This window comes from Pan troglodytes, chromosome 5 (genome assembly GCF_028858775.2).
Source record: "Pan troglodytes isolate AG18354 chromosome 5, NHGRI_mPanTro3-v2.0_pri, whole genome shotgun sequence".
NCBI classification, from domain to species: Eukaryota; Metazoa; Chordata; class Mammalia; order Primates; family Hominidae; genus Pan; species Pan troglodytes.
In genome coordinates, this window is record NC_072403.2 from 178,198,083 (window position 1) to 178,342,261 (window position 144,179).

General features: G+C 43.0%; 2 protein-coding genes and 1 non-coding gene across 14 annotated transcripts; 2 read left to right on the plus strand and 1 right to left on the minus strand.

The window, feature by feature from the left end:
- Positions 1–55,324: 55,324 nt before the first annotated feature.
- Positions 55,325–65,434, minus strand: TBXT (T-box transcription factor T). 4 transcript variants are annotated; one of them, XM_009452368.4, is made up of 8 exons: positions 64,911–65,434; positions 64,117–64,381; positions 63,233–63,367; positions 62,327–62,388; positions 62,132–62,193; positions 60,114–60,290; positions 58,504–58,633; positions 55,325–56,257 (listed from the first exon to the last, which is right to left on the minus strand). In XM_009452368.4, exons 1-8 carry the CDS (start codon positions 65,114–65,116, stop codon positions 55,984–55,986), a joined length of 1,311 nt encoding a protein of 436 aa, XP_009450643.2. In that variant the 5' UTR covers positions 65,117–65,434; the 3' UTR covers positions 55,325–55,983. The 4 variants fall into 4 exon arrangements, with proteins under 4 accessions (XP_009450643.2, XP_009450644.2, XP_063669724.1 ...); XM_009452369.4 differs by having other exon boundaries at positions 60,114–60,287; positions 64,911–65,116; XM_063813654.1 differs by lacking the exon at positions 63,233–63,367 and having other exon boundaries at positions 60,114–60,287; positions 64,911–65,116.
- On the plus strand, positions 64,044–68,701 carry LOC134810392 (uncharacterized). 9 transcript variants are annotated; one of them, XM_063813657.1, is made up of 4 exons: positions 64,044–64,426; positions 64,724–67,197; positions 67,601–67,661; positions 67,786–68,701. In XM_063813657.1, the coding sequence occupies exon 2, from the start codon at positions 65,632–65,634 to the stop codon at positions 66,445–66,447; it is 816 nt and encodes a 271-aa protein (XP_063669727.1). In that variant the 5' UTR covers positions 64,044–64,426; positions 64,724–65,631; the 3' UTR covers positions 66,448–67,197; positions 67,601–67,661; positions 67,786–68,701. The 9 variants fall into 9 exon arrangements, with proteins under 9 accessions (XP_063669727.1, XP_063669725.1, XP_063669734.1 ...); XM_063813663.1 differs by lacking the exon at positions 64,044–64,426 and having other exon boundaries at positions 65,435–65,676; positions 65,893–67,197; XM_063813664.1 differs by lacking the exon at positions 64,044–64,426 and having other exon boundaries at positions 65,427–65,676; positions 65,893–66,298; positions 67,601–68,701.
- Positions 68,702–106,976: 38,275 nt separating this feature from the next.
- Positions 106,977–107,080, plus strand: LOC112209593 (U6 spliceosomal RNA). The gene has a single exon (XR_002944429.1). It is a non-coding gene; the product is annotated as a U6 spliceosomal RNA (small nuclear RNA).
- Positions 107,081–144,179: the final 37,099 nt, after the last annotated feature.

Sequence of the window (144,179 nt, forward strand, 5' to 3'; positions counted from 1 at the left end):
ACACAAAGGCTTATGGCTCCTGCCCTTTATAACAGCAGCCAGAGCAGCCAGGATGTGGGGACCAGCGTCCCAAGGCTGTGTAGGGTACTGGGGTCCTGGGCCTAGCCCACAGAACAATTCTTCCCTCCTAGACCTCTGGGCCTGTGATAGGTGGGGCTGTCTAGAACAACTCTGAAATGTCTTTGAGGCCTTTTCTCCATTGTCTTGGCTGTCAGCACCTTGCTCCCTTTCAGTCATGCAAATCTTTCTAGCAAGTGGTTGCTCCATAGCCCACTTTGATTCCTCTCCTGATAATGCTTTTTCTTTCTCTGTCATGTGGCCAGGCTACAAATTTTCCAAACTTTTACACACTGCTTCCACTTTAAATATAACTTTCAACTTTAAGTCATTTCTTTGCTCCTATATCTGAGCATAGGCTGTTAGAAGCAGCCAGGTTACAGGCAGCCAAGTCACATGTTTAATACTTTATTGCTTAGAAATTTCTTCCTCCAGATACCCTAAGTCATCACTTTTAAGTTCAAACTTCCATAAATCCCTAGGGCATGAACACAATACAGCCAAGTTATTATCACTATCAGCATTTTGGTCACAACCATTTAACCAGTCTCTAAGAAGTTCCAAACTTTACCTCATCTTCCTGTCTTCTTCTGAGCCCTCCAAACCTTTCCATCCTCTACCTATTAACCAATTCCAAAGTTGCTTCCACATTTTAAGGTATCTTTATAGCAACACCTCACTCCTTGGTACCAATTTTCTGTGTTCGCCCATTCTCACATTGCTATAAAGAAGTACCTGAAGCTGGGTAATTTATAGAGAAAAGTTTAATTGGCTCATGGTTCTGTAGTCTATACAGGAGGCATGGTGCTTGCATCTGCTTGGCTTCTGGAGAAGCCTCAAGAAGCTTCTAATCATGTGGAAGGTAAAGTGCGAGCACAAGTCTCACATGGCAAGAGTAGGAGCAAAAGAGAGGGTGAGGGGGAGGTACCACATGCTTGTAAACAATCAGATCTCACAGGAACTCACTCACACTTGGGAGGATAGTACCAAGCCATTCATGAGGAATCCACTCCCATGACCCAAACATCTGCCACCAGGACCTACCTCCAATACTAAGGATTACATCTCAACATGAGATTTGGAGGGGACATCCAAACTATATCACCCAGAAATGGTCCAACTTCAAGGTCTTGCAGTATTTGAGATAATGTGTGCACTGCTCAGGATCACAAAGGCTTCTAAAAACATGAGTCAATGAGAGAGATGTATTGATCTCAGCTTTGAGTACCAAGAGGAAGAAAAGGAGGCAGAGTTTAAATGTTGTCAGTTCTCAAACACAGAGATGAAGGCTCAGGGAATAACCTTAGAAGAAAAATATTGCATTGTCAGAAGACTGAAAGAAAACAAAACAAATTTTTTTTAAAATGGTGGAGGCTGAGGTAAGATTTCAGGTTAGCAGTAGTAAAATTCTCTTTTCCACTAAGGGCACTTTATTCAGAATCTGCTTAAAATGTGAGAGGGCATCACACACATTAATAATGAATAATTCAATTTCCTTTCTTTTTTAAGTGATTTACAAGAAACTTGTTGCATAGATTTTTTAAAATCAACCAAATGCCCTTGAAGTGTAACAGTTGTTTACTAGAAAGCATAATTACTGAAAATGTTGGGCTACATTAATAGAGGCATATTTGTCAGATTATGGAAGGCCATGATCCCACTATAAGAATGACAACTTTGAATATTTGTTATTTCTTAATTTTTGCAACAACTGTGAAAGGCAAATAACTAAGGAGGCCCTGAATCCTAGTTGTTAGAGGAACAGGCATCCATCAGCTTTGTGACCTTGGGAAATCCTTTCACCAGCTCCATAGAGTTGTTAATAGAAGAATTCTTGAGCTGATACATAAAAAGCACTTACTTCATATAGGGCTGAGACTTAATAAACAATAAATAGCAGCAATCATTTGATTATCTGACAAACAAGAAACATAGATTCCTTTCCTTATGTGACTTGTCCAAGATCCCACAATTGGAAGAAGTTGAGCCAGGGCTGAAATGCAGGCTCAGCTCTGTTTTAAATTCCAAGTCCCTTCTTCACTCGCTTCTCAGCTGCCTTTTCCCTCGATCTTGCCATGGTAACATCCCAGACAGACCTTTGCTTTGCCAAGATCTGATGTTGACATAATACCCCATGCTATCCCCAGGCTTCTTCTTGAGAGATTGAATGTTGCCACGTTGCTTGCATCTCCAGTGGTCACTTACATCTCCCTGACGATCTACTCTGCTAAGTACATTGCTTGCAAAATACTTAAACAACAAACAAATATGCAAATAAACACATCTCCCTGACAATCTACTCTGCTAAGTACATTGCTTGCAAAATACTTAAACAACAAACAAACAAATATGCAGATAAACACACCTTTGCACCTTCCTGCCAGCTCATCATCCAGGTCTATCTTGTTCCTTTGCCGCATGCACAAGTTAACGAAGAGCAGGCCCCTGTCTACCCCCTGCACCATCCTCTCTCTCTTCAGCCCTCGCAGGCTGGCTCTAACCCTCCTTTGTGTGGAAACCCAGAGGTCCGGTGACCATTGCTATAGCTGAGGCATTGCTCTGTCTTCTGTTTGTCAACCTTGACATCACCAAGAACCTCTAAGCACCCCCCAAGCCTGCTGCCCTGGGCTTCGTGACTCCATTTTGTACTTTCTTGCCTCACTCCAACTTTGCCAACTTGTTTGGTGTCTTTTCTTGACTCTTCTTCCTACTCTCTCCAGACTGGCTCAATTTCTTTTAAGAAATCAGAGAATTTCAGAATCATAAGAAATCTAAAAAGTTATCTGGTTCAATAGCGATCCACTGTCTCCTCCACTGCCGCCAGTATCTCTGGCTGGTGCCACCCTAGGCCCTGCAGTGCTGGCGGTGGGCTCTCCCTGCCCCATGTGCCCTTCAGCGCACCTTTATGTGGCCCGATGTCGGGGAGCGCCTATTCATTCCATCCACACTGCCTTCCCATGGCTCCTTTTGCTCTGCCCTGTGAGATCCTCCCTGGCCCCTGCACCATCACCCCAGACTCTGAAGGCTCTCACCTCTCCTTGATCTCCCCCTACAACCCTGAGGTTTCCTCTCTCCAGATAACAGCCCAGTTTCTTCACCTGCAATTCATTAAATATGCTTTCTTTTTCTCCATTCTCCTATCACTGCACCCATTCCAATTTACCCATCCATAAACTCTGAATTTTGCTTGCCTCGAAGAATCTGCACACAATAGAGCAGAGTGCTCACCACTCCAGTTCTGGAGCAGACACAGGTGGAGGTAGGTCCTCAGCTAGAATGAGGTCCCAGGAACTAAGTTATTGGGTGGCTAATGCGGAAAAGTAGTGTTCTACCTAACATAGAATAGATCGATGATGACAAACTAATGGCCGCTGGCTGGCTGACTGACTGCTTAGGTGGCTGACTGGAAGGCTGGCTGGATGGATGGATAGATGGATGGATAGATGATGGATGGATGGATGGATAGATGCATGGATGGATGGATATGGACACATGGATAGGTGGATGGATATGGATGGATGGATGGATGGATGGATGGATGGATGGATGGATGGGGGGATGGATATATAGATAGGTAGATAGATATATAGATAGATTGGATTCATACATAAGAAACAATGTCAGAATCACAGATAGGCAAAATAAGTTGTTTACTGAAGTGTGCAGAAAGCTGACCAGAAACAGTAAATGTGAGTTTGAACCTAGGTGCTCCATGTGGGCGTGGAGTTTGTCCCACTGCAGTTATGAGTAAGATGTGAGGGGCAGTCACTTCTTGTCGTCCTGACCACGTGGTTGTGCCATATCTTGGTCCAGGTCTCTGCTTCTCCATCTGTTTTTCTCAAACCCTTTACCACACTCTGAAATTATCCCTTTTGACTTCCTTTTTTTTTTGCTATACCTCAACCCCACTCCTGGGAAGGCAATTGTCTTGTTCACAGTAGTAGCACATACCTGGCATGTAGTAGCAGCTCAGTGAGTACTGGTTGGACCTGTAAGCGGTTTAATAAATTGATACATTCTGTGCACACACAGAGGAGGGTGCACTAACACAGCGAAATTAAAAATGCAAAGGCATAAGCAGCTTTGCTGGTGTTGTCGCGCCATCGTGTGGCCTTTTTGACTATTGCAGCTACAGGCTCATGGCTGTATTTATACCGTGAGGATAATAACCTGTTTGCCTCCATTGCTGGTGGGATGAAGTCAGAGGCTGATAGGACTTACTGCACTCACCTGCTTCTCCTGTACCTATCTTGCTATCCCTGTGCTCTCGTTAGAGCTGATGTTTCTCGAGGTGCACGTTTGGCTTCTGCTTTTTCTCATTGTGAAGTATTTGTTGATCCATTACACCTGGCTGCAAATGACTACTAATTCCAAATCTCAATCCCCAAGTTCACATTCCTTGTATCAGCATTTAAAGTGACAAAGCTCTCTAAACATTGCTTCAGCTGCATCCCACAGATTTTAATATGTTGGATTTTTGTTGTCATGCATATCAAAATATTTGCTAGTTTCCCCTTGATTTCATTTTTGGCCTGTGAACTATTTAGAAGTGTGTTCTTTAATTGTCAGATATTTAAAGGGTTTTTCTAGATATCTTGTTACTAATTTCTAAATAAATTCCATTGTGTTCAGAAAATATACTTTTCAGGACTTCAGTGCTTTTAATGAGGCTTGTTTTATGTCCACCAGCTTGTCCGTGTTAGCAAATGTATTATGTGCATTGGAAAAAAAAATGTGTATTCTGCAGTTGCTGAATGTAGTGTTCTATAAATAGCAATGAGATAAAAGTGGTTGGCTGTGTTGTTCAGGTCATCCCTGTCTTTACTGATTTTTTGTCAATTTGTTCTATCAATTGCAGAAAGAGATATATTAAAAAATTCTTAGTTATAATTGTGAAGTTGTCAGTGTTTCCTAATTCTTTTCATTTTGCTTTATGTATCTAGTGCTGTGTATTAAGCACATGCACATAGTTAATTGCTAAATCTTCTTGATGAATTGTCACTTTATGATTATGATAATGAAATGTCTCTAGTAATGCTCTGATACTACATTTGCCACTCCAGCCTTTTATCCATGTCATTTGCTCATGGTATGTCTTTTCTGGTCCATTTCTTTCAACCTACCTTTGTCTTTATATTTAAAGCATGTCTTTTACTTTCTTTTCTTTTCTTTTTTTTTTTTTTTTTTTTTTTTGAGACAGAGTCTCACCTGTTGCCCAGCGCTCACTGCAACCTCTGCCTCCGGGGTTCAAGTGATTCTCATTCTCCTGCTTCAGCCTCCCAAGTAGCTGGAACTACAGGCACCTGCCACCACGCCCAGCTAATTTTTGTATTTTTAGTTGAGATGGGGTTTTACCATTTTGGTCAGGCTGGTCTTGAACTCCTGACCTCAGTTGATCCACCAGCCTCGGCCTCCCGAAGTGCTGGGATTACAGGTGTGAGCCACTGTGCCCGGCCTAAACATGCCTCCTGTAGTCAGCATATAGTATGCTATTATTTTTTATCCATGCCAACAATCGCTGGCTTTTGATTAGCATGTTTAGATTATTAACATTTACTGTAAGTACGAATATGGTTGGTTTAGGACTTCCATTTTATTACTTATTTTCCATTTGTTCCCTCTGCTTCGGTTTATTGGATCCCCGTTTCCTCCTTCCTTTTGGATAATTTAATTTTTTTAGTATTTCATTTTAACTCATCTATGGACTTTTCAGCTACATCCTATACGTGTTTTAGCGTTTGCTCTATAGGTTAAAATATACATAACTAATTTTTCACATTTGACTTAGAGTTAACTTGTCTCACTTTAAGTAAAACAAAGAAAACTTGCAGACATATTGGACCCTCTACCACTACCACCCGCATTGACCTGTATGCTATAGATGTCATAGATTATGTCTACACACATTGAAAACCCCACCAGGCAGTATTATAATTTTTGCTTTTAATAGTCATAAGTATTTGAGAGAAGTTCAGAGGAAAAAAATATTATCCTAGCTATTTATCATTGACTTCCCTTTATTACTGAAAAGCCAAGCTTCTCTCAAGTGTCATTTTTCTGCAGCATGAAGAACTTCATTTCGCATTTCTCGTAGAGTGGGTCTGCAGGTGATGTTTTCTTATTTTCTTTCATCTGAGAATATCTTGACGTTGCTTTATTCCTGAATTCCTTAAAGAGAGAGAGAGAGAGAATGAGAAAGAGTCTCACTCTGTTGCCCAGGCTGGAGTGCAGTGGCACAATCTCGGCTCACTGCAACCTCTGCCTCCCAGGTTCAAGTGATTCTCATGCCTCAGCCTCCCAAGTAGCTGGGATTACAAGTGTGCACCAACACACCTGGCTCATTTTTGTATTTTTAGTAGAGACAGGGTTTTGCCATGGTGGCCAGGCTGGTCTCAAACTCCTCGCCTCAAGTGATCCACTTGCCTCAGCCTCCCAAAGTGCTGTTAAAATCCTTTGGCCACTTAAAAAAACGGGCTACCTTTTATTGTTGAGTTGTTAGAGTTCTTCACATATTCTAGATGCAAATCTCTTATGCAGTACATGATTTGCAAATGTTTCTCCCATTTTATAGGTTATCTTTCCGTGTTTTTGGTGATGTCTTTGGATGCCTAATGTTTCAAATTTTAATGAAGTACAATTTATTTATTTTTTTTGCTGTTGTTACTTGTGCTTTTGATGGCATATCTAAGAAAACATTGCCCAAAGCATAAGCCACCATGCTTGTCCCTGAAGGATATTTTTGCTCAATATAGAATTCTGGATTGACAGTTCTTTTCTTTCAGTAAATACGTTGTTTTAACATCTTCTGGTCTTCACAGTTCCTAATGTGACATCTAATCATTCAAATTATTATCTCCCTGGACGTGCCATTTTTCTCTAACTGCTTTAAAGAATTTTTCTTTATATTTGGATTTCAACAATTTGATTATAATTGGTTTCTTTGAGTATATCTTTCACCAAATTGGGAACATTTTTAGCCATTATTTCTTCAAATGTTTTTTCTGCACCAATCTCTTTTTCTGATCCTCGGGAACTTCAGTGACACATATTTTAGACCTTTTGATATCTGCTTATTGTTTCCTGCATTTTGTCATGTTTTTCAATAATGTTTCTCTTTGTCCTTCAGATTGGATTATTTTTATTGATTTACCTTTAGATTATCTGACACTTTATTCTGTTTTCTCCATTCTGCTATTGAACTCATCCAGTGTATTTTTAACTTTGGTTTATTTGTTTTTCAGGTCTAAGTTTTTATTTTGGCTCTTCTTAATAATTTCTATTTTTTCCTATGGTCACTACTATCATTCTGATTATTCCAATTTATTTACCATTACTTTATAAAGCATAGTAACAATAGTTGCTATAAAGTCCTGGTCTAATAATGTTAACATCTGTACATCTTGGGGTTGACATCTGTTTATTGTTTTTTTACTTGAAAATTAGTCACATTTTTTCTAATTCTTTGTATAAAATTTTGGATTGTTTAATAGATATTTGAATGATACATTGATTCTGAGTCCCGTTACAATCCTCTGAAGAATACTGATGCTTTTGTTTTAATAGGCAATTAGCCCAGTTAGATTCTGACCACAAACTTAGTCTTTAGTCTTGTTTACTTACGGGCAGAGTTTCTAATCTCAGTTTCATTCTCAAATATTTTGTTATGCTTCTTTGGATCTGTTCTGCCCATTCACAGCTAAGACCTAACAACAAGATTGTCTAAGTTCAAAAGCAAAGTTAGAAATCCCCTTCTTTGGCTTTTTTGTCCAAACTGGTATTGCCATCTTGGACAACTATGATATTAAACAACTGTATTTATTGTTTTGACAAATGCTCTGAGGATAGGGCTATCACCACTGAGCAAGCTCTGCATCAGAGCAATTAAAGATAATGGGTCTTTTCCACGGAGCTGCCTGATGGGCCAGACGTTGACAACTCTCTTGGTTGCTTCCAAACGTTGGCAATTATTTTAAAAATGGGGCTCTAAGCTTTTGTGGGCAGGTTGTTGTGTGGATGTTTTGTGGAGCAGAGAGGGGCAAGGTTCCTACACATGACTGTGTAACTATTTTCCTGTCAAGTTTAAAAATCAAGCCTCTGGACAAAACACAAAAGGTAACTACTTATGGACTCTGAAAAGTCACAAAATCAGGTGAATTGTGAAGGGGAGTAAAAAGTTGAGGAAATTACATGAAATTGAGTACATTTTCTGATTAATTTTAACAAGGATGCCAAGGCAATAAAATGGGGGAAAATGTGTCTTTTCCACAAATGATGCTGAGAAAATAAGATATCAGCATCTAAAAGAATGAAGTTGGAAACTTCCTCACACCACACACAAAAATCAACTCAAAATGTATCTAAAATCAACATGTAAGAGGCAAACATATAAAACTCTTAGAAGAAACTATAGCAATAACTCTTCATGACCTTGAGTTGGGCAATATTTTCTTAGATATGGCACCAAAAGCACAAGTAACAACAGCAAAAAATAAATAAATACATTGTACTTCATTAAAATTTAAAACATTAGGCATCCAAAGACATCACCAAAAACATGGAAAGATAACTATAAAATGGGAGAAACATTTGCAAATCATGTACTGCATAAGAGATTTGTATCTAGAATATATGAAGAACTCTAACAACTCAACCATAAAAGGTAGCCCATTTTTTTAAGTGGCCAAAGGATTTTAACAGGCATTTCTCCAAATAAAATATAGAAACAGCCAATGAGCATATGCAAAATTAATCAGTAAGGATGTGCAAACAAAACCATAATGATACACTGCTTCACATCTGCTAGGATGGCTAAAAAAGTTTTTAAGACAATAACAATTGTTGGTGAGGATATAGATAAATTAAAACCCTCATACATTGCTGAAGGGATTGTAAAATGATGCAGCAACTTTGGAAGCATTTTGGCAGTTCTTCAAAACATTAAATATGCAGTCACTATACGACCCAGTAATTCTTCTCTTAAGAATATATTCAAGAGAAATGAAAATAAATATCCACATAAAAAGTTGTGTGCAAATGTTTATAGCAGCATTGTTCCAAAAAGCCAAAAGGTAGAAACAACCAAAATGTCCATTGGAGGATGAATGGGAAAAGAAAACGTGGAATCCATACAGTGAAATGGAAAATAAAAAGGAATGAAATACTGATACGCACTGCAACTTGGATGAATTTTGAAAACATTACGTTAAGTGAGAAAAGCCAATGACAAAGTACCACATACTGTAAGAGTCCATTTATTTAAAATGTCCAGAATAGACAGCTCTATAAACATAGAAGACAGATTCGTGGTTTCCAGGGGATAAGGGAAGATGGAATGGGGAGTGATTGCTAGTGTGTATGAAGTGATGAAAATGTCGTAGCATTAGATAGCAGTGCTGGTTGCACAACCTTGAATATACTAAAAACCACTGAATTGAACATGTAAAGAGGGTTAATGTATTGTATGCGAATATTATCTCAATAAAGCAGTTATTTTTCACCTATCGGAATGGTAATGTCTAGTGGTAGTGCTGACGAGAGTGTAGGTAAGAAGGTATTCTGTATGCTGAAATGGGTTGTGTAAATTGGTACAACCTCTTTCAGGGTCAGTTTTGTAGTTTTTATTAAATGTAATATGCATATACCCTTTGGCCCAGAATTTCCAATTCTAGGAAAATATTCTACTAGTAAAATTCATGTATGTACACAGTAAAGATTTGGTAGATCTTTGTGTGTTAATATAAAAGGATCTATAAGATATTTTGTTGGGCTATCAAAATTTGAATAAAGTCTATACAATAGATCTTATTCTAATTTTTGAATAAAGTCTAATCAATAGATCTTATTCTAATTTTTGAATAAGGTCTATAATATTTTTCCAATGTTAATTTCCAGATTTTGATTGCTATCGCATGATTGTATGAGTTGTTAATATGAAGGTAAGCTGGTGAAGGATATATGGAAACTCTGTGCTATTTTTGTAAATCTAAGATTATGCAATATAAAACTAAAATACCATAATAACTTTGGTAAAAATATGTATGTTGTGAAAATATAGCTATTTGAATGGAAATGAACATCCAATTCAAGAGAATGGTTTCCTGCGCATCATGAGTGGGGCGAATAGAAAGAGGTGTACAGTAGTGATTTCAACTATACTTGCAATATTTCGCTTTTTAAACTTCATCATATATAGTCAGGTGTTTATTACATAATTCTTTGAAATTTTCATATAAAAGGAAAATACACACACACACACACACAAAAGGCAATAAAAATTGTTGCAACCAATGTCGTGAGTCTGTGAATACCTGAATCCATCTAAGGTCCCATGATTAAAGCTGCTGCTTTGAAAACCTTGACAGTGTTAGTACTTTCATTTGCTGCACAAAGGCACAGTTTACTTCACTGCTGGATGGATCCAAAGGGGAAAATATTCCTGCTAGGATGCTGTTCTGTCACTGGACGGAAGGCAAGGGAGTCCGAGAGTGTGGAGAAAGAAAGAAAATCCTTCAACGCCTGTGCGTTCCGTGACTGGAGCCGTTCTCATTTCTACAGGGAGACGCCATCTGCCCATTCAGGAATGTGCGGTGAGACTCTCTCCTTGGGCTCTGCACACCACCGTGAACATTTTGTCAGCACGGGTGACTCACAGCTTACACGGAAAACAGTAGCCTGCCCCTAGCAACCACACATCGTCTTTTCCCCAGACATTTCCAATTTCTCTGCACTCCTATGGAGACTGTTTTCTTCTTGCTTCACTCTTTCTGTGACATAAGACAGGAATTTTCACAGCTCTTCCACACCATGGGTGTATATGGACTGAACCAGCATAACAGCAAATAAACGGTGGTGGACCCAGGTACTGGAAATAGCCAGACCGCTTACCTTAAGGGAAAATGTACCAGGAAGAACCTTAGTGTCCAGCCAGCTTCTACGAACTGCTTTTTGGTCTCCAAAGGATGGGGACTGGTGGTGGGCCAAGCAGCCTCGGGTGAGTGTGGCCTCCTGGTTCTCGATGCTGGTACTGAACATGCAGTAAAACCCTGTGAGGGAGCACGATGGCTAGGAACAGCCGATTTGCAGGTGAATGAGAATAAACGGGAGAAAGTGGAGCCTTTTCCAGCCAGTGTTCTTTAACAATGATCCTCAGTGATTCGCTGCCACACACACGTCAGTCCTCGCCTCGAGATGAGCATATTGCTCACCGTGGATTCCTCTCTCCTGTTGACATCCTCTCTCTTCTCCTGTCTCGGTTTATCAACTACTTTTTCCCTTCCAATGGCCTTTCCCTTTCTCTCCTGTGCTGGCGGCTCCTTTCCTCTCTCTGATCTGCAAACGTGAGCCCTCTTTTCTGCACAGCCTCAGATTCCGCCTAAGAGATTCACCCATTCTTTGACTTTATGGCCCATTTATGCCTCAGTGATTCCCGGATGTGTATATCCAACTCAGGCCTCTTTAAGTGATTACTTGACAAATCCATCTGAAAAATCACACAGCTACATCCAACTTCACACATCTAAAATTGTCTCGTTCTAGCCCCAAATATGTTCTCCTCTCGTGTTCTCTCTCTTGGCGACTGGTGCCTCCATCTCCCTTCTTGCTCCCAACAGACATGGTGTCATTCTTCACACCCCACATCGTCCGTCTCCTCATCCCCCTCATATCTTGTTCCTTTTTTGCAGCGGCACCCCTCTGCTGGAGTGTCTGGCCCCACGGCAGGCAGAAGGAGCTTCGCTTCCTGAGCATCCTGAACAAAGAGTTCAGTTGGAGATGGGACCGCCAGTGTCACCTTACCAAGGAGAACAGAGAGCTGCAGCTGCATCCATGGCAGCGATACCTCCAGGTCACTGTGGCAGCAGGAGTGACTGGGGCTGGAGAGAAATGACTGCCCCTGGGCTGCGGGACATTTGCACATTTGCAGTAGGCAGTGCAGAGGGCTTCATGCCTGAGAGCTGCTGAGGGAGCCAGGGGCAATTCCTGGGGCAAGTGGGGATTCCAGGAGCCTTGGACCTGTGTTGTCCCTGAGCTCAGCACCTCCAGTGCTTTCCTCAAGGCGGCAGGCCTCGGAGCCCATGCTGCAGTTGCTTCTCTAGTTACTTCCATCCACTTTCCACCTCCTCCCCTTAGGTAGGAAGTCTTGCCAGAGTCACAGCTGTGAGAAAAGTGGCACCTTCCTGAAACAGCTGAGTCAAGTCAGTCTTCTCATGACTTCATGTCTAATCCCTCATGTTTCTAATAGGAATGAAGGAGGGTAAACCATTTAGAAATAAAACATAAAGATTTATTTGCATGATGTCTCCATGAAACAGCTCCTTGGACTGTCTGTGGGAGGAACAATGTTGCAGGAAGAGGACATGGCATGAACCGGCAAGGTTTTCCCCAAAATTCCAAGGGACATCAGGGGGCACAGAACTGGAAGTCAGGCAGCTGAGTCCTGGCTAGGAAGCAGTGGGATGTGACACCTGCCAAGTCTGAAGGGAGAGAAAGGAGGCCACAGGGCAGGGCAGCCAAGGAGCAGGCCGGACTCTCAGCCTCAGGAGCCCTTCAGGAGGGGGCCTTCGTGGGTCTCCAGGGTCTGCCAGCATGAGGGTCTGTGCCAGGCTGCACTCTAGGGGCTCAGGAACCAAGCTCTTGTGTCACCAGATGCTCAGACACACTGCTACATCAATATCTTCTGAAGGGGAGCTCTAGACTTATAGAAGTGGGAGATCAGGATGGCAGATATTAATGATCTGCCAATTAATATTAATTATGCCTCTCTAGTGAGCAAATTCTGAGAAAGGTGTTTTCCTCATTGGCAAAATGGTTTAGGAAGCCCTTGACAAGGTTGTAATAGGAATTAAAAATACGTGTGAACATATGTACGTGAATATGTATAGTACGTATGTGAATCGTGGGTATATATATATAAATACGTCAATGTATATTGTGCATGTATACATATATAAATGAGTCTATGTATATATGTGTATAATAAATACTTTTTAATAAATTTTTAATAAAACTTTTAAAGAAATTTTTAATAAAAGCTTTATTGTGGTGTAAGTAACAGAACAAAGTGAATATATTTAAATTGCACAATTTTAGTTTGATGTATGCGTACTCCTGTGAAGTTGTCATCACAAATCCAGAAAATGAACACACCCATCACACCTAGCATTTCCTCATACCCCTCAATGCATCTCTCCCTCCCAACCTCTCATCCTGCAAGTGACTGCAGACGTGGGTTCTTAACTGAATATTAGTTTGTATTTTACATACTTTTATATAATTATAATAATACACTGTACTTTTTATTGTCTGGCTTCTTATACTTAGCATAATTATTGTGAGATTATTCAATATGGTGACATGTGTCAATAGTTTGTTTCTTTTTATTACTGAGCAGTATTCCATTGTGTGGATATACCAAAAGATACTTACCCATTTACCTGCTGAGAAACATTTGGGCTATTTTCAGTTGTGGCTATGACAAAGCCTTTTTGAACATTTGTGTGCCAATATTTCTGTGTAATAAAATTTTCATTTCTCTTGAGTAAATATCTAGGCATGGAAAGCCTGGGCCATATGATAGGTATCTCTAATTTTTTTTGAAAAATACCAAACCTTTTCCAAAGTAGATGGACAATTTTACATTGCTACTGCCAGTATGTGAGACTGGTGCTCCACACTTTGCCAACACTTAGTATGATTAGTCTTTTAAATTTTAGCTATTATGGTAGGTGTTTAGTGGTTTCTCATTGTAGTTTCAGTTTGCATTTTCATATTAATTAATTATGTTGTGCATATTTTCATTTTCTTGTTATCTAGTATATCTTATCTTGTGAAGTGTGTTAAAATCTTTTACCATATTTTGATTTTCTTAAAATTTAGTAGTGAGAATTCTCTACATATTGTGTGTAGGTACAAGCCCTTTGTTGTATATATATTTTATAAATATTTTCTCCTAGTCTGTTGCTTGCCTTTTTATGTTCATAACTGTGTGTTTTAAAAAGCAAAAGTTTTAATTTTAAGGAAGTCAAATTTATTGAGTTTTTGTATTCTATAGTTGTGGCTTGGAGGTCCTTTAAAAACTACATTTGCCAAATCCAATCTCACTCAGATTTTCTCCTCTGTTTTCTTCTGGAAGTTTTATAGTTTTCCTATTACATTTTGGCCTATTACCTATTTCCAGTTGATGTTTTAAATGGTGAGAGGTAAGGGTCTATGTTTTGGGTCAGTCTGTTTGTTTTTCATTTGGCTATCCAATTGTCCCAAAACCACTTGTTGATGAGATTATTCTTGAGTTGCTTTGACCACTTTGTCAAAAATCAGTAGAGCATAGGCATGTGGATCTATTTCTGCAGTTTCTAGTTAGTTGATCTCTTCTTCTATCTTTTTACCATACAGCTTTGATTAATGTAGTTCTAAAATATAGCTGGGCATGGTGGTACATGCCTGTAGTTTCAGCTACAGGAAGGAAAATCACTTGAGCCCAGGAGTTCAAGACTGTAGTGGGCTATGACAGCACCTATGAATAGATGCTGCACTCCAGCCTGGGCAACATAGGGAGAATCCATCTCTAAACAAAATAATAATGACAATAATAAAATGTGTCTTGAAATCATACAGGACAGGTTTTCCAACTTTATTCTTTTTCAAAGTCATTTTGGCTATATTAGGTTGTTTGCATTTCCAGTTAGGTTTTAGAATTAGCTTCTTAACATTTGTCAAAAAAAGACTGCTGGGATTTGATTGGAGTAGACTTGAATCTATAGATCAATTTGAAGGGAAATGACATCTTAATAATATTGTCTTCTAATTAATAAACATAATACATCTCTTCATGTGTCTCAATCTTTTACTTTTCTTAGGAATGCTTTGCAGCAAGATATTACAAATAAGATAAATGCCCACAAGTAAGTAATATAAATTATAATGCATGATGTTATATCAGGTGAGAGACATATATTACTAGGTAAAATGGAAAACCCAAATTACAGCAGATTAAACAGATTGAATTTTGATTTTCTCTGATGTAGAAGTCTTGAAGGAGACAGTCCAAGGCTTGTATGAAAGATCCATGATGGTGTCAGGGGCCCAGGTCTTTCCGTATTTCTTGTCTGTCAACCTGACCACATGGCTTCCATTCATGATCAAAGACACTGCTCAAACTATTATCAATTCATCCACAATACAGACAGAAATTCAGAAGAGGGTGGTGGGTGGGAGGAAAACTGCTTAAAACACAGTGGGAGAAGTTTAGAACTCAATTAAGCAAGCAAAGTGGGAAAGAATAATCATTTAAAGAAGTAAAGAAAAAAAGGATGCATTCAACTGACATGCCAAGAAGATCCAACAGATGCAGAACAGATATTCCCAAAGGGAGAACGAAGATCACAGAACAGAGCGTCAAGCTATAAATTGTAAAGAAATAAGCTACAAGTTATAAATAAACTAAAGAAATAAAAGCTTGCTCTTTAGATAGAAAAGTCCACTGTAACCATTAAAAAATGGACAGAGAACAATCCACAAGTTACTGAGAAGTTACTGAGAAGCAATAGCAAAGAAAAAAAACCTTTTGACATCCAGACAAAACAGGCTAAGTCACCTGTAAGAGAAGAATACCTGTGACCCCAGAATGATTCCCAGCAGCATTCCTTCCCACACGTCAGCTGAGCAATGTCTACAGATTCTCAAAGACAGAAGAAAATTCAGCATACGGCCAGTGAGTTTTTCTGTTCAGCTAAATTGTTGTTTAAGTGTAAACGGATAAAATATAAGGTATAAATAGATAGTAATAAAAGTAACTGTCTAAATAAAACACAAATGTCCAGTTTACTAAGCCTATACACATAAAACAATAAAAACAGAGATTAGTCTAGTGAAAAACAAGTTGTAAATAAGCAATGAAAATAGTAAATGTAAGTAAAAGTCATGATAAAATGAATACTATCTTTCACAACAATAAATGCAATTGAATTAATCTCATATTTCAAAGAAAGTCTCTCAAACTGGATCAAAAGGCAAAACCATATATATGCAATTTTTTAAGAAATGCTTAAAATAGGACATACCTGAGAAACTGGTAAAAGGAGTTTCAGCTGAAGAATAGGATCACAGTTTGAAGTGAGACAAGAATTTTTTGCCCCACAAATTATACTATATATTAAAAGATCTTAATTTTTATGTTTTCATGACCAGGAAGATACTCCCAGGCATTAGTGGGGCCTATCTGGGAAAGGGGTTTAAATTCAAATTATTTTTAAAACACTGTGTGATGAAACCAAATATTTTTGCAGGTCAGAAACACAGGTCAAGAGTTTCTAATCCTGATGTTGCTACTTAAAAGAAAAAAGTGTTCACATAGGAGGCAAAGGAAGTCAAGTGCAGTTGTAGTAGTGGGGGCTGTGAATTCCCAAAAACCATGCGAAGGTTTTTGGAGGAACTAGGACAAGAAAGGGCTGTGAAGAATGGGTAGAGGTGGGCAGCCAAGGATAGTGGGAGGCAGAAAGAGCAGCAGGGCCCTGCATCCTGGTCATTGAAGTTCAATGTGTGTCCATCCTATTACGCTGACAGCTTCCTATCATTAACTCTGCAGCTGCCGCTGCATTTTATACTTAGAAAAACATGTCACAGGAAGTCACCATGTCATGGAAAATCATCAACTTTGGATTCAGGTGAGTGCAAATTCAACCCCAACCAATGATTGCAACCATTGCAGCCAAATTCAACCCCTACCAATGGCTGCAAACAGAACACAGCTTAATTGTTAACTCCTAACAATTAAGGTGTTTGGCTTCTCCCAAATATATCAAGATATGGGAACTATTGAGGGCAATACATCTGTATCGTGGTGTGTATTTTTAGGACTTCATATTTACCATTCACAGTTGCCATAGAATTCAGGCTGGAGGAAAGGCTTCAGCCCAGGTGCTGGTCAGGCATCCTCTCTCCATGCCCTGTGCCCTACCTCATCCGCCCTCGCTATGTCTTTACATTCACTTTCCATCGATTCAATTTTTTGGAAGATTTTTCTTTAATCTGATATAGCATCCAAATAAGGTGGCAGAACAGGAGAACCACCATTTGCTTGTGGATAGTTACCTTTGCAAGCCATGGAACCATCTATTTGCCTTAGGTGCCCTCAGGTCAGACCCATGAACTTCATGAATAGCCAAGCCTGCAAGAACACACACACTGCCTGTTTGCCTCATCAGGAGGGAATGTGCTCAGAGGCCGGACTGCAATAAGGAAGATTCATATATCACTCTCGCCTTGACATTCTTGATCTAAGGCCACCCCACTGCCCCAGCACAATGATTAAAACTGCCAGTTGCATCTAATTAAAAGTAGTGGGACCTAAGAGCTACTCTGGAAACATGGAAAACCCATCTTAATGACCATTAACTAGCTGCATTTTCTTTCTGAAAGTTCCATCCAAACTCTTTATGAAATGTCACCATGACATGGGGCAAAATATTCACACCAATGCCACCGATTTGTTCTGATGGGAGAATCTTATATCCACCCAACTTTCAACTAGCCAGACAGAAAGCACTGTCTGAGCATTGGGGGACTTTGGCCTCACATCTCATAAACAGAACACAGCCCAGCCTCCAGCGCTGGAAGGCAGAACCACCCCTATGGTGCTGGCACCTGGGCTGAACACTCACAGAGAAACCAGTGGTCAAAATCCTGTGGCTACACTTACATGAATTTGGAAAGTTCTCCAGGAAATATGATTCTATCACATCTTCAGAATACTTAAAATCTTTTCAGTGAAGTTCAATGTCATCCACCGGAAATTGTTTTCAAATGTGTTATCCATGACATTAATTTATGATGATGAAGAAATGATGTCTTTTCAGAATAGCATTTTAAACCTAGATGTGTGTTAAGTTTTGAGCAGTTGAGTCAGGTGTCATGCTGTCTGAAACATATATTGTCACATTGTAAGGAGTAGTATTGTTTAAGAATAGTGTAGAAATGATGCTAAAATAATCCAGATGAACCCAACCATGTAACTTTGATTTAGTCACACTAGTGGTGAGAGACCACGGTAGGCAGTAACTAGCTGTGAATATCCTGGGCACGACATACAGGAACAACCATGGACTTTTGAAACAGACTTGCCTGGGTTTTAATTTCCATATTCCTCTGGTTATGTAAGCGTGACAAGCGTCTGAAACCTTCAAGCTCCAGGCTGACTATGAACGTAGAGCTTCCAACACCTATCCCATCAAGGTTGTGGTGGTGGGAAATAGCTATGGGAAGACATCTCATGGCATAAAATCATCCTGTTGGTTTTCCTCTTTCCTCCCTAGTTTTCTGAAGTTCACATCTGGAGTTTTGGAATATGCTGTCTCCTAGAGGCCCCACTGTTTCTGCTCTCTAAAAATGCACATAGTAACAGCACCTGTCTCAATGGGTTACTGAAGAGATAAAGTAAGAATGCATTATTAGAGACAGTCCCTGGCATAGACTGAGCCTTTAGATGCTAGCTATGGTCATCATGCTTGGTTAAGGTCCTGGCAGATTTTTTAAAGAGTCCATATCTATAATAGAAATAGAATATGAAGTTGTGGCAGAAAAATTTGGAAAGACACAGGAGATAAGTTAGTAAGGGGGAAACAAAGGGGAAAATATTCATTTTATGAAAAGAAACTAAACTAAATAGGAGCAAGGCATAGATAGGAGGGGAGGAACTTGGCCAGGGGCGGTGGCTCACACCTTCAGCACTTTGGGAGGCCAGGGAGGGAGGATCACTTGAGCTCAGGAGTTTGAGACTAGCTTGGGCAACATGGTGAAACCTTGTTGCTACAAAATGAAAATTTAAAAATGATCTGGGCATGGTAATGCATGCCTGTAGCCCCAGCTACTCAGGAACGTGAGGTGAGAGGATCGCCTGAACCCAGGAATCAAAGCTGCAGTGAGTCGTGATCGCAACACGGCACTCCAGCCTGGTAGACAGAGGGAGAGCCTGTCTCAAAAAAAAAAAAAAAAAAAAAAAAGGCAGAACTTATATGAGCATATTTAATGTACTTATCCATTATAGAGCTAATGCAAAAATGAAACGTGGTATATGAAACAACTCACTGAGACTCAGGCCATCATGCTAATAAATTTCTTGCAAAACTTACATACACACAGTGGCCATGTTTTCAAACCAAAAACTGAAGCATACAATTAAGCATACAATTTGACTTCTGGTCGTACAGTAGACTAAAAATTATAATAAATACTTAGTTTTCATGAGTGCTTACAATGTTCTTAATGCAAGACTTTTTAATGCAACTTCTTGCTTTTTAATACTTTCAATATAGTTGTGCTCTTTTGAAAAAGACAAAACCAGGTTATTTCTAACTAAAATAATCTGTGTGTTCTTTCTTTAATTTAATCTCAACATATTGAATAACAATATGCAATCATATCCTATGCATTTTAGTTCACAAAATATTGTTCTTTGGATATGATTTTGAGGATATGCAAAGTTCTCAAACCGTTTTCCCCAATGTGAAAGTAAAGTTAGGCCTAGTCGCATGAACAGCAGTTGTAGTTTCTATAGGAGACATTCTACAAATAAATCACACACAAGTTGGCTCAAACTGTAGTTAGTTATCCATGTCAAAAATAAATCCTCAAGAGACTATTAAGATGTGCCACTTTCTTTAAAAACATGTACCTTTTAATTAGAATACACACGACCTCCTGTTTCTCATTCCATCTTCCATCCATCACTCAGACCCAAGGAATTTTCCTCAGTGCCATCTGAACGCTGTGTTGTCCTGGTGAGCACATTCTCCCACATAGGTGAGGAATGGCGTGTATTTCCAGCACTTGGCCTCTAAGAACAGAACACACAGCAACCAGCATGGAAGGGGACTCCGCCTGCAGTCAGGGAGCAAAGCAAAAGCACCCCTCAAAGAAGTCAGAGCCAAATGAGGCCCAGCGTGTGCTCGCTCTAGGGCAATTCCTGTGATTCGTACCAGAGGGAGGTCTTCCCTCTGTGTTTGGGGCAGTGCTTTCTTGTCTCTGTCATACAAACCCGCAAAAACATTGTTAGCAAAATCCTGATCTTTAACAGGAAAGTAGCATGACCAAATATTTCCAGAGAAATCTTATGCGCTTGCTGTAAGGGAAATTGCCTGATCGAATGTCATATAGTCAGGAATACTCTAGAACAGTGGTCCTCAACCTTTTTTTGGCATCAGGGACTAGTTTCGTGGCTGACAACTTTTCCACAGACTGCGGAGGAGGGGATGGTTTCAGGGTGATTCAAGTGCATTACATTTATTGTGCACTTTATTTATTTATTTATTTATATTTTTTTAAGACAGCATTTCCTTCTGTTGCCCAGGCTGGAGCACAGTGATGTGATCTCCGCTCACTGCAACCTCCACCTCCCGGGTTCACACGATTCTCCTGCCTTAGCCTCCTGAGTAGCTGAGATTACAGGTGCGCACCACCAAGTCTGGCTAATTTTTGTATTTTCAATAGAGACAGGATTTCATCTTATTGGCCAGGCTGGTCTCAAACTCTTGACCTCAAAGTGATCTGCCCGCCTTGGGCTCCCAAAGTGCTGGGAGTACAGGTGTGTGTGCTTCATTTCTATTATTATTACATTTTAATATATAATAAAGTAATTATACAATGGTGATGTGTATCAGTGACGTAGAATCAATGGGAGCCCTGAGCTTGTTTTCCTGCAACTAGACAGTCCCGTGTGGGGTGATGGGAGACAGTGACACCTGAAGTGTGTCACTTATGTCCAGGCTACTCTGTAATCTCATTTTAGTCACTGTCACTGCAGAAAACCCTGCTTCACAAAGACAAGTTGTTGGACATGGAAGCAGGCTTTTCAGTGCTTTCGTGGCAACCTCAGGATATTCTACCTGGAGTTTCATCCAGAACATATGGAGATTTGAAGTTGTCTCAAACATATTTTTAAAGCCATTGTCATTTGCCATCTCAAGCAGTTGATCCTCTTCTAGCACAGTCAGTCAGTTTACCCGGCTTATTCACAAATGGGTCGCGGATCCATTCCTTCCCAGTTCAGGGTTCTTTTGTGGTTGGTAGTATTGGGTAGGTGATCACGTGTCAGCCGCGGGAAAGAAGGCCCTGGCTCCGTCTCTTTCACAATCTCTGCTAATGTTTGAAACATGTCAGAAATCCCAGTGTTCACTCATCACCCTCGTAATTCCACTTTGGCTTTGAATGCAGCTGCTTTATCTGCCGACTTGAACACAGCTGTCATTCTCCCCTGAAGTGACAGATTGATTTCATTGAACAGGTTAAATAGGTCACACAAGTAAGCAAGTTTTGCAACCCATTCTGTGTCACTGAAATGTGCTGCCAGTGGTGACTGCTTTTCTAAAAGAAATCTCTGGATCCTAAAAGAATCTCCTAATTAAAAAACTGTGGTCAGCAATCTGCCTTTAGAAAGCATCTCACTTCTGTGTATGAGAAGGTGTATGTGCTCTGCATCGACCTACTCGCAGAGCTGCATGAACAGACATCAGTTAAGAGCATGTACTTTAATGTGGTTGATAATCTTAATCACATCATGCAAAATGTTGTTAAGTTCCGGGGACGTTTTTTGGCTAGCCAGCATTTCTCTGTGGATGACACACTATGTAGACTCACATTCAGAAGCAACCTCTTTGACCCGAGTAGTGAAACCAGAAAGCTGTCCAGTGATGGCGGCCACTCCATCCATGAATATACTGACACAAAACAACCAGTTTAGTTTTCCCGATATGTAATCATTCAAAGACTTAAGTAGTTCTGCAGCTGGGGTGTTGATTCGCAACAAAAGAACACATAACATATCCTCGTGAACATCCTCTTGAAGAGTATATCACACATAAACAAGGATTGTTGCCTTGCTGTCAACATCCGTACTCATCAACCTGGATTGTGTCCCACGGTGACTCATTAATCCTCTCGAACAATTGTGCCTCGATATCTTCTGCTATTTCATCAATTCCTCTGGTTACAGTGCTAGACGAAAGAGCAACACCTGCCACCTTTTGAACTGCAGCCTTTCCTAAAAGTTCACAACAAATGTCCTTAGCAGCAGGCAGGATCAGCTCTTCACTAGCAGTAAAGGGCTTCTTAGCTTCAGCAACGCGGTTAGCCACTAAGAGTGATGCTCTCAGTGCAGACACATTTGATGAAGTGGTGGCCTTCAATAATTGCTTCTGTTCTTTGTGGTCACATTGTCTTCTTTTGAAAACTCCAAAGACTTGTCTTTTAATGCAGGATGCTTGGTCTCCATGTGGTGAAGCAGTTTTGAAGGTTTCATGGCTTTGTTGGATAGCCAGTCGCCATATATTATAAAAAGTAGACTTGGAGAATGTGAATCACCTGTTACAATGAACCTGTAATTTAAGTAGGACTCTTGGTATTTTCTTTCAAATGCAGCTTTCTTTTTGTTGGCAGTCTTAGAGTCTTCTGCTCTCTCATCATTGGGTCTTTCTTCCTTTTCAAAGAAGCCCTCTAGTGACATTTATTTTTTACTCATTTTGGCTAGGTTCAGCTTGTGGGCTTACCAAAACTGTCACTGAGACAAGTGTGCAGTGTGGGAAAGAGGCAGGAACAGAAATGGTCAACAAAGTAATAGGCAAGCCATGCACAGACTAAAATAAGTGTCGGATTCTGACTTAAAGCTGCCACCAGATGCAGCTGTGCAGTTGAAGTGCATCAGCTCACTTGCCACTGCAAAGCCTGCGACCAGAGGCAGCTTAATTGTCACTTGCCACTCACAGATAGGGATATGAGTCTTGCAATTGATGTATTATGGTCTCTGTGCAGGGAAACCTCTCTGCTAATGTTAATCTGTATTTGCAGCCACTCCAGCACTAGCATTACTGCCTCAGCTCCACCTCAGGTCATCAGGCATTAGTTAGATTCTCATAAGGAGCGCAAAACCTAGATCCCTCGCACGTGCAGTTCACAATAGGGTTTGCGCTCATATGAGAATCTAATGCCACCGTTGATCTGACAGGAGGCGGAGCTCGGGCAGTAATGTGAGTAATGAAGAGTGGCTGTAAACACGGATGAAGCTTCATTCACTCGCCCGCCACTCACCTTCTGCTGTGCAGCCTGGTTCCTAACAGGCCACGGACCAGTACCGGTCTGTGGCCCAGGGGTTGCGGACCCCTTCTCTAAAAGCCCTATAGGAGCTGCAGGAAATTATTTTGAGAGCAGGGTCATTAAATAAATCTATTTCTACACTTCAAGTAATTATCTTTCAAACCATTTTTGTCTATTTTTCCTTTCAGTTCTTTCCATCCTTGCTTCATGTTCATTGAAGCTGGTTTTTTTTTTTTTTTTTTTGGTACATGCACATTTAGGATTGCTCTATCCTTTTGGTGGATTGAGCCTTTCATTGTTAGTGGTGGTAAGTCTGTATGGGTCTGCAGCAACCTTGATTTTTGCCTCCTTGGAAGAAAGAATTTGACTGAGGGGCACAGGGCAGAGGGAGAGACCACTGAGGCAAGTTTTAGAACAGAAATGAACATTTATTACAACATTTTAGAGCAGGAACAAAAGTAAAGTACACTTGGAAGAGGACCAGGTGGGCAACTTGAGAGACCAAGTGCCCAGTTTGACCTTTGACATGGGGATTTTATAGGCTGGCATGCTTCCGGGGTCTTGCATCCCTTCTCCCCTGATTCTTCCCTTGGGGTGGGCTGTCTGCCTGTGCAGTGGCTGCCAGCTCTTGGGAAGGGGCCACATGCACAGTGTGTTTACTGGAGTTGTACACGTGCTCACTTGAGGCATTTTTCTCTTACCAGTCGAGTGTTCCTAGAGGAAGATCATATGCCTGTTAAACTTCTTCATTTTGCCTCTTAGTGCACATGCTTGAGCCCACTGGCCCAAGTCCTGAGATCTTTTCGGGAAGCTGCTGATCACTGGCTTCAGGTATTTTCTACTGGGAGACGGCCTTAATTGGTTATGACCAATTATTATTTTAGAGAGACAGTTCACAATGACCTGACCATCCCCTGATGCTCTCCTAACATTCCTGGTGTTGGCAGGGGGGCTCTTCTGCCCTGCTCATGCCTGACTAGCTACCTACTAAAACATAACTGATGATCCCATACAAGCTGACTTCTCCAAGGGTTGAAGGGCCAGGTAGGGTGGACTTGACCAGGGACAAGGTGCTAATTGTCAGAGGAAAGGGTAATTTTTTATATGCTGTAGCAGATGCCTCTCTCCATACCCACATCATCCAATGTCTGCACCTGAAGGACAGAACAGTTATAACAGTTTTTTAATGTAGAAAAAGCCATATCACTAAAAATGCTATTAATCCAATGGGGCCAACAGAAATGCTTTGGAGCTCCTCTTACAGAGTATGAGACACAGTGACAGAGGCAGCTTTCCCCGAATGTGCTGGCCACTTTCTCTTTAGCACTGTGGTGGCCCCAGGCTGGGGCAGCTCCAGTGAGCAGCTCCAATGCAGCCGGAAGACACTATGGATGTCACACTCGGCAGAAATGGCAGCTCCCTCAGGTTTTTGTGACTGAAAAATCCCAGGGGTCTTCAGGTGTTCATGTTCTGTGTATCACCACAGGCTGTGCCTGCCTACGTGTGCCCAGAGGGAACGGGTGAGGCCTGGAGTCCAGCGCGCGCCTCACCGCCCATCCTGCCTGATGCATCCTTCCAGGGCACATCCTCCTTCTACGACGACAAGGGTTCCCTCCAGGGTAAAGGCAGGCCCGGAGACGTCTGTCCATGGTGAAAGGACACTGTCCGGAGAACTTGCAAAAATACGATCGGGAAACTGTGAGGCTGGAATCCGACATAAACCCCGAGAATGAGCATCGGTGGCCTCTGGGTGATGGCTCTGAGGAACCCCAGAAAGTCAGGCTGCACAGTCAGCAAAGCACGAGAAAGCCAGGCTGGCATGCGGGCCACCGTGTGCAGGCCACATGCTAAATTATATATTTCAGGAAGAAGTGCTACCGAGTTTCAGGAAAAAAAGTGATTGTCAGAACTTTAAAAATCCAGATGTGCTATTAGAAATGAGGACATACACAAGAGAACCATCTTGGAAAGAACAAGTGTGCACAGAGACAGGCGTGGGGATGACACAGCACCACGAGCCACTGTCCATCTCCCCATCTGCAGAGGAGACGCACAGGCGCAGACGCACGTGCACAGACAGCTGGAGAGCAAGGGGACGTCCTGCCAGTGTGAAGCATGGCCTCGGCTCCTTACAATCACTGGTCAGGAAAAAAAAAACAAAAAAAAATGAGCAGTGAAAAAGTAACCAGCTCAGGATATAATTTGATAGAGGAGTAACGCATGGGATTTTTTCTTCTGGTTTTAATAAAAAATCAAGTTGCTCAAAACTATTGATTTTAAACTACCAAGAAAAAGAAAGAGATAAGCTATAAGATGACGATGTTTTTAGCAGCCCATCAGATTTCTGAGGACAAAGGATACATAAACCAAACTCTAGAAAGTGACAAGCCACTCACAGGAGTGAAGACCACAGGCATGCTCTTACCCACAGCAGAATGACAAAAACGAAATGGCTGGAGGCCAGGAGAAACTGGCCACGTGTTTGCATCTGCAGGTAAATGGGTGACCAGCTGGCATCCCCGTGGCTGGAGTCACCGGCAATGCTGCACCCGGCCTTCAAGCGTTCCCCAAAGGCCTCTGTGGAGCCCTTCACTGAGCGCTGAGGGATAAAGCTGGGAGCAGGGCCTGAGAGACAGGATGCATTCCCGGGGGCCCTGCTGAGTCTCACCCACGTGCAGAGAACCAGTCTGAGAAAACAGGAGACAGAGTGGAAGCCTGAGTGGAGCCCCTCCCAGGCCTCCAGACAATGCCAGGCAACGGCTCGGAAACACAGACAGGGCCTGGAACCATGCCTGTGTTAACACCCTTGGCTCTGCTGATCGTCCCTCAAAATATTTCAGCACATGGTGAACTGAGCCAAGCTACAACTGCAGCAAACCCAGACCCCACTCACCTGTGGATCAGGGCGATGGACCTGCCCTTCTGCAGCCTGGCAGAATCCAGCTCACCCCTCTCTGCAGCAAACCCAGATCCTATTCACCTGCAAATCAGGGCGATGGACCTGCCCTTCTGCAGCCTGGCAGAATCCAGCTCACTCCTCTTTGCAGGAAAGTATCATGTACTTCACTCTTAACTATTCCTTTCTACAAGAATACCCAACAAAAATCAAATGTGATAAAACATGAAAAAGCAAGGCAATGTGACCCATGTAAAATAGGAAACAGGCAGCCAATAAATAATAACCCAAAGAGGTATGAGTAAAAAGTACATGTAACAGATAAAAAATGACGTACTAGAAAGTATTTGACTTGTTCAATTGTTTAAAAAAGACAGAAAAGGAAAGAAACTGGGAGAAAGAGCAAGAGGGATAAATAAAATTATATCCCAGCACAGAAGACATAAAATGTACCATGTCAATAACAACATGAATTATAAATGGACTAGACACTCCAGGTAAATGACAGTGATTCTCAGGCAGGTAAAGTAGCAAGACTCAACTTCAAACTCCATAAAAAATGTATTTTAATTATTAAGACACTGGTTGAAAGTAAAAGGTCTTTAAAAAAGATATATCATGCAAATTATGCATAAGAAAGTTGTGTGGTTATTTTACTATCAGAAAAAAAGTAAACTTCAGGACAAGGAATACTACTAGAGATTCAGCAACACAATTTATAATGTTAAAAGGATCAATGTATCAAAAAGACAAAAATATGCAAAGTACGTATGCACCTAAAAACAGAGCTTCAAAAGTCATAGGACAAAATATAAACAGAACTAAAAGGAGAAATAAACAAATTAATTATTAGAGTTATAAATTTTAATGCTTCTTTTTTTCCTGTAATTAATGTAACAAATATACATAAAATCAGTATTGCTTTGGAAGATTTCAACACTATGGACCAACTTGAAGTAATTGGCACATATACAGCCCTCCTCCCAATAGCTGTAGAAGACAAGTCCTTTTCAAGTGTACATAAAACTTTCATGAAGATCAATCATATGACGGGTCATAAAAAGTCTCAGTAAGTATCAAATATTTGAAATAATTCTGAGCATATTCTCTGTTTTTGTATGTGTGCTGTAAGGAAGGGGTCCAGCACCATAATTTTGCATGTGGATACTGAGCACCATTTGTTGAAAAAATGATTTTTCTCCATTGATATGCTTTGGCACCATTTTCATACATCAATTGGCCACAAAAGTATGTGTTTCACTTCTGGACTTTCAATTGTGTTCCATAGATCTCTATTTATATCCTTACTTCAATAAGATACTGTCTTGATTATTGTAGCTTTGTTCTAAGTTTTGGAATCAGGAAGTGTGAGTCCTTCAACTTTGTACTTTTTCAAGAATACTTTGGTTATTCTGGTTTGCTTGCATATTCATATGAATTTTACAATCAGCTTATGCATTTTTTGAAAGAACCAGCTGGGATTTTTATGGGGATTGAATTGATCTGTAGATCACCTTAGGAAGTATTGCCATCTTAACAATATTGTCTTCTAATCCATGAACATTAAATGTTTTTCCATTTATTTAGGTCTTTTTAAATTTCCTTCAAGAATGTTTTATAGCCTCAGAGGACAAGTTTTACACTTGTTTTTAAAACTGTATTCCTTGATGTTTATTGTTTTTAAGGCTATTGTAAATAGAATTGTTTCCTTGATTTCATTTTCAAATTGTTCATTGCTGGTGTATAGAAAAAAAAGATTTCTATATTTTGATCTCATAACCCACAACTTGCTGAATATATTAGTTCTAATAGTTTTTTATGTGTGTGAATTCCTTATGATTTTCTATATACAAGATCATGTTATCTGTGAATACAGAGAGTTTTACTCCTTCCCTTTCATTCTGGATGCATTTTATTTCTTCTCCTTGCTTGACTGCTCTAGCTAGAATTTCCAGTGTAATGATGAATAAAAGTGGTGAGAAGAGACATCCTTGTCTTTTTACTGACCATAGGGGCAAAGCATTTAGTGTTTCAAAGTTAAATATAATGTTAGATGTGGGTTTTTAAATAAATGTCCATTATCAGATTTTTAAGAATCAACAAAATAAATATGTAGAATATTCACAAATATTTAGAAACTAGTGACAGTCTTCTAAATAGTGCATGTGTAAAAGGAGAAATCACAGAAAAAATTGTGAAATATTGTGGACCAAATGATAAAAAAACACATACCAAAATTTGTTGTATGCAGCTAAAACTGACTTTAGAGGAAAAAATGTATAATATTAAATGCTTCTGTTAGGAAAAAAGAGAGTTTTAAAGTCAATGATGTGGATTTCCTTCTTAATAACCTAGAGAAAGAATACTACATTAAACCCAAAGTAGAGAAAAGAAACAATACCGGTAAAAGTGGAATCATTGAAATAGAAAATATAAAAGGGAGAAAATTAATAAAAGCAAATTATAGTTCCTTGAAAAATCAATTAAAATTGATAAACCTCTAACTGGATGGATAAAACAATGAGAGGGAACACTCAAATTTGTAAGAGTAGGAATCAAGAAGCAACATCACCAGAGTCCCTATAGACATTAAAAAGAATAAGAGATTTTATGGAAAATCTAATGTTTCTAAATTCAATAACTTAGATGATTAATGGACAAATTATTTAAAAGATATTAGTTACCAAAAGTGACTGCAGAAGAAACAGAAAATCCAGATAGCTTCATATCTATTTAGAAAATTAAAATATTAATTAAAAACTTTTCCACAAAAAAAACCTCCAGGGCCAAATGGCTTTACTGGTAAATTTTATAAAGCATTTTGTGAGAGCAGCACACCTTAATAACAAAAATTGACAAAGATGTTACCAAAGAAAAAAAAAGCCATATCTACATCCCTTAGGAATTTAGTAACCAAAATCCCCAAGAAAATGTTAGCAAACAAAATCCAGTAGTAGATAAGAAGTCTACTACACAATGACCAAGTGGGGTTTATCCAAGGAATGCAAGGTTGGATTAACATTTGGAACCAATTCATATAATGCACCACATTAACAGAATAAAAGAGAAAAGACAATATGATCATCTTAGTGGTTGTGGAAACAGCATTTGATAAAATTCAACATGCCTTTGTAATAATAATTCTCAGAAAAAAAATAGGAATACAAAGGAATGCCCTCAACCTAGAAGATCTAACCACAGACATCATATGAAATGGTGATATATTACATTCTATTTTCCTAAGATTGAGAAAAGGCACTGACTGACGTCTACTGTCACCATTTCTACTCAAGACTTTAGCAGAGGTCTTAACACCTGACATAGGACCAGAATATTATGTAAAAGGCAAACAGATTGGCAAAGAAGCAAAACTCTCAGAATTCACAAGTGATCTATATGTTTATACAGAAAACCCCAAAACTACTAGAATAAGTGGTCTTCAGAGTCACAGCACACAAGGTCAATATACAAAAATAACTGTATTTCTACATACTAACAACAATTGAAAAGCAAAATTACAACAGTAAATTTTTTATAATAACCCCAAAAGAAAATCAAGTTTCTAGAAATATATCTCAAAAGGACACGCAAGGCCTCTGTGCTGGAAACCATAAAACCCCACTGAGGGAAACAAAATAAGATTTAAATAAACTGAAAAAATGGTACATGTTTATGGGCTGGAAGACACAAGATTGTCACCATGGCATGAACCTAAAATGGTCTATAAATTTAATGTAAACCCCAGCAAAACTGCAGTAGGATAGCAGGGGTTTTTGGTGTTTTTTTTTTTTTTTTTTTTTTTTAGAATCAGACAAACTGATTCTAAAATGTATGTGGAAACGCAAAAACAAATCTAAAACAGCCATAAAATTTTTGACAAAGAAAAACAAGTTTAGAGAACTTGCGCTCCTTGGATTTAAGAATGATTATAAATTTACAATAACTCAGACAGTAAAATATTGGCATAAGGATAGGAAAATAGATCAATGGAACAGAATAAAGAGTCAAGAGTAGAGCACACACGTATGGGCAATTAACTTTCAACCAGTGTGAAAAAGAACCTCTTTTTTAAACTATAGTTGGTGTTGTTTAACCTCATGAACTTTAAAAAAAGAATAAAACTATAGTTGGAAAAGCTAGATATCCCCAGGGAAAAAGAGATAAAACCAGACCCCATCTCCCTCCATGGCCAGAAAATAACACGTGGCAGGTTGTAGGCCTGAGCAAAAAACTGAGGGCAGCAGAACTTCTGCAGGAATATATACAAGAAGCCTGGGCAACATGGTGAGACCCTGTCTCTACAAAAATACAAAAATTGGCCAGGTGTGGTGGTGCAAGTCTGTAGTCCCAGCTACTCGGGAGGTTGAGGTGAGAGGATCAGTTGAGGCCAGGAGGTTGAGGCTGCAGTGAGCCAAGATCGCACTACTGCACACCAGCAGAGGCAACAGAGTGAGATCCTTGCAGAAAGAAAGAAAGGAAGAAAGGGAGGAAGGAAAGGAGAGAAGGAAGGAAGGAAGGAGGGAGGGAGGGAGGGAGAGAAGGGGGGAGGGAGAGAGGGAAAGAAGGACAGAGAGAGGGAGGGAAGGAAGGGAAGGGAAGGGAATGGAAGGGAAGGGAAGGGAAGGGCAGGAAGGGAGGAAGGAAAGGAGGAGGGAGGGAGGGAGGGAGGGAGGGAGGGGAGAAAGAGAGGGAACAAAAGAAAGAAAAGAAAAAAGAAAAGAAAGGCAGAGGAGAATAGCTTCGCAATTTTTCAATTCAGAAAAGATCTCTTAGGACATCAGAAACACTATCTATAAAAGGAAACAAAATTGATGAGCTAGACTTTAAAATTTCTACTCAGAACGTCTACTACTAAGAAAATAAATAGGTAAATCACTGATTAGGGAAAATCTTCACAGCACACGTATCTTGCAATGGACTCATTCAGCATGTATAGAGACTTCTGACAAATTGGCAATGATGAAACAATTAGACAATGAAAAGACAAATAACCTAATTTAAAAATATGCAAAAGACTTGGACACCACAGATAAAAATATATGAATGGGCAATAAGCATATTTAAAAGGTGCTCAACATCAGGCAAATGCAAGTTAAAACCACCATGAGATATCATTTCACATTCACTAAAATTACTAGAATCAAAAATGTTGACAACACCATGTATTGGCAAGGAAGTGGGACAATTAGAATGCTAACACATTGCTGGCGGGCATTTAAAATGGTATAATTACTTGGGGAACCTGTTCAACAGTTTCTTCTCAAGTTGAATATTCACTAACCCTATGACTGAGTAATTTTATCTCTAGGTATATACTCAGGAAAAATGAAAATATGTTCATAAAAGGATGTGACGAGAATATGCGTCACAGCTTTATGTTTAATGGATAAAAACTGAAAACAATTCTGTGGCCCAAAAAGAGATCAGATAGGCGATAGAATGTATTTAGTAATTAAAAAGAAAAAAGAAGAAACAAACTAATTAGAAAAGGACATTTGTGGAATGGTTGGCAAAATTTGAACAAAGTTTGTAGATAATTTACTAGATACTAGTAGTATATTGTTTCTGGTTTTGGTAAGTTTACTATGGTTAAGTGCAATGTTAACTTACAGCTCTTTTATCTATTATTTTTGCAACTTTTTATAAGTCTGAAATTATTTCAAAATAAGAATAAATAAGAGATATATAACAGTTAAACAAATTAAAAACTCAAGAGTACATATTTATGATTCCAATTGTGTTAAATTGGTCTATAATGAGAAAAGTTAGAAAGTGCTTTCTTGGTGGAGGGAGTTGGAGAGTTGATTGGAGGGGATGTGAGGAAATTTTGTGATGATGGAAATATTTTCTATCTTGTTTTGAGTGATTGTTACAGAGGTGGATACAATGTTAAAATGCATTAAGAACACTAAAGGCCAGTGCATTTTATTAGATGTTAATTATATCTTAATAATAATAATAAGACAACAGAAATAATGTACCAAGGAAAATATCAAAATTGGGGCCAATTATTTTGAATGAAGAAAAAGTGATAATTAAAAGATAAACTCTAAAAAACAAGAGCATAAAGCAGAGATAGGAGAACTATGAGAAAAGATGGGTTGAGAACAGAAGACAAGGGAACACTATTTGTGAGTCAGGAAAGGAAGCATAAGAAATAAACACAGAATAGCTCCTCAGAGGCGCTGAGCCCCAAGCTGAGGAACATGTTCTCCTCTTCCAATCCCACTTCAAAACTGCTTTTTTTCAGTTTTACAAGAGAAAGGCTAAGAGTTCACCTGTCAAGACATTGACCTAAGGTTAAAAAACCTTGGGCATTGTATGAAAAGGACAATTTAAAAATTATCTTAAGTAAAAAGTAAAAACCTCAATATTCCCACTGATCACCACCACTAGTAAATCTTAGCAGGGATAAGATTTCAGATAAAATTTTACTTGTAAATTGTTAAAATTGTTTACTGAATTTTGTATTATATTTATGCTATATTGAAAAGTTGTGTACTAATTATATCATGATACCTCAGTCCAGAAGAAAATGTTTAACATTAAGAGTCTTATATTTAAAGGAAAGCAAACATAAAAAAATGGAATATATTGTAAAGATGAATGGGTAAATAGATACATACAGTGTGATGTGTGTGTGTGTGTGTGTATGTGTGTCTAGAAATATGATAGAAAGATCAATAAAAAAGTTTTAGGCTGGGCACAGTGGCTCACACCTGTAATCCCAGCACTTTGGGCGGCTGAGGTGGGCAAATCATCTGAGGTTGGGAGTTCAAGACCAGCCTGACAAACATGAAGAAACCCCATCTCTACTAAAAATACAAAATTAGCCAGGCGTGGTGGCACATACCTGTAATCCCAGCTACTCGGGCGGCTGAGACAGGAGAATCACTTGAACCCGGGAGGGGGAGGTTGCGGTGAGGCAAGATTGCACCATTGCACTCCAGCCTGGGCAATAAGAATGAAACTCCATCTCAAAAAAAAAAAAAAAAGTTTTAATATTTGTCGCATATTACATTAGGATATACTTTTGTAGGCCAAGTGAAATGAACATACAAATTCAAAGAGAAAAACTTAAAATAACTGCTGAGAGGACCCACAGACCCCCTGCAGGAAGCAGATTGCTCCTGTAGAACCCAGGCGACACCCCAAATACTGTGCTGGTATCCACAGCTGAGAAACCCACAAGTGGTTCACATCACAGGACTCTGTGCAGACAACCCCCAGTACCAACCCAGAGCCTGGTAGACTTGCTGGGTGGCTAAATCCAGAAGAGAGAAAACAATCTCTATAGCTCGGTTCTCAGGAAGCCACATCCACAGGAAAAGTGGGAGAGAACTACATCAAGGGAACACCCCATGGGACAAAAGAATCTGAACAACAGCCTTCAGACCTAGACCTCCCCTCTGACAGAGTCTACCCGAATGAGAAGGAAACAGAAAAACAACTCTGGTAGTATGACAAAACAAGGTTCTTTAACACCTCCAAAAAAATCACACTAGCTCACCAGCAATGGACCCAAACCAAGAAGAAATGCCTGATTTACCTGAAAAAGAATTCAGGAGGTGAGTTATTAAGCTAATCAGGGAGCCACCAGAGAAAGGCGAAGCCCAATGTAAGAAAACCCAAAAAAATGTTATAAGAAGTGAAGGGAGAAATAGTCAAGGAAATAGATAGCATAAATAAAAAACAATCAAAACTTCAGGAAACAATGGACACTCTTATAGAAATGCAAAATGCTCTGGAAAATCTCAGCAATAGAATTGAACGAGTAGAAGAAAGAAATCAGAGCTCAAAGACAAGCTCTTTGAATTAACCCAATACAATCAAGACAAAGAAAAAAGAGTAAGAAAATATGAACAAAGCTCCAAGAAGTCTGGGATTATGTCAAATGACCAAACCTAAGAATAATCAGTGTTCTTGAGGAAGGAAAGATTTATAAAAGTTTGGAAAACGTATTTGGGGGAGTAATCGAGGAAAAGTTCCCCAGCCTTGCTAGAGACCTAGACATCCAAACACAAGAAGCACAAAAAACACCTCGAAAATTCATCGCAAAGAAAGATCATCACCTAGGCACATTGTCATCAGTTTCTCTAAAGTTAAGACAAAGGAAAGAATTTGAAGAGCTGTAAGACAAAAGCATCAGGTAATCTGTAAAGGAAAACCTATCACATTAACAGCATATTTCTCAGCAGAAACCCTACAGGCTAGAAGGGACTGAGGCCCTATCTTCAGCCTCCTCAAACAAAACAATTGTCAGCCAAGAATTTTGTATCCAGTGAAACTAAGCTTTGTATATGAAGGAAAGATACAGTCTTTTTCAGACAAACAAATGCTGAGAGAATTCACCACTACCGAGCCACCACTACAAGAACTGCTAAAAGGAACACTAAATCTTGAAATAAATATTGGAAACATCATCAAAACAGAATCTACTTAAAACATAAATCTCACGGGACCTATAAAATAAAAATACAATTTAAAAAGCAAAAACAAAAAACTGAGGTATACAGGCAACAAATAGCAGGATGAATGGAATGGTACCTCACATCTCAATACTAACATTGAATGTAAATGGCCTAAATGCTCCACTTAAAAGATACAGAATTTCAGAATGGATGAGAATTCACCAACCATCTGCTGCCTTCAAGAGACTCACCTAACACATAAGGACTCTCGCAAATTTAAGATAAGGGGGTGGAAAAAGACATTTTAAGCAAATGGACACCAAAAGCAAGCAGGAGTAGCTATTCTTATATCAGACAAAACAAACTTTAATTTAAAGCAACGGCAGTTTAAAAAGACAAAGAGGGACATTATATAATGATAAAAGGCCTTGTCCAGCAGGAAAATTTCAAAATCCTAAACATATATGCACCAAACACTGGAGCTCCCAAATTTATAAAACAATTACTAATAGACCTAAGAAATGAGATAGACAGCAACGCAATAATAGTGGGGGACTTCAATACTCCACCGACAGCACTAAACAGGTCATCAAGACAGAAAGTCAACAAAGAAACAATGGACTTAAACTATACCCTGGAACAAATGGACTTAACAGATATATACGGAACATTCCATCCATCAACTACAGAATATACATTCTATACAACAGCACATGGAACTTTCTCCAAGATAGACCATATAATAAGGTCACAAAATGAACCTCAATAAATTTAAGAAAATCGAAATTTTATCAAGCACTCTCTCAGACCACAGTGGAATAAAACCGGAAATCAACTCCAAAAGGAACCTTCAAAACCCTGCAAATACATGGAAATTAAATAACCTGCTCCTGAATCATCATTGGGTCAAAAATGAAATTAAGATGGAAATTAAAAAATTATTTGAACTGAATGATAATAGTGACACAACCTATCAAAACTTCTGGGACACAGCAAAGATGGTGCTAAGAGGAAAGTTCATAGCCCTAAATGCCTACATCAAAAAGTCTGAAAGAACACAAACAGACAATCTAAGGTCACACCTCAAGGAACTTGAGAAAGAAGAACAAACCAAACCAAACCCAGCAGAAGAAAGGAAATAACCAAGATCAGAGCAGAACTAGATGAAATTGAAACAAAAAAAAAATACAAAAGATTAATGAAATAAAAAGCTGGTTCTTTGAAAAGATAAATAAAATTGATAGACCATTAGCAAGATTAACCAAGAAAAGAAGAGAGAAAATCCAAATAAACTCAATAAGAAATGAAATGGGAGATGTTATAACTGACACCACAGAAATACAAAAGATCATTCAAGGCTACTATGAACACCTTTACATGCATAAACTAGAAAACCTGGATGAGATGGGTAAATTCCTGGAAGATACAACACTCCTAGTTTAAATGAGGAAGAATTAGATGTCCTCAACAGACCAAAAACAAAGAGCAAGATTGAAATGGTAATTTAAAACTTACCAACCAAGAAATGTCCAGGGGTCAGGTGCAGTGGCTCATGCCTGTAATCTCAGCACTTTGGGAGGCAGAGGTGGGTGGATCACGTGAGGTTAGGAGTTCGAGACCACCCTTGCCAACATAGCGACACCGCTTCTCTACTAAAAATACAAAAATTAGCTGGGCGTGGTGGCACATGCCTCTAATCTCAGCTACTCAGGAGGCTGAGGCACGAGAATCACTTGAACCTGGAAGGCAAAGTTTGCAGTGAGCTGTGATCCCACCACTGCACTCCAGCCTGGGTGACAGAACTTGTCTCAAAGAAAAAAAGAAAGAAAGAAAAAAAAGTCCAGGACCAGATGGATTCACAGAAGAATTCTACCAGATATTCAAATAATTGGTACCAATCCTGTTGATACTATTCCACAAGATAAAGAGGAAACCCTCCCTAAATCATTCAATGAAGCCAGTATCACCCTAATACTAAAACCAGGAAAGGACATAACCAAAAAAAACTACAAATCAATATCCCTGATTAACAAAATACTAGCTAGCTGAATTCAACAACATATCAAAAAGATAATCCACCATGATCAAGTGGGTTTTATACCAGGGATGCAGGGATGGTTTAACATATGCAAATCAATAAATGCGATACATCACATAAACAGAATTAAAAACAAAAATCACATGATCATCTCAATAGATGCAGAAAAAGCATTTGATAAAATTCAGCATCCCTTTATGATTAAAACTCTCAGCAAAATCGGCATGCAAAGGACATACCTCCATATAATAAAGGCTATCTATGACAAACCCACAGCCAACATAATACTGAATGGGGAAAAGTTGAAAGCATTCCCTCTGAGAACTGAAACAAGACAAGGATGCCCACTCCTCTTCAACATAGAACTGGAAGTCCTAGCCAGAGCAATCAGACAAGAGAAAGAAATAAGGGGCATCCAAATCGGTAAAGAGGAAGTCAAACTGTGGCTGTTTGCTGATGATATGATCGTTTACCTAGAAAACCCTAAAGACTCCTCCAGAAAGCTCCTAGAACTGATAAAAGAATTCCCACTACTGGGTATCTACCCAGAGGAAAAGAAGTCATTATACAAAAAAGATACTTGCACAGGCATATTTATAGCAGCACAATTCACAGTTGCAAAAACGTGGAACCAACCCAAATGCCCATCAAGCAACAAGTGGATAAAGAAACTGTGGTGTATATATATATGATTCAATACTATTCAGCCATAAAGAGGAATGAGTTAATGGCATTCACAGCTGGATGGAATTGGAGACTATCATTCTAAGTGAAGTAACTCAGGAATGGAAAACGAAACACCGTATGTTCTCACTTATAAGTGGGAACAAAGCTATGAGGATGCAAAGGCATAAGAATGACACAATGGACTCTGGGGATGCCAGGGAAGCTGTAGGAGGGGAGTGAGGGATAAAAGACTACAAATAGGGTGCAGTGTACACTGCTTGGGTGAGAGGTACACCAAAATCTAACAGATCAATGTTAAAGAACTTGTGTAACCAAACACCACCTGTTCCCCAATAACCTATGGAAATAAAAAATAATAATAAAATAAAATCCCTAATTATTTTAGCTGTATGTATGCTAACGAATGAATATTAAGTATGAATTTTTTTGGTATCAAGATTCCACTGGGTACATTTGAAGGCATTTTTTTTTTTTGAGACAGAGTCTCACTCTGTCACCCAGGCTGCAGTGCATGATCTCAGCTCACTGCAACTTCCACCTCGCGGTTTCAAGCAATTCTCCTGTCTCAGCCTCCCGAGTAGTTGGCACTACAGGCCCATGCCGCCACACCTGGCTAATTTCTTCTGTATTCTAGTAGAGAGAGGGTTTCTCTGTGTTGCCCAGGCTGGTCTCAAACTCCTGAGCTCAGGCAATCCACCTGCCTCGGCCTCCCAAAGTGCTGGAATTACAGGTGTGAGCCACCATGCCCGGCCTGAAGGCATTTTATAACCTCTTTATTCTAAAATGTTAGTACTTAGGTCTGTGCGGAAATTGCAACCTTTACAACTATAAAAACTTATTATCAAAATCTTACCAGCCAATTTAACAAATGTCCAAGAAAGCATAAAGTTTAAAAATTTATTTGAAGGGGCAGGCAAGCAGAAATGCACGTCAGCCCTAGGTCTAGAGCATCATCGTACCTCACATAAAAGATCGCAGTAGCCTCCTGGCTCTGTCCCCTGCTACAGCTCCCCTACAACAAGACATTCTTAAAAAACAGTCTGTTTTGCAGGGGAGGGGAAGGCAAATCCAATTTCGTCTCCTCTGGAACATGCTGTCAGTGCATGCAGTGCAAAATGCAAACGCTCGACGGGCCTGTGAGGGTGTGCAGGGCCACTCTTCTCACCCCCCACTTCTCCTCCATCTACCCCTTTTTACTCTCCACACTCTGTCCATGTCGGCCTTCTGACTCCTTGAGTACAACAAGTGATTCCTCCTTTTGAAGTCCTTCCGTGTGCAGTTCATGCCCTGGAGATGCTTGCACAGGTCTTCAGGTTTCTGGCTCTTTCTGACCTTCATGTTTTGGCTTCAAGGTCAACTCCCCAGGAAAGCATTTCCTGACAACATTCATTCAAGTGCTGCCCATCCAAGTTGCTCTTTTTCCCAAGACACTGCTTATTTTGGGGGTAACATTCATCGTAATCTGAATGTATCTCCTTTTAAAAACTTTTTCTGTTGAGTGTGGGTTACCTCCACTAGAGAGCAAGTGCTAAGATGACGCAATGGGGTTTCACCCATCCCTGTTCCTCACCACCGCACTCCTAATGCCAATCCAAGCACATAATGAGTGTTTAGTACACGCTCGTGAAAGGGAGGGAGGGAGGGACAGTGACAGCAGCAGCATGTGAAGGTTTGGGGGGTGAACGCATTTGCAGCTGGTGCTCTGCAGGGCCTACATGCTGCTCTCGTGCCTCCATTCTCCATTCAGACCTACAGCATTTTGCAACTGCCACATGACATCACCACCGGTCACCCTCACCCCCACCACCTGCCTCTTCCTCCAGCCACCACCTCCCACCTGGCATCCGGTCCTGGGTTTTGTAAGGCTAGGCTAAGCCATTCTTCCTCTGTTACCTGGTGTGCTGGCTGCCCCTTGAGAGTTTACCAGCTCACAGAGATCTTCTTCCTCTTAGAATTGCAGAGCCACGTCTGTACCTGCTCAGACCCTCCATGGTGAGGTCAGGAAGTGCACCTGAGTGTGGGCTCTGCACTCAGCCTGCTCCACTGACAAGTGTACACAGGACCTTGCACAGGACAGCTCACCTCTCCACACCTCCAGTTTCTTTTCCATAGATATAGGATAGGTTTCTGAAGAGGTTGAATTCACATATGTAAGGCACTTAGAACAGTGACACACACATAATAAGTACCCGAAATGATAACTGCTTTTGTGTCCCAGGAATTTAACCTGGCATTCAGATCAACCAGTTTGTTTCTGCAGGTGACTAGAACCTGCACGTTTGAATACACGTTTGAACTCTGAAAAGTGAGCACCTTCTACCATGGAGATTCTTCATGGGATTTATTGGAGGGAAGTGTTGGGACCTTTACGATGCCTTGGAATTGTCCAATTGTCCTTTTGTTGGGCATCTGGAGGTTTTAGCACCTGGGCCAATGCAAGTCCCAGTGAGCCAGCAGGAACCCTTTCTAAGTGGAAGAAGGCAACCATGACAGGGGTGGGATGGGAGAACTTCCACCCCAAGAAACTTCTCGGGCAGATCAATTTTAGGAAAGAATATACGTGGAAGTTGAAGATTTGGAAAAATATTTTCTCATTAAAACTTTCAGCTGGGCATGGTGGCTCATGTCTATAATCCCAGCACTTTGAGAGGCTGGCAGACAACCTGAAGTCAGGAGTTCAAGACCAGCCTGGCCAACATGACAAAACCCCGTCTCCACTACAACTACAAAAATTAGCCAAGCGTGGTGGCACGCACCCATAATCCCAGGTACTTGGAAGGCGGAAGCAGGAGAATCACTTGAACCCAGGAGGCAGAGATTGCAGTGAGCCGAGATCCTGCCACTGCACTCCAGCCTGGGCAGGAGGGCAAGGCTCCATCTCAAAAGAAAAAACAAAAAAAGCCATTCACCAGAGAAAGCCACCCTGCAGAGAAAAATGGGTGTGTGTCCCCCATTCTAGTTCTTCTGTCAGGGATAAAACATAATGCCAGGACCGCCTTCTCATTCAAATGCGCAAGAGACATCCTGGCTCCTCACATAACAGCATCAAGCTTTAAGTTTTGTTTTGTTTTGTTTGTGTTGTTTGTTTTCTAAGGGATTTTTCTATCCACATTAATATATATCTTTGTAATTCAAAGTTTTTCCTTCTTTTTAGAAGGAAGTTTTATTTTAAGAATAATGTTTATTAACACAAGTCTTCTATAATCAGTAGTGTATAATAATTGCAGGTTGAAATGAAAGAATAAATGAAGGATAGGTTTTCCTTTTATAAGTGCTTTTTAAATGTTTCATTGAGGTGTAATTGATATACAAATAATGGCACATGTTTAATGTCTACATTTCAATGAGTTTGGACATATACCTACATCCATGATACCGTCACCAAATCAAGGTATCAAACATCTCCATCTACTCAAAATTGTTCTTGTATTGCTTTGTACTTTTTAAATTTTATATAGTATATTTTAATTACATTTGAAATCTTTTATCAAATACATGACTTGCACTAATTAGAACTTAAACACAATATTTTTAAATTATACACACCAACAGCTATATGAAGATATCACTTCACCTAAGGGTATTCATTTGTGATGGGTAAAAATTACTATTGTACTTGGAAAGGAATTATTTGACTCAAAGTTACACAGTTTAAGGTAAATGGTATTATCATTTCTAAACAATTAACTCCAAATATTCTCACCGAATTCCATAAGAGGAGTGTAATTCCTGTCCCATTGATGTAGGGCTGGGCCATGTGACTTTCTTTGGCTAACAGAACAAGAGTGAAAACAAAAGTGGAAGCCTGCCAGGTCTAAGAAGCTCGGTGAGTTCCTGCCAGCTCCACAGTCCCCACCTTCCACCCTGAGAGCTGTGCCCAGATCAGTGTGGTTGGGAAGCCTGGGGCTCCAGTGAAAAGACCCATAGCCTGAACTTAGACTGATGTGGTTTGGCTGTATCCCCACCCAAATCTTAGCTTGAATTGTAATAATCCCCACATGTCAAGGGAGGAGCCAGGTGGAGGTAATTGAATCGTAGGGGTAGTTTCCCCCATAGTGTTCTCATGGTAGCGGATCAGTCTCACAAGATCTGATAGTTTTATAAAGGGGAGTTCCCCTGCACAAGCTCTCTTGCCTGCAGCCATGTAAGACATGATTTTGCTCTTCCTTTGCCTTCTGCCATGATTGTGAGGCTTCCCCAGCCATGTGAAACTGTGAGTCGACTAAACTTCTTTCCTTTATAAATTACCCAGTCTCAGGTATGTCTTTATTAGCAACGTGAGAATAGATGAATACGTAGACCCACCCTGCTTGGAGCAGAGCCACAGACCCCAACCTGTAGCCACTGCCATGCCATGTGAGGGAGACAGAAATATTTGTTTCATAAGCTCTAGAGCAAGCTTGTCCAAGCTGCAACCTGCAGGTTGCATGCGGCCCAGGACAACTTTGAATGCAGCCCAACACAAGTTTGTAAACTTTCTTAAAACATTATGAGATTTATGCATGGACTATTTTTTTTTTAAGCTCGTCAGCTATCATTAGTGTTAGTGTATTTCATGTGTGGCCCAAGACAATTCTTCTTCTTACAATGTGGCCCAGGGAAGCCAAAATATTGGACACCCCTGCTCTAGAGATTTAGAGGTTGTTTGTTACCCAGCATTATCCTAATGAAAACCAGTCAACACAGCTTAAGGGTAGAATTTGGTTTTACAAAGCTAGGAAACTGTAAGCAATATAAAACTCACTAGAAATTCAGAGGCACATAAATTCTTTATCTAAATGAAATACTCTCCCTGTAGAGTCATTGTCAGTGGTAGGGGGTACATAGAGTCTCAACAGGAGACAAGTGTTTGTACAAAATGTCAAATATGACATACTAGGATCAGGGGCCACCATCCCCCTACTCAAGTGCAAGTTCAGGCTCTGTTCTTAGAAGCAGAGTGAAAGAGGGTATCCACCTAAGTGATTTCCTCATTCCTTAGTGGTGGATTATTTGCTCCTTCTGAGAAGGAAACAAGAAATATCAGAGTAAAGTCCTTCCTGAGATAAGGCTCTGAACAGATTGGTATGGTCTTCTAGGTCCAAAAGTTATCTGTTGTTGAGACCTGGAGGCTCCCCATAACCCCAAACCTAAGTAAATGAAGACCAAAAAAGAAAATCTCAAAATTGCTTTACATTGAAAGAGACACAGAAGACTTGATGACTCACAGGTAACAGAGCTGGCCCAGGGCTGGATCAAGTATCTTAACTGTCTCCACAGGGGCCACTTATTGGTGCATCTTTTGGATTTAAAGAAAGAGACAATGTATTCGTGTATGTCAGTGGAAGATGGAGTGCCCTCATCACTCACACCAGGTGGATCAAAAGAAGCATTTTAGTTACTATTATTCAATGAGGCAGAACTGGGACCTTGAACAGAGGCAGGTGATTGTCTAGCTAACAGCCACCTCGAACCAGGCAGAGGCCAGTCAATAGGTTCACTCCAGCATTGGCTTTTGACTGAAGGTGAGAAGACGTGGGATGGTTGTGTCTGTCCACAGTGACGAGCTGTGTGTCCCTACACTTAAGAACATGATGTGTGTCTTGCCTTAGAAGACCTCTCAAAGGAACAATTTGATGATCAGATCTTTCCGAAATTGGTTTTCAGTCTCTGGTCTCTGAAATATTGCTGTCTCTTGATTGGATTAATTTCTGGCTTGAATAATTTCTCAGTTGGTTGCTGGCTTCCTCTGCCCAGCACTAACTCTTTCTTGCAGCATGAGCCACAGACTAGTAATCATAAGCTCTTATTAAAATAAGTAACTGATTTTTTAAAGTCCCTTTTATGAAATGTGTTGGAGACACATTTTTTATTTCTGTCTGTCTCTTACAAGCTTCTGCTCTTCCTCTTCCACTCACAACCTGGATACTCAGCTGCGTTTTCAGAGGCAGCACCATCTGCTCATAGAATTCATTGGCAAACTCAATTTTCAGGTACAGGTGTTGCCATGCACTCTCCAGGTGAGCTTTTATCAATTGACCCATGTAATGGTTAATATTAAGTGTCAACTTGATTGGATTGAAGGATGCAAAGTATTGTTCCTGGGTGCGTCTGTGAGGGTGTTGCCAAAGGAGATTAACATTTGAGTCAGTGAACTGGGAGAGGCAGACCCACCCTCAGTCTGGGTGGGCACCATCTAATCAGCTGCCAGCATAAAAACAGGAATGGAAAGAGCAGACTGGCTGAGTCTCCTGGCCTTCATCTTTCTCCCATACTGGATGCTTCCTGCCCTCGAACATCAGACCCCAAGTTCTTCAGCTTTTAGACTCTTGGACCTGCACCAGTGGTTTGCCAGGGGCTCTTGGACCTTTGGCTACAGAATGAAGGCTGCACTGTCGGCTTCCCTACTTTTGAGGTTTTGGGACTTGGACTGGCTTCCTTGCTCCTCAGCTTGCAGACGGTCTATTGTCGGACTTCACCTTGTGATGGTATGGGTCAATTCTCCTTAATAAACTCCCTTTCACGTATACATCTTTCCTATTCGTCCTGTCCTTCCAAGGAAACCTGACTCATACAACCCCAACTAATACAACCCTGAACAAGGTTCACATTGCTTTTGCCTAACTGAATCCTTTCCTCACTTGGCTTTGTTTACACATTTTATTAGCGTGTGTTGTTAATACAGGTTGAGCTAGAAAATATTTGTTACTTTTTCTTCTCCAACTTTTATTTTCTCATTCCAGTGATCAGCTGGCTCTCCACTGCTAATATATTCCATTGCTTGCTTGTTTTTTTATTAGTTATGTTCCTGCCCTGAGAATCAAAATTGGTCACAATCCGTTTTCACTCCCAGTGTAAGTGAAATCTTCTGCATCTTCCTAAGTCACCCAAAAGCATCTGCTCTGTGTTTTAGCTCTGTATGGAGCTCACCCAGCCTTCTGCTTTTGGTAGCAACTGCCCTTTGCAATCTGACATTGCCTTTATGCCCAGAGGAGTTGATAATTTGAATGTCCTTTCTTTGAATTCATTAACATACATTTACTTCTTTAGTTTTTTTTTTTATTTTCTTTTTTTTTTTTTTTTTTTTGAGATGGAGTCTCGCTCTGTCCCCCAGGCTGGAGTGCAGTGGCACGATCTTGGTTCACTGCAACCTCTGCCTCCCAGTTTCAAGTGATTCTTTTGCCTCAGCCTCCCAAGCAGCTGGGACTACAGGTGCACGCCACCACACCCGGCTAATTTTTGTATTTTTAGTAGAGACAGCGTTTCACCACGTTGGCCAGGATGATCTCGATCTCCTGACCTCGTGATCCACCCGCCTTGGCCTCCCAAAGTGCTGGGATTACAGGCGTGAGCCACCGCACCCAGCCTACTTCTTTAGTTTTAAATAATTCTTTGTAGACTCATAACATGTCTGTATATTTCTGGCTTTCCAGCATGGTGGCATCTTTATTAGCTATTGAATCTTACATTCAAAGGCCAGCACATTTTCAAGAGTTTCAGAGTGTTTTCCTCAAGTCCTGTGCCTTGCATCCAAAGACAAGCTCAAACTTGAGAGTCATCAGAATCACGTTTAATTTCTAGATCTCTCATAGCTTTGTTGTTTATTCTATGTTTTGTTAATATTCTAACCTTTAACATCAGGTGGTTTCAGGCTCAATGGCTCTTCTCTATTTTGAGGTCATCTTCTGGAGTCTCTAATATAACATGGAGTTGAAGGTAGGGCCATTTCCAACATTTTGAAATCCTCTTCAAACACTTTCATTCTCACAATACCTACTTCTGTGTTCTCTGGTGGCCCTTTCTTCCTCTGGTAGGATACAATCTTCTTTTTCTTTTTCTTTTTTTCTCTGTTTTTTTTGAGACGGAGTCTCGCTCTGTCGCCCAGGCTAGAGTGTAGTGGCGCAATCTCGGCTTACTGCAAGCTCCGCCTTCTGGGTTCATGCCATTCTCCTGCCTCAGCCTCCCGAGTAGCTGGGACCACAGGCACCCACCACCATGCCCTGCTAATTTTTTGTATTTTTAGTAGAGACGGGGTTTCACCAAGTTAGCCGTGATGGTCTCGATCTCCTGACCTTGTGATCCGCCCGCCTCGGCCTCCCAAAGTGCTGGGATTACAGGCGTGAGCCACGGCGCCTGGCCCAATCTTCTTTTTCTTTGTCCACTGTTGATTAAAATTTCTGGTGAATTATTGAAAAGATGCGCCTACTTTTTTTTAACAATAAAGTAGCTATTTTTTATTCACTTTGATTTGGATCATTGGAAATATTCAACAATAAATAAAATAGAGAAGGGACTGAGGAAAGTGGGATCTTGCTAACATCTTTCAAATGCATCCTGATCAATGCCCAGCTGCGGAACAACACGGACAGTGGCAAACGGGAATAGAAAGCAAATTCTAAAACACCAACAGCCCAACACACAAGACCTCATGGAAGAGAAAGTGCTCAAGAAACCTTGGCTTTAAAGGGGATTCCATGAAGGGAAGTAATTGTGCAGGAGGAAGGGAATGAACCCGTGATCACCCTAATAGCAGTGGCAGGAAGGTCCTGATGCAGGCTCGTGTTAAAGCTGACATCCCACAGTTCAGGATGTACAGATGCACCTTCTTACGAAATAGATTTTACAGCATTTTTCATTTGGCCTAGTGGTAGCCAATGAGACAGATCGCTCCACTGAAAAGTGCTTCTTCTGAGCAAAACAGATACATTTTCTAACAGTGCCCAGCTCCTGACCAGAACCTGGCATCATCTCTACTAAATCTGAGTGACCAAGGAGTAAAAAGCCAGTCTGAGACTTGGCCAGTAATACCCACCTGGCGCTCCCTCTTGCGTAACTTGAACTTTGATCTATGATAGGTAATGGTTCTCTCTTTGGGGGAAATGTTGAGATTCAAAGTAATTTTTGCATTGGGGTGAGGAGCCACAGCTCCAGCTCCTGCCTCTCTCCTCCCTTCATGCCCACTTTCGTCACAAGCTCAGCTGAGGCAATGTCGAGAATTGAGAAAACTCCTGTTTCCATTTGAGGGTAGATGCTTGCTGTGCACCTCCTAACATGGGTAGCTCAGAAAACACCCAACGGCTGATGGGGCTCTCAGGCCGCATGGTTGCCTGGGTGGGCAGTGGGGGGATCATGTCCTCACGATTTTTAGGAGGCTTTTGTCCAGCTGGAAGGGTTTTCAATAAACCACCATAATACATCACAGGTCTTGGCAAAGGTTGTTTCCGTCTCAATCTTTATTTTGTCTTTATCCTGAAACCGTACCATTCTGGCGGTACTCTAGATTTGATCTTTGTCCCCTGTCTATACAGACTGAAGACAAGAAATTATTTTGTTTTCCTATCAGGTTCTGGAATCTCTAAATTCCCTCTCAATATTTCTACTTCCTTCCTGAGCTCATGTCTATCTTGTAGGTCCTTGCCTTATGCAGCTGAGCGGAGCCTGGTTGTGCTCGCAATGCTCTGCGTGGGAGCACCTCACCCAAGTCGGCAAGTTCGTGATGTACGTTTCGCCTCTCCTCCCGGTTACTGCAGGTAAACAGCTTTCCCAGCGCTTTGCACTGGTTCACATGGGTGGCCATTCTCTCGGATTTAAACCAGTTCCCTTGCCTCGCATCAGATATCCCAAAGCCAATGCCACTTGTTTTCAGTTTTGGCTGCGTTCTTGCTCCACTTATAGGTACCAATTTCTATAACAGTTTGCTTGTGCTGCATAACAAACCACCATAAAATCTTAGTGGCATAAAACAGTGTTCACGGGGCTGCAGGTGTCTGGGAAGAGGTGTTGCACCGTGGTTCTGCTTCGCTGCCTCCACTCCACGTGTGTACCCTCTGGGCCCAGAATGAAAGGACGTTCACTCCTGGGGAGGGGCTCATGAAGGCCACAGAAGCAAGGGGCAAGGAGGACAGGGAAGGCCTTTTAAACCTAGTCTCAGAACTAGCACATTGTCAACTTTTGCTAACGTTCTAATGGCCAAAGCAGGTCACATGGCAAACCAGGAGAAGTGAAGAAGTGGAAAAGCACTTCTCCCTCTGTTTTTTGAGGGAGAAACTGAAAAGTTACATGGTGAAGGGCATGGATACAGGAAAGAGCAAAGAATGAGGGCCAATAATGCCAGCCGTCACAGTAGTCACTCTCGGAAACGATTAATTACAGCATTGGGCTTAAAATCCAGGATCTCATGATCTGTATATCAGGCCTGGGTGAAGCTCCTTTTGATCCAGAGGCCTGTTCTGCCCCTGACACCCAACATAAAAAGTCAATGAATGCTCCCATCTGAAAAGCGAGAGAACCGGAGATGCCTCACCGTTACCAACCCCACTGGGCAGATGTTGCCAGGCCCCCTGCTCTGGAGGTAGGAACTTAACTCACCTAAGCCTAGGTTCAGCATCCTGGCATTGGCTCCCAAACCCGTTGTTCCTGCTTGATCTGCTTTCCTCCTGGCTGCATTCTGTGCCCTGAAATCTAGTTTTTCTGTTATTAACATGGATACTCTGGCTTTCTTTTGACTGCTGTTAGCATGGCACATCTTTTTCCATCATCTTATTTTTAATCTATTTGTGGTTCTCTCTCTCTCTCTCACTCTCTCTCTCTCTCTATATATATAGATGTATCTGTATCTCTATCTATATCTCTATCTATATCTATATAATTTTTTGAGACAGAGTCTCACTCTCTTCCCCAGGCTGGAGTGCAGTGGCATGGTTTCAGCTCACTGCAACCTTCACCTCCCGGGTTCAGGCGATTCTCCTGCCTCAGCCTCCCAAGTAGCTGGGATTACTGGCATGCGCCACCACATCCAGCTAATTTTTGTATTTTTAGTGGAGACAGGGTTTCGCCATATTGGCCAGGCTGGTCTCAAACCCCTGACCTTAGGTGATCGGCCCACCTCGGCCTCCCAAAGTGCTGGGATTACAGGCATGAGCCATTGCGCCCCACCTGTGGTTATTTATTTATTTCATTTTATTTTAAGACAGGGTCTCACTCAGCTGCCCAGGCTAGAGTGTAGTGAGGCAATCACTTCCTGCTGCACCCTTGACCTCCTTGGTTCAAGCAATCCTGCCACCTCAGCCTCCTGAGTAGCTGAGACCACAGGAATGCTAATTTTTTAAAATTTTTTAAATTTTTTTGCAGAGACGGGGTCTCCTTATGTGGCCCAGGCAGGTCTTGAACTCCAGAGCTCAAGTGATCCTCCTGTCTCAGCCTCCCAAAATGCTGGGATTACTGGAGTGAGCTACCATGCTCAGCCCTGTGCTTTTGTATTTAAATTGCATTTGTTGTATGGAGCATATAATTGGATCTTTTTTTAAAAAAAAATTATATCTGACCATCTATGTCTTTTATTTGGAATGTTTAGACCATTTACACTTAGTGTGATGATTGATATGACTAAATTTTTGTTTGTTTGTTTTGTTTTTTTGTTATTTTGTTTGTTTGTTTTTGAGATGGAGTCTCGCTCTGTCGCCCACGCTGGAGTGCAGTGGCGCGATCTTGGCTCACTGCAAGCTCCGCCTCCCAGGTTCATGCCATTCTCCTGCCTCAGCCTCCCAAGTACCTGGGACTACAGGCACCTGCCACCACATAGGGCTAATTTTTTGTATTTTTAGTAGAGACGGGGTTTCACCACGTTAGCCAGGACGGTCTCGATCTCCTGACCTGGTGATCTGCCCACCTCGGACTCCCAAAGGGCTGGGATTACAGGCATGAGCCACCATGCCCAGCCTGTTTGTTTGTTTTTCATTCTTTTAGTATTTTTTAGAGACAGCCTTGCTTTGTTGCCCAGGCTGGTCTCAAACTCTTGGTTTCAAGTGATTCTCCTGCCTCAGCCTCCCAAAGTGCTGGGATTTCAGGCACGACCCACGATGCCCAGCCATGGCTAAGTTTAAAATTACCATCTTGCTATTTGTTTTCCAATTGTCCCATCTTTTTATTTGCTTTTCTCTTATTCTGCCTTCTTTGAACTGAATATTTTTTATAATTGTATTTTATCTCCTTTGTTGTCTTTGTTATTTTAATTGTTGCTTTAGAGATTATAGCAGACATCTTTAACTTATCACAGTCTACCTTCAAGTCACATTATACAACTTGATGTATGATATAATACATATAGTATAATGTAGAATGTAATACCTTACAATATTATAGTTTCATTTCTCCCCAACCCTACAGCTATTTCTACTATATATTTGCTTTAGCACATATCATAAACCCACAATGCATTGTCATTATTTTTGCTGAACAGTCAATTATCTTTTAGAGAGATTTAAAGAATAAAAAAAGTATTTTCCAATTCCTTTCTCTGGTGCTTATGTCGAAGGTTAATTAGTTTCTTCATGTCCACCCAATCCCTCTTCCTGTTTAACTTGATGCATGGATGTTATGTATTGCTTGCCGAAAAGTTTGCCTTCATGAACTTCTTTATATTTATTTGATGTCAGAATTGAAGGGATGTTTCATCACCATTGATGGTACATAAGAGGAAATAATATCTATGCCATTTGTCTTTTTATTCCTTTCAATGAACTGTCATGGGAGCAAAAGTCTCAACCTTTGTTCTGATATAATTTGATGACTTAGCCTTTTAGTTTGCATGGAAAATTTTTAGATAAACTGCAATATTACCCATGAGGGTACATACTCTCTATTTCTGTCTAGGATAAAGTCAAAACCCATGCAATTGTGCAGAATCATCATTATACACCCATTATTTTGTAGGAATTCACCCTCAAGTGTTAATCAAGTTATTCTTAATTGTAGTGAGCATAAACTATTTTACCAAAACACTTGGATGTTATTACTGTAAGAGCTCTTATAGTTATTTGTTTTGTCTACTGACATATGTATAAGTCCAAAGTAACAAGTGTTGTTGTTTATAACAATTAAACTACTAATGAATGCCAAGAGTTAACATTGCAGTTGTCTTTTGTGTGACCATCTGTAGCAATTAGCTTTTGCTGTATAATGGAAACTAAAACCAACAGAATTTTCTGTCCCTGTTTTAAGCAGTATGAGACTAGGATTGATTTTCCCTGTTTATGTTAAATACTGAAATCATGCATTAAAAAAAAAAAATAGCTGCTTGCTCCAGGACATACTTTGCACCTGGAAGACGAAACTGGGCCAGCTGAAATAGCTTCCCATCAAGACTCACTCCAGGACCCCACCCACTGTAGCCTCCACTCCAGAGCTGATGTCCTAAACTCCACCAAATACCAACTGATTCTCTGCCTTGCAGTATCTGATTAAATTGTATGACCTAGGTCAAACCCTGTAAAAAGCTTTTTCTGTTTTCCCTTGTTTTAGACATAACTATAACTATAGAGGCGATGTTATCCCTTCCCGTCTAATAAAATTAGCTTTGTTTGATGAACAGGCTTTCCTGGAAGATGACAATTGACCAAAGAGCCACAATAACGGAGTGGCATATAATAGTCAGCTTTTATTTTGCTGATGTGTGTGCAAATAATGGGTTGGCTTTACCCTCCAGGTATTTAGATAACTGCTGGTAGACTCACCTTTATATTAAATATGCATAGCCTCAAGTACTGTTTTAGATAATGATACCTTTAGGGGGTAATGATACGTTTAGATGGTTTCCGAAAAGAAAGTATAGGAAATTTAAATCTTACAGACAAAACTTGATATTTTGTTTATTGTACAAGTCTCTAAATGGATCAGAAGATGTCATCTCTGTATTTTCACTTCTATATCCTACAGTGCGTCATTGTTACAAAGATGAAACACAATCACTTTTAAAGCATTTGAGTTTAGAAAGTTGATTTGCCAATAATTGGCTTACATGAATACATATCAAGGAAGAAAATTCCCAAACTGAGAAATATTAAATTTTTGCAGTCTCATTATATGTATAATTATTTATTTCTTTGGAATTACTTTTTTTTTTTTAAGACGCATGTCACCCAGGCTGGAGTTCAGTGGCACAATCATGGCACTGCTGCCTGGACCTCCTAGGCTCAAGTGGTCCTCTCACCCCAGTCTCCTGAGTAACTGGGACCACAGATGTCCTATCACACCTGGCTAATTAAAAAATATATATATAGTAGAGCTAAGGTCTTGCTATGTTGCTCAGTCTGGTCTCAAACTCCTGGGCTCAAGCAATCCTCCCACCTCGGCTTCCCAAAGTGCTGGGATTACAGGTGTGTGCCTCCATGCCCAGCCTAGCCTCTTCTTTTTAATGATAAGAAAGATATTAGAATTATAAGCATAAATATAAGAAAAATAAGCTTTTATTCTCAAAACTAGTGCCTTAGAAATTGCGGAGGAGCTTTAGTATCAAACCACTCGTATTTCTCGGTAGGTTGTCATAGTAAGTGGTGTATCTATATTATACAGCACCATAATTTTCCTGTTTAGTAATACACAAGACTTTCTAAAATATAATAGTATGCTAGAAAACAGATTTGGAGTTTTACAATGGTTAAGTTTATGTGTCAAGTTGACTGGCCTAAAAAATGCCCAGAGAATTGGTAAGAGAGTATTTCTAGGTGTCTGTGAGGGCATTTCTGGAAGAGGTTAGTATTGAATTGGTAGACAGAGTGAAGATCACCTTCACCAATGTGGGTGAGCAGCTTCCAATCTATTGAGGGCCATTTAGCACAAAAGGACAGAGGATGGCTGAGTTCGCTCTCTCTGCCTGAGCGGAGCCGTCATCTTTGCCTGCACTCAGACACTGCACACCTGGTTCTCAGGCCTTTCAGCTTGGACTCATTATGCTGACAGCTTTCCTGGCTACCCAGCTTGCAGACAGCAGATGGTGGGACTTACTGGCCTCCATAATTGCATGAGCCAATTCTCATCATAAACCTCTCCATATGTAGAAATATAAACATAAGTACAAATATATAATATCTATCTCCTATTTGTTCTGTTTTTCCGAAGAACCCTGACTAACACAGTCGTGGATCTCTTTAACTTTCTATTAGCTTCTGGTTTTAATGATTAGGCTGTTTTAAACCTGATTATAAGTAAACTGTCTTAATCTTTGTACAGATGCCATATACTGATTTGCCCATATTCCGAACTAGGAATATAGTCTTCAAAATTCACCTTTTAAATGCACGATTCAAATTTTTTTTTCTTGGCTGGGTGAGGTGGCTCACACCTGTAACTCCAGCACTTTTGGAGGCTGAGGCAGGTGCATCGCTTGAGCTCAGGAATTCAAGACAAGCCTGGGCAATATAGTGAAACCCCATCTCTACAAAAAAATACAAAAGTCAGCTGGGCGTGGTGGTGTGTGCCTGTAGTCCAAGCTACTCTGGAGGCTGAGGTGGGAGGATCGCTTGAGCCTGGGAAGTGGAGGCTGCGGTGAGCCAAGATCACGCCACTGCCCTCCAGCCTAGGTGACTGGAGTAAGACCCTGTCTCAAAAAAAAAAAAAAAAAAAATCTTTCTAGAAAGCATAATTCCTATATATCACTACTATCTCTTCTCAGAGGGAAATACATATAATAAAAGGACCAGAGGCTAGGATCAGTGGCTCACACCTATAATCCCAAGCACTTTGGAAGTCCGAGGTGGTAGGATAACTTGAGCGTAGGAGTTCGAGACCAGCCTGAGCAACATGGTGAGGCCCCATGTCTACAAAAAAAAAAAAAAAAAAAATTAACCGGATATGGTGGTGTGCACCCATAGTCCCAGCTACTTGGAAAGCTGAGGTGGGAGGATTGCTTGAACCCAGGAGCTCTCGGATGCAGTGAGCTATGATCAGGCCACTGCACTCCAGCCTTGGGAACAGAGCGAGACCGGTCACAAAAACAATAAAAAAAAAAAAAATAGGATCAGGTCACAGATACTAAAACAGTTGCAGGTTTAAAGATCACTCCCACCTTACATATTGGTCAATTCCACTGAAACCCTAAAGACATGGTGCTCAGATTGTGTAATTCCATGTTCAAGAGTGAACTAAATATTTTTTGGTCATGGGTAGTTCAGCACTCACCTGAATGTTAGGATAATTCAGAGGAATTTCCCAACAGGCATGAGAAATGTGCCTTCCAAATTGCGGCAGGTGGCCTGAGAGCTTGACATGAGTTTCTCATGTGCAGCAGCATCTTGTTATTTGTTATAAGGGCTTCATAAACAGAGCTGGGTTTACAAGGAGACTTATGGGCTCAGAATCTTAACTGCGATGTCTAACTCTCTAAGATTATATCTTTTTTTTTTTCTTTTTTTTTTGAGACAGAGTTTTTGCTCTTGTTGCCCAGGCTGGAGTGCAATGGCGCGTTCTTGGCTCACCACAACCTCCGCCTCCCAGATTCAAGCGATTCTCCTGCCTCAGCCTCCCAAGTAGCTGGGGTTACAGGCATGCGCCACCACACCCAGCTAAGTTTGTGTTTTTAGTACAGACAGTTTTCTCCATGTTGGTCAGACTGGTCTCGAACTCCCAACCTCAGGTGATCTGCCTGCCTTGGCCTCCCAAAGTGCTAGGATTACAGGACAGTTCAGAAAATTGAAGTTTGGGAGTAGATAACTTTCCTAGGGTCTCACAGCAAGTCAGCCAAATGAACACCAAAATCCAGGCCTTTTATACCAAATTCCAGGCTCTTTCCAGTATACAGCTGCCACTGCCCACATTGCATAACCAGAAAGACCCTGTTTGAATTATTAAAATGTTAATTCCTAGAATTTGAACTCTGGGACACCTTTAGAAACTCAAACTCTCAAGTCGTCACCTATCTTCCACATGTGAAAATGGTCTTTCCCCCAACCTCAGAGCTTAAGGTCCCAGGGGAGGGGCATGTGACTCAGTCTCCCCACAGCCCCCACAGTGGGGCCACGTTCCCCAGTTGTACGCTTCAGCTGCCCAAGCTCAGTCGACAAGGTTTTCCTCTTATTCCCACACTATTAGAGTTACTGATGCCTGCAAAGGGACCAGCACTGGAACAGACCCTGAAAATACAAAACCCAGGCAGTCAGGGTCGTGGAGATGGACAAGGGTTCAGTGAGGTGGTGGATTGTGCAGAGGGGATCACCGGACACTGGGATCACAGGGTGGCACTGCCTGCCCTTAACCCCTTCCCAAATGTCCCCCAGACCTCCTCCAGCGGAACCAGCACCTATGCAATTAGAAGCCACAGTCCAGATGGCTGGAACTAGTTCTACTTCCCAACGCTACCTGGACAGTGGGTTTAATCAATGTACTCTCCCAAAATACATCAATCAATCTCCTGATTTGGGGGTATTGCCAAATGAGTAGTCGTAAAACCAAGAAAAACTTTTAAATGATAATTTACGATAAGCATGTCCTGCTTGGAAAGCAGGCACAAATGATGCTGGAAAGCAGGCACAAATGGTGCTAAAAAGCTAGCTATTTACACTTCATCTCTGGATTTATACTCAATAAAGCAAAAACAAACAAACTAAACACCACTTTGTCCTAGAACTGGTAAGTGGAGTCCAAAGAAGTCAGAGTTGGACAAGTGGTAAAGTTAGCAACGCTGACTTGGAAAAAACAACTTTTGCTACGCCTGTGGGCGATATCATACCCCTGAGCCTTAATGTCCATGTTGCTAGTATATTCATAATGCTGCTTTGACACTCCTGCATTACTAACCCAGCTCTAACCTACTGGCCACCTGTAACTTCGAATACTAAGGAATACTAAGGTGTACTTGGAATACTAAGGAATACAAGGTTTGGAATACTAAGCTGGAAGTAGGGTCAACATTAAGGATTCTGCCACTAGATGGAGAAATTGTCCCAATCCAGCGCCATTGCAGTTGTGTTTTGCTTTTGAGAAAAAGCAGCAGGAAAGATATTTATAAATGCCATTTTGTTCAAAGTGCTATGGTAACTACACTTTTCACTGACAAATGATAACTTTTTATCCATTTATTTTATGTACAGTACTTTAGCTTGAATAGGGTGGACATCCCATATTCATCTTGATGACATCAGTATGTTTTAGGTTCTGTCTTTATCCGCATCATCCATGATTCAATGTTGAGTAAATCTCTTAAAAATTACTTAACATCTTTTAAGTTGCTGTGGCAATTAGCACTAAGTCTATGCAAATTTCACTTCCAGTTTTGCAGCTAATTAGATACAATATTAAAGTTCTTAATAGATTAAAATGCTTTTTGGGGATAAGGTCTTTACCACCAGCTACAATAAACAGTAAATACTCACAAAAGGAGGGGCTTCACTAATAACTGGACGAATCACATTTTGCATATTGCGTTTATTTTGCAGAAAATGCTTTCTGCTGATTGTCTTTGGCTACTTTGTCAGAAGAAAAATATGAAACAGTTATAGTTTAACAACACAAGAGATTAGCTACATATGCTTAAAATACACACATCCTAGGGGGCAGAGCAGTCAAATTTTCAATTCAACTAAAACCTGCTGTCCTCAACTATGATTTTATTCTGTCCTTAACAGCTCAACTCTAACTACTTGAAAGCAACAAGGAAGAAGATTAAGAGTGTGCTTTTTATCTCACTAAAGTAGAACTGGTGGAGTTTACAAATTCTGGTGTGCCAAAGTTGCCAATACACTGTATGAGAAATAAACCAAAAAAAGTTTCTGGACCCTGGCAAACATTTTTTCACTGTCAGTGAGGTTGGGCCAACTGCATCATCTCCACAGTTGGGTTCATCTGTAAGCCACCTGGGACAGCACCGCTACTGCAGGTGTGAGCAAGGGATGCTGGGGCTCTGGGGAACAGTGCCGTGTGCTCCTCCACTGCTTTGAGAAGGAAGTTACTGAGGCTGCATTTCCTTCTTAACCTGAGACTGCCACTGGGTACCTAGTAGGTCAATCCAGTCACCACTGGCTGCCACGACAAAAAGTCACTGCATCTTTCGGGACCTGGGCCTTGCTGCTTCACATGGAAGGTGGCGACACAGGTGTCCATGAGGCTATGAGGCGGCCTTGGGCTGCGGCGTCGTACTGGCTGTCCACGATGTCTGTGGCCGTGGCCGCCCCTTCGTACAGTGGGGATCCCGAGGAAGAGGGCGCCGAGACCGGATGGGTGAGGGGTGTGTAGTGCGCGGGGGAGCCCCGGAAGAACTGGGCCCCCAGCCCGTTGGACACGGCTGCTGCCTGGGAGCCCGGGGTGACGGCGCCGTTGCTCACAGACCACAGGCTGGGGTACTGACTGCAACAGAAAGACACCAGTGAGCAGGGCCTGGGCAGGGGCTGCAGGCCAGCTAAGGATGGAAAAACACACCAGAAATCCCATTCGGAGTGACTGTGTAATATGACAGTTTTCTTCTTTCAAACAGGTCATTTTCTCCAAATTATTAAAGGACTCACAAGCACATTCTGTGATGTATAGAAGTTATTGTCGTATCTATTAATAAGAAACAAAATCATCAGGAAGATGACTGAAAAGATTATTCACATATTCAGAGCTCATGAAAGAGCGCTGTTAAGTTTCACTACGAAAGACTCATACCAGGCCAGCCGCAGTGGGTGATGCCTGTAATCCCAGTACTTTGGGAGGCCAAGGCAGGTGGATCACCTGAGGTCAGGAGTTCAAGACCAGCCTGACTAACATGGTGAAACCCCGTCTCTACTAAATACAAAAAATTGGCTGGGCATGGTGGCACATGCCTGTAATCCCAGCGACTTGGGAGGCTGAGGCAGGAGAATCGCTTGAACCCGGGAGGCAGATGTTGCAGTGAGCTGGGATTGCACCATTGCACTCCAGTCTGGGCAACAAGAGTGAAACTCCGTCAAACAAACAAACAAAACAGAAAAGAAAGACTCAGACCAGTAGTTTTGCACTCTCATTCAGAATAAAACTTTTCAGATAGTCTCAATCAAAAGTGACTGAGGATGGGCTTAAGTGCACGTGTTTTTATCTAGCACATCCCACCCCCACCACCGCAGTGATTCTCACGATGGAGACCAGCCTCTCCTCAAACGCTAAGCAGCAGACATTCCTTAGAGTAACTCCAGTACAGACACAATTCCCTGCACTTTGTCCTGTTCAGTACATAGGTGTGCTAGCATGGTGCCCAGCAGCAAGAAAAGCACCTGGCAGTCAGACTAGGAAGCCATTCCCAGTTCCGCCTTTACCTAGCTGTGTCACATTACACTTTGCCTGAGACTACTTATAGGCTGTGTTTCTCAAGGCATAAAATTAGGAAGGTGGAAATGACTATTGAATTCTCCAGTCTAAGCACATGGAAGTGGATAGCATTCAATTATGGTAAGATTTTATTTTGGGAAATAACCTTGTCTTTCTATAAGTGAATAATGAGACCTTATGTTGTATCACCATGCTGTTTTAAACAAGTCTGAGTTAATCAAGGCAGATTTTTATGCCATTTTACAAATGAAAGCTTCAGGTTCTAAGATGCCCAATTAGAGCCACACTGAGACCCTCGGGTGGGGCCTCTGTCAACAGCTTGCAGTGTGCAGGTCATCTGATCGGTGCAGGCTTCTGGGGCGATGCTCTTGGAGCCCCTGAAAGCTTCGCTTGTTTACGCATTGTTGCTCTGTTTCTAACCGCAAGCAATTGAATTCTTATTATGAAGGAACTGTTTTCTAGACAAGAATTAAGATCGCAGGCATATTTTGGTATTCTAGAAAATGAAGTGCATTGCCTTTGAGGTCAAGATCACTTAATTCCAGGCTCACTCTGCTGTGAGCTGGTCCAATCATTTAATATCTCTGGCCCTCCTTCCTCCCTAGAAAGTGAGAGTTGACTTCTAGCTTTGGTATTTTAGGTTTTTATATTCATCCTATGAAGAAATGTAAGACATTTACCAGCCTGCTTAATTTGTAAGCCTTTCTCCCTCTGCATAACTTGCAAGTTGGTAACAAAATAGTCATCATTGTTTACCAGTTACCTAGCACATATATTAAAGACTTCGAGCCTGTATCCATAGAAAAGCCAATAAATTCATTTCCTTCATTTACTAGCTTTTGTTGGAAAAGGTTCCAAAACGATCTCTTTAAGCTCTACCTACTGACCCCAACAACCCTGTAGGAGACAGGCCGAGGCTGGGTTATTTTTTTACCACCTTCCTTTTATATGTGAGGAAACTGAGGCCCAGAGAGGCTAAAAGACTTGTCCATCACGTGAACCAGTAAGTGGTAGAACCAGGATGGGGACTATGGTTTCATTCAGGGATGGGATAGCGCAGCTCCCATTCCACACCTGGGTTGTAAAGGAGCCCAGTCCTTCCAGCGAACAGACTGCAAACAGGAACTCGGCAGTCATGTCACCTGCAATCCCTGGGCATAGCTGGCTAATAAAGAATTCTAAATAAAGACCCAACCACCCACAGGGACCGAGGAGAATAAGGACTAAGGGCCTATAGGAATGAAACAGCGTGAAGTCACAGGCAGAGCTCCCAGGATGCTTTGCACCACGTCCTGGACATCCATTACCTGGAGCTGGTAGGTGGGCTGGCATTGTGGCTCACGGGGAGCATGCTGGGATGGGCAGGCATTCCAAGGCTGGACCAATTGTCATGGGATTGCAGCATGGATAAACATGCAGGTGAGTTGTCAGAATAGGCTAAGGGGGGAAGGTAACAAAGTGCAATTATAGATGGTGTCTTCCAAGAACAACAAAGTACAGTGAAATATCACCAATAACTGAAGCTACGTAACACTGAAAACAAAATGTACATGGGATATTAACTGTAGAAAACAATCCATTAATCTATTTACGTGGTTATCAGGGGCAAGATTTATTGCCAAATGTATGTATTTGAAAACATACCCTGGTAAACCCAAGCTTTTTCCCTTATCATCATTATCAGTAGATGCCCTGTAGACATTGAATCTTACTTACAATCACTGACTTGGAATTACTTATCTTTAAAAATAAATATAACTTTACCCTGCCTTTTTACCAGTGATTATTTCATAAGAATGGGCGATAGAAACCATTACTCCAGGCAAAATTAGAAATAAGATCTTCCTGCCTCAGAGTCTAGCCTCTGGTTGAACAAGTCCCAGTGACTTCCTAACCCAATAAGGTCCTTTCATTTCAAATCAACTTTAATTGCTTAATTGTTTTATGGTGTTCTTGAGCTATTTTCCTTCTTTTGGAGCCAGACAAAATTAAGTCTAGACATATACAGTGTTATAGAGAGAGTTAGGCCAGGGGATCTTTATGGTCTATCCCAGTGGTCCTAATATTGGAACATGCATCGGAATGGCCTGGAAGGCTTTTAAAAGCACACTGGCCAGGAGCGGTGGCTCACGCCTGTAATCCCAGCACTTTGGGAGGCCGAGGCGGGTGGATCACGAGGTCAGGAGATCGAGACCATCCTGGCTAACACGGTGAAACCCCGTCTCTACTAAAAATACAAAAAAATTAGCCAGGCCTGGTGGCAGGCACCTGTAGTCTCAGCTCCTTGGGAGGCTGAGGCAGGAGAATGGCGTGAACCCGAGAGGCGGAGCTTGCAGTGAGCTGAGATCGTGCCACTGCACTCCAGTCTGGGCGACAGAGCGAGACTCCGTCTCAAAAAAAAGCACACATTGCCGGGCCCCACCAAGAGCTGCTGCCTGTCAGTCTGGGGTGGGGCCTGAGACTGTGCCCACTCTCGGGTGGTGCTGAGGCTCTGGCCTGGGCACCGTATTTGGAGAATCACTGGTGTAGTCAGTAATTCTTGAGCCTGGCTGCCCATCATTGTCACTTTAGAGAGGTTCATAAAAGACTCAAACCTGGGCTCTCCTCCTAAGGATCGACCATGGTTCTGTGGAGAGGCCCAGGAATCTGTCATTTTCAAAACCTGGAGCAGCAGCTCTGAGGCCCGTGCAAGGATGCAAGCCCCTGATCTGGGTGTCCGTGGTTGTTCCGCCAGCGGCGGCAGTGGCGGAGACATAAATTGAAGATCTTCTCTTGAGCTACTAAAAAACTGGGCTTGGGTATGTGTTCCAGAAAACCGTCTCCGTTTTTTTAGATTCTAGACCCCTGCAGAATGCCTTTCCCAAAGTGGTCTTGCAGCCACCCACCAACCCCTGGCAGAATGAGGCTGAGGACTCACTTGGAGAATTGTTCCGATGAGCATAGGGGCTGGGGTAGGGTGAGGACCGGTGGCTCCTCAGGGCTGGGTACCTGTCACAGCCGTGCGTGGAGGGGAGGGAGAGGGCACCTCCAAACTGAGGATGAGGATTTGCAGGTGGACACAGGGTGCTGGTTCCAGGAAGAAGCCACCCCCCTGCTGTGAGAAAAGAGAGTGCTGAGTAACCTGCATTAGTGCTCCCTCCATCACTCCAGAGAGCAGAGCCCAGGCCAGGGACTCTCCCTCCATCACTCCAGAGAGCAGAGCCCAGGCCAGTGACTTCCCACCTTCCCCTCAGGGGCCCCTGATGGACGAAGCACCCTGAGTGTCTCATACTTAGGACACAGTCTGCCTCACAAGACATCTGAGGCCATCAGCCCCACACTCACTACCACAGGTAACCCAAGGCTTCCAATCCTGTGTGTACCTGAGTAAACCCAGGAGCCTGGCCTCAGGCAACCTAAGCTGTTTCCTCCTGAGAATCCTCTGGATTGCTTTGAGATCTACTATTCCCCAAGGCAGGTGAGCTTTCCTCCACTGAGCATGAATACAATGTAACCACAGGCAGAGAGCAGGTGAGAGAGGTGGGGTGGTGCTTAGACAAGGGTGCCCTCCCCTTCTCCTCCTGCCACCCACAGAGACGGGAGCTGCCTTCCTAGCTGGGGGTAGACCCCTTTACTGCTCACTCTTCTGGTTTAAGCTCCCCACATTCTCCCCAGGAGAATCAGAAAGTTCTTCCAAGGCTCCCCTTCCTTCCTCTAAAACTACAATTTCTTGTCCACGCATTTTTTTCTCCTCTGAGACTGGGAGTTTCATTCTGTCACCCAGGCTGGAATGCAGTGGTGTGATCTTGGCTTATTGCAATCTCCGCCTCTCAGGTTCAAGGGATTCTCATGCCTCAGCCTCCCAAGTAGCTGGGATTACAGGCGCCCACCATCATGCCTGACAATTTTTGTATTTTTAGTAGAGATGAGGTTTCACTATATTGGCCAGGCTGGTCTCTAACTCCCTGACCTCAAATGATCCATCCAACTTGGCCTCCCAAAGTGTTGGGATTACAGGCGTGAGCCACCGTGCCCGTCCTCTTCTACACTCTTCAAGCTTTGTTGTTTTGATTGAGAAAAAGCAACCCCTAGTGGGACAACTACTGTGGCTTCAATTTCCAAACTACTAACAATTCTCCAGGCAGCACTGGAAGGGAGGGTGCAGATGTGCTCTCGCTGCCCAGCCGGCCCTGGCCAGAGCAGTGGCTCACTCTACTCAAGTGACTCCCCTTCTGGTTGTTCAATCAGCCTAGGAAATGATGAAAAATCTACAGAATAGAAAATGCCTGTGTAAGGAGGAGTGTGCCCTGTTGATTCATCCAGCCTCTTGACCAGCCAGTGCTACCGCGTTCATTGTTTAATATCTCCAAGTCCCTTCCCCGGGTGGAGAGGACGGACCAGGATGAGAGAGAGCGTTTCTCCCAACAAATGCTGCTGTATAATCCTCTATCCTGCACTCTGACTCCTGAAAGTCCTAGAGGGAGCTAGACTTAAATCCAACTCTCTCATCCTCAGAGCCACAGGAGCTGGTGAGACATTCCTAGAACCACAGGGCTAAGGAAAAATTTTGTTCCTAAGCATCATTGGAAAGATGGCTCTTCAACCATTAATGAAAGCCTCAAAGAGGATGTAATGAGCTAGATTCTCCTGTTGCCTAATACAGGAGAGTCCAAACACCCAGCTAGGTCTCAATGATCCACCCCAGGCATGGTGGCAGCTGCCTCACGGCAAAACAAAAGCACCCAGGAGAGTATCCACAGCCCCGATTAGAGCAGAGGTTAGATGGGCAACACAGCTTCAACATCACAGGGCCAAGAGCCTCGCATGGCAAAAAGGCAATCTTACATCCCAGGCACACCCAGAAACACCCTTGTCTTCTCCATCTCCACTTCCCAGCTCTCAGCAAGTCTAGTCCCGATGACGCAGAATGACATGACAGAGTGCAACAAACCGTACATTGGGAGTACCCAGGTTGCTGGCTGTCTCCGGGTTCCTCCATCATCTCTTTGTGATCACTTCTATCAAAATGAAAAAAAAAAAGTATATCGAATTTTCAAACATAAGGAAATTCAGAAAAGAGTATGTGCAGCAATATTTCATCTTTCTGCATACTTCTTTGCCCAAGGGTATTTATAGTTAGAATTCTCTCACCTTTCCTTTGCATCAAGGAAAGCTTTTGCAAATGGATTGTACTTAATTTTAAGAGCTGTGATCTGAAAAACAAGAAATTGCATTTACTAGTATATTCCCTATTAGCCAGGGGATTTAATTTGGCACCAAGAAATTGAGAAATGCCAGTACCACTTTTAAATTTTCAAATATAATCAGACTTCTTTCCACATACAGTTTTCTATTTGGAACTGAAAATAGCTGAGTAATTGTACAGAGTAGCATGCTTATGAAAAATTTTCAATGTCAATGTTCTGAGTGGGATTCACAATAAATTTAACCTACTACTAACAATGTTCCATGTGTATAAATCAGAAATGGCTGAAAACACAGGCTGGGGCTGCTTAGGAAATAGAGACCTGGAAGTTCTAGATTTCGGTCAACGTCAACACCAACAAGGTATCCAACTAATGTTGAATGTGCAGTACTTTGGGGTTGGGCTTAGGCATAGATTTACAGGCACCTATGCAGTAGCTTGTATCTAGTTGAGTCTTCACACTGCAGAGATTTGAGGGGTTGCCCCCCCACCCTTTGGGGAAGATTTCCAAGGAAGGACATGCCCCTCTGTCACTCAAGTCTTGTTCTCAAGAAATTCTCACACCATTTAACCTGAATGCTTTTTGGATCTTTTCATTTTGAGCATTGAGAAGTTGTTTCTAGTTTTAAACACTTGTATGGAGAATTCAAGGGGAAAATATTTGAATGGGGACTTAATTTAAACAGTTCTCTCCTGTGCTTCCATTTCAAGTTCCGGAATATTATTTGAAAGGGCAGGAAGCCTTCCTCTCAGTGCGGGTTAGCGCGTCTCCCCGCTCCTCCAGAGTCTCCACGGAGCAGCACACCACACCGCAGCACACCGGGAAAGCGATCCGCCTCTGTCCTTCTCACCTCCTCGTTCTGATAAGCAGTCACCGCTATGAACTGGGTCTCAGGGAAGCAGTGGCTGGTGATCATGCGCTGTGGACCCCCAACTCTCACTATGTGGATTCGAGGCTCATACTTATGCAAGGAGTTCAGCATGATCTGAGGGAGACAGATACAGGATTGGTGGCACTGAACGGCCTGCGTTAAAACAGCAAAACATCCATTTCTCCGGGATGCAGAAAGTCCTCTGGATCCCAAGAAAGTGTCTCTGCTGTTGAGGGAAGTGGGGTTCCACCAGGGGAGGCTTCTCTGCGGTTTATATGTGCTATTCCCACAGCTTGTTTGGAAAAGGGATGTGAGACGCTACACACCATTAAAAGCAATGAATGCTCATCACAAAATCCTTTCACCTGGTGGAATAAAGTACTAAGGCTTTCAGGAAGGCTATGGACATTTTTAAAAGACTGAGCTTGTTTGCAACTTGCCTAACCTGGGGTCTTCCAGGAACAATCCCCGACTAAAGAATGTTCTTTAGAAAAGCACGACTTTACAAGTTTGTTCTGACTCCACGCAGTAAGTAGTGTGGCGCATGTTTAAATTTAAATGCGACTTTGCCATCAAGGCTGATATCTTTTCCACCCCCAGGAGAGTTTAGGGCTAGACACGGAAGTTCCCCCAAAGCTCCAGTCCTTCAAAGGGGAGTGCTCCCGCTCCCCGTTCGCCAGGCGTGGATGTTATCAGCTTAGTATAAACAGCGCTAAAGGCCTTATTAGAGAAGGCTGTGGCCGTTTCTCCAGGGCAGACGTCGCCTCCCGTTCAAGCAGCGTCCCTTCCCACAACCCCCGTGCAGAAGGCCCAGCGCGGCCCCTCCTCGCTGGTCCCAGACCTGGCGGGCTCCTCACACCTACCTGGCCCCCTCCGTTGAGCTTGTTGGTGAGCTTGACTTTGCTGAAGGAGACGGGAGCCTTCATCCAGTGGGCCCCGAAGTTGGGCGAGTCGGGGTGGATGTAGACGCAGCTGGGCGCCTGCGGCTCCGGCTTGCCCCCCGGCACCCATTCCCCGTTCACGTACTTCCAGCGGTGGTTGTCCGCCGCCACGAAGTCCAGCAGGAAGGAGTACATGGCGTTGGGGTCCAGGCCAGACACGTTCACCTTCAGTACCGGAAACATCCTCCTGGAAAACACGGGGCGGGCGCAGGAGGACCCCGACACTGACCAGGTAGGCCGGAGGCAGAAGCTGGGCACAGAGGCCTCCGTTATTTCGGGGCACAGAGGAGCCCCCTGGGGAACGTCCGAAGGTGACTCCCAAGCTCCCCCTTCCCCGAGCCCTGCCAGGTCCGGGTGGCCTCCTCACCATCTCCACGGCCTCGGGAGGGCGGGGAGGAGAGGACCTGGCGAAGGGTTTCAGTGCAGGAGGCCACATCCCGCGGGGACAGGCGGGGACCAGGGCGCGCCTCGCGGGTCCCGGGATGCCTCCGAGGTCGGGACACCGGAGTGCGCGCTCCTCCTCCCCAAGCTTCCGCGGAGAAAGCCCCAGAAGAGGGGCTTGGAGAAATGCACTCGAGGGAGTTAACCAGAGCGGGAACAAACACAAAGCCCTCCTCCAGGAGAAAAAGGGTTCGACCTCCGGGAACTTGCCAGGTCCCCCAGGCTGCCCAGGCGCTGGAGAGCGCGGCGCGCGCGGGCTCCGGACGCGCACCCACCTGCCGTTCTTGGTCACGATCATCTCATTGGTGAGCTCCTTGAAGCGCAGCCACAGCTCGCTCTCCTCCAGGCCCACGCGCAGTTCGCGCTCTGTGGGGTCGCCCTTCTCGCTGCCCGCCTGCAGCTCATTCTCCACGGCGCTCAGCAGGTGGTCCACTCGGTACTGCAGGCTCTTTCCCGCGCTCTCGGTGCCAGGGGAACTCATCCTCCCGTCCGGCTCCCCTCCCCGCCGTCCCCGAAGCCCAGACTCGCTACCTGAGATCCACCTTCCCCGCTCTTGGCCGCCGCCCTTCCGAGAAAAGGGGCCCCTTGGACCGAGACCTGCGACGGCTCCCGGGTCCCGGGTCCCGGCACAGACCCGGGAGGAGGGCGCGGACCAAGACTTGGGGGGAGGAGACGGGGGCAGAGGGGTGGGGAGAAGTTATTCCACTTGAACTCCCCAAGGCTCTACTAGTGTAGGTCTCTGGGGACCGAAATTCAGTGCCCTCCCCATAAATAGAGCCGCGGCGGCAGCGCTGGGGGTGCTCGGCGGATTGGGCTGCGCACGCTTTGAAGTGCCGGGCAGCCTCCCATTGGCCGAGAGCGGCCATATCAGACCCAGCCGGGCGGGTCTGGGAGGCCGGGAGCCAACAGTGGGCTCCCGCACGCCTGTTTCATGTAAATCCTGGGCCCCAGCCCTGCGAGCCCCGGCCCAGCCCCTACACCCCCGCCCTTCTCCAAATGTTTGCACCTCCATCAAAGCGGCGGGGCAAGCCCCGGAGGAAGGTAAGCTGGACGCCCCGGCCTGCCCCAGCCCGCCCCAGCCCGCCCCAGCCCGCACTTCCGCGAGGGGCTGCCCGGCAGCCTGCGATGCTCCCTGATTCCCGCGCGCGGGGTCCTGCTCGCTTTTCCAGCGCGCCCGGATCCCGCAGCCGCGCCAGGCTGGAACGTTCCCGCGGCCTCACCTGTCCCCGCTCCAGGCGCGCCTCCCTCCCCTCCCAGGGACCAGCGCATTTGGCCGGGCTTTGGGATGCGCCGCGCTCGTCTCGCCGCAGTAGTAGTGCTGTTCTCGCGCCTCCGATGCCTCAACTCTCCAGTCTGGCAGTTTCCGGTGCACCTGTCCCCACACGTCCCTCGCCCACGGAGCCCCAGGCGGCGTTACGAACACCCAGGATCGTGGATCAGCCTGCCCCGGCGTCGGGTGTCCCCGCGGCTCTCACCATCTGGAAAAGGAAGGTCCGCGCGCAGAGAGGGAAATGGACGGAAATAAGCAAAAGCAAAACAACCCCTTCTGGGAAGTGTCCTCCTCGCTCTCTTATAAAAACAGGACTTGATGCCGAGGTCAGCGCGCGCATCGAGTGTGCCAGGCGTGTGCGTGGTTTCTGCTGTGTCATTGCTTTCGCGGAAGGTGGGAGAAGGTCGGGGCTGGCGGGGTGGTCCCGGACTAGCGGGACTCGGGGCGCTTTCCCCGCCCGGCCCAGCGCCAAGCGGTGTCGGCAGCGGTTGTTTTATTACCTTTCGGTGAGAACTTACGCGAGGAGAGCGAAGGAGAGGTGACAATGAGCAGGAAATAGTTCAGTGGGGTCTCTTTAAACAGTAATATTCCTCCTAAAACGGGAGCCCAGGAAGGGGGAAGGAGGCAGAAGCTCCCCCTTCCAAGGCCTGGCTTTGCGCTTCTGCACACCTCGCCCATTCGCTGGACGAGGGCCTGCCTCGGGTAGCAGCCTCTGTTTCCCGGTCTCCTGAGCGGGCACCCCAGCCCCAGCCCCTCTAGAGAAAGCCTGCGCATCGGGTGGGGCAGCGAGTTCAGAGGAGTCTTGCGCCCTAGCAAGGGGACTTTCCCGCGGACATGGTACCTGCGCCCCGCGCTAAGTCTCCCCTGCCCCCTGCCCCCTGCTCCTCGCCCCTCGCCCAGCCGGGCTCGCTCCGGGGTCGGGAATTGCTGGGGAAGCCGAAGGAGGGATCCCCGCCCGGGACTCGAGGGATCGACCCGCCTCGCGGTATGTGGAGGGCTGCCAGGAGCCAGTCCCGGGGAAGGGTGCCTGCCGCCCGTGGGGCACAGGGCTCCTTCTCTCCCTTCTCCAACTTACACCGACGAGTCAGGAAGCCGGGGCGTCTAGTCCCGGTCCGCATTTCTCAGTGTCTTTTGATGTCTGGGATGCATGGATATTCCCAGGGGGCTGACCCGAGGTGGGGAAGTTTCCTTCTAGAAAGAGGCACCAAAAGGACCTCATTTGCTCCTGACGCCGGACCCTCCTGACACGCCTTCACTGGCTCATCGGGCCCTGGGCTTTGGGGGAGAGCGTGGTGCGTGTTACTCTCCTTACTCCGGGTATTAAAATGTCTAAGAGGTCATCGCTTTGGCCCAAGGCCTCCCGAGGATAAGATAAAAGGGAAAAGTGGAGGGGAGGTGAAGGAGGAACGAGGGTGGGTCCCAGGCAATTGAGGGCCTCGGAACCCCAGGCACGAGAGCGAAACCTCTCCTGCGGCTTCAGGGCAAAGGAATCCCGAAGGCTGGATCCCTGCCCTGCGCTCGGACGGCGTCGCGGCCGCTTTTCCCACAGTCGGGAAGCGCCAAAGAAGACTGGAGGGTTTAACAGATCGCTCTAAAACTGTTCCGAACAGGAGGGGCACGGCCAAATAAGAATACAACTTCAGCACGAAAGAATATTCCGTTTCTAACATGCGTAATAAAATTTCTACTCTCCAGAGAGAATGTCTGAAGCATTGAAGAGTACGACCCAGGAATTGAACCACCCAAGTCGGAGGAGGTAGAGGTTGGAAGTCACCGACTTTGGCCAGCACTGTGTAGTGTCACCTGTCTTCACTTTCTAACGTTTATTTTTCCTCCCCTTTCTGTGGCTGATTTTCTGATCTTTGTTCCTCGGTTCCCAGGACCAGGCCCACTCCCTCCGCCTTTTCAGCGAAGGCTGCAGTGCATGACAGTTTACAGCCAAAACTTCCTCCAGCCCGGCTATAAAGAATTCCCAGTTAATAACAATGCGCTTCCTTGGGAGGAAAGAGGGGCTGAGGCACCGCCAGCTGTTTCGCTCCCAGGGTCTATCACTCCTTGGCAAGCCCAGCCATTCAGAGAAAAACAAGACAAAGCCTTATGGCTGGGCCTCAGGATGCAACTGTCCCACCGAAAACATGCTTGAAACATTTTATAAGAAAACACACACACACACCCGACTCGACTCCCAGAGAGGCAGTTTTCCTGGGCCCAATCCCTTCTGAAAAAGCAAAGCCATTTATCTTTAGAAGCAGGCAACAATGAAGCTGTAACAGGCTCAAGGAGGGGTGGAGGACAGCCTCGCGTGACTCTTACCCCACACTCTAGTCCCTCTCTTTCTGCAAGAAAAACAAATGAATTTCTTTTCTGATTATATATGTACTCCTTGTATAAATATTATATATGTATCTGTCTTCATATATATGTAAAACAGTCACCCACAGTATCTGTGGGGCATTGGTTCCAGGACCTACAAAGATGGTAGAATCCAGGGATGCCCTAGTCCCTTGGCATGGTATTTGCATATAACCTATGGACTTCCTCCATGAACTATAAATCACTTCTGGATTACTTATAATGCCTAATACAATGTAAACACTATGCAAATAGTAGTTATACTGTATTGTTTTTTATTTGTATAATTTTTATTCTTTGATTATTGGGGAGAGGGAGTTTGGAATGTTTTCTATCAATTCAACCAACCACGGATATGGAACCTGTGGCTATGGAGGGCTGGCTGTATGTTTATCTCTCTCTATGTATATAAATGCTAACCTCAAGCACTAAGCAATGTTCATATTTTGGGGTGTTCCTCGTCTTTTTTTCATTTTGTTCTTCTCATGAGCTCCTTCTCCCACACTGACTAAGCGGACTGAACGCAAACAGTCACAAGTTCTACATTAGAGATGACAGCCATGTTTCATGGCCAATAATTCTGCCACCAATTGGTTTATTTGTCTCTCCCATTAAAAGAAACCCAATGGCTTTTGTTATTGCTTTAAAAGGTGTGTAACATAATTCTTTAGACTCTTTACCATTGAAAAAATTTTAAAGCCCATTGGGTTGTTTGGGGTGGTTGTGGTTTTGTGGGAAAGAACAGAGACTTGGTTTTTTAAAGTCTTCCTCTCAGGACAAGGATCCCACCCTGTGCACAGCCGGCCCCTCCCTGCTGCTCTAGGGAGAAGGCTTCGTGATGTGCTCCCTGATCTGCAGGGAGGCTGCGGCCATGTGGGGTGGACGCAGGGACTACTGTCAGCCTCAGGCTGCGTCTCAAAACCTGATCCCATCCAAGCTATTTTTTTGGAGTCAGTGGGCTTTGTCACACATGACAGTGTGTGGTTGTTTTAGTGACAGGAGTTCACAGATTAACAACAAACCAACCTGCCCAGTTGAATGTTTGGGAATGTGACAATCCCAAACCTTTCTCCTTAAAACTCTAGTGCTTCAGCTCCTATCTCTTTGGAATTCAAGTTTCCAGAGGAGAAATCGGGCTGCTGGATTTTGATCTCTTCCTCGGTAGAGAAGGGTAGCTTGAGTTTTTCTGCCCGGATACTTAATTTTTTCAATGCCTTGTGGATGATAAGTTTCTTGGCGATAGTTTCAGTGGGAATCTGCTGATTTTGCTTGGCATGCAGGGAAAGCCCCTTCCAACTCAACAAGTCTCTTTAGTTCTGATTGGTATGATGGTGAGTACTGTTTCCACTTCAGGGGTTATCTGTACTTCCAAATCTGAGGATCCGTGCCTATTCTCCCGCCTCCTCCCCCTGTGTTGTTTCAGCTCTTAGATCTTTCTGCATATATTAAATGGCTTGTGAAATGTTTTTTCCACACCACTCTGTCAATTTCCCTCCATGTCACTTTTGGTTTTTACTGCCTCCAATGCAGATTTTATTTCTCTGTTGTAGCCTCAGTTTTCTGGTAATCCTTATTTCCTCCACGTCCCTTGTCATCTTATTCCATGGCCTTCTAGAGCAGCCTTTTTGCTCCTTAATGTCCTGTTTCTGCTTCTTAGAAGCCACGGTTCTCTGCATCTTCTGGTGCTTATGGTTTATTTTTTCCCAAGGCTGCTTTTCCTCTGTGTCTTCTGAATAATCGCTCTCCCCGCTTCCCTTTCAGCCTTTTCTGGGAGTCTCCACGGTCTTTTCTTTTCCTTCCTCCCCCTCTTACATAGGGGTGACTGCCCAGCATGCCTTCTGCAGGGCTGCACTCTCAGGGGCCCTGGATGGATGCCCCTTTCATAGCCACCTTGGGAAGACAGAGGTGTGGGGCCTGCCTTATTCAGGGTGAAACCAGCCCTTGACTGGTGGCAGGGACTCAGCAGGCCTTTGCTGAGTGGCTGCGTTGGCAACACGGAAATGCAGTAGCATGTCTATCTAAGAAACGGCAGTAGCACTGTCCTCAGATCCACTGGACATATGCTGCTGAGCACTTTCATCATGAACAAAACATCAATCCTTCACATTTACTAAAATGCAGGATGCCTCTGAAACTCCAAGGGCCCTTCTCTAGTAACCCGCTCATTGATTCAAATAGTCAGGTGTTTTGGAGAGAGTAAAGGAAGGGTTTCCTGTGAAAATTGTGTATTAAATGAGACCTTAAGAATTACTACAAGTGAGCTATTCCAAGGGAGGCTTGAAAATGAGGGGGCAGGAACATGCTTGCAGGCTGAAAATGACTCCAGTAATCATGACTGGGGACCCCCACGCAATCGTTTAATTCATATTTATATACCTGTGTATGTCATACTACTGGAAATGTTCTTTCTCCCTCCTCTACAACTAATTTTGAAAAATCCTATTTTGGCCCTGAATAAAATATCTGGCAGAAAAGAATGTTGGAAATAAATGCAGGTAGACGTACACACACACATACTCTGGCTGGACCAGCTCCAACTTCCATAATCACCATTTAGCAGGAAAGGTTGACATGATGTCCCTAATCAGAACATGCTGTGATCACTGTTTTGAAGGGATCCGCAGGGCAGGCAGGCTCTGAGCTCTGCACCAGGGCCTGACACTTGCCGGAGGAAGCAGGGGTGGGAGAAACCAGCAGGAGCTCCCCAGAGGCCGCTGGGGAGAGGAGAGGGGTGGGGCTTGGCACCAGAGAGTCCAGGGAGGTAGCGCTTCCTGTTGAAGAACAAGGGTACTCAGGAAGGCCGAGTGGCGCTGCAGGACCTACAGAGCCCCTGGGCACATGAGGAAGGAGAGCCTACGAGGTTTATAAAGTGTCCGAATATGGAGCAAACTTGAGATCAATAAACTGAGAGAAAGACAGTCTAATCTGAATGACAGTAGAGACTCAAAAGTCACAATCGCCTATTTAATAAGAACAAGTGAGATGTCACGGCAGGAGGGGTGAAGCCTGGCAGGAAATGTTAGGTGAGACCAAGTGCTGAGTATGTGGTGAGGGAACATAAACTAGGAGGAGATGAGATCAAACAGGGGCGGAAATGGATGGGATTGCAATACCCTCAAGGGAACAAGCAGGAAGAACTCCAGAAGAGACTTGCAATAATTCTGGAAATGGAGCACTTTAGAGGGTTCCTATAGAAATTCCCATCAATATTGTAGGCAAAGACAATGAACCAAAAAAAAGTGATTGAATTATAAGAATACTTTGAAAGGACTATTGAAGGCTAGTGGAAAAAACAGAAGACAAGAGCAGAACAGAGCTGAAATCTGCAGAAGGACTTGTCAATGGCGGGAGAGAGGGGAGGAGGCTGCAGCCTGGAGGTAATGGGAGGACCAGGGTGAGAGACAGAAGCCCAAAGGGAAGCTAGGGCTGAGGCTGCCATGGGGGCGGGGAGTAAAGGGCTGTCCTCCCTACAGATCAAGTACCAGACTGATAGTAAAAATGAGACAAAGGGGAAGGACTTAGCACACCTGTGAGAACAGATTCAGAATCAGTGGTTCCCACCACAGGGACTTCAGCTGAAAAGACACCTCAGAGGAGAAAAGCCCATTTGGAAATTAGAATTAGCACATTCTATGACCGATAGTCACAGCTCCAAGGTGACAAGCTGTCCCAGCCCCAGAACCCTAAAAGGAGCTGACATTCACTGGCGCCTATTATGTGCGAGGATAATGTGCATACATTATCATTTAGGCATTGATGGGAGATAGTATTCCCTCTTGTATATACAAGGCAATTCAGAGAAAAGAGTAAAAAAAATGGAGTGGCATTTTGATTTCTGATTTGTGTCATTAAATGCAGGTTATTTCCACTAGACTAGGTTAAATATGTGAGAAGTAGAAGCAAAGTATGTGAAAAGTAGAAACAAGTTTTTTTCTCTCTTTCACCCACCATATTCATACAAGCACATATGAAAGGAATCTGGTGTGCTTGCACTCAAGTGTGAGTGTTTGGAAAAGGGAGGTGGTGGGGAAACTAGTTGACTTTAACTACTTTTGAGATCTAAAAAAAAGTTTAGCAATCCCATCAAAAAGTGGGCGAAGGACATGAACAGACACTTCTCAAAAGAAGACATTTATGCAGCCAAAAAACACATGAAAAAATGCTCACCATCACTGGCCATCAGAGAAATGCAAATCAAAACCACAATGAGATACCATCTCACACCAGTTAGAATGGCAATCATTAAAAAGTCAGGAAACAACAGGTGCTGGAAAGGATGTGGAGAAATAGGAACACTTTTACACTGTTGGTGGGACTGTAAACTAGTTCAACCATTGTGGAAGTCAGTGTGGCGATTCCTCAGGGATCTAGAACTAGAAATATCATTTGACCCAGCCATCCCGTTACTGGGTATATACCCAAAGGACTATAAATCATGCTGCTATAAAGACACATGCACACGTATGTTTATTGTGGCACTATTCACAATAGCAAAGACTTGGAACCAACCCAAATGTCCAACAATGATAGACTGGATTAAGAAAATGTGGCACATGTACACCATGGAATACCATGCAGCCATAAAAAGGATGAGTTCATGTCCTTTGTAGGGACATGGATGAAATTGGAAATCATCATTCTCAGTAAACTATCGCAAGGACAAAAAACCAAACACCGCATATTCTCACTCATAGGTGGGAATTGAACATTGAGAACACATGGACACAGGAAAGGGAACATCACACACACTGGGGCCTGTTGTGGGGTGGGGGGAGGGGGCAGGGATAGCATTAGGAGATATACCTAATGCTAGATGACAAGTTAGTGGGTGCAGTGCACCAGCATGGCACATGTATACATATGTAACTAACCTGCACATTGTGCACATGTACCCTAAAACTTAAAGTATAATAATAATAAAATAAAAAATAAATAAATAAAAACAAATAAATAAATAAAAAACAGTTCAGTCATCTGAAAGACAGTAATAGGAGCTGGGGGAAGAAAATCCCACCACGTAAATAACTTCCAATCCAGGCAGAGATGCTGAACTATAACCACAGGTATGGCAACCAGAGAGAAAAACAGATGCCAAACAATGCTTAAGCCTAAACACATCATTCTGAGTTTCCAAAGAACCCCGTGAAGTCAGTACTGTTATCCCCTCCTTAAAAAAAAAGGTCATAATAAAAGGAAATGTACATCAGAGAGGTGAAGAAGTTTGCCTAAGGTTACAGTTAGTGTGGAACTAGAATTCCAAGTTACGCTAATGGACTAAGGTAATTCCAAAACAAGAGTAGGAAGACAAGGATTAACTCCTTGGATGATTATCAGCTCATGTATAACATTCAAACATGGTTGACTTCAGGAACTGGATTTAAAAAGAAACCTGTATCAGGGTTATCACTACAGTGCTTCACTTGAGTGTTAGAGGGATTAAGATGAGAGGCAATGAAAGGAAAACAGGGGGGTGCCATAGGAAGTTCGTGCAGTGCTGCCTGGAGAGGTTTGAATGCACAGCACAGATTTGCATGTATTTCTCATGTTTGTGGGAAAGCAAAATTGTGTTAAGATGACCAAACCCAACTGAAACCTTGAAACCTAAAAATGTGAGAACTTTATTATTACAACAGGAAATACATATAGTGAAACATCAGTTGGCTATTTGGCTAGAGTGCAGAACTAAAGATCAGGTAAATCGTGCCCTTAAAATGTGAAAATCATGTGGTATCTTTAGCCCGAGTTTCTTTCACAATTTATAAGGTAGGAGTGTTGGCTCCATACAAAGGTTTGTGAAGGTTAAAAAATTAGTTCTGGGTGTTGTTTTCAGCTATATCCTGAAATAAGGAATGGTCCCTCCTAAAATACATTGGTTCACTGCCTGCCTGGCATAGAACCACAGGCTTATTTTTTGAGTCCTTTATAAGAAGGTACTTCAATTAACAGACCTGCAGAGGATGGAGGTCATCAGTATCTTCTTCACTCTCAAAGTGTGCTTCCGGGAACACCTTCCCTGAGAGAGGCAGAACAGGTGCACTGAATGATGAACGCTCAGCTATTTCCATCATCCTTAGCTTCAAAATCTATGTCCATCTAGAAAATTCTTCTTCTTCTTTTTTTTTCAAGACCACATCTCACTTTGCTACTGAGGCTGGAGTGCTGTAGCCCAGTCATGGCTCACTGCAGCCTCAGCCCACAGGGCTCAAGCGATCCTCCTGCCTCAGCCTCCCAAGTTGCTGGGACCACTATATCTGGCTAATTTTTTATTTTTTGTAGAAACAGACTCTCGCTATGTTGCCCAGGCTCGTCTTGAACCCCTGGGCTCAAGTGATCCTCCTGCCTCAGCCTCTCAAAGTGCTGGGATTATAGGGGTGAACCACCGCACCCAGGCAAGAAAATTCTTTATATATATTTTGGCTTCCCTCTCCATTTGTTCTTTCATTATAAATAGGTTTGACAAATTTTCTGTGTTCTTTTGGAAACAGTAATGTATGTATATCTCTCTGGGAGTTCAAAATATTATTAAAGGATTATATTCTACTTAGGCTATTTTCTTAAGTCTTTTCTCGTCTTCTGATCACATGGGGAGGAGGAAAAGCGGCAACGTTTTCTTTTTTAAAAAAATACAGGCCTATGATAGCAATAACCCACCAGGTGTCACAGTAGGCATTTAGTCATTGCCAATGGAATGGAAGAATACATGACTAAATTTTTAGTGACTCCTAGCTCCGTCCCCATAGCTCATTAACTTTTTAACTTTCCCAAGTGCCCTTACAATTCAGTCCACAGGAATATGTAATATTGAAGATTACAATTCAATTTTTGATGTGATTTGATGCAGGAGGGGATTTATTCTGGCTGCTGTGTTGAGAATGACAGGGACAAGATTGGAAGTAGGAAACCTAACTGGGCCACTGCAGTGATTAGAGTAAGACATGTCATCTCCTTGGCCCAGTGAGGTGGGCAGGGAGAAGGGGTCAAACCCTAGGTAAACTACAAAGGTGGAGCCCACAGGGTTTGCTGGACAGGTTGGATGTGGAGGGTTGAGAGACACGGCCATGTGGAGGGGCCCATTAGGCCGTGGGATCTCCTGGCACTCAGGGTTGAGGTCCGAGCTGGTGATACATCCAGGAGTTGGCAGGACAGGAGTGGTATGGAGTCATGGAACTGGGTGAGCTCACCAGTGGAGGGCTCACACCTGCATTTGCAGTCACAGGTCTAATGTGAGCCTACAGAGCTTTTAGGGTTGTCCAAAAATCACATGTCGGCCTACTTTAGAAATAAGGATCATAGGGCTGGGTGCGGTGGCTCACGCCTATAATCCTAGCACTTTGGAAGGCCAAGGCAGGTGGGTCACGAGGTCAGGCGTTCGAGACCAGCCTGGCCAACATGGTGAAACTCCATCTCTACTAAGAATACAAAAATTAGCTAGGCGTGGTGGTGCATGCCTATAATCCCAGCTACTCAGGAGGCTGAGGCAGGAGAATCACTTGAACCTGGGAGGTGGAGGTTGCAATGAGCCAAGATCACGCCACTGCACTCCAGCCTGGGCAACAGAGCGAGACTCAAAAATAAAAATAATAATAATAGAATTAAATTGAAATAAGGATCATAAACCTGGGAGCCAGAATTTCTTCCTGTGGGAATCTAGAGCCTTCACTGGTCATCACCAGGTAATAGCACTGGAGATAAACCAGCGGGATGTAACTCAGATCCTCAAGGAAGGCAGAGTAGGAGGAGGGAAAGCTGGAAGGCCTGGGTTCCAAGCGCGTTAAGAAAATTATCCCAGTCATCAAGGACTTTCACAACCTTCTCATGCGGTGGTCTGATGGCTTGCTTAGAGATGAGGAAACCCAGGCACTGGCTGCTTCACTTCTTCCCATGTTACCAGGGAATGAAATGTAACTCACAGCCTGTCTGGCCAGCTGGAAACTTGGGGCCTGCTCTTTTCTCCCCTGGATCTGTTGAGAAGAGACCAGAACCTTATCTAAAAGGGGCAGGTTTTAAAGTTGAAGTGTGTGGCTCAAATATCTTTAAAATTTTATTTGCTTACAAAGAAAATATGTTTTTGTGCACAGCATTTTGTAATAAACCCAATACAGCCAAGCTTTCCTCTAGCTTTTACATTGCACTAGATGAAGTTGCTGACTTGCATTTTGGTACAAAGTTTAGATATTTTTGTTTTGTTTTTGGCTAAACATTTATAGTTGAATTCACCTGAGTTATTTATAGTTGAATTCACCTGAGTTGAACTCACCTGAGTTGCATTCATGTGAGCTCTATGGCTATGAGCTCTATGGCCCTTATTACTGTAATAAGCCATCATTTTTGAACAATAGCCTCACATTTTCTTGGTGGAGAGTACTCAAACTTAGAGATTAGGTTGAAATTAACAGTGGTCTGAATTAATAGATATTTACCAGTTATTAACAGTTAACAATTATTAGAGGCATCTTGTCTTTTTGGAAATCCTTTGTTCCCCCTTTCTTAACCAAAATGATTTTTGCCCCAGTCTGTTGATTCTAATTGGACAGTCAAGAGGGTCTTGCCACCCAAGTCTTGATCTGAGATCAACATTGTGTAGGGAAGCCGAAGTCCTCGTAAAATTAAATTAGTCTTTAATTAACTGACTACTTATTAGTGCCTACTCATCCAGACTCCCTTACCCAAAACTAATTTCCATCCTCCCCCATCCCACCCATGGCACCTCTTCCCACACTGTGTGAGGGCATCATTTTGTGGGTCCCCCCTCAACTGATTGTCATACATGTAACATATTAGACATGCTATTTGAAAATTAAAAACATATTTCTATGCTATTAAAGGAGTTTGTTTAAGAAATAAGGCAAACGAGTAACTGGCCTCACCATTCTCTTCCCATGCTAGAAGGGAGCGCACATGGTACTGTGACTGAGGACGCGGTTACTGAAAGCGGGGCTGTGACAGGCTCCTGGGAAGTGAACTTTGATGCAAAGGTAGCCTTCCAGTTCACCCCCAGGAAAGCTGTCACAGAGGTCACAAAACAGAATAGCTCACCAGCCAAATTAAGATCCTCAAATCACAAAGTTTAATGTATCCATTTAAACCACATAGTGAGCAGCAAAGGAACACAGGTGGGGCCGGTCCGCACACCTACGTGGAAGGTCCTCACTTTCTCATTTCTGCACCATCCGCACTTTCTGGCTCTCTGCTGCACGGGCCTTCCCTGCCAACGGCATGGGCATGCAGACCAGACCAGGGGTGATGGTTAGAGAATAGTGTCATGAACACATGGACAATATTGCTCTACCTGTCTCCCCACCCTAATCACCCCCACCCCCAGATGATTTTAGAAGGATTCCTGGACATCTTTCCATCCATAAAGGAAGTACTGCAGTATGTATCCCTAAAACCTAGGATTATTTTTGGTTAAACATAACCATAATATCATTATCACACCTAAAATTAATAAACAAGACCTCCTTAATGTCATCAAAAACTAGCCAGTGTCCAAATTTTCCTATTTGTCTCATAGATTCATGAGAAAATTGTTATATCTTTTGATGTCCATGTGCAAAAGTTCCTGTAGGTGAATATAAGCCTAGAAGGGAAATTTCTAGGTAGTGTCTGTCTTCAGTATTTTTAGAATATGCTGAATTGTTTTCCAAAGAGGTTGCACTAATTTTATATTCCAGTAACATTGAGGAAGTGTTCCCCTGGCTTTGCATCCTAGCCAATACTCGATACTGTCAGATTTTAAGAGGTTTTCCAGTGTGAGGCGTATAAAAAAGGATGTCATGGTTTTAAATCACATTTTTCCAATTTTCCCACAAAATCTTTTTGAGTATGTCGTGGAATATTTTTTAAAAAACAATTACAGGAGTTTTTCTACAATGCCAGTACTCATCATTTGTCAGCTTTATAAGTAGAAAAACATTCTCCTACTTTGTGACTGGCCTTTTCACTTCCTTAATGATGTCCTTTGTGACCAGAGATTCCCAACATAATATAATCACATTTATCACACCTTTCCTTTGCATTTTATGCTCTTTGTGACTTTATCTGAAAGAGCCATTTCCATCCCCAGGACAGTCTTCCATATTCTTAACATTGTATAGTTCTACATTTTTACATTTCAGACTCTAGTCCACCTAGCATTGACTTCCGTGCCTAAGATGAGACAGAGATCCAATTTCAGTGGAGAAAACCGTTCGACTCTGCATCATTGATTGAATCATCAATTGCTTCACCAAAGATCAGCAATAAATCTGACATAAATCATTTCTGCATCTGATTCTGGGCTATCTGATTCTGGGCTTCCTATTCTAATTCATTGATACTTTTATCTGTCCCATTTTGAGCGCTATATAGCTTTAAATAAGGGCTTGATATCATGTAGGACAAGCTCCCACCACTTACTATCATGTCTTATCTATTACAGATCTTTGCTCTTCTATATAAACTTAAGAATTCGCTTGTCAAGTTCCATGAAAAATTATTAAAATTGCATTAAATCTCAAGATCAGACTGGAGAACTGACACCTTTTCAACGTACAGGATTTCTGCCCATGAAGGCAGCACCTCTGCTTATTTAGGTCTTTTTTAAAATGTCTCTTAATAATGCTTAATAACTTTCTTCATGAAGGGCTTGCAAATATTTTTCCAAATTTATTCCTAGATAATTAATTTTTATTGCTACCATAAATGGAAACTTTTTCTTCCCCCTCAAGGAGCCTTGTTCTGTTGCCAGGCTGGACTGCAATGGTGGGATCTTGGCTCACTGCAACCTCTGCCTCCTAGGTTCAAGCGATTCTCCTGCCTCAGCCAACCAAGTAGCTGGGATTACAGGCTCCTGCCACCATATCTGACTAATTTTTTGTATTTTTAGTAGAGACAGGGTTTCACCATGTTGACCAGGCTGGTCTCAAACTCCTGACCTTAAGTGATCCACCCGCCTCGGCCTCCCAAATTGGGATTACAGGCGTGAGCCACCGCACCCGGCCAAATGGCAACTTTTTTCTTTTTTTGAGATGGAATCTCACTCTGTCGCCTAGGCTGGAGTGCAGTGGTGCAGTCTCAGCTCACTGCAACCTCCGCTTCCCGGGTTCAAGCGATTTTCTTGCCTCAGCCTCCTGAGTAGCTGGGATTACAGGCACCCACCACCACGCCCAGCTAATTTTTTTGGTATTTTTAGTAGAGACGGGGTTTCACTGTGTTGGTCAGGCTGGTCTCGAACTCCTGACCTCGTGATCCACCTGCCTCGGCCTCCCGAAGTGCTGGGATTACAGGCATGAGCCACCGCGCCCAGCCAAATGGCAACTTTTTAAGTGAAAGCTTTTTATTTTATTTTCCCTCCAAAAAATATTTATTTATTTGTATTATTTTTAAAGACTTTTATTTTAGTTTCAAGGGTACATGTGCAGGTTTATTATATAACTTAACTTATGTCATGGGGGCTGGGCTGGGCGCAGTGGCTCACGCCTGTAATCCCAACCCACCTTGGGAGGCTGAAGCTGGTGGGTCGCCTGAGGTCAGGAGTTCAAAACCAGCCTGGCCAACATGGTGAAACCCCATCTATACTAAAAATACAAAAAATTAGCTGGACTTGATGGTGGGCACCTATAATCCCAGCTACTTGGGAGGCTGAGGCAGGAGAATCGCTTGAATCTGGGAGGCAGAGGTTGCAGTGAGCTGAGATCGCAGCATTGCACTCCAGCCTGGGCAACAAGAGCAAAACTCCGTCTCAAATAAATAAATAAAATGATGTCATGGGGGCTTGCCGTACAGATTATTTTTCTCTGCTCCTCTCCTTCTTCCCACCCTCCACTCTCAAGTCGACCTCAGTGTCTGTTGTTCCTCTGTTTGCGTCCATGAGTTCTCATCATTTTAGCTCCCACTTGTAAGTGAGAGCGTGCACCATTTGGCTTTCTGTTTCTGCGTTAGTTTGCTAAGGATAATGGCCTCCAGCTCCATCTATGTTCCTACAAAGGATATGGTATCATTCCTTTTTGTGGCTGCATAGTTCTCTATGGTGTATATGTACCACGTTTTCTTTATCCAATCTGTCATTGATGGGCATTCAGTTTGATTCTGTGTCTTTGCTATTATGAATAGTGCTTCAGTGAACTTATATGTGGATGTGTCTATGGTAGAATGATTTATATTCCTTTGGGTATATACCCAGTAGTGGGATTGCTAGGTTAAGCAGTAGTTCTCTTTTTAGCTCTTTGAGGAATCGCCACACAGCTTTCCACAATGGCTGAACTAATTTACACTCCTACCAACACTGTATAAGCGTGACCTTTTCTCCGCAACCTTGTCAGCATCTGTTGTTTTTTGACTTTTTTCTTTTCTTTTTTTTTTTTTTTTTTTGAGACGGAGTCTTAGTTTGTTGCCAGGCTAGAGTGCAGTGGCATGATCTCCGCTCACTGCAACCTCCACCTCCCTGGTTCATGCGATTCTCCTGCCTCAGCCTCCCGAGTAGCTGGGACTACAGGCATACACCACCATGCCCAGCTAATTTTTGTATTTTTAGTAGAGACGGGGTTTCACCATCTTGGCCAGGCTGGTCTCGAACTCCTGGCCTCATGATCCGCCCCCCTCAGCCTCCCAAAGTGCTGGGATTACAAGCGTGAGCCACCTCACCCAGTATTTTTTGACTTTTTAATAATAGCCATTCTGACCAGTGTGAAATGGCATCTCATTGTGGCTTTGATTTGCATTTCTCTAATGATCACTGATACTGAACTTTTTTTTCATATGCTTGTTGGCTGCATGTATGTTTTCTTTTGAAAGTGTCTGTTCATGTCTTCTGCCCACTTTTTAATGTGGTTGTTTTTTTTCTTGTAAATTTGTTTAAGTTTCTTATAGATGCTGGATATTAGACTTTTGTCAGATGCATAGTTTGCAAAAATTTTCTCTCATTATGTAAGTTGTCTGCTTACTCTGTTGATAGTTTCCTTTGCTGTGCAGAAGCTCTTTGGTTTAATTAGATCCAATTTATCAATATTTGCTTTTGTTGCAATTGCTTTTGGTGTCTTCATATGTCCGGAATGGTATTGCCTAGGTTGTCTTCTAGGATTTTTATAGTTTTGGGTTTTACAATAAATAAATAGCAACTTTTTAAAAACTATAACTTTTTTGTAATGTTTATGTAAACACTTTTATAAAATTTCATTGTAAAGCAAATGTATGTCGGTAACCACAACCCAGGTCAAGAAACTGCACATTCCCAACACTCCAGAAGTTCCCTTCCCAATCACGAACCCTTTCAAAGTTAACCGTTTTCCAGGAAATTATGATAGTTACTTCCTTGCTTTTCTGTATTATTTTACAAGCTAACTCACATCCCTAAGATAAATCGTTTGATTTTGCTTCTTTTTGAACTTTCATTAAGATCACAGGTTGCATTGTTTTGGGTCCATGTCATTCTATTCAACATTATGATTGTGAGGTACATGAGAGTCATTGGCAACTTCATTCACTTTCATCGCTGTATAGGGTTTTATTATCTGAAATTTCCACAACTTATCCAACCTACTGTTGATGGACACTGGATTGGTTCCAGTGTGCGACTGTAATAAACAGTGCTGCTCTGAATGTTATCTGTCTCTTTGTGCATATAGGAGCCTGCAAGGGATGTGCCTAGGGTGGAATTGCAGCATTCCAGGCTGTTCCTATGCCCCGTTAGGAGATAATGCCAATGGCTTTCCAAAGCAGTGATGCTAATTTACACCTGCGGTGTCTGAGAATTCCGGTTGCCCCACATCTCTTGAAGCGCTTGGTATTGTCCATCTTTTTTCATTTTAGTCATTCTTGTCAGTATGATGATATGTCATCGTGATTTTGTTTGCGTTTCTGGTAAATAAAGCAGCTGAGCACATCTGCAGGTTCATTGGCCATTTAGTCATCTCCCTTTCCACACCTCCTGTTCAAACCTCCTTTGCTTTTCTGTATTGAGTTGTTTCTTCATATTATTTCTTTGTAGGAGTTATTTTATATTTTGGATACAAGCCAGTTGTCAGTTATAAATGTTGTATTTATTTTATCCTACTCTGTCTTGCCTTTTAATTAACTCAGGGATGTCTTTTGACAAAAAAGTAGTTTTAATTTAATGTAGTCTAATGTATTAATATTTTTCTTAATGCTAAATGATTGTTGTTCCCGTTTTATGAACTCTTTCTCTATCTCAGCAGAATAAAGTTATTTCCTATATTATATTTTAAAAGCTCTATGCTTTCAGAAGCCGAGGTGGGCAGATCACCTGAGGTCAGGAGTTCAAGACCAGCCTGCCCAACATGGTGAAACCCTGTCTCCACAAAAATACAAAAATTATCTGGGCTTGGTGGTGGGCACCTGTAATCCCAGCTACTTGGGAGGCTGAGGCAGGAGAATCACTTGAACCAGGGGGGTGGAGGTTGCAGTAAGCCGAGATTGTGCCATTGCACTCCAGCCTGGGCGACAGAGTGAGACTCCATCTCAAAAAAAAAAAAAAAAAAAAAAAAAAAAGGAAAGACTTCCAAGACTAAACCAGGAAGAAGCTGAAACCCTGAATTAACCAATAACAGGTTCTGAAATTGAAGCAATAATTACTATCCTACCAACCAAAAATAGCCCAGGACCAGACAGATTCACAGCCGAATTCTACCAGAGGCACAAAGAGGAGCTGGTACCATTCCTTCTGAAACTATTTCAATCAATAGAAAAAGAGGGAATCCTCCCTAACTCATTTTAAGAGGCTAGCATCACCCTGATACCAAAGCATGTTAGACACACAACAAAAAAAAAAGAGAATTTTAGGCCAATATGCCTGATGAACATCGATGTGAAAATCCTCAGTAAAATACTGGCAAACCAAATCCAGCAGCACATCAAAAAGCTTATCCACCACGATCAAGTCGGCTTCATCCCTGGGACGCAAGCCTGGTTCAACATACACAAATCAATAAACGTAATCCATCATATAAACAGAACCACTGACAAAATCCACATGATCATCTCAATAGATGCAGAAAAGGCCGTTGACAAAATTCAACAGCCCTTCATGCTAAAAACTCTCAGTAGACTGGGTACTGATGGAACATCTTTCAAAATAATAAGAGCTATTTATGACAAACCTACAGTCAATATCATACTGAATGGGCAAAAACTGAAGCATTCCCTTTAAAAATGGGCACAAGACAAGGATGCCCTCTCTCACCACTCCTATTCAACATAGTGTTGGAAGTTCTGGCTAGGGCAATCAGGCAAAGAAAGAAATAAAGGTCATTCAATTAGGAAAACAGGAAGTTAAATTGTCTCTGTTTGCAGATGACATGATTCTATATTTAGAAAACCCCATCGTCTCAGCCCAAAATCTCCTTAAGCTGATAAGTAACTTCAGCAAAGTCTCAGGATACAAAATCAATGTGCCAAAATTACAAGCATTCCTACACACCAATAATAGACAAACAGAGTCAAATCATGAGTGAACTCCCATTCACAATTGCTTCAAAGAGAATAAAATACCTAGGAATGCAACTTACAAGGGATGTGAAGGACCTCTTCAAGGAGAACTACAAACCACTGCTCAACGAAATAAAAGAGGACACAAACAAATGCAAGAACATTCCATGCTCATGGATAAGAAGAATCAATATCGTGACAATGGCCATATTGCCCAAGGTAATTTATAGATTCAATGCCATCCCCATCAAGCTACCACTGACTTTCTTCACAGAACTGGAAATAACTACTTCAGAGTTCATATGGAACCAAAAAAGAGCCCGCATCGCCAAGACAATCCTAAGCCAAAAGAACAAAGCTGGAAGCATCACGCTACCTGACTTCAAACTATACTACAAGGCTACAGTAACCAAAACAGCATGGTACTGGTACCAAAACAGATATATAGATGAATGGAACAGAACAGAGGCCACAGAAATAACACCACACATCTACAACCAACTGATCTTTCACAAACCTGTCAAAAACAAGCAATGGGTAAAGGATTCCCTATTTAATAAATGGTGCTGGGAAAACTTGCTAGCCACGTGTAGAAAGCTGAAACTGGATCCCTTCCTTACACCTTATACAAAAATTAACTCAAGATGGATTAAAGACTTAAATGTAAGACCTAACACCATAAAAACCCTAGAGGAAAACCTAGGCAATACCATTCAGGACATAGGCATGGGCAAAGACTTCATGACAAAAACACCAAAAGCAATGGCAACAAAAGTCAAAATAGACAAATGGGATCTAATTAAACTAAAGAGCTTCTGCACAGCAAAAGAAACTATCATCAGAGTGAACAGGCAACCTACAGAATGGGAGAAAATCTTTGCAATCTACCCTTCTGACAAAGGGCTAATATCCAGAATCTACAAAGAACTTCAACAAATTTACAAGAAAAAAAAAACCCCAACAAAAAGTGGGCAAAGGATATGAACAGACACTTCTCAAAATAAGACATTTATGCAGCCAACAGACATATGAAAAAATGCTCATTATCACTGGTCATCAGAGAAATGCAAGTCAAAACCACAATGAGATACCATCTCATGCCAGTTAGAATGGCGATCACTTTTTAGTCAGAAACAACAGATGCTGGAGAGAATGTGAAGAAATAGGAACGCTTTTACACTGTTGGTGGGACTGTAAACTAGTTCAACCATTGTGGAAGACAGTGTGGCGATTCCTCAAGGATCTAGAACTAGAAATACCATTTGACCCAGCCATCCCATTACTGGGTATATACCCAAAGGATTATAAATCATGTACTATAAACACACATACACACATGTGTTTATTGCGGCACTATTCACAATAGCAAAGACTTGAAACTAACCCAAATGTCCATCAATGATAGACTGGATTAAGAAAATGTGGCACATATACATCACGGAATACTATGCAGCCATAAAAAAGATGAGTTCATGTCCTTTGCAGGGACATGGATGAAGGTGGAAACCACATTCTCAGCAAACTATCACAAGAACAGAAAACAAAATACTGCATGTTCTCTTTTTTTTTTTTTTTTTTTTGTGACGGAGTCTCACTCCGTCACCCAGCCTGGAGTGCAAGGTGCGATCTCTGCTCACTGCAACCTCCGCCTCCTGGGCTCAAGTGATTCTTCTGTCTCAGCCTCCCGAATAACTGGAATTACAGGCACCCGCCACCATGCCTGGCTAATTTTTGTATTTTTAGTAGAGACGGGGTTTCACCATGTTGGCCAGGCTGGTCTGGAACTCCTCACCTCAAGGGATCCACCTGCCTTGGCCTCCCAAAGTGCTGGGATTGCAGGCATAAGCCACCATGCCCAGCCAAAACACTGCATGTTCTCACTCATAGATGGGAGTTGAACAACGAGAACACATGGACACAGGGCAGATAAGATCATACACCAGGGCCTGTTGGGGGTGGGGGTAGTGGGGAGGGATAGCATTAGGAGAAATACCTAATGTAAATGATGAGTTGATGGGTGCAGGAAACCAACATGGCACCTGTATACCTATGTAACAAACCAGCACGTTGTGAGCATGTACCCTAGAACTTGAAGTATAATAATAAAAAAAGAAAGCTCTACCATTTTACTTTTAACATTTAGATCTACACTGCATATAGAATTGATTTGTGGTTTTTTTTTCACCTAATTGTATGCAGTTCTCCCAGAATCTCCCAGGTATTAAAGAGATTGTCTTTTATTGTAAATTTTGTCCATATATGTGGGAGTCTTTTTGTGTGCCCTTTACTCATTTTGTCTTTTCTGGGCCTATTGCTATAGTATTCTCATAACTGATAGAGCATTAGGCTTTTGTACTCTGCCTCCTCTTTCTCTAAACCCCTCTGTGTGGTATCGCCTTGTTTCTCAGTGCTGTGTTTCAGATAATTTATTTTGCTCTATCTAGTTCACTGATTCTATCTTCAGGTTTGCCTGATCTATTTTTCAGCCCACTCACTGAATATTTACTTTCATTTATTTTATTTTTCCACTCTAAAAACTCTATTTCGTTCTTTTTCAAGCATCCTTGATTTGTTTTCATAGTTTCCTAATATTTACAATTTAGAACTTCATTTTAAAATTTATTTAACTTTATTAATAATACTTACTGCATTTTCTGTGTCTGATAATTTCCATTATCCAAATTCGTTGTGAGTCTGATTTTACTGACCCTTATTTCTCTTGGTTCTGGGTTTCTACAAGAAGTAAAAATATCAATGAAGTACCATGTTAATACATACTATTTACTTGATGCCATCATTGCTTATCATAACTTTCAATTCAAGAGAAAGAAAGCTGCCATTTCATTATTTGGGGGGAACGTCAGCATTTTCTTATCCTTTTCATCTAGTGACGATACCATAGTTGAATTCTCTTTTTTTTAAGACAGAGTCTCGCTCTATCACCCAGGCTGGAGTGCAGTGGAACAATCTCCACTCACTGCAACCTCCGCCTCCTGGGTTCAAGAGGTTCTCCTGCCTCAGCCTCCAAGTAGCTACAGGTACGTGCCACCACGTCCGGCTAATTTTTTAGTAGAGTGTTTACTAGTATTTAGTAGAGTATTTGCTAGTATTTTTAGTAGAGACGGGGTTTCACCGTGTTAGCTAGGACCTTGTGATCCGTCCGCCTCGGCTTCCCAAAGTGCTGAGATTACAGGCGTGAGCCACCGCGCCCGGCTGAATTCTTAATCCACACAGTTAACCCCATATTGATTTACTGTCTTAGACTACTAGAATGAATAAAAAGAATATATATATATATACACTCACACACATATATAGATATTCCTTATATATGCATTCCTTTTACATATATATATATATATATATATATATATATATATATATATACACTAATTCCCTGGTAAGAGTAGTGGGTGGTACTTCCCCCTGGCACCTCACCTTCCGAATTTATAAGGCAAAGTGCCAGGGGGATGTATCACCCACTACCTCTTACCAGGGAATTAGGAAATAATTCATAGCCCTCCAACTCCCGCCATTATCCCTGGATTTCCATATTTCTGTCTCTGGGCTGCTGGCCCATCTACTTCTGAAGGCCCGGAAGCCCAGTGACCTCCCTCACTCAGCTGCTCCAAGCCAGAAATCCTGCCCTCTGTGTCCCGCTCTGGCCAAGCCTCCCATCCTGCCAGCACCCTGCCGCACTTCTCCCACTTTAATTTGTTCTTTGATCTCAGGGAGTTCCACATCCTCCATTCCTCTGGGCAGAGAAAAGGCAGGAGCCATCCACAACACAAAGTGTCAGAACTGCTTGTTCCAGGGACAGGGGAGCTGCGGTCATCCCAGGAGAAGGAGGTTCACCCCTCCTGTGATCTACAAAAAGAGAGAGCCTTCTCTTCAAGATTGTATTTAAGTTGTTTTTTTTCTATTCTTTTCTAACATCTTACAAGGATGTTAATATCAATTCATTTTTTTCTGCAAATGTAAGGTTTGTCCACTTCATTCAACTTCGCGGCATTAACCTTTTTTGGATTACAGAACTCCTTAAGAATGTAACTTTAAAAAACACACCAGGGAGCCTCTCTCCAATAAAATCACATGTACATAATTGTAGACAACACATTTTAAGGGGTTTACCCTTCAACTTGATGAATCTTAACTTAAGTGCCCCAATCTACTATAACTTTGCCAACAGATTCCGCATTCAGTGGGCTCTCTGAAGACTTTTACTTGTAAATTTTTCACTGAGCTTACATTTACATTTACCAATATTCCTACCTCCTTTCCTGATTATGTGACTCCACAAGGCTATTTTTTTTTCTTTTTCTTTTTTTTTTTTTTGGAAATGGAGTTTCACTCTTGTTGCCCAGGCTGGAGTGCAATGGCATGATCCCAACTCACCAGAACCTCCTTCTCCCGAGTTCAAGTTATTCTCCTGCCTCAGCCTCCCGAGTAGCTGGAATTACAGGCATGTGCCGCCATACCTGGCTAATTTTGTATTTTTAGTAGAGACAGGGTTTCACCATGTTGACCAGGCTGGTCTCGAACTCCCGACCTCAGGTGATCTGCCCGCCTTGGCCTCCCAAAGTGCTGGGATTACAGCGTGAGCCACTGCGCCTGGACCACAAGGCTATTTTAACTCAAACTAGAACTTGTGAACACTGGGGAAATCACGGAAACATTTTTTGAGATTTTGAAAATAGAGTATATACAATTTTGATTAGCATTTTATACTCAATAATTCTGTTCTGGAGGATATCTTGAGATCACAGATATTGGCTAAAGAAAAGAGCCTCTGCTTCTGGCAAGAGACACTAATCTACACCAAAACCAGTTATGAGATAAATGAAAACAAATCCCTGTTAACAAAGATGTTGTGTGTCTGTATGTGTGTGCAGGTGGGATAAAAACAATCTCTCCTGCAACTTGCATGACAATCCGGAATAGTGACTGATGCATTTACATAGGCTGTATGGGTTGGCTTAAAGTTAATGTCTATAAAACATTCTAAATTGATAGAATTGGGGGCTATCCTGGAAAAGAACTATGCTGCAATTCCCTGGACAAAATCCAGGCAGAGTTCTGCCTTCAGCTTTGGAGCCACACTAGCGTGCCCGGAGGAACAACATCCATCCCATTTCCAGAAGGCAGAAGTCAGTGCTGCCCTGAGACAGAGAAGAGTTTCCAACCCTTTACCAGTCATGGCCAGCAGCGAACATGGGGTCTCTGCTCTGCAGGCCGCTCCAGAACCCAGTTTTCCTGGGCTTTGTAAAAGTCACCTGCTGTGCGCTGCATATTTATGAGAAGAGACTGTGAGAGGTACATTTTAAGATGCAAGATACTTTAATTAAACTATTAACTCGGCTGGCTTAGGCCTGTAATCCTTGCACTTTGGGAGGCTGAGGCAGGTAGATCACTTGAGGTCAGGAGTTCGAGACCAGCCTGGCCGACATGGTGAAATACCATCTCTACTAAAAATACAAAAATTAGCCAGGTGTGGTGGTGTGCACCTGTAATCCTAGCTACTTGGGAGGCTGAGGCAGGAGAATCTCTTGAACCCAGGAGGCAGAGGTTGCAGTGAGCCGAGATCGCACCACTGCACTCCAGCCTGGGTGGCAGAGTGAGACGCTGTCTAAAAAATAAATAAATAAATAAATAAATAAATAAATAAATAAATAAATAAATAAAAACATTAACTGTTCATTTCACTCAACCTGGAAAGCACTCCAAATAGATAAGCAGGTGTTGACGAGCCTGAACCCCAGTGTTTTTACTATGCCACATCGAATTGGGCTAATGCCAAACATGGCTGTCCACAAACACACTTTGCGTGTGACCAGAGAACAGGGTGCATCTGGATCTCCCCCTGGCTGGAGGCAGGCACACCAAATGATGCAGCTGTGGGTCAATTTCAGCACTAGATGACAAAGGACATCTACTTCTTGAATGTGAGTTTGCAAACCCTAAATTGGATACTCCACGTGACTTTGTGCCCAGAACACAGGGAGGCCATGGTGGTCATAGAGGGAGCGTAGGCTTCAGTGCCAAGCCTGTGTGATGCCCAACTCAGCCGAGGACCCGCTGGGGCCTGCAGCCTCCGTCTCCCCTTCTCTATGGGGTTATTGGTCACGGATGTGAGGTGCCCGGCACACGTACTCTGTTGTAAGTACCCTACTCAACAACTGCTACCTGAATGGATGTAACTTATGTAACTTTATGCAAAGAACTCAACATTCCAAGAGCCCGTACCAGGCCAGGCGTTCTGTCAAGCACCTTACTCACATCACTGCATGTAATCCTCCCAGCAAGCCCAGGAGAAGGTATCACTGTATCCACCACACAAAGAAGAAGACTGAGGCCGAGCTGGGCTGAGGTACGCAGGCCGTCAGGAAAGTGGATGCTGCAGGCCAGGCATGCTGACCGGAGCAGCTAGAATGCTCCTCTGCTTCACTGCGAGAAGAGGAGGAGCGGGATTTATCTTGTGGAAGAAAACCTGAGCTAGAAGCAGGTGATATCGTGTGGAGCAGCACAGCCCTTGGCCCTCCCGGGGCTCCCAACATGGGCAGAGGGTGGTGGAGACAGAGTAGATGAGCAGCCATATTCAGTGCCACCAGGGAAGGAAAATGTGATGGGGACATGAACGGCCTGGGGGAGCCCAGAGCTGGCATCCCCTCCCCTAGGGACATCCAGAAAGGGTTGCAGAAGGTGGTGCAGGGCTGGCTGAGGCCTGCAGATGGAAACTGCCAGACCAAATCTGGAATTCAGGTTTCTTAGTTCCCAATTCTTTCTACCTTTCCCCTGCTAAATTCTTCTCAAACACTGTAGTGTGAGGGTTTGTTGTTGTTGTTTTGCAAGTATTTCTCATTTCTTTCTTTTTTTTTTTTTTTTTACTACTCACATGCCACATAGGGCCACTTGGTGTCTTGTCTTCTGCTGAGAATCTGTTTTCCTGGACAGGCTCTTGAATTGTAAGAAGTCAAGGGGGTTGGGCATGGTGGCTCATGCCTGTATATAATCCCAGCACTTTGGGAGGCCAAGGTGGGCGGATCACTTGAGGTCAGGAGTTCGAGACCAGCCTGGCCAACATAGTGAAACCCCATATCACTAAAAATACAAAAATTAGCCTGACATGGCGGCGGGTGCATGTAATCCCAGCTACTTGGGAGGCTGAGGCAGGAGAATCACTTGAACTCAGAAGGCAGAGGTTGCAGTGAGCCGAGATCATGCCACTGGACTCCAGCCTGGGTGACTGAGCAAGACTCTGTCTCAAAAAAAAAAAAAAAAAGAAGTTGAGGGGAAGCAGTGCCGGAGGCTGTGGGCAGCCGGGCTTCTGTCCCTGTCTCCCTGGGCTGGACCGCAGCCTGCTGGTGTTGGCATGGGATGTGCACTCCAGCTTTGGGAAGCAAAGGCTACTTTCACATTTGTTGTTTTCGTTACATTCAGAATATGAAAATTAATTTTTAAAACAAAATGTGGTAAAGTTGGACTAGTGATGATTATTAAAATGTGTATTTATACATAAAATTCTTTGCTATTTTGGAAAATAGTACCTTATTGCCAAGAAATACCAGTTAGACCTCCTGTGATCGTCTGTGAGTTCATCCCCCTTGGATGCCGATCGTGGGGCAGCTTTGCCAGGTGACACCGCCATGGAGACGGAGGAAAGGTGGTGGCGGTTCTGGTTTTGTTCTGTCTTTAAGACAGATTCAATGTTAGATCTTTATTTCTCTAAAACCAAAACTGACTTCTCTGTCCTCTGGCCACCTCCACATCAAGATCCAGAATTAAATCACCTCCACATCAAGATCCAGTTGAGTGCAAATGGACTGGACCTTTCTGAATCCTACGTGGTAGCCACTGTCTACTGATGCCTTTTCTGTTTCCACAGAAACTCAGGTTATGAAGTCCAGTGCTACCTAGTGGGGAAACGCCAGACACTCACAATTCCAGCTCTCCGACTCCACGTCCCCCCACCCCCAGATCTAGCGCTAAGGAAGGACAAGGCCTCACTTGTGCTGCTCCTGACCCACCGGACTCTGGCCAGACCTCCAGCTCTGCCCTCTTCATCCACATCTGCAAACCAGCCGCTCCCCTCCGCAGTTGGCTGGGGGTAGCACCAAACAGAGAAAAGCAAACACAGGAGAAAGCTGTCGGACTCAGCACTCCTTGAATACACAGTGGCTGTTGTTATAATGTCCTCAATATTTTTTCTTGCTGGAATCCTTGGGCAGGGATTCATCTTGAGGGAAGGAGGATGAACAAAGCCCCCCACATCGCAGGCCGCGTGCGTTCTTGCACGCATGCCTTGTATGGATCGTGTATGAGGGACATTAAAACCCACCTATTATTAGAGCCACAGAAACTGTATTTCCCTTTTACTCTGGAAGAGAATTACAAATAAAGCCTGGTATCTAACGGGTCTAAACCCAAGAAGCTGGGAGCTGAAAGAGCACCCTCTGTGGAAGCAGACGCCTCCGGAACAGGTTAGGATTTCGGTACCGGCTCTGCTGCTCGCGGGCTGTGAGCATGAATGTGCCTCCCTAGCCTCTCTGAGCCTCAGTTTTCTGATCTGCAATATGTGACAATGATTAGTTACTCACAGGGCTCAAGGTGAAGTGACATCACTTTTATGAAGAAGCTCACAGCTTGCCTGGATCACAGAGGCACTCAGAAGTGCTTAGTTCTCTTAATGCTAATAAAAGATACAACTTCAGTGCACAGTGTCCCCTCCCCTCCCCCACCTACCTCATGGGGACAGAGGCCAGGAGGCTGTGCCCCACGGGGAATTCCCTTCAGACCTCGTCCAGCCCTGGAGGCCAAGGGAGTGCAGGTTACGGGGGGGCCCTGTCCCAGGTCGAATTATTGCCCTCTGGTGACAGTCACAAGGAGGTCTCTCTGCTAACACTGCAGTGAAAGCTTCCCTGCCCTCCCTCACTTGGTTCTCACGACAGCTCTGTGTGGACATGAAGTCATTCCTGTCCTTGCTGGTTCACTTTTGAACCAGCTCTAGAGCCAATAAATGAATGTCTGATGCTCCCCAGCTGGGCTGACAGCAGAGCCATCCGGGACTCTGAGGAGGGCTGCGAGGTGCCCAAAGGGCCACAGAGCAGCAGGTCGGGGCTGATTCCCCTTCATGTGGGGGCAAGACAGGTGCCCTGCGGCCCTGCAGGCCATTTGTCTCTGTACACACCACACAGCAAGCACCAAGGCAGAAACAAACACACAGTCTCTTATCAGCTCCTAGGAACAGCTGCTGACAAATTGCTTTTCTTGGGAAAGCACTCAGGCCTATAGGAGGAGACACAGTAATCAGAGGAAATGGTACCTGCCTTCGAGGCACTTCTACTTCTCAAACAGCTAAAGAATGTAATTCAAGGATGGTAATTTCAGCCCCAGTTTCTGCAGGAGTTGGTGAGTGAAGGCCAGAGATCCAAGAAGGCTTCCTGGAGGAAGTGATGGGGTAGCAGAAAAGAGGAAGAGGAAGTAAAGGGAGTGGGCCAGACCTAGTTGAGCCAAGTTGCCTGTCTTATTTGAGGGGAAGTGAAGTGGGGAAAGGAAGCAAGCACAGATTTCAGCTGGAATAGTAGAGGGAATGCGGTCTGGTGTGCATGGAGGCCTTCTGAAACGGTGTCTTCATGCCAGGAGTGCTTTGGCATGGTTGTGAGCCTGGCCTGGCCCAGCAGTAAGGAGGACTTTTCCCCGTTTGCTATCTCTGAACCTCTCAGAGTGGCTGCCTTCTCACGTCCTCCCTAGCAGGGAGCCCCAAGGCGAGGCTCTTCCAAAGGCAAGGGGCCCTGGCAACTCCCCACTGGCCGTGCTTGGTGGGCTTGCAGCAACCTCTGGGAGCTTTGCAGACCCCTGTCCTCGGACACTCAGCAAGGAGGTTGAGGGTCAGCCCGGTCACTGTCTGTTTGGTCCAGGAATTGAAGCCCCTCACTGTGCGGAGAGGAGCATCCACAGGTTTCAAGGCTTCTGTTCAACCCTCTGTGTGCAAAATAAACAGACTTGGGTAAATTCTGAGGTTGGCTGCAGACACGTCAACTGTTCCGAAGACACTTTGTTTTCCAAAAGAGTTTTTCTCGGTCATCTCCATGTCTGAGAATCCTAGATCTTCATGTCTCTATACACACACTGTAAGAAAATGTAATGTACATCCATCATCTCACACATTTGTCATTTCCTTGCTTTGGAGACGTTCAATATCCTCTGTTTAGCTGTTTAATACTATACAATATGTTATCATTAACTACAGTCATCCTACAGCAGCAGAGAGCACTGATCACTATACATTATATGTATCGAAACATCACCATGTACCCCATGAATAAGTACAATTATTATTTTTCAATTACAAAATATAATTTATAAAGAAGAAAATGCAATGCACATCCATCATCTCAAACATTTGTCATTTCTTTGTGTTGGAGACATTCAGTATCCTCTGTTACGCTGTTTGATACTATATTCTATATTATTGTTAACTGTAGCCACAGAGAGCACTGATCACTATATATGTATCAAAACATCGCCATGTACCCCATGAATACATATAATTATTATTTGTCAAATATTAATTAAAAGTACAATCAAAAAAAGAAAATGCAATGCAAACTAAAGGGAAAAGAGCAAACAGGATTTTTGAAAACTTGTTCTTCCATCTTTTTAAACTTAAAATTTGTAATGTTTATTAGCTACAAAACTAAATAGGATGTTTCCTAATCATGTACATTAAATGCCATAAACTACTTCAAATAACTCCATGCCACCTGGAAGGAGCCTTACCTTCACTGAAGGTTAAGCACTAAGCTACTTGGATATTCTCCTTGGACGGGCCACATACCTTCCACCTTTTGCCTCCTTTTGTGTGTGAGAAATATATATGGATTGGCTGAAGGAAAAGAAGACCTAGACCACCAGCATTTCGATCCAGCCCTGCTGTGTTTCTGTAATTACTTGGATTGGTTTAATCCAAACAAAGAGAATATTCTGAAGATGCTCAATGAAATTCTGATGGAAAGGATGGCTGGCCAAGAGACACCCTCCGATCCCCAGGAGCTGCCACACGCAGGATCCAGGCTCCCGTGGGAAAGCCTCAGGACCAGGGGCGGCATTTGCATTTCCGAGGCCAGAACACACTTTTCCTATATGTTGCCATTTCCCCAACTATTCAAGCTGATTAAAGGATGCTAGAAAATTACTTAAGCCCTTAAATTGCAACAACAAAGGCTTGGTTTCTCTTTTCAACCAAAACAGCACGGCTGCCTGATTCAAATGCTAATAGCCGGGGCCTGAATTGGTCACTAAATGAGAGAGACACCTCTCCCTGCAAATGACCACAAAGCCACTCCTTTGCAGTGACAATCTGCAGGATTCTCCCAGTTGGACGTTCTGTTAAATTGCTCCATGGGAAGCATCCTCGCGGTGGGCTGGTTGGTTTCTGGAGAAGATTGCCTTCTATCTGGCCGGGGCTGACTCTGGAGGAGCTAGGAACCACCCATCTCCCTTGTTGCAGAGCCAAGAGGACATTCCAGCAGATCTGGCACAGCTTTCAAATTCTTTGTTGAGGAAAAAGGCCCCAGTTTTAGAGCTGGTTGCTACCGTCTCAACTCATCCTAATTTCAAAATGGCTCTAAAGACAGAATGTGGTTTCTCAGCTCCTTACCACCCCATCTCCACACCTCCCTTTGTACCCTACAGTCCCTTCTACCTGGGGGATGGGCACTGCCCGCCACTGACCAGATCCCCACTCCCTGGCTTGCTTCACCTACCCCCAGCTCATGAAAGAGGGCTTGGGGCCAGATGAAGGAAGTTCCAGTCCAAACTCTCCCATGTAGGGAGTGACCTCGGGCCGGGTACTGGGCTCTGTCCACCTGGGTACACTGTGGACCTGTTCAGTATCAGGGGAATAGGGAGGCCAATCTTCACACAGCTGCAGTGAAGGCACACACAGATTATACGGGATTTGGAGTCAGCAGGCCAGAGGGCAGATTTTACCTCCTCCACCATCCTGACTCTGACCAGGCTACATCTCATTCTGAGCCTCAACTTCCTTCTCTGTAACATTGCAAAGGTAACAGTACCCATCTTGCGAGGTTTTGCTGAGCGTTAGACGGTATACAAGTATACTATGTATAAGGCAACAGGGACTGTGCCTGGTGTGCCCAAGATTAGTGGATGGAGCTCCCATAGGCGTGCAGTTAGTGTAGACAATGGAGAGGTTTTGAAATGTCTCTCCTCAATCTCTATTCCTCTCTTTTGCCATTATTACAGTATGTCTTTCTAATGTTAAGTTTTGGATTTGTCTTATCTACCAATTATGCAATTGTGCTCATTATTGACTCTGCACCTACAGCCCAGCCCAGTGTGGTATTGGAAATGTAGTGTCATTGCTCAGGGAGTGATACAGTCCACGCTCTGTTGGCAGGTGCATTCCTGAGAGTTATTTCTATTCTGTCAATACATGCATATTTGGTAGGGGCAATGCTAATTTTCAGTTGACATGAGTAATATAATTTGTCAGTTTCTAGTCCTGAGGGAATTGTTCTTGATCCTCAAAGATGATGTCCACTTTTCTCTCACCTCTACCTTCTGCTTCCTAAATTCCTTGACAGTCTCAAAGGCCAGGGGTTACTGTTGTTTACTTTTTACATTTACATTATGCCTGGTTCTTTCCTATTGATTAGACATATGTCCTTCCTTTACTGGCAAATAGTTTTAATACCATTTTATAGAATAGCAATTTCTTAATATATCTAATATGAAAGACTGTGAATATGGCTGTGCAAAGTTGTATTTAAAATAGATTAAGAGCCAGGCACGGTGGCTCATGCCTGTAATCCCAGCACTTTTGGAGGCCGAGGCAGGCAGATCACCTGAGGTCAGGAGTTCAAGACCAGCCTGGTCAACATGGTGAAACCTTGTCTCTACTAAAAATACAAATATTAACCAGGCATGGTGGCAGGCACCTGTAATCCCAGCTACTCAGGAGGCTGAGGCAGGAGGATCACTTGAACCTGGGAGATGGAGGTTACAGTGAGCTGAGATCACGCCATTGCACTCCAGCTTGGACAACAAGAGTGAAACTCCATCTCAAAAAAAATAATAACAATATAAAAAAATAGATTAAGATATGTTTTAGAGCCAGGCATGGTGGCACATGCCTGTAATCCCAGCACTTTGGGAGGCCGAGGCGGGTGGATCATGAGGTCAAGAGATCGAGACCATCCTGGCCAACATGATGAAACCCCGTCTCCACTAAAAATACAAAAATTAGCTGGTCATTGTAGCATGAGCCTGTAGTCCCAGCTACTCAGGAGGCTAAGGCAAGAGAATCGCTTCAACCCGGGAGGTGGAGGTTGCAGTGAGCCGAGATCGCGCCACTGCACTCCAGCCTGGCAACAGAGTGAGACTCCATCTCAAAAAAAAAAAAATTTAAAAAAAAGATATGTTTTAGAAAGGAACTTAACTTCTGAAGAATTCCGTATTACAAGGAGATAGAACACATCTGATACAAGCATCAAAGATTGATTTTGCTTTGGGAATCTTTCTCATCTGATTTACAAATAATCCTGTTCTGAAAGAAATATTTAATTTAAAAAAATGTTTTACGTTCCTATCTTAACCTCTGCTTTTTAAAAAATGTTTTACATTCATATCTTAACCTCTGCAGCTAGAATTTAAGATTGTCAAAGATGAGAATTTAAACCTGTTTATATTGCCAACGTGCAAATCAATGTATTGCAATTGTACAGTAGGTACATACTGTAAAATTTTCCATGATGATGACATTTAGCACGTATTCTCCCCAGCTGACATTTATGATGCTTTGACTTGAGGCATGCTTATGATGCTTTGACAAGGCGGAGGCCTTGACCTTCCAGTGTCAATTGCTCAAGAAGGTAAAGCTCCCGCCGCTGGAGATCAAGATGTCGGATAGAGCGCTAGATACCTAAGCTAAGACTGGTAAAAAAGAGATGGATGTTGTCTTAGCATAACACAATGAAAGATGGTATTCTGTACAGTATTTAAAATAATATTTTAAGGATTCAAAAATAGTGCCATAAATTATGTCATTCTAAATTTTAAAAATGAGGAGAAAATAATTTTAAAATACATAAAGGTAGCTTAAAAGCTAAAATAAAACCCAATTGCATTCCAAGTAATAGAGTGTTAGGTTAGAGAAAATTTCAAATAGATGAAAGTTAACCAAGAAGCAACTAGGAACATAAAACGAACGGAAAATGAAAGGGCAAGCCGGAGTGGCTGCTCACGCCTGTGATCCCAGCACTTTGGGAGCCTGAGGCAGGAGGATTGCTTGAGCCCAGGAGTTCAAAACAAGCCTGGGCAACTTGGCAAAACCCCATCTCCACAAAAAATACAAACAATTAGCTAGGCATTTGTGGCACACACCGGTAGTCCCAGCTATCGGGAGGCTGAGGTGGGAGGATCACTTGAGCCTGGGAGGCAAAGGTTGCAGCGAGCCAAGATCACACTACTGCACTCTGGCCTCAGTGACAGAGTGAGACCCTGTCTCAATAAAAAAAGAAAAAAAATGAAAGGGCTAAGAGAATGATTGTGTAGCAGAAAATTCTGAGACCACCCCAAGGTCTGTGATGAGGAAACCATTATAGATCAATCCAAATGCGTTCTCATTCGGTGCTCCAAAGGATCAGTGCTATGATCAGGAACCATCATTTCATTTAAGCCAGATGTAATTTCACTTAAACGAGATGTAACTGGGCCAGCAATAGTCGTGGGCAGGTTACTTAAGTCAGGATTTCCCAGACTTACCTAATCATCAGAATCAAAGGAATGACATGAGAAGTGTGATAAAAATACAGGTTCTGCATCCCAACCAGACCCCCTAAATCAAAATCTTAGGGGAAAGCCCTGGGCGCTGTGTGTTTTTATCAAGTGCGCAGGTGATTGCTATGGTGTAGACCATTTGAGGGACACGCTATAGTCGAGTATGGGTTGGGAAGAGCAACTGGAAATAAACAGAGACTGGGATATCTTACAGACAGCCCCAAAACATGCACCCAATTTACCGTCGGATTCTTTGCTTGATGAATAGGATTTAAAGCTAGACTGTATTAGTTATATGACAGTATTTGTTTCATCAATGAAATGCCTCTGTGTGCATGTGTGTGTGTGTGTTTCCAGTTAATCCAGTTAGAGTGCTGGTTGTAACCTGGTCCCTAGATTTCTAAATACTTATGTTTATAGAATTTTATGGTCAAAATGACTCCCTACCAAGAGCATCTTGTCAAACTCCCTCCTTGTCCACCGAAGAGCTGTGTGCTGTTTAAGTTGGTATATCCCTGTGTTTATGAGTACACATTTAACGGCGGCAGAATTCTGCAGCCTCCATGGGTCACCTAGAGCCTGATGAATAAAGTAAGCAAAGTCCAGTTGTAGTTTTCATAATCCAGGACAGTAAGTCCCTGGAGGAAGATCTGTCCATTAAATTCCATGAGTTTCAGGAATTTGCACGGACCCTAAGATGCTCCAATATTAATAAGGTGACACACTGATCCCTGACATGCTCTTGGAAGATGAAGCCAGGCACAGCTGGCTCTGTGACTTGTTTTTCAGGTTAGTAAAGGTCACTCCCGGCCTTTACTAACATTCACCCAGTGCCTCGGCCAGGATCCACTACTATTTTCACGATGAAGAAAGCTGGATCTGCTTCCTTTCTTTTCTTCTCCACTATCGATTCTTCTGAGTTTCACTCTGAAATTCCAACACCTTGGGCCTTCTCTCAGGCTCACAGCGACTCAATCAATCAGGGTGTCTAAAGACCCTGTGGGTGGGGGAGGAAGGAAGGAGGCACAGAGACCCTGCAGAAATGACTCAGGAGCCCCAAGCAGCTCACCCTCCCTATCCTTTGGGTAGTTTTTCTGCAGTTTCTCACTGTTGACACTTCTTTTCCTGTATGAGTCAAGAAAGAAGGCCCTTAGAGGGAAATGAGACAGATCTTTTTACAAATATTCTTCATTACCACACTTTATTCATTCTATCAGCCAAGTGTGTTCCTCCAATTTTTCACTACAATTTTAAAAGCAGAAAATGTACCCTATTGTTTTGCACTGTTAGAGCCCATCCAGAGAGAAGGTGCAAGGTCCCTACTGGACTTCAAGGCTAAGATTGCGAGTGCAGCCGGAGTGGCTCGGAAACCAAATGTCAGTGGGAGCTCCCAGTCCCAGCTGTGAGGCGTGGCTCCCAGTCCCAGCTGTGAGGCGTGGCTCCCAGTCCCAGCTGTGAGGCGTGGTTCCCAGTCCCAGCTGTGAGGCGTGGCCCCATTGCTTCCCTAGCGGGCTTCTGCTCAGATGGCTCCAGAGGCTGCTCTTCTGTATCATGACAGCGTTTCATCGTAACAGACGCCAGCTACTGCATTAGCTCCTTTATTTTCTGGTTAAGTTTATACAAATGTATCAGATATACTGCAATATTAATAGTTCTCTCATTTGTTTCTGTTATTCTTGGGGCTGGTTTCACAAGTTTTGGGGGTTTCAGTTTTTTTTTTTTTTTTTTTTTTTTTTTTTGATACAGAGTCTTGCTCTGTCGCCCAGGCTGGAGTGCAATGGCACAATCTCTGCTCACTGCAACCTTCACCTCCCAGGTTCAAGCGATTCTCCTGCCTCAGCCTCACGCGTAGCTGGGATTACAGGTGCGTGCCAGCATGCCCGGCTAATTTTTTTGTATTTTTAGTAGAGATGGGGTTTCATCATGTTGGCCAGGCTGGTCTTGAACTCCTGACCTCAAGTGATCCACCCACCTCAGCCTCCCAAAATGCCTGGGATTACAGGCGAGTCACCATGCCTGGCCTGGGGATTTCAGTTCTTAATCTCCTTTCAGATTTGCCCATACTCTTTTCCTTCAGTCATCTCTGAGAGAAAACCCAGAGGTCCTTCATGGCTGGCTCAACTCACCATCACTCAGGACAGCAGGGTCTTGTGGTCTGTTGCACTGTGGAGATGCAGGGGCTCCTGTATGGGCGAGTGGAGTTGTTCTGGGTGGAAATCCCAGGCCGGCTCTTTTCCTGTAACTGTGATAAGTGACTCAGCTCAGAGCCTCCTAGGCCTCATCAGTACAGTAAGGACCACAACACTGAACCCATTGTAAGGGTGAAGACACAGTCTGCAGAAAACTTGGCACATAGTGGGAATTTCAAACGCTTTAGCTGGTTAAAGAGAATTGACCATTTCTGCCTTTCAATTTCTCAGGAGTCCCTTTTCAGGGAGGTGGGCTGTCTAATTTGGCCCCTTCTACCTCTATGCATCCTCCTATAGCCATGCCCTCGGTGCAAGTGAGGCCAGCCTGACTTCTGTTCTCTGCAAGCGGCAGGCTTACTCCCACCTGAGGTTTTGCACAGGGTCTCCCTGGCCTGGGCCGCTCTTCCATCTGATGTTACCACAGTTGGTTACTCTGACCTGTCTTTAATGCCCCTTTCACAAATCTAAACCATCCAGGGACAACAGATAAGGAAAATGGAGTGGAAGCCTCACCACAGATGATGGTGCAGTGCTGAGAAGCATCGGATTCGAGACAGACATAGAGACCTGGAGGCACTGAATGGAAAAAAGGAACAGAGGAGACAAGAACATGCAGACGGAACAACATGGGCTTTGCACAGGTACACGACAAACACAAAATGCACAGCGGACATGCGGCTGCTGAGGGGCAGGGCTGGTATGGGAACAAGAGGGGGTGTGTGCATCAAACAAGGCAGAAAAAAATGCAGCCTCGGGTCGCTAGGCATCGCTTCATCCTGTTAAATTCCCCAAAATAGCATGTATCGCTGTCAAACATGAGCATCAGGATTTTTATCCAAACAGGAAAATTTTCTGTTCCTTTAGTCCCAAGCATATGGAGCGCGCTTATTAATTAGGACATTATGACGGGCTCTGTGTAAAAATGGGAAGTGAATCTCTCAATACGTATTTAGTGAAATTAAAGGTACATTGAATCTACTAAAGAAAAAAAACACTTAAGCCTGGGAAATTATCTTTGCGTTTTTTCCTAAGTGATTATTATTAGACACCAGAATAGCACCAAACCGAAAAAAATCTCACGACTGAAATATCTCAGAAACGACATTTCAATATATAAAGGAAACATCAATTTTAAGTTACAAGTAAGGAGAAATTTGGAAACAGAACATACAATTTAACTAAGATTAAGTCTTTCAAAATAATAAGTAGCACTCTAAAACTGAAATCAAGAATGATTTTCATGACTATTTGAATTTTTTTAAATTAATGTTGGTGTTTTTTTTTTGAGACAGGGTGTCACTGTGTTGCCCAGACTGCAGTGAACTGGCAGTGTCATAGCTCACTGCAGCCTCAAGCTCCTGGGCTCCAGTCATCCTTCCACCTCAGTCTCCCAAGTAGCTGGGACTACAGGTATGCACCATGACATCTGGCTAATTTTTTAGTTTTTGTAGAGACGGAATCTCGATATGTGGCCCAGCCTGGCCTCAAGTAATCCTCCTGCCTCAGCCTCGCAAAGTGCTGGGATTACAGGCATGAGCCGACACCTGGCCTAAATATTTCTCAAAAATAAACCAAGAATGACTTTCAAGGCCTAAGAAAAAGACATGGCACTGATGAGATTTTGAAGACTTTTATTAAAAGTAATAAGCATAATTCATTCACCCAAAACTGACAGTGGAAAATCTGAATGTTTCAAGTAAGTAGAGGAAATTCCCCCAAATGAAGAGGGGACGACAGAGTCCTCAAGTTAGCTACTGGACACCTTCAACGGCAGACACTGGAGAATTAGTTACAAGAGGGCTCGACAGGCCTGCAGGTAAAACAAACAAAGCAAAACAAACTGAAACAAGAGAATAAACGTCAACACGGGCATTCTGGAAAGCGCAGCCAGGCTCTCTCTCCCCAGCCCAGCAGGAGCTCCAGCCCCAGCTGCCATCATTCCTAGCACTCCGTAGCAGCGTTACTATTACTAACACTTACGGTATCTTCAAAATCATCCTCCTGGCAACCAATGTGAAGTCACCACCAGGCCCAGAAAGTGGCTGTGACTCTCCCCTGGTGGCCAACACTGCTAGCTGCCGACCTAACCTCCGTTACCCATCCTCTTCCTCACTACCAGGCCCGTAGTACTGCTGTGGGGTATAAGGTGCGCAGCTGAAGAAAATGCATTTTTCCAGCCCCCTTGTGAGATGGGATGGCCATATGACCACGCTCTGGTCAGCAGAATGTCAGTGAAGTTTTTGGGTGGAGATTCCAGAAGCTTCCTGAGAAGAGGGCTGGCGGGATGGGCAGGGATCCCCTCTGTCCCAGGCCCTCTGCCGCAGAGGTAGTATGAGGTCAGGAGCAGGAAGCCCCCACCAGCACCAGGCAAGAGCGAGCAGCACCATGGGGTCCCCAAGCCAGCCAGGGACTCTCAGCGACAGGAGAGAAAGGCAAGCCTCTGCGTTCTCGCAGGAGGCTCTTTTCTGGAGGCGGTTTCAGTTTTGCGGTGCTGAATCCAGTTCTGTAAGGGAAGAAAAAGTTATTTCCTCACCCATTGCTAGGTTTATGGCTGAGACGCCTATCATAAAAGACAGATAAACAAGAGAAAAGCAGGTGAATTTATTTCATTGTATGTAATTTTTACATGACACAGGCACCTTTAGATGTGAAGACCAAAAGGCACAGGGAGGCCTGTGTATCTTTAGGCTAAGCTTGATGGAGAGCGGACAGTGGTGGAAGAGGGTGAGTACACAGAGCGGGCGTCACCTGATGGCAGTGAACTGCGGGAATATGCAAGGTGCCAGATTTCAGGGTCTTGTGTCCCAAACCTCATTAGTGTCTAACTCAGTGTGGATATAACCGCTGGGACGCTAGCAGCGGTCTCTTTGGAAATTGCCAGAGCGCGCCGTCGCGGCTGCTGGGTCACTGGGCTTCTGTGTTATGATGGATGCTGTATTCGTCATCCATCATTTGTGGTGTGTTGTAAAGCATCACAAACTGGGTGCCTTTAAACAACAGAAATTTGTTCCCTTACAGTTCTGGATCCCAGAAGCCTGACATCACTGTATCGGCAGGGCCGTGCTCCCTCCTGGGAAGCTTCCCTCCCCTCTTCCCTCTTCTGGCATTGCTGGTGCGTCAGCCCGGTCTCCACCTCCGTCTTCACACAGCCATGACCCCGTGTGTCTCTCCTCCTCTTCAGATGTTCTTCAGTAAGGACATCAGTCATGTTGGATTAGGACCCACCCTGATGACCTCATCCTAGCTCACATCTCGATGTCATCTGCAAAAATCCTATTTCCAAAGAAGGCCACTTCACAGGCCCCAGGACTTAAGATTTTAATGTATCTTTTGCAACAAACACCTTAGCGAAATTTCTTGCAACACACACCTTGGTTTAATGTTCTTGAAATAATCCAATGGCCTCCGGGACTCAGGCATAGCTCTTTGGGCCTCTCAAACTGGCCTGATGTCCTGGGACCAAATTTGCACTCTACCTAACCTTGGGCTGAGGATTTTTGCCAGAAAGCTCTGGTCTCTCATGCCCCAGGCAGGCCCATCCTTCCAGTCCTCCAGGCAAAGCGAATCTGAACTGTGTTAGTTCTAGGCTGTGCCAAGTCCAGGCTCCCTGAGGTTTCTACACTGCCTTTATATTTATAGATCTTTAAAAAAAAAAAAAAAAGAAAGAAAAGGTAGTGTTTCTGGTATGGTTTGGCTGTGTTCCCACCCATATCTCATCTTGAATTGTAGCTCCCATCACTCCCACTTGTTGTGGGAGGGACTTGGTAGGAGATACATGAATCACAGGGGGCAGTTCCCCCTACCGTTCTCATGGCAGTGAGTAAGTCTCACGAGATCTGATGGTTTTCTACGAGGAAAACCCTTTTGCTTGGTCCTCACTCTCTCTTGTCTGCGGCTATGTAAGGCATGCCTTTTGCCTTCCACTATGATTGTGAGGCCTCCCCAGCCATGTGGAACTGTGAGTCCATTAAACCTCTTTTTCTTTATAAACTACCCAGTCTCAGGTATGTCTTCACCAACAGGGTGAAAACAGACTAATACAGTTTCTCCCCGGCTTCCCTGAAGACCCACCAGTGTCAGAGGAAGGCAAGCTCACAGCCCAGCACATCTGGGACTCTGCTCACTTCAAGGGTAAAAAATCTCTTTGAAGTCACATGTTTTACTCAAAAATCTCATTAACTTTCCTTTTACTGCTTAAAGTACCTGTGTTTGCTTTCTCGTTGGAAGAATGGTTTTTTGCACGTATCTTCAGGTGCAGTCAATGCCCAGGAATTGTGCACTACCTGCTCTTGAAGGGCCCCTTTCTCCTCAGTTCCTGGGGGTGCTTCCCCTGCTTGAGAAGCACAGGTCTTTCCTGTTAGGGGTTAGGGTTAGGGTTAAGCCCTCATGTTCCATCCTGGATTTGATCTCTACCACCCTGTGGAATGACAAGAAATCTATTTCATTAAAAAAAAAAAAAAAAAAAGTTAAACAGCTTTCAAAAGTAAAAAAAAAAAAAATTATTTTTTTACATTTCTGAAACAATTTTTAAATTAAAAAATTTTATTTTAAATAAATTGGGTTTTTGTCCCCCATTCCTGGCACACAGCCCCTAAACGCCTTTCCTGAGTGTCAGGGCTGTCTTTGGTGTTGGCCAGGAGCCCCTTCCCATCACACCTGAGTGCCTGCTAACAAAGTAAGCGAGGCTGGGTCCTGGGACAGCCTCAGGATGGGGTGGGCATGAGAAACACCATGCCAGTCGAGGGTGGGAACTTTCAGCCTCACCCACCTGCCTCTGGGAAAGGGGGTGGGGGTGCTGGTAATCAACCTCTATAAAATCTCTTACTAACTGTATTTGATGAGCTTCCAGGTTAGTGAACGTATCCAGGTGCCAGGAGGGTGGCACCCCCCAGCTGCTGCACTCAGAACCCTTCAGACCTCACCCTGCATATTCCCCACCTGACCGTTCATCTGCGTCCTTTATAACAGGGGCCCCAACGCCCTGGCCACAGACCTGCCTACGTGTGTGTCTGTGTGTGTGTGTGTGTGTGTGTGTGTGTGTGTGTATGTGTAGACAGGGTCTTGTTATCTTACCCAGGCTGGCCTCAAACCAGGGCCTCAAGTGATCCTCCTGCCTCAGCCTCCCAAAGTGCTAGGATTACAGGCATGAGCCACAGTGCATGGCCTCTGTTTCTTTTTTATGTTTTCATTTTCCCAACCCATTTTGAATGTTTCACTGCTCTGAAATGCTCTGTCAAATTAGTTACCTGAGTTCTCAAATACGTGTCCTTGTTTTCAAGGGTTTACATAAGTAACTACCCACTTTAATCAGAACACTATCCAATTGTCTGTCTGAGTACAGGAATCTAGTTGGTTTTCTTCCAGTCTTCAACTGCGGAAAATTTCTTTGCTTCCAGATTTTGTTTCAAACTATTTCTAACTCCAAGTAAACTCGTCCATTTGCTTAGGGTTAGCCCACATTCCCCGCATCCCCCATCTCAGACAACACCATTCGGTCTCCCAAGATATCCCAAGGAAATCAATAACAATTGATTATTATTAATTCTCTGACACTCTTATCCATGCTTGGAAACACGCACTGACTACTGAATACAGTTGAGGTTCACATCGTAATTTTGTTTTCTAGTAAATCTGGCTTTACTAATAATAGTATTTACAGAAGAAAAAGTAGAACTCATTCTATTTTTATCTTGGAATGCATGATACCTCCAGGTAAAGTGGGGTTTTTTGTTTTTTAATGTGTAAGTTTCAAACTGTTAGTTTTGAAAACATTTCAAACTTACACGAGTTGCAGTCATAATAAAATGACTCCTTCAGCTAGATGTATCAGTCGTAAACATTTTGTCACATTGTCTCATAAAACATGTTTCACGTCTCTCTTTCTCTCTTTACATATATGTGTAGATACTTGCATATGCACTTAATTATGTTCAGATTTCATCATTTGAGGGTGATTTACAGATATAATGATCCTTAGCCCCTAAATAACTTCCTCATATATCTCCCAATAAAAAGGTTATTCCCTTACATAACTTCAGTAAAATGACGAAATTCAGGAAGTTGAATGTTGCCATAATACTATTATCTAATTTACAGACTAATTCAAATGTCACCAACTGCACCAATACACTGGTAAACGTATAATGCTTTAGGGGTATGTTGAGGTCCTGTCAACTGAGATGAAGAGACGTTAACTTGCTTTTGAAAATGAGTCTATATCATTAAAAATTTCTAAATTCCAAGTTCTATGGTGAGAAAGAGACTCAGTCAATAGCAGTTACTTAAGTATTCAAAAACCTATTGGCACGATGACTTTGGCAACATTTAGACTAAAATTGAAACCATGCAGAGAAAATTAACATGGCCCCTGCAAAAGGATGACACAGAAATTCATGAATTGTTTTTTTTTCTGAATAGAAAAAAGCAATCTGGACTGAATTGCATTCCTCTAAAATTCATGTGTTGAAAGTCCAATCCCCGATGTGACTGTATTTCTTGATAGGGCCCGTAAACAGGTTGTTAGGTAAAATGGGGTCATGAGGGTGAAGCCCTAATCCAGGAGGACTGTTGTTTATATAAGAAAAGGAAGAGATACCAGCGACACACTTGCATAGAGAAAAGGCCATGTGAGGACACAGCAAGAAGGCAGCCGTCTGCACCCCGAGAAGAGAGGTTCGCGAGCAACACTCCTGTTGGCACCTTGATCTTGGACTTCCAGCCCGCAGAACTGTGCGAAAATCCATTTCTGTTGTTTAAGCTGCCTGCCTGTGGTATGCTGTTACGGCAGTCTTAGCAGGCTGGCACACTGGGTGAAAATAGAGGTAAAGGCAATAGACTCACCTTCTCGAAAGTTTCTTAAATCGTATTTGATGGCTGAAGCAAACCTAACACCATATGATGTAGTGCTCAATGTAAAATACTTAGGAACATTTTATTTAAAAAGTAGGAAGTGTCAAGGGGCCTAAGTGGAAGTAAACATGCAATACTTCACTCAAAGTGGTACAATTTTTATATGAGGAGGCTATGATAAGTTACATCTATATATATGTATATGTGTGTGTGCATATATATATATAGAGAGAGAGAGAGAGTACAATCACCAGGAGGACAATACAAGGTTATGTGATTTTTAAATACATGAATAAAGTAGAAGGGAATTCTAGAAAATGCTGAGGTAATCTACAGGAAGGAAAAGAAAAGGAAATGAGAAACAGAAAACAAGTAATACAGGGACAGACTTAAACCCTAAATATCAATTCTAATCTAAATCCATCAGTTCAATGACAGAGACTGGCAAAAATAGATAGAAATACACGACCCAACTACGTGCCATCTACACATGTTGGTGGCTCACGCCTGTAATCCCAGCACTTTGGGAACTGAGGCAAGCAGATCACTTGAGGTCAGGAGTTCGAGACCAGCCTGGCCAACATGGTGAAACCCTGCCTCTACCAAAAATACAAAAATTACCCAAGCATGGTGCTGTGCGCCTGTAGTCCCACCTACTCGGGAGGCTGAGGCAGGAGAATCGCATGAGGCAGAGGTTGCAGTGAGCCGAGATCATGCCACTGCACTCCAGCCTGGGTGACAGAGTGAGACTCCGTCTCAGAAAAAAAAAAAAAAAGGAAATAAGTGAAAGGAAAAATAGACAAACTCGCAATTATAGTTGGAGACTTCATCACTTCTCTTTCAGCAACTGATAGGACTATTACATAGAAAATTGGCAAGGATAAAGAACTGAACAATACTGTCAGTCAGCATGATTTCTAGAGCATTCCACCCCAAGATAGCAGAATACACATTCTTTTCAAACATCCATGAATGTTCCAAGATAGACCATATCCTAGATGATTTTTAAAAATCAATACATTTGAAAGAATTAAAATTATACAAAGTATGTTTTCTGGTCATAAGAGAATCATACTAGAAATCAATACAGAAAGACAAAGGAAAATCTTTAAATATGTGAAAAGTAACCAACACACTCCTAAATAATTAAACATCAAAAAGTAAATCTCAGAAGAAATCTGAAAATATATTGAACTGAATAATAATGAAAACAAAATGTGTCAAAATTTGTGAGATGCAGCTAAAGCAGTGTTAAAAGGAAAATTTATGACATATATAAATGTCATATATATGTATATATATATGAAAAGAGGAAAAGTCTGAAATCATTTCTCTAAGTTTCTACCTCACAAAACTAGAAAAAGAAGAGCAAACTAAACACAAAGCAAGCAGAAGGAAAGAAATAATGAAGATAGAATAACTCAATAAAATCGAAAACAGGAAAGTAATAGAAAAAAATCAGTGAAACAAAAAGCAGTTCTTTAAAAAATATCTCAAAAAATCTATAAGTCCCTAGCAAGACTTACAAAAAAAAAAAAAAAAAACATAAATCACCAAGGTCAGACAAAAAATCACTAATAAAACAGGAATATCAGTACAGATCAATCTTTCAATCATTAAAACAATATTAAAGAATAATATCAACAAAAGATAGTTAGACCTTATAAATGAATTCAGTAAAGCTGCAGAATACAAAATAACAAAAATCAATTGTGCTTCTATATACAAAGAATGAACTATCTGAAAAAGAAATTAGGAAAGCAATTCCATTCACAACAGCAACAAAAAGAATAAAATAGGAATACACTTAACCAAAGACATGAAAAACTTGACACTGAAAATTAGAAAACAATGATGAAGAAAATTAAAGAAGACACAGATAAATGGAAAGACATCCTGTGTTCATGGATTGAAAACTGAAAAAATTAATATTGTCAAAATGTTCATACTACCCAAAGAGATCTAAGATTCAATGCAATCCCTATTAAAACTCCAATGGCATTTTTTTTATAGCTATAGAGGAACAAACCTAAAATGTGTAAGGAACCACAAAAGACTCTAAGGAGGTAAATCTATCTTGAGCAAGTAAGATAAAACTGGAGGCATTACACTACCTGACTTCAAAATATGTAACACAGCTATAGTAGTCAAAACAGCATGGCACTGACATAAAAACAGTCACTTAGACCAATGGAACAGAATAGAGAGCCCAGAAACAAATCTATGCATCTGTGGGTCAATTGATATTTAACAAGAGTGCCAAAAACACACAATGGGGAAATAATAGTCTCTTCAATAAATACTGTTGGGAAAACTGGATATCCATATGCAGAAGAATGAAAGTGGACTTTTTCTCATACCATATGCAAAAATCAACTGAAAATAGATTAAAGACTTAAACATAAGTCCTGAAATCATAAAACTACTAAAAGAAAACATAATGGAAAAGTTTCTTGACATTGGTCTGAGCAATTGTTTTGTGGATATGACACAAAAAGCACAGGCAATAAAAGCAAAAATAAGCCAGTGGGATTGTGTAAAATGAAAAGCTTCTGCACAGCAAAGGAAACAATCCACAGAACAAAAAAACAACCTACAGAGTGGGAGAAAATATTTGCAAACCATATATCTAATAAGAGGCTAATATTCAAAATATACAAGAAACTCAAACAACCCAACAGCAAACAAATGAACAAGCAAAACAAATAACCCAGTTAAACAATGGGGTAAGGCACCGAATAGATATTTCTCAAAAGACGACATACAAATGGCCAACAGGTATATGAAAGTGTGCTTAGCATCACTAATTTTCAGGGAAATGCACATCAAAATCACAAAAAGATATCACCTTACCCCTCACAAAAGATAATGTGTTGGTGAGAATGTGGAAAAAAGGGAACCATTATGCATAGTTTGTAATGTAAATTGGTACAGCCACTATAAAAAACAGTGTGAAGTTCCTTAAAAAATTATAAATAAGGCCAGGCATGGTGGCTCACACCTGTAATCCCAGCACTTTGGGAGGCCAAGATGGGTGGATCACCTGAAGTCAGGAGCTTAAGACCAGCCTGGCCAACATGGCGAAACCCTGTCTCTACTAAAAATACAAAATTTTTCCAGGCATGGTGGTGGGCACCTGTAATCCCAGCTACTTGGGAGGTTGAGGCAGGAGAATCACTTGAACCCTGGAGGCGGAGGTTGCAGTGAGCTGAGATTGTGCCACTGCACTCCAGCCTGGGTGATTAGAGTGAAACTCCATCTCAAAAAAAAAAAAAAAAATTATAAATAAGAACTAGCATACGATCCAGCAATTACATTACTAGGTACTTATCCAAAGGAAATGAAAGCAGTGTCTCAAAGAGATATTGCACCCCCATGTTTATCGCAGCACTATTCTCAATAGCCAAAATATGGAAACAATCTTATCTCTTATCATTTGTCCACTGATAAATGAATAAAGAAAACATGGGTATATTAATATACAGTGGGATATTATTCAGCTTTAAAAAGGAAGGAAATCTTGCCATTTGTGACAACATGCATGAACCTGGAGGGCATTATGCTAAGTAAAATAAGTCAGACACAGAAAAACAAATGCTGCATCATCTCACATGTGCAATCTGAAAAACTGGAACTCATGAAAACACAGAATAAGATGGTGGCTGACAAGGGCTGGAGGGGAAGGATGGGGAAATGTTGGTCAAAGGGTACAAAGGTTCAGTTATGCAGGATGAATACATTCTGAAGATCCGACGTACACCATGGTAACTACAGTTAACGATACTGTATTGTATACTTGAAATTTACTAAAAGAGTTTATCTTGGCCAGGTGCAGTGGCTCATGCCTGTAATCCCAGTACTTTGGGAGGTTGAGGCAGGCGGATCACCCGAAGTCAGGAGTTTAAGACCAGCCTGGAAAACATGGTGAAACCCTGTCTCTACTAAAAATACAAAAAATTAGCTGGGTGTGGTGGTGGGTGCCTGTAATCCCAGCTACTGAGGAGGCTGAGGCAGGAGAATTGCTTGAACCCCGGAGGCGGAGGTTGCAGTGAGCCGAGATGGCACCATTGCACTCCAGCCTGGGCAACAACAGCGAAACTCTGTCTCAAAAAAAAAAAAAAAAAAAAAAGTTGACCTTAAGTGTTCTCACCACATGCACACACACACAAATCATAACTATGTAAGGTGATGAATAAGTTAGCTTAAATGTAATCATTTCACAATTATACATAAATCAAAACATGTACACCTTAAAGATATACAATTTTTACTTGTCAAGTATACCTCATAAAGCCAGAAAAAACTAAAATGATAGTAAGGGAATACTACAACTTTTAAATCATAAATTTGACAACTTAGAAGTAGAGGAGGAGGAAGAGGAAGAAGAAGAGGAAAGAAAGGCCATAGAGACTAGAAAGGAAAATATGACTGTTTCCACTACAGATGACATGATTGTCGATATAGAAGAACTCAAGCAACCTACATAAAAACCTTTCAGAACTAGTAAAAGAGCTCAGTAAGATTGCCGGACACAAGATCAACACATAAAAATCTAATGCATTTCTATTCTAAAAATGAACAGGTAGAAATACAAACAAATCATTCACAATTGTTCCAAAGAAAATGAAACCTTATGTATAAATCTAGAAACACATATACAGATTCTGTATGCTGAAAATTACCAAATGCTGATAAAAGAAATCAAAGAAGGCCTAAATAGTTGGAAAGACTTAACTATATTCATGGATTATAAGAGTCAACTTATTAAAGATGTCAATTCTTCACACATTGATCCATATGTATGATGTGATCCATATCAAAATTCTAGCCAAATTTTTGTAAACATAGACAAGATTATTCTAAAATTTATATGGACCGGGCTTGGTGGCTGACACCTGTAATCCCAGTGCTTTGAGAGGCCAAGTTGGGAGGATCACTTGGGCCCAGGAGTTCGAGACTAGCCTGGCAATATAGTTAGGTCCTGCCTTCATAAAAAATAAAATAAAATAATTAGCCAAGGCTGGGTACAGAGGCTCATACCTGTAATCCCAGCACTTTGGGAGGCCAAGGTGGGCAGATCACTTGAGGTCAGGAGTTCGAGACCAGCCTGGCCAATATGGTGAAGCCCCGTTTCTACTAAAAATACAAAAATTAGACAGACGTGGTGGTGCACGCCTGTAGTCCCAGCTACTCAGGAGGCTGAGGCAGGAGAATATCGCTTGAACCCGGGAGGCGGAGGTTGCAGTGAGCCAAGATCATCCTACTGCACTCCAGCCTGTATGATAGAGCTAGGACTCTGTCTCAAGAATAACAATAATAATAAAAATAGTAATAAATAATTAGCCGAGTATGTGGCAAACACCTGTAGTCCCAGCTTACTCGGTAGGCTGAAATGGGAGGATTTCTTGAGCCCAGAAGGTTGAGGCTGCAGTGGTACTGCACTAAAGCCTGGGCACAGAACGAGACCCTGCCTCAAAACTAACTAAATAAATAAAATTTATGTAGAAAAGAAAAGGGACAGAACAGGCAAAAGGAAATTGAAAATGAAGAGTAAAGTGGGAGAATCACTCTTCCCAATGTTAGAGCTTACTATATAACTACAGTATTTAAGACTGTATGATATTGGTAGGGAGATATGCACATGGATCGATGGAACAGATTAGAGAGGCCAGAAACAAACCTACCAAATATGACCAACTGACTTTTTACAAAGATGCAAAAGCAATTCAATGGAGATGGGATAGACTTTTTCACAAATAGTTCTTGAGCAAATTAATGATCATGGAGGATGTTCATTTGCTCAAGAACTGTTTGAGCAAAAATACCATTTTGAGCCATGTTCAAAAAATGAACATCTCTCAACAAAATATTAAGGTAATAAAAGAATATATATAAAACTTTTTATACATTCAAATGGTATAGTATATAACAATGTATACATTGTATAAAAAGAATTATACACTGAGTGGGATTTATCCAAAATATGCAAAGCTGTTTAATATTCAAAAAACAATTAATGTAATCCATCTCATCAACAGATTAGAAAAGAAAATCTCTTTTTCTTTATCAGTAGATGCAATAGATGAAAAAAATAATTCTGACAAAATACGAAACCCATTTGTGATCATTTAAAACACTCTCAGCAAACTAAAAATAAAAGGGAACCCCCTCAACCTGATGAAGAACATCTACAAAGGAGCTACAGCTAATATCATACTTAATGGTGAGAAGCTAGATGCTTTCCCCCTAAAAGCAAGGAGGTCACCTCATACCACTCTTCGCCAGCATTGTAATAGAAATTCTAACTAATGCAACAAAGCAAGAAAAGGAAGCTATACAGATAGGGAAAGATGAAATAAAACTGTCTCTGTTCACAGATGATATGATTGTCTATGTAGAAAATCCCAAAGAATTGACAAAAATATTCCTGGAACTGCATAATAAGTGATTATATTAGGATTTCTGAATATAAGATTAATATAGGAAACTCAATTGCTTTTTTTTTTTTTTTTTTTGAGATGGAGTCTCGCTCTGTCGCCCAGGCTGGAGTGCAGTGGTACAATCTCAACTCACTGGAAGCTCCGCCTCCCGGGTTCACTCCATTCTCCTGCCTCAGCCTCCTGTGTAGCTGGGACTACAGCTGCCCGCCACCACGCCCCGCTAATTTTTTGTATTTTTAGTAGAGACGGGGTTTCATCATGTTAGCCAGGATGGTCTCGATCTCCTGACCTCGTGATCTGCCCGCCTCGGCCTCCCAAAGTGCTGGGATTACAGGCGTGAGCCGTCAATTGCTTTTTTACATACCAGCAATGAACAATTGAAGTCTGAAGTTAAAAACATAATAATAGTTAATTATAACATAATGCCATTTACAGTAGCACCCACAAAAAAAGGAGGAGGAGTAAGATGGGAAGTGGGAAGATAAGGGAGGGGGAATAGGAGGAGAAGGACAGCAACAATTTAGAAATAAATCTTACAAAATATGTGCGAGATTTATATGAGGAAAACTACAAAACTCTGATTAAACCAAAGAAGATTTCAATAAATGGAAAGATATTCCACATTCATTGATAGGAAGACTCAACATTGCAAAGATGTGATTTCTTCCCAAATATATCCACAGTCAATGTAATCCCAATCAAGCCTCAGCAAGTTATTTTGTGAATATCAACAAACTGAATCTAAAGTTTATACAGAAGGCAAAAGACCCAGAACAGCCAACACAATATGGAAGAACAAAAGTGAGAGAACCAACACCACCTGATATAAAGGTGTACTGTAGAGCTAGAATAATTAAGGTAATGTGGTATTGGTGAAGGAACAGACAAATAGATCAAAGGCACAGAATAATGAGACCACAAATAGACCCACACAAATGGAGGCAACTGATCTTTGACAAAGGAGTGAAGACAATTCAATGGGAAAAGAGCAGACTTTTCAAAAAATGGTGCTGGAACAGCTGAATACCTGCTAAACACACACACACACACACACACACACACACATACACACACACACAAACTAATCTAGGCCTTACACCTTTTAAAAGCGTAACTCCAAATTGACTGTAGACCTCACTGTAAAACACAAAATTATGAAACTTCTAGAATATAACAGCAGAAAAGTCTAGGTGACCTTGGGCTTGGGTTTGGCAGTGAATTGTTAGATATGACATCAAATGCATGAATCATGAGAGAAAAAAAATGTTAAGTTTGACTTCATTAAAATTAACCTTTTCTCTGAGAAAGACATTGTTAAGAGCATGAAGAGACAGGCCACAGATTGGGGGAAAGTCTTAGCAAAACACATATCTGCTAAAAGAACATATATACAAAATATATAATCAACTGTTAAAACTCAACAATAAGAAAACAAACAACCCACCTAAGAAATGGGCAAAGGATAGGAATAGACACCTCACCAAAGCAGGTATGTCAATGGTAAATAAGCATAATGAAAGATGTTCACCATCACATGTCACTAGGGAATTTCAAAGTAAAACAACAAGATGCCACTACACACCTATTGAAAGGCCAAAACGAAAATCAAAAACAAACAAACAAACCAACCCTGAAAATACCAAATGCTGGTGAGGATGTGGAGCAATAGGAAGTCTCATTCATTGATGATGGAATGCAAAATGGTACAGACACTTTGGAAGAGTTTAGAGTTTCATATGAAGTTAAACATAGTCTTACTATAAAATCCAGCAATTGCGCTTCTAGATATTTAGCCAAATGAGTTGAAACCTTATGCTCACAAAAAACCTGCATGCAAATGCTTGTAACAGCTTTATTCATAATTGCCCAAAACTGGAAGCAACCATAATGTCTTTCAAACGGTAAATGAATAAGCAAACTGTAGAACATCCGTGCAATGGAATATTATGCAGAAGTAAAAGAAAGGAGGTATCAAGTCACAGAAAGACGTGGAGGAAACTGAAATGCATATTACTAAGTGGAGAAAGCCAGTCCAAAAAAGCTACATACATACAGTATGATTGCAACTATAAGACATCCTGGAAAAGGCAAAATTATGGTTGCCGGGGTCTTTACGGGGAGAGAAGGATTAATAGAGAACAGATAATTTTTAGGGCAGTGAAAACTGGATACATTACATTATGTATTTTTAAAACCCACAGAATGAACAACACAGTGAACCCTAATGTAAACTATGGACTTTAGTTAATAATAAATAAAATGTCAAGGCCAGGTGTGGTGACTCACACTTGGTATCCCAGCTTGTCACTAGGATTCACTTTTGAGAAGCTGAGTTGGGAGGATTATTTGAGGCCAGGAGTTCGAGACTGCAGTAAGCTATAATCACACCACTGCACTCCAGCCTGGGCAACACAGTGAGACCATCTTTAAAAAGCAAATAAATAAACAAAAAGTGTGTAAATATAAAGTGTGATAATTTTATCTTTACCTTGAAGGGTCTGAATTAGGTTTTTATTTTCAACTACCTGCAAGGTAACAGTCCAGTGGTCATTTGTTATCATAGAAAAGTTCAGCACATTTGAAGCAGCTCTCATAAGAGTGTGGAATTCATGTGTAATTTGAAGTCTTCTGAGCGGTCTGTGTAGAGGTAACTGGTCACCTCTGTATGGTACAAGACTGTCATGGCCACAGCCCATTTTATGAAGCTTGCCATTATGACAATGCTGCTATATTTAAAAGGCCTTTTCTTTGTTCAGTTACCCATATTAATTGCATTCTACAGCATTCATCCACTCCTCTGTTCAACTTATTTTGCCAAGTTTACCTTTGAAGGACACGGTGAATTAATGTCACATGTGATGTCGTGTCTAGAAACTTACCCACCATCAGTGTTTCATTTTTGCCAAAGCCGTTACTACATTACTGATTAACTTTTACTGATTTTCTTTCTTTTTTTTTTTTTGAGATGGAGTCTCGCTCTGTCGCCCAGGCTGGAGTGCAGTGGCGCCATCTTAGCTCACTGCAAGCTCCACCTCCCGGGTTCACGTCATTCTCCTGCCTCAGCCTCCCAAGCAGCTGGGACCACAGGCGCCCGCCGCCATGCGCTAATTTTTTGTATTTTTAGTAGAGACGGGGTTTCACCTTGTTAGCCAGGATGGTCTCGATCTCCTGACCTCGTGATCCGCCCGCCTCAGCCTCCCAAAGTGCTGGGATTACAGGCGTGAGCCACTGCACCCGACCTCTGATTTTCTTTAAATTGCTTTTAAAATAAAGAAGTTATTTACTTTTGAGAATATACCTTTATTGAATACACACGTGGGTGATATTCAAAATACTTGAAAGCTGGCATTGCACGGGCATCTGAGTGCTCAGAAGCTGGCAGCCCTGGGGTGCAGGAGCCACCCTTCACAGGTGGGTTTGGAGTGGGTTGGGTGGTCAAGGTGGAAGAGACTTTCTCAGAGCAGTGGCTGCTCACTGATCTGCACAGAAGTGTGTCAAAGTGTTGACCACAGCTATAGTGGCACCCACACATACAGACTAATGGTCACTCTTAGGTAAATACAGATTTCAATATTGAAACTGATTCTGGTGAATACATAAACCAAGACCTATTCGAATATCTAAACTTTCTGTGTACTATAAAACAATATTCTCACATTGTAAATTTGTTTAAGTACTCATTTCTTCGAAACTTCAGCAAGGTTTCCTAAAATGTCACCTAACAACGTATGCTTTAAGAATACGTTTAAGTTTATTGCTTTGATATTTTCTGCATATTATTGTGGTAATTTTTTTTTCTTTTTTTTTTTTTTTTTTGAGACAGAGTCTTGATCTGTTGTCCAGGCTGGAGTGCAGTGGCGCGATCTCGGCTAACTGCAAGCTCCGCCTCCTGGGTTCACGCCATTCTCCTGCCTCAGCCTCCCGACTAGCTGGGACTACAGGCGCCGGCCACCATGCCTGGCTAATTTTTTGTATTTTTAGTAGAGACAGGGTTTCACCGTGTTAGCCAGGATGGTCTCGATCTCCTGACCTTGTGATCTGCCCACCTCGGCCTCCCAAAGTGCTGGGATTACAGGCATGATCCACCGCGCCCGGCCTTATTGTGGTAATTTTCATCTCAGCAGAATGTTTTCCAAATGATACATGATTTTTAATCTTTCTCTATTAAGACAGAAACTTCACAAAAGAGGCCTCCAAATGATCCTTATTAAGTTTAGTAAATTTTTGTAAAGTATCCAATGCAGCAACGCATGATCTTAAATGTCACTGAGAAGTGTAGGAGTTAGTTTGAAAGTTTCCAGTGCTTCATTTTTCTTTGCTTTTCTTTGTTATTTTTGTTTTAGATTCAGGGGGCCCGCATGCAGGTTAGTTACAAGCGTATATTGTGTGATGCTGAGGTTTGGGCTTCTGTTGATCCCATCGCCCAGATAGGAAGGTGTTCAGCCCTTCTCCCTCTTGGGGATCCCGGTGTCTATTGTTCCCAGGCTCGCTTATAAGTAGGAGCTAACACTGGGTACCATGAGCATCACTGCTTCATTGTGAATGCCTTGCCAGGTCACACACTCATTAGCTAGTTTCTCCAGGCTCTGGTACACTCGGGAAAGTTTGTGCAATTTGGAGAGCAGGATGTAAATTCATTTCTGGCTTCAGCAATTTTGCCATTTCCTTTTTTCTCCTGGCTTAGCCTTGACTGGACGGGCATTTCAGGCCAGCTTTTCAAGACCTCATTCGTGGTTCCCCAGGATCTGCCTCTGCCATTTCTCCGAGGTCGCCTACTGGTTTTGCCTCATGAGCAGCCCATGGGTAGGCGTCATCTGCAGTAAACTGCGGTTTGGCTCAGGAAGCTAAAGTGAGAGATGTGAGCACCGGCTGCCCCACAGGTGCCCTCAGGGTAACCCCCTTACCGCAACTTGCCCATGAGGCCTGGGCCCCAGACAGCCTTGAGAAGGCCCTACTAACACGCACAGTGTCACAGCAGTGTGTGCTGTTTTTTAAAAATTACCATATAGGCTTTTGTCATACTCTTAGTAAATATTCACGTTCATAACTTATTTGGGATTGTTTTTGTTAAAGAGAATCCCCAAAGCTGTAAAAGCTCCAGGCCCCACAGAGCCCAGCTTTGCCTGACGCATGGGACAGTGAGTTGCCCGGTCGGCCTCCATATGAAATACTAGTTAGGCTTAACTTCTTTTTCATTCTTAGAAAACAAAATGAAGAAAAGTTTTCTCCCTCCCCTATATGAGTGACTTTGTGCACCTTACCTTGAAGGACGCTGACTTGAATTTCAGGGTTTTATTGCCCTTGGTAGGGGAAGAAGTTCTGTGTTAACCTCAATCACAACAGGCAGCCAGCCCGCTCTGAACCCAGAAATGAGATAACAGCTCCTGCAACGATAAACACCTGCAGATGAGACAACTCCTGCAATGATAAACACCTGCAGATGAGACGGCTCCTGCAACGATAAACACCTGCAGATGAGACAGCTCCTGCAACGATAAACACCTGCAGATGAGACAGGTCCTGCAACGATAAATACCTGCAGATGAGACAACTCCTGCAACGATAAACACCTGCAGATGAGACAACTCCTGCAATGATAAACACCTGCAGATGAGACGGCTCCTGCAACGATAAACACCTGCAGATGAGACGGCTCCTGCAACGATAAACACCTGCACATGAGAAGGCTCCTGCAACGATAAACACCTGCAGATGAGACAGGTCCTGCAACGATAAACACCTGCAGATGAGAAGATGAGACGGCTCCTGCAAGGATAAACACCTGCAGATGAGACAGGTCCTGCAACGATAAACACCTGCAGATAAGGTGCCATCAGACAGGCGTCTCGGTGGACCTGCTTGGTTTTTGTTTTGTTTTGTTTGTTTGTTTTTTGTTTGTTTGTTTGTTTGTTTGAGACAGAGTCTCCCAGGCTGGAGTGCAGTGGCTTGATCTCGGCTCACTGCAACCTCCACCTCCCGGGCTCAAGCGATTCTCCTGCCTCAGCCTCCCGAGTAGCTGGGATTACAGGCGCCCACCACCACGCCCAGCTTAATTTTTGTATTTTTAGTGGAGACGGGGTTTCACCATGTTAGCCAGGATGGTCTCAATCTCCTGACCTCGTGATCTGCCTGCCTCAGCCTCCCAAAGCAGGACCTGCCTGTTTTGAGGGGGATATAAAAAGAACACAAATCATCTGTCCTGTAGCAGTTTGCAGCTGGCTAGGAAGATGAAGCACCAGGTCAAAGCACCAGGAGGCCGACTGCAGCAAAGGCCAACTAGAGTGGTGTGGAGTAGAAAGGAAGGGCCTACGGGGATTAAGGGAAGGCGGAACACGGTGGTAGACACTTTGGGTGGTCTTTGAAGAAATGCTTTGAAGAGTTGAGGAGGGAAAAAGGAAAGGATACACGATGGGGGAAGAGATCATGAAAGCCTAAAATACAAGTGCCCTAGTCCAAAGATGGGGAAGAGACCGCCAGCTGGAAAGGCTGAGCAGAGAGGGCGAATGTGAATGTCCCATCCCAGGACTTGACCTTACCCAACAGGAAACGGGTGGCCTTTGAGTGGGCGTAGACCGTCAGGCAATGTTACAGGAGGATCCGTCTCCCGGTGGTGTGAAAGGTGCTGCGGAGGAAGGTGATGAGTTACGAGAGGTTCTGGTGACATCTACAAGGCAGATGGGAGTCAGGGTCAGGGAGACCATAAAGAAGCAGCAAGATATGTCCCTACCCCCCAACCCCAGCCAAACCTCAAATGTATACAATCCGGCGTTTTTCAGAAAATGCTTGCAAAGCCCTGGAACATACCAGCACAAAGTCCCAGCTCTGACAGTAACTGCTGATTCAAATTAACCAGTGAATCACTTAAACATTTTGTTTCTTTAAAGTATGTTTTTCCTCCTAGTGGACACAGCTGACTTGGTGACCCAGTGCCTGGCCCTTTCAAGTCGGTTTCCTTAATCAAACCAAACAGATAAGTGGGGAGGAGCAGTGGTGAAGAGAGCAGCCCCAGCCCAGGGCCTCCTGCTGTTCCAGCAGGGACACACCCCCCCACCCCCACCCCACCCCCAGGGATCAAAGAGAGCCTGGCTCTCCTGCACGCTCTCCACAGGGGAGAAAAACGCCTAATATAATTAAAAATACCCTGCAATTTGGTATGATCTGAAGCTGTGACATTTTGTTACCAAGGATTAAGGCTTATGGAGAGCAGTCGACTCACCACCAATTTAGAAGATCCTGAATGTTGAACCTTCTGTGTAGAGAACTCACTATCTGGTGTCTGCTGGAATATTTTCTCAGATCTACTCACTTCCATGTGTAGAAACCATTTTCAAGGTGGAAGACACAGCATTTCCTTTCCACATCAAATGCCGTCGGCCCAAGGCTGAAAAATTTCACTCAACAAACAGTGTGATCCCATTTGATCAATGAAAAGAATAGGAAAAAGGAAAGAAATATGGAAACATGCACATTGATGGTCAGTCTTACGTGTCAGGCTGTGCGTTAGATGGCTCGATCACATTTATTCATTCCATAAACTATTTCTTGAGCCTCCTCTCAGACTGTGCCAGCCACGTGGGCCTATAGGTAGCACTGCCAGGCAGGATTCCCACCTTGGCAGAGCCCACAATTCACCACCAGGGAGACAGATGTTGATCCAGTGACCACAGAAATACATCTGCAGCTACAACTGGGCAAGTGCTACAGGGGAAAGGGACTTACCTCATCCCTGAGAACCTATAATACGAGGGAGATTCAACATTTATCAGGAGGTAGAAAATGCTTCTCCAGGAGTATAAGGCTAGAGCCAGCCTCTGCACGATGAGGAGGGGTTCGCTGGGTGCAAGACGGAGGAGGGAGTCTGGGAAGAGTCCGGGCGGGGAGGAGGTGCAGGGGTCTCTTTATGAGAGGGGGCAGGGCCCCTGAGATAAGAGCTGGGACACGGCAGAGGCAGACCACACTGGGTAGACTGTGTCAGTCACACTCAGGGTTTTGGTCTCTATCTTCAGAGCACTCGGAAGACACTAAAATGTCTTGAGAAGGATGCTGACATGAGCATAGATGTGCTTTGAAACTATTACCCTAACAGACGGGAAGGAGCTCTTCAAGGAGAACTACAGACCACCGCTCAACCAAATAAGAGAGAATAAAATACCTAGGAATCCAACTTACCAGGGATGTGAAGGAGCTCTTCAAGGAGGACTACAGACCACCGCTCAGCCAAATAAGAGAGCACACAAACAAATGGAAGAACATTCCATGCTCATGCATACGAAGAATCAACATCTTGAAAATGGCCATACCGCCCAAGGTAATTTATAGATTCAATGCCATCCCCATCAAGCTACCAATGACTTTCTTCACAGAATTGGAAAAAACTACTTTAAAGTTCATATGGAACCAAAAAAGAGCCTGCATTGCCAAGACACTCCTAAGCCAAAAGAACAAAGCTGGAGGCATCACACTACCTGGCTTCAAACTATACTACAAGGCTACAGTAACCAAAACAGCATGGTACTGTTACCAACACAGAGATATAGATCAATGGAACAGAACAGAGCCCTCAGAAATAATACCACACATCTACAACCATCTGATCTTTGACGAACCTGACAAAAACAAGAGATGGGGAAAGGATTCCCTATTTAATAAATGGTGCTGGGAAAACTGGCTAGCCACATGTAGAAAGCTGAAACTGGATCCCTTCCTTACACCTTATACAAAAATTAATTCAAGATGGATTAAAGAGTTAAATGTTAGACCTAAAACCATAAAAACTCTAGAAGAAAACCTAGGCAATACCATTCAGGACATAGGCATGGGCAAGGACTTCATGACTAAAACACCAAAAGCAATGGCAATGAAAGCCAAAATAGACAAATGGAATCTAATTAAACTAAAGAGCTTCTGCACAGCAAAAGAAACTACCATCAGAATGAATAGGCAACCTACAGAATGGGAGAAAAATTTTACAATCTACCCACCTGACATAGGGCTAATATCCAGAATCTACAAAGAATTCAAATACATTTACAAGAAAAAATCAAACAACCCCATCAAAAAGTGGGGAAAGTATATGAACAGACACTTCTCAAAAGAAGACATTTATGCAGCCAACAGACACATGAAAAAATGCTCATCATTACTGGCCATCAGAGAAATGCAAATCAAAACCACAATGAGATACCATCTCACACCAGTTAGAATGGCGATCATTAAAAAGTCAGGAAACAACAGGTGCTGGAGAGGATGTGGAGAAATAGGAACACTTTTACACTGTTGGTAGGACTGTAAACTAGTTCAACCATTGTGGAAGACAGTGTGATGATTCCTCAAGGATCTAGAACTAGAAATACCATTTGACCCAGCCATCCCATTACTGGGTATATACCCAAAGGATTATAAATCATGCTGCTGTAAAGACACATGCACACATATGTTTACTGTGGCACTATTCACCACAGCAAAGACTTGGAACCAACCCAAATGTCCATCAATGATAGACTGGATTAAGAAAATGTGGCACATATACACATGGAATACTATGCAGCCACAAAAAAGGATGAGTTCATGTCCTTTGTAGGGACATGGATGAAGCTGGAAACCATCATTCTGAGCAAACTATCACAAGGACAGAAAACCAAACACCGCATCTTCTCACTCATAGGTAGGAATTGAACAATGAGAACACGTGGGCACAGGATGGGGAACATCACACACGTGGGCCTGTCATGGGGTGGGGGAGGGGGGAGAGCATTAGGAGATATACCTGCTGTAAATGAAGAGTTAATGGGTGCAGCACACCAACATGGCACATGTATACATATGTAACAAACCTGCCTTTTGTGCACATGTACCCTAGAACTTAAAGTATAATAAGAAGAAGAAGAAGAAGAAGAAATTATTACCCTAACAAAAAACTAATGTAAGAAGACAAAGAAGGGAGGCAGTGAGGCCAGGATAGGTCGGCATGGTGAAGGATGAGGGCTGCCCCCCACCTAGTGAGGATGGGGAGGGACAGACGCCCAAGCACCCAAAGCTATTGGCTGTTGGGGAGATTAGCAACAAGTGCAGGAGTGGATCAGGGAGTGAGGAGAGGGTGAAGGAAGGGATCATTCCCAGGTGACAGCTTGCATGATATTCCCTTTATAGCACCATGTCTAATCCTCCCCAACCTTGTCCTCTGAGCCTTGCAGAGCACATGCCGAAACAGTAAGGGGGACTATGCTCCCTGACCACCTCCCAGCCCCCAGGGGCTCCTCTCGCTCTGCAGGCTGTGTTTCTCACCTAAGCCACACTGGCCCTCAGGACTCCCAGGACTCCCCTTGAAATAGACAGATAAGTGCCCAGGCAGGCTAAGCTGCAGGACCTGTGCCTTGCATGTGGCTCTGTGGCTCAGCATCCTCCAAATTGATACTCACTGGGGGTCATCCCTGATGATCCCAGCTAAAGCCAAGTATATTTGTAATCGTAATTTCAGATTGTAATACAATATTTATATAATCTGGTAAAATATGACTGTGGAAGGGGGTTATTCCTTAAAAATAAACCAAAACACCATGCTGTTTTAGGAAAAAGTGATAAAGGTACGTCACCTAACAGACCACCAGCAAATTGAGTGGAGATGAGAGAACTGAAAAAGCTTGAGAAGCAATCTCTGCTCAGCCCGGGTTGTGGGGGAGTGGAAGTAATCATGTAATAGAATCTACTGCAGGCAGTCCACTTGGGGTCTGCTCTTTCCCGGCTCCTCTGGATCACACTCTACATTCCCAAGTCCATTTGGGTCTTGTTTTGTGCTTTCTGTTTGGTTCACATGATCTCCGTGGCAGTACCACAGTATCTGATAGGGCAAATCCATCCTGGTTGCTCTTCTAGATGTGGACTTCACATCTTAAATAGTACTCTTCGATTTTGGTTAATTAAGTAGAGGGAACCTATAGATTCATGGTCCAAATTATAACAGCACAATTTATAGAGCCATCTGGCTTGGCTAGTAGGCAGTTAATATTAGAAATTGATTGATTCTGGAAGCCTTTCATGTAAACATGTTTAAAGCTAAATCTATGATCATGCATTCATCCAACAAGTTTTTCACGAAGTGCCAAGGTTTTTCCATTGAGTTTGGGTCTGCTGATTAGAGTTTTGTGGGTTTTCTTGCATCCTTAAAACCTTTAGAAGATACCTTATTCTTCAACTCTGCAGTTACAAGGGTATATTGGCAGGTATATCGGCAATTCTAGTTCTAAATTTTCATCTCATTATGCTCTTACAGAATAATTTCCATAAGCTTTTACCTGGCACAAGAATCGGCATTCCATTGGGAGGCCATGCCTGCACCCCACCCCATGCTAGGATCCCCAGCATCCCCTGCATGGCTCTTTCGTTATCTGGTCCTGTGTTCTGAGTTTGCCAGTCTCCTCCTCAGTCAGGCTGTAAGCACCTAGCCCACGGGCACGATGTCTTGTACTGTTCCCAGCCTATCATACAACTGCTTTCACACCACAAGTGCTCCTTACATATTTAAGTAATGAATGTCCCTGTCTTTCATAGCTATTACTATGAATAACTATTGTTAGGAGTATCGTAAGAATGACTTGGGACTAGAGTCCAGTAGCCTGGAGTTCCCTCCATGTTCTGTTTTACAGTCAGGAAGGATAATCCATATTTTACCTGCCGGTGCCATTCAGTAGGAGTCCCTGCAGCAATCCAGACTTTCTTTACCCACTCTCTCCAATGCAGTGGCCACTAGCTGCACGTGGCTATGGAGCACTTGAAATGTGGCTAGTACAACTGAGGAATTAAATTTAATTTTACCTAACTGTATTGAATTTAAACTTACAGTCACATGTGACTAGTGGCCACAGCCTTGGGCAGAAGGGATCTAGACTAATTGCCTTGTTTTCCAAGTGGGAAAACCGGGTCCCAGGCAGTTAGATGATTGGTTTAGTTTTACTACAAAGTAGTCAGAGACCATCAAACACTCCAATAATGATATCATGAGGATCTGTGGGTTGGTTACTGGGGTTAATTTGTACCCTACGAGGAAAGATATAAAGTATTTATGCTTCTTTTAATACATTTGAAGAGACGATAATAAGATTCTTTCTAAACTTTATGCTGGCCTGGAAATGGCCTTTCAGAATGCTCTGAGTTCCCGTTTTAGAATGGACATTAGAGATTTTAAATTTGATCTATATTGTCTATATTTCATTAAACAGAAAATCAAGACCATTGTTAAAATCAGTTTGGAAATCACAAAGCTGTCAAGTATGAGGACAGTGTAGTTTGTGCTGTGTAGTTTGAAGGAAATCTTTCATGCTTTGATCACGTGCGTAGTTCAAACTGGAGACTCAAACCGCGTAATCCAGCAAGATCTCCTGGAGAATGAACAGTATCAGATGCACACACAATCCTCCAGGACATTTCGTGCTAAACTATGTGAAAGTGGCAGAATAACTAAAAATCTTGGAGTCTTCTTTTAAACTGAAAGAGAAAAACCCTGAAAGCAAAGTGGAAAGAAAAAGCATTCATTGGAGATTAAAATTCGGATGTGAAATTGAGAGGAAAATGTTAACACCACAGCTTCCCTTCACATCCTTATCATTTCTTTAAGAGAAAAGCAAGAAAATTTAAGGAGAAAATGTGTGGGGAAAATGCAGGAAGGACACGAGGTGGTGGCTTTGTACAGTTTCACCTTCAACTTGAATGGAGAGCACTCTGTGTATGTGTGTTATTTACAGATACACATCTGTATTGGCCTTAAGTGTAGCACCCTCAGTTAAAATAACCCATTTCTCATCACAAAGTTACGCTGAAACCAGGAAAGCCTTGGAGAGATGGTATTAAAATGCTGAGAATCCGGCAGACCTGAGTGTTCCGAGGAGGTGCGTCTTTCCTTGTAAAGCTGGCCCATAGCTGCTGTCAACATACCTGGGACACCAATTTAAAAAGGAAAAAGGAAGTGGTCAAAGTCATGCTTTTTGCAGACTTCAAAGGTGATCCCTCCCTCCCCCTCTTTACATTTTACTGTCTGGGAGCTGACGGGTCTGCAGCTGTTGGCAGAGGCTGTTCTGGGCGTCAAACCTGCCTCCTCACGGCCCATAAAACTGCAGCGGGAACCGGAGCAGGTGTGGGCGGGGCGGGCAGGACGCCCTTCAGGGTCTCCCTGACATCCCATGCTGTGTGGGTGGGGGGAGGGAGGCTTGTGGGGGCTTCCCTGTGGGGTCCTCCCTTTCCACAGCCAGGGCGTTGGGGTAGCTGCCCACCCAGTTGCTGAGGGAGCTGAGGCCTCTGCAGCACAAGTGCAACAAGACTTGGGCCCCCAAAGGAGGACCGCGGAGAAGCCAAAGTAACCCAGACACTTGGTAATCCACGTTTTTGGTGTTTTGTTGTTTGTTTTATAAGCCTTAAACAGCAGCAAGTACTAGAACAAAACACCTCTACAATCTACAAGTCCGGGTTCTTTTCCTCCTCAAACTGGGAGAAAGAAATACAAAATCAGACTTGTTTTCAAAGATGTCAGATATCTATTGGCATTTAACAGTAAGGATGCGATACATTTGCCCTTTTTCTTTTCTTCACGCGATAGAACAAATCAGTAGTTGTAGAATGCCTAGTAGTCGATTGCAATGAAAAGTTGCAAATCACAGCTCATTATGGCTTCTTGTTTTGTGCCAGTATTTTAGAAGGGAAAAAACAGAAAATCAATTTACTTAAAGCAATCTTAAAAATGTCTTTTTTAAATTACACTCATTGAGAAATACACACACTTCTTTAAAGAAATGGAAAAGCAAGCGGAAGTGGTCTTTTTGCAAAAGACAGAAAGAGGGAAGAGGGAAAGGACCGTCCAGGTCTGAAGAGCAAGAGAATCAGGCCTGCAACATTAATGAAGCCCTACTGTGTGCCAAGTAGTGGGTGCTTCACGGCATTGGGGCAGGAGGGGAGGTAGGAGTGAGGGCAGTGAAGGAAAAAACATGAAGGAATTATTAAAAGTCCTGTTTTGTTTTGTTTTTTCCCTCAAGGGTATTACTTTATAATGGAGATGCCCAACAAACAAACACAAAATGGACTTAAATACATTTTAAAAATCAGCAGCCAATAATTTATTTTATACCCTTCAATTATTTTCACTCTTTACTATTATGTTTGCATGATACATAACACTGCTTATTGAGGTCATAATTTCGATAATTGTTTCTATCGGGTTCCATACTTTAAAATCTGCGGAAAACTGATGGGGGTTGAGGTTTAGTGACCCCTGAGAACATTTCTATTAAGATTGATAGAAAACACGGCCAGGCGCGGTGGCTCACGCCTATAATCCCAGCACTTCGGGAGGCCGACGAGGGCGGATCACTAGGTCAGGAGATCGAGACCATCCTGGCTAACACGGTGGAACCTCGTCTCTACTGAAAATACAAAAAAAAATTAGCCGGGCGTGGTGGCGGGCGCCTGTAGTCCCAGCTGCTCCCGAGGCTGAGGCAGGAGAATGGCGTGAACCCGGGAGGCGGAGCTTGCAGTGAGCTGAGATCGCGCCACTGCACTCCAGCCTGGGAGACACAGCCAGACTCCGTCTCAAAAAAAAAAAGAAAAAAGAAAACACACACACACACACACACACACACACACACACACACACCACCATTCGGAATTGAAATAACCCTTTCAATACTGTAGAATTAGAAGAAACTTTAAGGCCGGACGTGGTGGCTCACGCCTGTAATCCCAGCACTTTGGGAGGCCGAGGCGGGTGGATCACAAGGTCAGGAGTTCAAGATCAGCCTGGCCAAGATGGTGAAACCCCACCTCTACTAAAAATACAAAAAAATTAGCTGGGCGCGGTGGCAGGCGCCTGTAGTACCAGCTACTCAGGAGGCTGAGGAAGGAGAATCATTTGAACCCGGAGGGTGGAGGTTGCAGTGAGCCGAGATTGTGCCACTGCACTCCAGCCTGGGTGACAGAGTGAAACTCCATCTCAAAAAAAAAAAAAAAAAAAAAAAAGGATGAAACTTTAAAATGTTATCATTTGGTAAACATTTTCTGAGAATCTACCATATGTCAGGCATTGGCTAGGATTGTGACACATAAGGATTAAACATAAAATAGAGTGTAGTTTAAACAGAAGACATTTTAAACAGAATGTAGTTTAAAAGACACATGAGTTGTTTCAATTTATTTTCCCATAATTTAAGTCCAGTAAAGAGAATCACAAAGCTAATATCCACAAAGATTAGAGGTCTGAAAACTACATTCTAGTGGCCAAATCTGCGACTTTTTATATTTTTTAAGTTGTTAAAAAAGGAAAGAAAGAAGAGGATCAACAACAGAAACTGAATGTGGCCTTCAAAGTCTGTAATGATGGCTCTCTAGCCCTTTCTAGGAAATGTTTGCCTAGATTATAAGAACATCTAGAACAAAGCCACACTTCAGCACATTCTTCTCTTCTTATTCTCCAAGTTTGCAGAGTGTCAGATATTTTGGGATTCTCTATTTAATTTAAATGAATTTTAAACTTATTTCAGAATTCCTGGCTTAGTATTTATTATGGAGTGTATTTCTTAATGAAGAAATCGGTATATTACACATTTCAACAGTATTCAAACTCTATTGATTTCTGAAACCCCTCTGTGACCACTTTCCAATGCTAACCTCTTCCTACCCAAATATTTTTACACGGTTAAAATAACATATATTGGGTCATCCACATTCTTAAGGATCGTGGTTTCTAATTGCAGTCAAGTCATTACGATTGTTTCATTTGGAGACAAGACTAGTTTTCTGGTGTAATTGAAGACAGGGCTTTAATCAGCAAAATTGTAATCCTAGACCATAAAATTAGGCCTGTGCACTCTAATAAAATATATGGTTAAGCAAAATTTCATATTATGTCAATTTCTACAAGGAATAAACAATGCAGCCACTTTGATGTCCACAGATCAATCTACATGCTCGTCTTTTGATCATTTATTTGGATACAGTAAACTACTCATATGCTGAAATTGGAATTTTCAGAATTTTTACTTCATACATCCTACATTACTTTTAAGCATATTTAGAATGAATGGAAATGTATACATCATGAGAAATTCAGGCAAAACAAATCAACCTGGATTTATTTAATGCATATAAGAGAATCTGAAAAAAGAAAATCACACCAGAAAATTTATTTTGTATTTTCCTAATTTTATTGATTGATTATATGTTTGCTCAATGTAAACATAACAAAAGCATGTTTTCTTGGAACTAGGCAAAATAAAAGTTTGATCCTTGATCTAAGTAGAGGATACAGTTAGTTCCTAAAACCAATGACTCCATTTGGCTTGTGCCCATTTGAGGTCATTAATGCCATTTGTACTACACAGGGCCGCAGCCTCATCTCCCAGCTGGCTGGATCCAACAGAGACAGGCAGGAGATGTATATTACAACTTACCTCCACGACCAGTAGGATCTGACTAAGTGCATTTTTCCTGCTACAGTTAGGCAACTGCACGTAAAACCCCCAACCAAAGTTATACAACAGCAACAACAACCCATGTTGTTTCTAAATCTGCATAATTGCAGGCAATTTTGTCAGCTACAACTATACATTTTCCAAAGTATATGTCTTCCAATCCCTCGGCATAGAACTTAGGAAGACAAATTCCTATAGCCCAGTGGATTCTGCCCAGTTGCAAAGTTCCGGGGCAGACATGCTTCAAAATAGATATAGGTAATGGTTCACAGAAGATTAGTGGAGTATTTGAGGACAAAGGAGGTTTACAGGTTTCCTTCAGTGTTCCAAGCCATTTGGGAAAAAGAAATATTGAGGCGCGTGAATGTAACTTTCTTTCATTTAAAATAAAAAGGCTTAAGTGAGAATGGTGCCTTCTACCTTGACGGGCCAAGCAGCTGAACTCCCTCTCAGCAAGAGCTTTCTGTCCGTGGAGCCTGGGCTTCGAGCCGCTCCAGGAAGGAGACGCTGAGATGCTGAAGCCCTGCATGAGATCTGACTTGACGGCATCCCTCTGTGGCTCACCAGCCAAGCTCGCATCCCTCTCCCATAGGAAAGAATAAAACTGTGCCGGGATCCAGGGGATGTAAAGCTGTTTTTCAAATTGTGAAACGCTCACAGAAAGTGGCTGTGTCATCTGAATACTGCGTTTATTCTGAAGAATGACAAAATTATAAGAAGAGACACGGTGTCATGTTCTCTATTATTTTCACTTCTTTACTTCATATTCCTACCAGAAATTCCAAACTTAACATCGCTATAATTTTTTTAAATGAAATAATTTGGAGATATAAGAAAGGAAGCAACCCTATTTAATGAGTGGTAAGTTTGTGAGAGGAGCTTTATATAACTTAATTTGATTCGCTGAACTCTTCAGTAACCCTGTGGGGTGGGAATTATTGCTCCCATTTTAAGGATGAGAAAACTGAAACGTGGAGAAATAGACTTACCTGAGGTTTGCAACAAATAATTGAGAGAACCAGGATAAAAACTCAACATCTGGCTGACTCAGAATTACTTGAAAATATTGCATGTCACAGTTTAAATATTTTCCAATAAAGCTAAGAAAGTAAAGTGCTTTGAGGCATAATTGTGAATATCCTGTAAGCAGTAAATAAGCTTTAAAAAGTATATTTTTTCCTACTTCTCTATTCATGTCTTGTTTGAATCGAATCAATATTTTGACCATTCACAATGGGCGAGAATGTGTCTGAGCAGTCACTAACCTCTCTTAGAAATGCAGTAATAAATCTGCAGTTCCCACAGAGAGGTCCCACAGTGTCATTAATAATAGTAACAGCTGACCAGGCACAGTGACTCACACCTGTAATTCCAGCACTTTGGGAGACCAAGGCAGGGGGATCATGAGGTCAGGAGTTCGAGACCAGCTTGACCAACATGGTGAAACCCCATTTCTACTAAAAATACAAAAATTAGCTGAGCATGGTGGCGCATGCCTGTAATCCCAGCTTCTCAGGAAGCTGAGGCAGAAGAATCACTTGAATCCAGGAGGCAGAGGTTATAGTGAGCCGAGATCGCACCACTGCACTACAGCCTGGGCGACAGAGCGAGACTCCATTTCAAATAATAATAATAATAATAATAGTAAAAACTTTACATTTATAAGACATTGCCCCACGTATTATCACATGCCGTTCTCATAGCCCAGTTTGGTGGTTAGGACTTCATTCATTCATTCACCCATTTTACCTTAGATATTTATTTCATTCCTATGAACTCAGCCTAGGACTGTGCAGGCCCTCGGAAGGGAGAGATAAAAAGATCTATTTCTAGCCTAAAGCCACTTACTGTCTTGTATGAGGGCCACTGATGAAATGAAAACACAAGGTAAGTGAAAACACTCTCCATGTTGAAAATACATAACCTGATCAGTATTCTCAAAAGAAAATAAAGTATTCGACACATAGAGCCCACCAGTTTTGAGACATGGTAATAGGTACCTGTTTTTCCTTCATTATATAGCCTTTATTCCTTCCACTTTAATACCCATAAATTGGTTCTAATATTGCTCACGGAAAGTGTATTACGTAGAGAAGTAAATTATTTCTCTCAAGTCACCAAAATGTTCTTCATGGCAAAGGAATTTTTTTTTTTTTTTTTAGACGGAGTCTCGCTGTCGCCCAGGCTGGAGTGCAGTGGCGCGATCTCGACTCACTGCAAGCTCCGCCTCCCTGGTTCAGGCCATTCTCCTGCCTCAGCCTCCCGAGTAGCTGGGATTACAGGCACCCGCCACCAGGCCCGGCTAATTTTTTTGTATTTTTAGTAGAGACCGGGTTTCACCGTGTTAGCCAGGATGGTCTCGATCTCCTGACCTCGTGATCCGCCCGCCTCGGCCTCCCAAAGTGCTGGGATTACAGGCGTGAACCACCGCGCCCGGCCTTGAAATGGACCTTTTAACCCGACCCATCCCTCCCCGCCAAAAAAAATAAAATGAAAAGGAAGTGAACTTTCAGCGATTATCTTTGAAAGTCACACGTTCTCACAAATACGCCTGTAGATGGTGCTGTACTGAGCATTCTCTTTCGGATGCAATGACCACAGTCAGAAAACTTGCCCTGTTTCCAGCACAGTAGGGTGACCACATCCTCTTACTTTGGGCATGAGCTGTGCTCAGAAAACGTGTCATGTGAACAAAAGCATCAGACTGGGGTTGGGGAGGAGGTCGTCTCCCTCCTTGGAGCTGATCGATGCATGCATTGGAACCAGTGGTGGGGGTCCCAGTAACCCCCTTTCCACCCAAGTGATCACCGTGACGCATCTCGGGAGTGGGATCCAGTCTGAAGAATCCTCGTCCCTGAGAAGTTTTAAATCTAGAAGCTGATGATCAGGGCTGACGATGCAGAGTGTGTGTGGGTAGAAAGAGGGAGGGCGCTGCTTAGGGAAAGCTGCACGAACGTCAAATAATGTGGGTTGACGAGGTGAGAGGGGCTTTCACCCGGCCAACCATAAGAAGTCCGGCTGCTTGGGACAGAGGACTCCCAGCTGCCAGGCTGAGCCCAGGGGCGCGTGCCTGGCTGCGGACGGCCAGCCTGGGTGGCTGTGGAAGGAGAACGGTGAAGTCCACTGAGCCAGTGCTCATGTCCTGTTCAAAGACTCAGTTGTGTCTGAGGGAACTTCAGAGAAGAGCAAGGATTTCACCACTGGATCCACCCGGGAGGGTGTGTGGAAGAAGTGGGGTCAGAGCGGCTGAAGGGGAGACCTAGGCAGGTAGAGATGGGAATGGGGACAGTAGAGGCAGAGACTGCGTGGGAAATGCAGGAACTCCTAGGGGTGGTTGGAGGAACTGCCCCCCACCCCCCACCCCCACCCCCTGCCCGCCAGCCGCCGCAGCGGAGCTGGGAGAGTTGTTCCATGGCCACAGGACAGAAGGTCTTGAATGCTAGGTTTGACTATGTCCTTAAACAGCCTTAATTTATCTTATGCTCATGATTCTGAAGATGACAACCAGGTGAGGTCACCTTCGTCATTCAGAAACTGCATGTAATAAAATAAAATGAAAAGCATTGCCAAGGAAATTAAGATTCCCTAGAAAACCCCCTAATCTTTTCATTACTTCATCAAGTGTTTCTTAAATGCCAGGACCTAGTCTAGACTGGGGATATATTAGTAGAAATAAACACTAAAGAAGATAAATAGATAAAATGTGAATTACGTTAGATGGTGATAAGTGCTAAGAAAGGAAAGTGAGGCAGCAGAAGGCACTGCAGGCTGGGGAGAGTGTGGAGGTGGCATGGATGAGCTGCAGGTGCCACGCAGTCTGAGCCTTTTCTGCAAAGACCCCAGGAATTGAGAGGTTAGCGGGGGGCATCTGGTGAAGGGGCTCCAGATAAGGGGCGCAGGTGCAAAGGCGCTGGGCTGGAAGCACGCCCAGGGCTCCGAGGTGCTAGGGGCCTGCTATGGCAGGGCAGAGAGAACAAGGAAAGACAGCTAAGGGGGACAAGGCTGTGCGGCCTGGAAATGAGAAGCTGGGGCTCCGGCACAGAGACAGTTGCCAGGTCACCTGAGGAGGGGCGAACACCGTGTTTCTAACTGCAGCTCGGCACCATTGTAGTCTTACTTCTGCTTGTCTTACACAATAAGGAAATCGGGTTCCTTCCTCGTCACAAAGGGACTTAGCAAGTTTGTTTTTGGAAGTCACAGTTGTGGCAAAACCCTCATGAGGCCCTCCATCCCTGGGGGAAGACTCCGGGAGGAAATGCGTGGGCGGGGATTCCATAGGGACGGTGAGACCCTGGGGTCCCCATCACTGACGGAGCACATGAGGGGATCCCTTCAAGCAGCCCAAGCCAGCCTAGGGTCGGGGATTTCTCCAAACACAGACCCTGAAACAATGAATTTTCTCAGGTACCAGCACCCAGGGCAGCCGGCCCTGAAAATGCTGGGTAGGGACCGGAGACACCCCTCAAGTTCCCGCGCCTTGGCTCGACCCTGAGAAGGTAAAGGAGGAAAGCAGGGTTGGAGGCCACTTAAGAGCCCTTCTCTCCGCGAGGGGAGGCCCAACGTGGCTCTCATGGGCTCTCTGAGATTTGAGAGTCGGAGCTAAGAGCAGCGTGGCTTGGAGGAGATCACAAAAGGAGACAGAAAAGGTGGCCTCTGCTCTTGTCGTCATCAGAATCGCCAGGTCCTGGGGGAGTCTTAAGCTCCCTAAAATCTGCATTTTGGCTACTCAGGAGGCTGAGGCAGAAGAATCGCTTGAACCCGTGAGGCAGAGGTCGCAGTGAGTCGAGATGGTGCCACTGCACTCCAGCCTGAGCGACAGAGTGAGACTCTGTCTCAAAAACAAACAAACAAACAAAATCTGCATTTTGGTGTTGTACCTAGAAAAGCCAAGTCTGGTTAACAGAAATGAAAATGTCTTAGGAATCGCCTAACCAACCGCAAGTGCATTTGGCAAAATGGAATCCACTTGAAACCCGAAGTGAAGTAACTCGAAGTATTTACAAGCCAAGGCAAATGTTCAAAGGGAAGCTCAGACACAAAGAACAGATGGCAGATGAGAAAGCCAGAGAAGAGTGCATTTTGCCAACACCCACAAAATGCAGATTTTTTAAGTGCCTTGAAGGCTGTTTATGGTCTGAGCACCCAGGAATCTACGCCCTTAAGCTCCAGGGACAGAAGAAACTTGCTTGAAATGTGGTCACTGCATACTGGAAGGGATGATGTTCTGTCCTCTCCCCAGGGAATCCTATTTTTCATGAAAACCTCACCTCTGTCTATCTTTTACGCCAATCAGACCCTTTCCACCTTTGTAAAATAGAATGAAAAAGAGAGGAAGCTATAAACAACTGATGATCCGCCTGCTGAAATCACAAGGAAAACGTGAAGAGGGCCACCTCTCTCCTCTCTCTTCTCAGGGTTTGCCTAAACCCTCAGGGACCTTGTGGCTACACAAATTTCCTTAAAGGTCCAATTGTAAGAGCTCCTGAAAGAGTGCTGCATTGTTTACCTTGCAGGACATCTTTGCAGAAATAGTTCTAACCTTTCTTGTACATTTAGTGAAGAGTGTTAGCACATGTTGAAGGACACCTACAGTGAAACGAAGGAAAATAGAAACAGAGAATTGCTGGTAGTCAACCAGAGAGGAAATAAACAGACAGAATGTATTTCCATGGAAATGTTCTCATTAGCTCTTATTTCTGATTCCTTAGATACTTTCTCATATTGGAATGTTTTGTTGAAAAACAGTGAAATAAAATGCACACACATTATCACATTTAAAAACTGATCCGCTGCTCCTTCTGAAATTCAAATCAAGTTTTCGTATAATAGACGCTTAAAAATTACCAAAATTTAGTCACTTGAGAAGCTGGCTTATCTGTTTCTCTCTCACAGAACCTCTTTAGGTGTCTGTTGTAAAAACACAAATGAATGTTTTTCAATGGATGGATGGATGGGAGGATGGGTGGACGGGTGATGTGTGAATAACACTCTCACATATAGAACAATATCCCCTCCTAATAGGGAAGACACCAATAACACACAAGCAGCTTCATCTTCATAGAGAAAAGACATTTCCATACACAACCTCAGTATCACAGAGGCTAATTACGTGGTGTAAGTTAATTGCACACAAACGTACAATTAACATCTTAGGAAAGAAAGCTATGTTTCACCACATTCAGTCCCAGTTTAATCATCGAGTTGATAAATACCCCTAGGAATTCAAAGCCACAGTGCAGAGTCTATGTCCCTGCCCCTGAGATGTGGCTGCGAAGGTTCTTCTTGATTGAGGCAGACAGAAGATTGGTTCTGGGCAGGACCCCTGGGCCTGTAAACAAGATCAAATGCTCCATTCTGAGGATAGGGGAGCTTCCAGATCCTGGCTGGGATGCACCTCACTGCAATTCACAAAAATAAAACACCTCTTATTTGGAGGTATTATTATGCATTTCAACATGTCTGGAATTAAAAATGTATTTTCACATATGTATTTGGTAACTGATACAACTTTTTGCCAATTGAATAAATATAGTCTGTGTATCTATCTAGAGTCTCAGCATATAACAAATGCCTACAAATAATAGATACCCAAAAGGTGCTGTTATTTTGTACCAATTTTAGAGAAGTTATCTTAGGTTCTTGAAAATTTCCTTATACATGGATATTAGTGATTGACAATATTTGTAAAACAGCACTAATTAAACAAAAAACATATTATTTATTGCTTCTGAGTATCTAGGTATGCTTTCAGAACAGCTGACTTGTCAAAATAGGGAGGGACAGGCTGTCAATAGATTAGAAAGGTATTAGAAAAGTTGAACCAATATGTGTAATTTCAGTTTCATTCAAAACTAGGCAAAGTCAAATTAGTTATATTTAATATAACTGTAATTGTTTTGCCTTTTCATTTTTGAAGTTCAAAAGGTTCTGATTCCCAATAGATTAATAACATATTATTGTCACTTACATTTAAGGAAAATGGAGATTTCAGCATTCACCATCCACCAAAAACAAATGCGTGGTGTAATTGAGTTGAATGACCAAAACTTCACTGCTAAACTCTAAAGGCTTCAAAACTGTGAAAAATAAATAAAAATGAAAATTTAAAAGATGTGAAAAATAAAAAGAAGTGAAGAATGGCCAGATAAAAGAATCTTCCTACCATTTCTTTTTTTTTTAGACTAAGTTTTATTGTATGCTGCTGCCAGTGTATATAAAACAATTACCCTTGTGAAATAGAAATTCATGGAAATTCAGAGAGGTAGGTGTTAAGGACTGACGAAAAGAGAAGTTTGTATATTATGGAACATGTGTTACGGGGTCAGCTTTTGTACAGGCTTCAAATTTAGCTCTCTTTTGAATAGTCACTCGATCATAAGACACCAATAACACACAAGCAGCTTCATCTTCATAGAGAAAAGACATTCCCATACACAACCTCAGTATCACAGAGGCTAATTACGTGGTGTAAGTTAATTGTACACAAATGTACAATTAAAAAAAAAAAGTTTGGGAAACTTTTGAAAGATTCATTTTATTACAAAAAGAAATAGAATTTCTGGGTCTGAAAGGATTTGTATTTGAAGATATTCCAGTCAGTAGAGGGTCATGTTGAGCATTCTGCAGACAATTGTTTAAAGTCTGCAGCTGCCTGGGAAACTTTAACACGGTTGAGTTCAGCCTCCAGCCTGAGCTGTTGAACCACTTTCTTCATAGCTGCGACGCTGGAGGAAGCCGACATGGTGCATGTGAGGTCTGGGCCGATTCGTGGGTTGCTGGATCGTCGGTCATAGGGGGCCAGAAAATGGAGAGCATTCTCACATTCCTACCATGGGCTGGACGTTTCGAAAGCAGGCAGAAATTCTTATTCCTAGCATCCTAGACCCAGTGTTACCATAGCTTGTTTTTTCCTTCCATCCTTACTGAAAACATTTGTAGATATCCCGTCCATAGGAAAAATGAAGGAATCCTCCCTCCAAATTAAGGGCCTTGTTACTGAAGAAAGTCAGAGAGGGATGGGGAGGGACAGACCGACAGATGATTAGAGACAGGGAAAGACGGAGAAAGACAGAGGGAAAGAGAGGGAGATGCACAGACTGAAAGAGAGAGACAGAGTGGGGAGGTGGAGAGTGGGAGAGAGAGAAAGAGAAAGGGAAGAAGGTGAAAGGGCGGGGAGGGAGGGAGGGAAGCGGCCAGAGGCCCTCTGAAGCCATTCTGACATAGTCGAGTCCACCCAGCTCACAGCAGAGTGAGGCCCCGTGATCGTGATCGAGCCCTGGGAGAAAAGACCCTCCCCTTGAGCCCCAGCCACCCCTTCAATACACAGCGCTGTTGTCTGTCGCCACCAGGCTTCCGGGCCTGCTGTTACACAGCAGGAGACAACTGAAGCCCGCAATTGCTCCAGCCCTTGTCCTAGGACAAGACTACTTGGTGTGTGCTGGGGAGAAGGGGCGGCAGAGACAGTGAATTCGACAAAAGGCAAGCCTGGCCTGGGCCTGGGTAGGCATAGATGTGGTGAGAAGTGGGAGGAGAGTGGGAGAGAGGTGCAGACAGGTATGGCAGTGTGGTTCATGTACGTAAATAAGTGTGCAGAGCCTATCGATGGCTTTCCCTGCGTGTCTCTGCAAGGAGGGCCCACACGAGTTGCTGACAGTTGGCCTGATTAAAAAAAGACGAGCCACAGACTAAGCCGGCCTTACAACTTCACAGCTCAACTTGACTTCCTCGAAAGAAGCAGCACAAATGTGGCTCAGACCCCACTGTCAGCAGGTGCACAGCCCTCAGAGTCAGGAGGCAACTTGTTCTCTTGAGAGCTGTGAGGTGTCACCTGTCACCTGAGAGCTCACAGGTAATTAGGAATTCCTTACAACACCATGCACAGGGCCTGAGATCCTAGCGCAGGCAGGAAGGAGGCTTCCCAGGGCAGAAAGGAAAGGCCACTCTTCGCGATGCTTCCAGAGTCATCCAGCAGTCTCTTGGAAATGAATGCTGGTCTGTTTCTTTTTACAAAACTGGCAGTGGGTTCAGTTTCTTCCTCCCATGCTCAAGAGACAATTTCTATGGGCTTGCCCCTTCTGCCCACAAAGAAGCCTCAGCACGAGAAGGGAGGGGCCCTTAGGTGGGTGTGTTGGGAACTTCCATCTGTGAACAGCTACCAAATGCCAGACCCATTTCTGACTGTCGTGGGCTCTCCTGCTGGGATGGCCCCTGCTCCTACTTAGGCAGGTGGCCAGGTTTGCTCAAGTCAGAGGGAGCTGTCAGAAGAAGAGAGACTTCTCCCAGCAAGCCCCTGCTGCCCCTCCTCACATCTCTTGGTCAAACTCTGGGGCCCCAGAACCACAGTGCACACTTCCAGGCAACTCCACCTGCCTCTCTGGGGAGCATCGGTCATTCATCCCGAATCCATCATTCATTCAAGGAATCTTTATTGAGCGCCCCCTACGTGCCCAGCAACACTCTGCTCACTCGATATCTGAAAAGAGTTTGTCTGTTTGAAGAGTTGGAAAACTGCAGTCAAACCCTGGCTTTCACATGAGCAAGTCTGTAAAATTATCCAGCATGCTGTGTTCATCCCAAAACCACCCTCAGAGGTCCCTGAGCCTCTCACAAACCCCCTTTTAAGAAACTTCTTCTCTTCTATGATTTATAAAATGATTTTTAGCTGGGCGCTGTGGCTCACGCCTGTAATCCCAGCACTTTAGGAGGCTGAGGCGGGCGGATCACTTGAGGTCTGGAGTTCGAGACCAGCCTGGCCAACATGGCGAAACCCCTTCTCTACTAAAAATACAAAAATTAGCTGGGTGTGGTGGCGGGCATCTGTAATCCCAGCTACTCAGGAGGCTGAGGCAGGAGAATGGCTTGAGCCCAGGAGATGGAGGTTGCAGGGAGCCAAGACTGTGCCACTGCACTCCAGCCTGGGCAACAGAGTGAGACTCCGTCTCAAAAAAAGGAAAAAAAAAATGTTTAAGTGCTTTATTTTCCTTTCCAATCCTTTTTTCCTCCCCTCCTGCCCGCCTTTCTCTTTCTCTTCTCCTCACTCTCCTTTGCTCTCTTGCAGCAGTGTTCATGCAGCGCCTGTCCGGTGCCAGTTCTGAAGCACACGCTGCAAAGATTAAGAAGATGGGTCTCAGCTGATTGGGAGTAGAGCACAGCATCTGCAGAGAAGGCCACGGAAGTCCTCCGCAAGGTGTCCAAGTGTCCTCCAAACATTAGCCACTGTTGTTATTAATAAAGGAATTTAAGACCGAAAAGACCTATGGAGGATTCAGGAGTCCAGGGACCTGTATTACACAGAAGAGCTAAGAGGGTGATTCACACACCCATGAAGATGAGTCTCCTCCCTCATCCTCCCCACACTGGGTCCATAAGAGGTGCTCCTGAGCAGTTTCACCTCATAGCCCACAGGCTTAGATTTGGTGCTGAGGTAGCCAGGGTCAGCCCTAGTGCAGAGTAGGGCAGCTTAATTTCAGATGAATCTTTCAGTGGCCATTGCTCACTAGGTGCCTGGACAGGTCAAACCGTTTTCCACTGGTGAACAAGCATCTCAAAGCCAGTCCCCCCGCAGCTGACTGGCAGGGGTGCTCTGCCGTCTGCTTTTGGAAACAAGCCCTCAAGTGAATTATTTAAAGTCAGGCAGCCTACTATCAGCAGACCTAAAGGAGGAACTCCTAGCAATTAATTAAATCCTGATATTTAACCCCCTGAGCTGAGCTAGTGCCTGTAGGGCAACGGTGCTCAAACTTCAGGCTGTGTGAGAATAACCCTGAGAGCTTGTTAAAAAGCAGACTGCTGGGCCCCAGCCCCGGAGTTTCTGGTTCAGTAGGTCTGGGGTGGGCCTGGAAATGTGCACTTCTAGCAAGTTTCAGGGGCTTCTGCTGATCCTGGATCAGTGTATCACACAGGACCGATAGATTATTGTCCCTGATTATGGTGAATAATATGGCCCAAAACACTTAAGAAACCTCCAATTTTCTCAAACTAGCACATCTGTGTACCTAATTATCCATGTGTCGTCTCTCTGTGTGTGAGGCCACGTGCTCTCCACAAAGACAGGTGAGTGGAGACCAAGACGCAGAGGAGCGGCTGTGACTGCAACTGCACCCACCTTGCAGAAAGCGCAAAGCTTCACTTTACAGCAAAAATACCAGCAATCTCCTCCCAGACTTTCAGAGCAGTTCCCAACAGGTAAGAGCAGGACCCTTCTGTCTGGGAAAGGTAAATCCATGCCTACACCTTATCTGGCAATACAGAAGTATCAAGAAGATAATCATAAGTATTTAGAGAATGATCAAAAGTGCCCTCCCAATATAGTTCAACAAAGAGCCCAAAATTTGACTTTGAAGGAGTCATTTCCACAGTGGACAGGTGTTTAGTTTTTTGTGCCCAACCAAATCTCGTGTTTCCACTGGCAGTGCCACTGAAATGCATGCGTTTCTGGAAGGTGAAACGTGGCCACTCCTGTGGGACCCATGCTGCCCTGGCCAAGTTGCTCACAGTCCACGAAAGCCGGCTTCCGCAGCTCAAGGGCATTGGCTTCCGCAGCTCAAGGGCATTGGCTTCTGCAGCTCAAGGGCATTGGCTTCTGCAGCTCAAGGGCATTCTCTCCAGGACTTTTTGAAGTTCAAGTAATTCCGCAGATCCAAGGCTTATTGGTTAAATTTCATCCAGCACCTCATGACAGCGGCTGAAGTCACATTAACTTCAATCACATCAGTGACAGAAGCCACAGCCTTGTGCTGCTGCATGGTTTTAGACAGAAACCATGAAACTGCACCGGCAAAAAGTGTAAAACTATACCCACTGGGTCCGCAGATAGGTGCGTGAACCTAAGAGGGGCTGGCCCCGTTCTGCTCTTACTTTCTATTTTTCTTTCATTTTCTCCATTGTCATTTCTCCAAAGCAGGGCTGTCTACGCTTCATTGTCCTGCCTGTTGACAAATTGTTAAAGCAATTGCCTTACATTCATTTTAGATTTAATTTCCAGTGGCACTTTTCCTTTTCATGTTAAAGTCTTGCCTCATTTCAGTTTTATTTTTTCCTCACCTTTTTGTGAACAATCTCCTCCTTCAGTCAGCTCTGGACTAACAAGGTTGAACCAAAGATCTGTTTGCCTGGTGCAGGAAAACCACACAGGAGCCCCACGGCCTGCCCCGAGGCCGGCCCACATGAAAGCCCGGGGCTTCCTCACAGTTTGCTGTGAGCTGCACCAGCTCTCCTGGAGTGTGAAACCAATTTCCAAATTCACCTGAGGGTCCTTCTACAGAAAGGTTTTTGGTGAAAGTATTTAGAATGTAGCAAAAAGCAATGATCAGAAGGGTATTTCAGATTTGAAAGTCACTTCATCTTCATTGTATTAATAAGTATTGATACTGGAATGGGTGGGCTCACAGTTACTGGTCACAAAGAAGAGCTTCTACGTGCCCCTGTATGATTTTGTGTTCCTCACTGTGTGGGTGGTGCAGCACATAGGCAGGTCTGAGCATTTTGGGGACAAACTAGCTTTGGAGACATCCACGCTGCTAACTGGATTCTCCTGGGCCAGAGTGTTACTGGATAGTCCTGTTTCCATTTCATCTGTGAAATGAGTTTGCTAAAAAATCGTAGGTATTTCACAGGCTTTGTGTGAGAACTGAGATAATCCTTGAGCAATTCTTGAAACAACATGATAAATACTTGGTGTTATTATTTTAGTCATCTGCCTTTAGCCGGGCTCAGTGTATCACACAGGACCTAGAGATTATCGTCCTAGCCACTACCTCGCTGCTTTGACACGAGGTAAGAACTACTTTCCTCCTTATTACACTGTTTTATGTAGGATACTTTGTCTTTTTCGTTTGTTCCCTACGGTTTTTTTCATAGCACTATTACAGATTGATCCCTGTAAAATAAGTCTTATTTAAATTTGGCTGTGGGCTTTTTAAATATAAAATCATGTGAACATCCCATAAAAACTATAACACTGAAAACTGTAGCATTACACATTAACAAGCACTTACACTCACATAGCGGCTTCCGGTTTAGGGACTCGGATAACATTCCAGTCATCTTCTGAATAGGGGGTTTTCTACGTAGTATGCTTATTTCTCACATTGTGTGGTTTTATTTTTCTAGCTGCTTTTTCTCTCTAGATTATTACACATTCTGAATTGGAAGAAACATTACAGCCCTCTTAGATGAACCTTCGTCACAAGACCAAAATCCTTTTATGGGGGGAGAGGAGGGAGCCTCCAGTTTAGGGTTACACACGTCCAAGCTACCAGGGCTCAGCCTGGACCCAGGATACACCTTGAGTCCCTTTTTAAAACATCTCCCTAGTGCTGGGCACGGTGGCTCACGACTGTAGTCCCAGCACTTTGGGAAGCCGAGGCAGGTGGATCACTTGAGGTCAGAAGTTCGAGACCAGCCTGGTCAACATGGTGAAACCTCGTCTCTACTAGAAATACAAAAATTAGCCAGGCGTGGTGGTGCACACCTGTAATCCCAACTACTGGGGAGGCTGAGGTGGGAGAATTGCTGGAACCCAGAAGGGGGAGGTTGCAGTGAGCCAAGATTGTGCCACTGCACTCCAGCCTGGGTGACAGAGTGAGACGCTGTCCCAAAAAAAATTTAAAATAAAATTTCCCTCGTATTGAACTGAACTTTAACTTCTTTGTAAATTATTCCCATTGGCCTTATTTCTGGTCTCTGATGCTACCTAGAATAAATACGAAATATATTTATTGGAATATTTATTGCCTTAGCTCAGGCTACTGTAACACAATTTCACCTACTGGGT

Excerpts from the sequence above, each read along its gene's own strand:
- TBXT (XM_009452368.4), bottom strand. The coding sequence starts at position 65,116 with ATGAGTTCCCCTGGCACCGAGAGCGCGGGAAAGAGCCTGCAGTACCGA. Across the intron at positions 62,194-62,326 it reads TTCCTTGATGCAAAGGAAAG|AAGTGATCACAAAGAGATGA; the intron begins GTGAGAGAATTC and ends TCATTTTGATAG. Across the intron at positions 60,291-62,131 it reads GCAACCTGGGTACTCCCAAT|CAGGGGGGTGGCTTCTTCCT; the intron begins GTACGGTTTGTT and ends CTTTTCTCACAG.
- LOC134810392 (XM_063813657.1), top strand. The coding sequence starts at position 65,632 with ATGTTTGCACCTCCATCAAAGCGGCGGGGCAAGCCCCGGAGGAAGGTA.